This window comes from Symphalangus syndactylus, chromosome X (assembly GCF_028878055.3).
Source record: "Symphalangus syndactylus isolate Jambi chromosome X, NHGRI_mSymSyn1-v2.1_pri, whole genome shotgun sequence".
Classification (NCBI taxonomy): Eukaryota; Metazoa; Chordata; class Mammalia; order Primates; family Hylobatidae; genus Symphalangus; species Symphalangus syndactylus.
In genome coordinates, this window is record NC_072447.2 from 107,923,429 (window position 1) to 108,039,678 (window position 116,250).

At 40.6% G+C, this 116,250-nt stretch overlaps 2 protein-coding genes and 1 long non-coding RNA gene across 16 annotated transcripts; 2 read left to right on the forward strand and 1 right to left on the reverse strand.

The window, feature by feature from the left end:
* Positions 1–4,073: 4,073 nt before the first annotated feature.
* RAB9B (RAB9B, member RAS oncogene family) lies at positions 4,074–57,374 on the reverse strand. 12 transcript variants are annotated; one of them, XM_055267045.2, is made up of 4 exons: positions 56,916–56,972; positions 15,802–15,866; positions 8,821–8,893; positions 4,074–7,642 (listed from the first exon to the last, which is right to left on the reverse strand). In XM_055267045.2, exon 4 carries the CDS (start codon positions 7,598–7,600, stop codon positions 6,995–6,997), a length of 606 nt encoding a protein of 201 aa, XP_055123020.1. In that variant the 5' UTR covers positions 7,601–7,642; positions 8,821–8,893; positions 15,802–15,866; positions 56,916–56,972; the 3' UTR covers positions 4,074–6,994. The 12 variants fall into 12 exon arrangements, 9 of the variants coding, with proteins under 9 accessions (XP_055123020.1, XP_063490852.1, XP_063490851.1 ...); XR_010119627.1 differs by lacking the exons at positions 4,074–7,642; positions 8,821–8,893; positions 15,802–15,866 and adding exons at positions 53,765–54,139; positions 56,171–56,309; positions 56,493–56,544 and having other exon boundaries at positions 56,916–57,042; XR_010119628.1 differs by lacking the exons at positions 4,074–7,642; positions 8,821–8,893; positions 15,802–15,866 and adding exons at positions 53,765–54,139; positions 56,171–56,309; positions 56,466–56,544 and having other exon boundaries at positions 56,916–57,042.
* Positions 56,925–64,261, forward strand: LOC134736003 (uncharacterized). Its single transcript, XR_010119631.1, has 2 exons — positions 56,925–57,387; positions 61,221–64,261. It is a non-coding gene; the product is annotated as an uncharacterized lncRNA (long non-coding RNA).
* Positions 64,262–94,627: 30,366 nt separating this feature from the next.
* Positions 94,628–97,987, forward strand: TMSB15C (thymosin beta 15C). 3 transcript variants are annotated; one of them, XM_055268502.2, is made up of 4 exons: positions 94,639–94,735; positions 96,241–96,307; positions 96,518–96,634; positions 97,547–97,987. In XM_055268502.2, exons 3-4 carry the CDS (start codon positions 96,535–96,537, stop codon positions 97,582–97,584), a joined length of 138 nt encoding a protein of 45 aa, XP_055124477.1. In that variant the 5' UTR covers positions 94,639–94,735; positions 96,241–96,307; positions 96,518–96,534; the 3' UTR covers positions 97,585–97,987. The 3 variants fall into 3 exon arrangements, with proteins under 3 accessions (XP_055124476.1, XP_055124477.1, XP_055124475.1); XM_055268501.2 differs by lacking the exon at positions 96,241–96,307 and having other exon boundaries at positions 94,628–94,735; XM_055268500.2 differs by lacking the exon at positions 94,639–94,735 and having other exon boundaries at positions 96,034–96,307.
* Positions 97,988–116,250: the final 18,263 nt, after the last annotated feature.

The following is a 116,250-nucleotide window of genomic DNA, read 5'->3' on the forward strand; positions in this document are numbered from 1 at the left end:
AAATGGCCAATAAATATATAAACAATTACTCTCAAAAAATTAAATAAATGTTAATGACAACATGAGATCATTTTTTCACCCATCGGACTGCACATATGGGGTTAAAAAGGAAGATAATAGTCCATACGTTTCGGTGTTGGAAAGATAGTCCTCCTCTTATTCTACTGGTGTTGATGTCATTTGGGACAAGTTTCTAGAGGCCAATTTGCCAGTATATATTAAAATTAATAAAAAATTCATACTCTTTGACTTTGAAATTTTACTAGTAGGAAATAAACAGAAGTGAGAGTTAAGATTGATATTAAGGAACTTCACTGCTGCTTTATTTTATGAAAAGAAGGCAGCTGTAAAACAACCTAAATGTCTAGCAATAAGTGTTTTATTAAAAGTTTAGCAATATGGGTAATTGTGGTAAACCCTTCAATACAATATTATGCAAACAGCAAATATAATCTTAAAAGAATATATGTCTTAGAGAAAAGTTAAGTACTATATGTATATTAAGTAAAAAAGATTACAATCAGTGTGTGCAGTATCAAATCAATTTTAAAAATACACAAATATATTAAAATCTACACTAAAATGTTAAAATCTGCTTATCTCAGGGTAATAGGATTACAGATGACTTTAATTTTTTAAATCTTGCTTTTCTATTTCTTTCATTACTTCGTTTTTCTACAGTGGATGTGTATGGCTTTTGTAATCAGAAAAAAAGAACATTTTAAAACATTTATCGGTGACTCTAAGTTTTCTAGCAGGGAACAAATGGAAAAAGAGAGAACTCAGAGGCTACTGGCACTTGTTCATCTATTAACAGACTCTATGTTGAGCAATATATTACAGGACACACCCTTGGATATGTTGTTTCTAAGGCAGCCAGGAACAACGTAAGAGAAAAGAGATGATATGAGCCTGTTTCTTGCTTCCTCATGAATGCACCACAGGAAGGCGTGATTTGTATTTTTACTCTAATCAATATAGCTAATGTTGAATTAAGAGCTATTTCTTTCATTAAGGCAGCATTTCCCAATTCTTTTTATCAATCAATTAACTAGATGTGGCACAGCTTGGCAGGTCTGATTAAAATTCAGGAGTGCTATAGTGAGACCATTATACATTTACCCATAGTTCGTAGAGCATGAAAGGAACTGACAGATTACTTAAAAATACACATGCTTGCACACACAAAACCCACTGTTTAAAAAGGCATTTATATATAACTGAATCATCATTCTCTGTGTTTCCTTGGAGAAGGCAAAGAGATTTATGAAGACACAAAGATCACTGCAGCAGTTCCTATATGACTACAGGTGACGACGCTACATCTTGAGCTGTGAAGATGCTTATTTTCACTGGGAAAATATTAAGTAACTTCTTGCCCCCTTAAAAAAAAAAAAACCCTTTCACACATTATTACCACCGCCATCACTAGCAGAATAAGAGATCCTTGCTCACCAGTTTTGGCAAGTGTATCAGTAAGAAGGCATTTAATAATTTTTCCTTTATTCCATAAACATGCCTACCTTTTGTCATTATCCCTTCCTTCTCTTAAAGAGAAAGTAGTAAAGAATGAGAGCTCTTTTGGTGATGGAAACTTGAGGAAATTAAAATGACCAGTTTGGAAAAACAAAACATTAGTGAATATCCCAAATCATGCATATTAACGTTTTATCAAAAGGTGTATGCTATGCTCTGAATCTTTGTGTCCCCCTCCAAAATTCATAGGTTGAAATCCTAACCCCCCAAGGTTATGGCATTATAAGGAGATGGGGCCTTTGGAAGGTGATTAGGTCACAAGGGTGAAGCCCTCATAAATGGGATTAGTGTCCTTATAAAAGAGGCCCAAGAGAAACCCCTTCCCCCTTCCACACAGCTAAAAGGTGCTATCTATGAACCAGAAATCAGGGCCTCACCAGACCCTGAATCTGCAGATGCCTTGATTTTGGACTTCCTAGCCTCTAGAGCTGAGAAATGAAATTCTGTAGTTTATAGCCTACCAAGCTTATGGTAAAATGGGCTAAGAGAGTATATTACAGTTTATCTGCCCTAAAATCAAGTGTAAGAAAAACACTGCACTGTAGTAAATTTTACATTTCCACAGCAAGGAGAGAAAAAAAGTGAAATGATTACCTAGATCACTGAGGAAAAAAATTGCTGCAAGATCTACTTTGGGTAATTCAAATGAAAGTAGAGATGTCCATCCCACCTCCCAGCTTGAAATTACTCAAACTGATACCTCAATTTTCCAGTGTGTTTTAAAAATACAGTTACAAGATGGAAGACAAATTATGTATTCCACACCTTCCTGTTTCTGGAAGGACTATCGCCAAACCATTTCCAAAAAGTGAGACTGTACTGTTTCTTAAGACATCGTGAGGAGGTTTCCCATTGGGTTATGAATGAGGCAGAAAAACATTAAAGACAGGAAGTTGGCATTCTGTTTTTAAAATATCAGTTATGGGCCCCGGAGCATTGGCTCACACCTGTAATCCCAGCACTTTGGGAGGCCAGGTGGGTGGATCGCTTGAGGCAAGGAGTTCAAGACCAGCCTGGCCAACATGGTGAAGCCCTGTCTCTATAACAAATACAAAAATTAGCCAGGTGTGGTGGCGGGCGCCTGTAATCCCAGCTATTAGGGAGGCTGAGGCATGAGAATCGCTTGAGTCCGGGAGGCCGAGGTTGCAGTGAGCCGAGATCAGGCCACTGCACTCCAGCCTGGGCGACAAAGCAAGACCCTGTCTCAAATACACACACACACACACACACACACACACACAAAGTTAGCTGGGCATGCTGGTGCATGCCTGTAATCAGGTACTCAGGAGGCTGAGGTGGAAGGACTGCTTAAGTTCGGGAAGTAGAGGTTGCAGTGAGCGGCGATCAGGCCACTGCACTCTAGCCCGGGTGACAGAGCGAGACCCCGTCTCAAAAAAAAAAAAAATCAGTTACAAATGAGCAAATCCTTATTAAGTGGATTATAAATCTATGACTTTCTATATTCTAAAAGTTGCATCATTATAGACTAGTCAAAATGATTTGGGGTGCTGCATTTGAAGCATGGTCTGATAATGTGTTAAATTATAATCCTCAGAGATGGAAATGGTACATGTGGCAAAAAAAAATAATAATAATCTGTTTCCCAACAAATTCCCTACCCCCAATTTCAACTGCCCAAAGTTGCAACAGGCAAAAGTAGACAGAGAGAAGAGAGTGAAATCTGTGGCAGATGGAATCAATGTAATGAAACTATATATGCTGTGGAAAGATTTGTGGCCATAATTTAAAAACCGCCATTATGTATATTCAAGCCATTGGGTGCTAATGTATCTTTAAAATCCAATATGTGAGAGGCAAGAGAACAGAATATTTAACAAAATTATTCTTTGCTTTTCTTATTTGTTTCACCTATATTTTCATGTTTTCCTAAGATCTGGACAATTCACCAGTCAGGAAAATAAAGGGAATATGTCTACTCTGTTTATATTTTGTGATGGTTTAACATTTATTTTTTATGCAACATTGTTTATTATAATATTTTTTCTTTTATTTGTATAAATTTAGGGGGCACAAGTGCAGTTTTGTTATATAGATATATTGCAGATTGAAATCTGGGCTTTTAGTGTACCCATCACAAGAATAGTGTACATTGTATCCATTAAGTAATGGTTTTAAATTATAATAAAGAAATAAAGTGGAAAGTTAAGATTCAATTTCCAGTCCCAATACACGTCATGCATTAGAAAGTGGTTGAGCCCATGAGTTTGAGGCTGCTATGAGCCATGATTGCGCCACTGCACTCCAGCCTGAGCAATTGAGGGACCCTGTCTCTAATAACTAAATAAATAGAAAGTGTTATAAAATAAAAAGGACCTCCCTGCCCCAATCTTTAGAGTTTGCTTCACAATCAGTATAGCAGTATCTGATCACTACGTAGTGGCTGCTTGGAGTACGACATGAAACATGATCCAGAGGCCACATCCAGTGCAGCCTGAAAGAGTGACTTGATTAATAAGTACTGTCCATCACACCCAACAATTGCTCAAAAAGAGAAAGGGAGGGAAGAAACACAAACATTGTGTGCTGGTTATTCAAAATGCACTTTTTATTCACTTTAACACAGATGATTTTTTACAGTTGAAAGAAAATATTTGATACACAATGTTGAGATTTTTTTTAGCAGCACCTGCAACAAGAGGATTGTGGAATACCTCAGAATAAAGTAGAGATGGCTGGGGCAGGCACAAATTAACCTGATATTCATCAATCCACTGAAGACATATGGAATCTGAGGCCCCTGAAAGTTAGCCAATACATGACAATAAACTAAATAAATATTATGTATGATGTTTTAACAGACCATTGAAAAACAATATAGTCCTAATTAGAAATATATTATTCCAAAAATCTAGTGTTCTTTAAAAAAACACCTATTGAAAATATTACACTGCACATTCTAGGGTACACAGTCAATTTCTAAACCTATATGCACAGTTCTTGGTACTCACAGATTTCAGCCTTTGGTGTTTTTTAATCTTACCCAAACTATATGTCAGCACCCCACTGAGTGTTGCTTACCCAAATGCCACTGTTTATGTCACTTAATGTTGAGTGCTTTTATTAAGATATTGAGTGGTAATTTGGTAGAAAACAATGGTATGGCTAAGAGGAAAGGGGCTCCAGTTGATGGGCCAATAATATTAACACTTGTCTTAGATGGACAGGATGCCTATGAATCCAATACCCATGTAATTTTTTTTTTTTACTCAAATGACCACATGCCACTCTAATAGAGACAAGTACTTTTGTGAGTTGATGGAGGTCTTTATGATGAAGGCCTGAGATCTACAAATAGAAACTAGTATAAGCAGAGTGCAAGTAGAAAGAGAAGGCCCCAGGTCTCATGCACTTAAAAATAATTAGCATTTTAACAGTTCTGATGTACAGATTTTCACCCTAACATGATTGTAGCAAAATGATCATAGAACTTGGAAACCAGTGTGGCTGGCTATAGGCATAGGCAGGCTAGGGACCAGTACTTAAGAGCTGTGGGGTCCCAGTTCTGGCTTTGACTTCTGGCATCAAAGTTAATTGAACAATGGTGTCAGGGTTATATCTTAATTGGAAATATTGAGTATGACTGAGTTGAAATACTGTCCTCTTCTTTTCTATTTGGCCAATATGTCCCAGAGCTCTTAAAGCACAAAGGTCCTACATGTAAGTAAGGCGGATTCCATACGTGGCTACAATGGAGAGTTCTAGGCTGTATTCCTATGAAAGCTCCCACCCTCTTCCTGGCCTAGGTCTCTTTTTGGGGTAGTTTCTGTCTGTCACTATTTTTATCATAGATGTTTTAAAATACAGATTAAAATCTATGCAGGATAAACAGATCAACCAACAAGAACCACACTGCATATTCATAATATAGTATATAACTGACAGTCATGGTAATCAAAAATTGTCAAACCATTTTTATATTTTAACATGGGAGCTTTAAGATGTTTTTTATGAGTCACATAACGATTACTCAGAGCTCAAGAATTTTTCCTGCCACAGTGCAAAAGCAAAAGGAAAAGCTATGTAGTTGCTGTTAAGGATTGACCACAGAATGGTTTGAGAATTTTAAAAGTCCCTCTCCATAGTCTTAGCTGTTATCATCAGATAAATCTAACCACAGCATGGCACTGATGTAGTTTATAGATTCATAGAACTTAGAGCCAGAAAGGACTTTATATTGAACATGTAGCCGGTACAGAAAATCTTTTTATGGTATTCTAACAGATGGTCATCCAGTGAATATTTTCAGAGGCAGGGAGCTCACTATTAAGGCAGTCCGTTCCACTGTTGGACAACTCTGATTATGGGAAATTCATTCTAACACTGGGTTAAAATCTGCTCTTCTGTCACTTTCAATGTCGGGCCACTCTGATTATGGGAAATTCATTCTAATACTGGGTTAAGATCTGCTCTTCTGTCACTTTCAATGTCCTAATTAGGCTAGTTGAACATACAGTGCAACACACAAGAAACCAGTTCCTTCTTCTACAATAAATATTTGAGTTCAGGAGTCTTGTGAGAAAAGTTCATTATCCCCCAATCTTTTCTGAAGCCTTCTCCATGAGCCCAGCATGTTGGATCGAAGGACCATCTAAATTATGAGCAGAGAGCACTGCATCCAAATTCATATACTAAGCAGCATTGCTAAATTGGTAAGAGGTTGTCAGAGAAGCAACATCTCTATGCAGCAGAAGTAGACTTAGGAAGTAAAAGCAGACCAACCATTTATTTGCAAAGGTGGTTGGCATATTTAAGCATAATCCATTCACTAGTATCCTATGACTTCAAACACAAGAAGTATAATCAATTGCCAGTGTCATTAGAGTATCTCTTATTGAGATGGGATTTTTTGAAAAGCTCAGATGGGAGCAAACCATCCATAAGAATTTAAACAAGCCAGTGTATATCATTATACTTTTGCACTCCTAATCATTACAATTTCTTTATAATTCAAGCCTAGGAATCCTTATTTGCATTATTATTTTTATTGTAATACAGCTCAAAGTCTGATTTTTTCCCTTCGGCAGAAATGTCAGAAACTGCTTGGCAAGAGTCTCATAGTGACATTTGTTAGTTGATTAATGGAACACTTTAAGAAATAGTTGTAGCTCTTTAACTCCTTCATGCAGCTGGGTTCTAGGTTTAAACTGTGATTTAAAAAATATTTAACTGTCTCAGGACTAAAACTTTCTGATATGTCCTGAGACACACAAGAAGGGGAAATAGCAGAAATCACGCAAAATACACTTGGCTTGATAGAGCTTTATTTTTTTTAATTTTTAATTTTTTAAATCGATCTACACTTCAATTTGAAAGGCTCTGTTTCACAGTCAGAACCTTGTCTCTTACCCTCTTTGTGTGTGCACTCTTAGAGGGGCACAGTTATTCTTACACTACTGACTGACCTACTTGGGGCACATTTTTAAAAGGCTCCCTATCTTTAACAGCACGAAGATCCTGCTTTGGAGCCACTGTTCAAGTCAATGGTGTGACCCAACATGCAATGCTCCAGCTGTTCCTCTACAGCCAACACCTGCCTGACAGCTTCTTCAAAGGCCACTGTCACATTAGTATCATCTTTGGCACTAGTTTCTAAATAAGGGTAATCCCCATTCTCCATGCACCAGGCTTGTGCCTCCTCAGTAGTCACTTGCCTATCCTCTTTGTCTACCTTGTTACCCAGAACTACAAAGGGGAAATGCTCAGGGTCCTTCACATCCGCATAGTAAATAAATTCTTTCTGCCAGTTACCAAGATTCTCGAAGCTCTGCCGATCATCCACGCTGAAGGTCAAGAGGCAGCAGTCTGCTCCCCTGTAGAAGGGTGTTCTAAGGCTCTTGAAACGTTCCTGCCCTGCAGTGTCCCAGATCTGGAGGGTTACAAAGCGTCCATCTACCTCCAGATCTCGATTTAAGAACTCTACCCCTATGGTGTGAAAAGCCTGGGAGTCAAATTTGTTGGTTACATAACGGTTCATAAGCGAACTTTTCCCAACTCCACCATCACCCAAGAGAATGACCTTTAAGAGCAGGGATTTCCCACTCATTTTTGCAGCACCAGAAGGGAAGGAGTTTGTAACCAAGAGAACCTGAAAATAAAAGGAAAAGTAGGAGGGAAAACCGTTAAACCTGAAACTGAAATCAACTTCATAGCAAATTTCTCTGAATTATGAGGCCTTCTCATTCAACTTCTCTGATTTATGCTCATTAATTGATGTAGTACAGCGGAAGAAATAAAACTAATTTTGCATAAGGGGAAAAATAGGTCTTGTTTTTCTGAGGTCTTTTGTTGTGCCAGGAAAATGGCTGAGTGCCACGGGTAAATGGACTAGCAGATGGTCCTGTAATTTGGTTCAGTTCTGACCCAATTCTAGGAGAGGAAGCCTAGAACAGGAATGCCACTCAAATGTGTGACAACTTTAACTTCCGGTTTGGACAGTTCCAAACAATAGACAAATAGTATGAAATTGACTTGGGGTTTGAAGTCTGCTCTTGATGGATGCAAAAATTACTGAGAAGAGAAAGCTACATAAACTGGATTCTTGATTCTGTCGGTAGAGGTCTGGGCCAGAATTAGACCGCACCCCAGAATTTGAAAGAGAGAACAAGGTTACATTTCTTCAGGCATTTACCCCATTATACTTGCATTGATAGGAACACCCTCTCAAGTAAGGATCTTCTATATTTTTTTCTTCATGGAACAATGGCATTTATGTTGATGACAATTGACTGATATCAATATAACAGCTGTCATGAAGGAAGGAAATCTTGAATAGCTTATTAGTTTTTGGATTTAGGTTTCAATTCCATAATAGCAACATTTGAAAACATACTGTAAAATTTAAAGTGCTAATATTTATACAGTACCCTACTTGTTACCTCCACAACATGTCTACGCATGGAATACCTAGAATGTGTCTTAAAATAAAAAGATCAAATGCTTACTGAACAAATACTACCTTTTCCTATATTCTGTTAGGTACTTTCTCACTAGGTCTATTGTGGGGACTCAACAGTGATGAGGTTAATTGGATGATATTTATACAATAGACCCAAAGAGATGAAAACGAATCACTAATTGAAGGAGTGCATGCAAAACAGTTTCTGGAAGCACACACATTTGAATATAATTTTACAAAATTTAGTAGCCCTTAAAATGATTTTGGAATGCCTGTGTACTAGCTATATATTTTTCTAAATATTCATTTTTAAGAGATCAAATATTAAAATATCCCAAATCCACAGTGTGCCCCCTTGAAATACCTACCCAGTGGGTTTTTGTCACAATTTAAATATTTTCCTTTTTTCCTGTTGTTGTTTTATTCTTTCTTTTTAGCGTGCTATAAAACAGAATAGAAAACATTATTTTAAAAAATCTATAATAAAATAACGTTAAGGCTCTCTATAAAAATATATTCAAGTCAGAAAAAAAAAGAACCCACAGCAACCTCAGGTAACCTACAGAGGGTGCTTTTCAAAAATAAAAGTTCAAAATGCTACCTATGCTTAACATAAGCAAAATAATTTTATTTCAAGAACTTTAACTTATCCTAATTTGTAATTTATATAACTTTTTACATTTTATATTGTCTCTCAATTGAATTCTCCATTCAAAGTAAAAGCAAATTAAAGAAAGTAGATGATATTCACAATAGATGACATTCAGGAAAAGGAAAGTACAGAGCAATCTAAGATATGTTGAAATCCTAAGTCAGAGATGAAACTTCTTCCTTTTATACCTACCAACGTTCCCATCTCCAAGAAAATTGTTAGTGCACTCACCAGTCTGTCTCAAGGTTGTCTCTGCAATTGATTCCACATAATTAGAGAGCAGAAAAAAATTGTGTTTGTGGGCTTCCTGTTTACAATAAAGTATATTATCTTGGCTAATTATTTTATTAATTAGTTTAGGTCATTTCTCTTTTCTTTATTTATTTTTTAAATTTGAGACAGGGTCTCATTCTGTCACCCAGGCTGGAGTGCAGTGGTGCAATCATGGCTCACTGCAGCCTCGACCTCCTGGGCTCAAGTAATCTTCCCACCTCAGCCTTCCGAGTAGCTGGGACTACGGGCACGCACCACCATGCCCGGCTAAGTTTTGTAGTTTTTGTAGAGATGGGGTTTCACCATGTTGCCCAGGTTGGTCTCAAACTCCTGGGCTCAGAAGATCTGCCCACCTCATGTTCCCAAAGTGCTCAATTAACTGGCGTGAGCCGCTGCACCTGGCAGGTCATCTGTCTTAAACACCAGTTTTAATATTTAGCTGGTGTTATTAAATTTAAATATACATTCATCTAATATCATAATTAATTATGGCAACAATCTTATTTAAGCAGCATCAAGAGTACTGGTCCAAGAAGAAAAACAGTGCCTAGATCTGTGTAGTCTTCTTACTGAGGAAGAACGAAGCTTTAAAAAAAAATCTGCTGCTTAGTAATCTCATGTTATTTTCTAAATATAGATAAAACTTATAATAAGGATTCATTAGATATCTAAACCAGTAATTATGAATTTAAATAATATCTCCTAAATGGATAGGCTTTATCCTCCTTCTTGGTTTATATACACTCTACAGAATTCTCAAGTTTCCTACAATTCCTGATTTGTGTCCTCTTATTCCTGCTCCCAAATTGCTGTCTTTGGAATTAGCTCAAGTAACAAACATTTCTTTAAATGGAGATGAAACAAGTGTTAGCACACTTTTTAATTTTTTTTATACCGGTCTGTAGGATAATTTTACAGAGCAGAACTCTTGAACTCTCATTTTAAAAAGTAACAGAAGTACAAACTAGGGCATGATTCTGATGGCTAGTATTAAGCGTCCATGCCACACAAGCTTCCTTGAGTTCCTAGCAACAGGTGTTCACATCATTAAAAGACTCACTGACCCTATTCTCCCAGTTGCAGATAAACTCAATAGACAGGTCAAGGACTGAGTGAATATGGAAACCAAATGCTCAGCTCCAGGAATAATGATGATGTATTAATAACTGTCTGAGATAATGCTGCAGTTGCTTGTGCATTCCCTATTTGGTTATGTGCACACACAACTTCTGGGCCTATAGGCTCTATGCCAAGAGAAAAAGAGGAAAAGCAATGTGGTTCAGTGTCAAGAGCACTGAGCTAGCTGGCAGTAATCAGGACATCAGGGTCTTCATCACTGTTACACCATTCATTTATTTTATGAACTTGGGCAGGTCATTTAATCTTTCTGTTTCAGTATCTTCTTACATAAAAATAGAGCAGATAATACCTGCCCTACTTAACAGGATTTTGGGGGAGACTGAAAAGCTTATGAAGTTTGCAAAGATTTGTAAGCATTTTTTGAAAAATTTGGTTTGAGATTTTTATTCCTCTGGCTCCTCCACCTCCTTTCATGCACTGGTGAGGGCCTTGCGGCTCAGTATTAACCCTTCTCAGAAAGGGCCTGCTAGTGAAAGTATAAGAATTCTTTTCTCTTTCTTCTATATTTGAGAATGTCTTGTTCCTCAACAAGCTTGAACATCTGCATATGGCACAGAATCTCAGCGTTGAAGGGACCTTCAGGGTCTTCTGGTCCAATCTTGCTACTGATACTTGAGAAAACACTACAGTGCCTATTGTGTGTTGTGTCCTTACTAAGGAAACCCTCCACTCTCCTCTGCTGTCTCCAACTCCCATTTATTTTCTAGAAGTAAAAATGAATACAGTTTAGATTTGTCTCCTTGCCTTCATTCAATCCTGCTGATTTTCTCTTGAAGTATCATTTTCTATTCCTGTGCTACCATCCTCATTTTGGCCCACACTTTCTCACATCTAAACTTTTGTGAAAGTTCTCCTCTCCCTGCTTCTGGTTTCTCCCCATCCAATGTACTTTGCAAAGCTTCATCACCCAAACATCCACTAGGTGTAGATACTGTTGGGAATTAATAAATGTTTAAGGCAAGGTCTTGCCCTCAGGGAGTTTACAAATTAACATGCAAGCTCAAGATCTCATTGTTTACAGTTGAAATAATGTCATTATACTGCCTTATTTTGTTAACAAACTTTTCCTGTCTTTCTTACATGATCGATTTTAAATTCCTACATAGTAAGCTCACTGTTTGTGTACATCTTCGAAGCCCCTTCAGTGTGCAGCACCAGGATCCTCCATGGAGATAATAAATACTGGTTTACAAATTAACCGATTAGGTAGGTGCCCAGAATTAATGCCTCTGAATTGATGCCAAGGTACAATAGATCCATAGTTCTGTAAGATGTCAAAATACTATTATTTATAAGGTAACTAAAGAGCAGAAGTTATGAACTTGACTCGATCATTTTCTGGATGGGGCATAATGGGAATTCTACCTGTTGAAAGTCAAGGGAAATGCTCGAGTTTTCCTCCCCCTACTCTCACATTTTAAAAGTAAGTATATACATTGCCCCATTCCTACCAAAAACAAGAGCAGAATAATGACATCCAGTTGATGTTGTCGGTGGGTGCTGGCCTCTCCACAATCACTCACCATTGTTTGAAAATGAATGTGATGTCCTTTAGTACATACTTAAAAAGAACTAGCACAGTATAAAAGCAAATGAAATCATTTTTTCCTCCCCCAGAATATGCTGGATTTAATCCAAGCCTTTAAACAAGGTAACATTAAGCAGGCAAATGAATTCTTTGATAACACTAAATACATAAATAGGAAAGTCAAATGCCGTATGCATCCCTTATGGGTCCTCTATCGGGCGAGCATTTGGACCAAAACGCTTATTCTGATTTTGATCCCATTCAGAGAAAGATCTGACTCTAACTGAGTCAAATATTCGAGAGACGCAATTCCGCTTTCCTACCCCCACAAACTCATTAATGAGCATGCTCTAAGGATAGTTTACTAACTTTTTTTTTTCCCCATCAGGGTCTCAGTCTTGGACAATAAGGTGAATTAGGAATTTCCATAACCAATACTCCCCAGCTCTTTGTTCTTTAACACACTTGAAACCTTCTGAATCTGCCTGCGCCCACAAAGCCTTATTCAAATTATTGTATTTAGTTGGGAATGCTTAGAGGTGGGGGTGGAGGTGGGGGAGGAGGCAGCACAATGAAGAAAAAGAAGTTGAACCTTTGAAAATAGTACATTTTAGTATGATGATGGAGAGAAGAGAGGCAGAAAAGCAAATTGGCATCAGTTCAGTTGCCATGGAGTGGAATGATGCTCAAAATCAGTAGTGCAGATTGCTCGGAGGCAAGTCTTGAAAGGGATGTGTACTGCAAAGCTCGATAAGGGAAGAGCAACTGGGGAGGGCTAGGCACTGGATGAGAGTGGCACTGTTGGAAGTCTGTACAGGGGAGGAGACATGGTTGGACCTGTGGGGAAAGCCCATCTTGTGGCGACACACTGGTAAGGGCTACTCAACTCACTGTTGAATGCTGGCACAATAATTGGAAATACTGCACTGAAGAATTGGGCGCGGCTATCTTTATGTAAAATTCAACACGGATGAGAAATGATTGAATGTTTGAGTGTGTTTCCAATACAACCCAATACTTGGCGTTGGTGGTGGTGGTGGGTGCATCGTAGCGGGGAAGCCCTCTGACGCACTGGATTTATTTTGCAGAGCTAACAAGTTATCAGCTACATTCATGCCGACTCCAAATGCCACAGCTGTCATGCCACTGAAACGCTATTCCTACATTCATGCCCACATTTATATCCTATATGCAACTCATATAGGATTGAGGGTCCAATGTGGAGTCTCACATCTAACCTTTCACTCCTCACAACGACAGCTCTAGGGCTATAAGCTCAAAGGCACACTAGATAGCAATTTGGCATCGTCCCCAGGCCACTTCTTCCCCAGTAGACTGCCCAGGGACAAATAGGTAGATAAGGTTTGGATGACATCAAGCGAGCTGAACACAAGGAAAAGAAGCTTTCTTAGGAGACTAGAATGCTGGCATCTCTACGACAGGGGCACTGTTAGCATTACGGACCTAGAAAGTGAGATGTCACACACAGTTCCAACTACCTCCGACCCAGGTCCTCTCACCTCACCCCCAGCTCTTAGAGCGAGTCGGCTGTGGCGCATGCGCACTGAGCCACACCCGCTCCCCACGGAGCCCTGCGCCTCTCTGCCCGGCTCTGGCAGCAGCTCGGGATTACTCAGCAACGCCCCCCTGCACTGTCACCTGCCCCCAACTCCGACCCCGGGAGCGGCTCAGTCCCTTTTCCCAAGCTACGAGTGGTCCTGGGGATCAACTAGACTTTCCTTTCTCCCTCTTCTCACAGGCCCCCCACCTCCCGGCCTTCCGGGTCCTCCAGCCCCTAGCCCCTGTTCCTGCCCACGCACAGGCACCTTACCCAACACAATGGGAAGGAAACAGGAGAGGGCCGCCGGTGCCAGGCAGGTCAGCTCTGCGTGCCGGGAGTCCGGCTCCTTAGCGTCACCGTCACTGCTCCTGCTGCCTCCTCGTCCTCAATGGGGCAGCAAGTGCGGCTTGGACCTCGGTGGCCTGACAGCTGCCGCTCGCGCCCGCCGCTGCCGCCGCGCAGCGTCTCGCGCCCGCGCCCGCGTCCGCCAGGGGAGGGGGCGGGGCCCGCGCCGCCTCCTCGTGCCCCTTTCTTGGCGGTGGGGACCCAGTGTAGCCGCCTCCCGCCCTCCATGTGGCAAGCGCTCCCTGGCTCGCCCACTCTTCTTTCATGCTCATCGTCCAACCCTGGTCTCCCTTGTCCTCCTTCTCCTCCCCTAGCTGGTTAGTAGGCACAGCGGCAATAGACCGTCAAATATTGCTCTCCCACTTAGCTCCTCTGCAGCCTGGGGCCTAAGCCCTCAAGCAGGGCTAGCCACTGCCTCACTTCCTGCAATTACCCTCTGATCTACCTCATTTATCCTAGCTCAAAATCCTTTAATTTTGCCAAGAGGGTAGTACGTACACCCTCTTGTTTCAAATAACTCAGGAAAACACATAATCACAACACATTGCTAGGCCCTCTAGCTGGCTACAGCTTATGAAATTCTCAGGCAATTAAAAAAAAATGCCCACATCTGTAGCTCAGGCATAGAGGACACACTGCCCTTTACTCTTACCAGATACAGTTCTAGAGGGCCACACAGGGGGCATTACTTGAATTTCCCGGAATAGCTGCTGGGGCAGAATTCGATGTTTTAATTGTGCCTAGCCTACCAGCTAGTCTCTTCTTGTTTTCTGTAGCCCTCTGGTACCTCCAACTAGTTTGTGATTTTCCCCCTGGAATTGAAGAAGGACAAAGCTCCTGAGGTCATTTAGCCTGCAATCCACCTCTCTGTCAGGCAGCTCCATATCTGAAGCTTCCCCATTGTCTGAAACCCTATGCCCTTGTGGCACAGGCCCTGACTCCTCTCATGACCCCATCCAGGCCCTCACACATACCCGCTACTTCCATCTAGGCCACTCTTCCTCTGTCTCTTGACAAGGCAAAAGTGCAATCAGTCTCCGCAGGCCCCAGCTTAAATGTCACTTCTCAAGATAACCTTTCTCGATAATCCCAGAATAGAGATGGTGCCCCAGTTTATACTCTTGTAGCCTCCTGCAACTTGCTGTATTTTTCCTTCATAACACTTACCCATTTTTGGTGGTACATTTAAGTATATGATTACTTGGTTGACAGCTGTCTTCCCTACTAAACTATAGTGGGGAAGGACTATGAGGTCAAGGACATGCTCAGAAAATATTTGTTGAATATGAATGAATGCTGTATCAGTAATAATTGTTATATTTAAATAAAATAAATGGATGTAACTGAATCTCTTGTGCTCCTATTTAAACCAACACCATTCCCCACACATACACTCTAAAACACTCTTCTGAGGAAGAAGAGATTCACACAATCCTCTAAATCAATTTTTCCGCATACATTTTAGTCTATTAAAAAACTATTGAGCACGGGCCCCAACATATGTATAAGGATTTATAGATTATATACATGTACTACTGTACATATATATATTACTCATTACTTTAAACATACATTTTAATGAGTAAACATTAAAATACTCCAGCACAGAAATTTTAAAAGAATGAGAAAAATAAATATATTGATGTTTCAATGTTTTCTTTTTGCACCTCAATAAATAATTTTGTGAAATGCTTTAAATAACAGTCCTTCATATTAGAGTAACTCGTCTTTAGGTGTAACAATCTAGACTACTTTTTCATTTTCTCATAGATGCCATTTTCCAACAGTTTAATCATCTCTGAGAAACCCCCAAACCAACTGGCAAGTTTTAAGGATCTTTGTTTCTATACCTCGTTCTGTAGTCAGGATCTCACAACTGCTGAAAGCACCACACGTTTAGTGAATGTTGGAACACCTAAGGGTAAGAAAAATCCTTTGTTAGACCAAAGATTCCTACATGTAAATCCTATATTAAAAGAGTCTCTAGAGGCCACTTGAAAAGCAACTACTATTGTCTTTCTAGAACGGAAGCAACATGACTAACACTAGTTGTGAGGGATCAGTAAAAATGGACATCACGAAGATTCAAAGTAACAGCTGTGGATGGTTTTGTGGTTCTCAGATGGGACTATTCCCAATGGTCAATCATTGAGATCTGTCAAATAGTGTCCTTCACACACAATAAAAATTCTATTTTTATAACACAGTTACACACACACACACACCACACACACAATAGAATCATAGTGTAGTCAGTAGATAGAAGGTGAAACCAAGATTGCGTTCGGATACCAGAGATAGGGTTACCTTCAGAGTCACACACACACACACACACACACACACACACGCTCTTCAACATTCAATGAACAAGATCTCCCGAAGTCTCATCCTGATCAGTTTGAAATACGTTGACCTGAGCTTCAGGAAGACATAATTGTAATGTGATTAATTTAAAAGAACAGCCTGGTCCAGCATTCACAAGTTGCTATGTACAAAAGGGTTCCGTGAAGCATTCAAATAAATGTATAAACACTGCATACTATTTCCCTTCCAGAAAAGTCACGTTGCGTATTAAAACATTAACGTCTCTTGGAGTCCTGAAGTAAAGAAATCTGTTGTGTTGTTTTTCAATCCTACATTTCCAAAACTTTTGTGAACATGAATTTCTTTTGTTTATGGAACATCTATTAGCAGGACTAGAACAGCTCAGGACCCAATTTAGCAACTGCTGTCCTAATTATTAATATTGAACATATTCATAGGGCAACGTATTTGTCATCTTTGGCCTAGAATATTTATGTGGCAACTATACACGTAATATTTTCCAGATAGTCCTGATTTCAAATACTTTGTCCTATTGTCCTAATTTTTACAACAATACTCATGAGATCATCTAATGTTTTATTCAGAAATTATGGCAACCATAGCTATGTAAAAAGGAAATTAGACAGTAAGAATTTGTCAACTATTTACCTATTATTGTCCTAGAGCAAGTCACAGTTTCTGGTGATACAGTATTTTTTTAAAAAAATCATTTGACACAGGGATAATCTTATGGAATAGGAATACTTTGCCAGATTTTTCATAGCCTGAAGGAAAGATCTCTTAAGATTATCCAGTTATGGGAGGCATCAGTATGAACTCAGTTTAGTCATTTAAAAAACAGTTTTAAGCTCAGCCCACTAAAAATACTTAGAAACAATGAAAATCTTAGTGCCCAAATTCACCTATAGTGCCCATAGGATGGTTCTAAATGCTATTTCCCAATAAAAGGACCCAGGATTACTTAAATAAATGGCTGACTTCAGATATGTGGCAAGAAATATCCAAGATGAACATAAAATATCTTGTCACACCAGATAGCAAGGAAGCTAAAAACATTATTAGAGTTGAGTCAAAAGGACTTGAGGAGGCTGTCATCAGTCAAACATGGGGCAATTTGAGCATCAGTAAAGATAATAACTACAATGAATTGAAATATATCAAATATGTTTAAATATACAAATTCATAAAAACACTTAAAAACATAATTGTTCAATTTGGCCAAACCTAGAAAGCTAGCTCATTATTTTAAAACTGGTAAATAAAGAGAGTGACTCAAACATTTAACCTGCTTTTTTTAAATACAAATTATTCCTTAGTGTAATGAAGGAGTTGGGGAGGAAAGTGTTTTAAAAAGATTCCCAGCTAATAAATTATGAAGGAATGATAACCTTACAACCTTTAATGAATTAGTGGATCTAGGTAATAATAGTTAATGTCTTCTAACATTACAAAAAGAGTATTAACCATATATCATATGCTTCTTGATGGAAAAACACAGCAGCACGTAGGAAGTATTTTTTGTCAAAAAATGCAATTTGAACCCTATCAAGCTCCTAGATATAACTATGAATTTTTAGAAAAATACAAGGAAAAATATGTTAACATTATACGGATGTAAGCAACAACATCCGGACTTAGGTTTAGAGTGCACGTGAGTGTGTGTGTGTGTGGTTTAGAGTGCAGGTGTGTGTGTGTGTCTGTGTGTTGAGGGGGAGAAACTCTGCAGAAAAACAACGTGGTTTCTTCAACAAATAAATTTTAAGAGAGAATACAAAAATGAAAGTTAAAAAGAATGCAGTTACAATGACATCAAAGAGAATGAAATATTTAGAAGTAAATTTTAAAAAAGAAGTGCAAAAAAAAAGAAGTGCAAAAGTAACACTCTTAAAAACACAAAACTTTGTTGAAAGAAATTAAAAAAGATCTAAATAAATTGAAAGATATCATATGTTTGTGGATTGAAAGACAATATTTATAAGGTGGAAATACTCTTCAAATTAATCTACAGATTCAACGCAATTCCTATCAGAACCCCAGCTGGCTTCTTTGTAGAAATTTACAAGCTGATCCTAATATTCTTATGGAAACTCAAGGAACCCAGAATAGCCAACACAATCCCACAAGAGAACAAAGTTTTAGGACTCAGCCTTTTCAATTTCAAAACTTACTACAAAGCTACAGTTACCAAAATAGTGTGGTACTGGCATAAGGCTAAAATGTAGATCAGTAGAATGGAATTGAGAATCCAGAAAGAAACACACGTGTCTATGGTCAATTGATTTTCAACAAAGCTGCCAAGGCCATTTAATGGGGAAAGAATAGATTTTTTCAACAAAGTGTGCTGGAATAACAGGATAGCCACATGCAGAAGAATGAAGTTGGACCCTCACCTCACAGCACATACAAAATTAACTAAAAATGGATCATACTATAGAATTGTTAGAAGAAAGCAGTAGTAAGTCTGGTCTTGAGTTAGGCAATGGATTCTTAGATATGACACCAAAAGCAAGGGCAACAAAAGAAAAAATAAATAAATTGGACTTCATGATAATGAAAAACGTTTGTGCTTCAAAGGACACTATCAGAAATGTAAAAAGACAACACACAGAATAAGGGAAAATATTTGCAAATAATATACTTGATAAATAAGTTATCTAGAACATATTTTAAAAAATCTTACAACTCAAAGATAAAAAGATAACCCGATTTAAAAATGAGCAAATCATCTGAATAGACTTTTCTCCACAAATGTACAAATGATTAATAAGCAACATAAAAAGATGCTCAGCATCATTAATTATAAGGGAAATGCAAATCAAAACCACAATGAGATACCACCTCACACTTATTAGGATGGCTATAAAAAGTTAGATAATACCAAGTGTTGGTGAGGATGCGGAAGAAACGAAGAGCATAACATTCATACACTGCTGATGGGATTGTAAAAATGCTGCAGCCACTTTGGAAAAGTCTGGCAGTGTCTTAAAAAGATAAGCATAGAATTACCTTAAGATCCAGTAATTCCATTTCCAGTTATATACCCAAGAGAAGTAAAAACATATATCTACACAAAAACTTCTACATGATTGTTTATTGCATCATCATTCATAATGGCCAAAAGGTGGAAAAATCCCAAATGTACATCAACTGATGAATGTCTAAATAATGTGTAATATATTTGTACAATGAAATATTATTCAGCCTTGAAAAGAGATGAAGTACTGATGCATGCTATAACATGTGTGTATCTTCAAAACATTACACTAAGTGAAAGAAGCCAGTCATAAAAGGCTACATCTTATATGATTCCATGTATATGAAATGTACAAAATTGGCAAATCTATAGAAAGAGAAATTGATTAGTGATTACTCAGGACTAGTGGACAGGTAGACGGGGATGTTGGGGGACTGATAGCTAAAGAGTAAGGAGTTTCATACACTTGCTGAAAAAAAATAAGGTTTTACTTCCCTATCAAAGAAAATATATTCAATCTTCTGTCAGTACAATAACCCACTCAAGCATTCAGTTCCTAGAGCAGGAAATACTATGTATAAATTCTATACTGTAGATAAACAGCAAATGTATAGTACATTAAGCCACAGACTGGAAGGGATGCTGAGGGATTCATAGCTACTGTTAGTTAAATTTATTAAGGGGGCTAGGATAGAATATGGGTGAAATTTGTTTCTATTACTATTTGGAGGAGGCAGTTGACCTCATGGAAAATGCATGGAACCAGTTGTCAGCATGCCTGGGTATTGATGCTGGCTAACTCTGTCATATAGGATATATGAGAACTCTGCTAAATCACTTGACTTCTTGGCCACAATTTCTTCATTTATAAAAAGAGACTAATATTACCTACCCTGACATCATTATTATGTTACTGAGACCAACTAACTGAGACAAAGTCCACTAAGCACCTTGGAAAATGAAAAGCAGTACAAATATAAATTTCTTACATTAATTAGTCATTGTGTTTTAATTCTAGACAGGGTAGAAAGATGCCATCCCCGTTAAAGAGTTCTGTAATTCTTCCATAAGGGAATTTTACAATTTGTGTAATGCTTTAAAGTTTCAAAAGCTATTTTTGAAAAAAATCATGACCCTCTCTCCCCAAAATCATGCCAACACATGACCAAATGAAGAGCAAGTAGAAATAGTTATTTTTCTGATGAATTTCAGTCAAAGGTAAAATAAAGTAGTAAAATACTTCATCTTTTGAAATAGCTCTTACTGCGTAATTATTCCAGTTTGTAGGAAAAGTGTATGTCATGATCTTTTTTGTTAGTATTTTATGTTGTCTATACACTTCTGATGCATTTGTTTGAAGCTTTTCTAGGGCCAACATGAACAGAAATATCACGTAAGTATTTTTGAAATAAAAACAAAATTTAACATAATATCACTGATTGGGGAGGACACCTGTTGACCTGTTGGCACTGAAATTACTGAGGATGAGTAAGCTCATGGAAAAACTCAGTCTTCAAAAATAATGAAAAGCTTTAAGGCTTAGAAGATATAACCAGTGGCCTTCAAATACATTCCTCTTTCGAGATTATCTGTCTTTAGCATTCTGAGTTATGAGCTCAATGCCTTCTTGGTCATTTACAAGGTATCAGACAGCAAATACCAGGAAATATGACATTGCTTTCAACTTGTGCATTATATGGTATTAGTACCGGTGATGATGCCAATACTTAAAAATACACTTCAGGTGCACCCACTGTCCCCTTCTCTCTTTCACCCCCAACTGCTACCACAAGGTAGAATAACTAGTGCACTAGAACAAGCAATGCAGACTTTAAAAATGATAGCTATAATCTGAACCAGCGGTCAATATCAGCCTCGCTTAGAAATTGATCAAGGACTTGCATCAATTCACAAAGCATTTATTAAAAAAAATCATCTGAATCTCAGTAAGACCAGGGAGCTTTCTGACATTTTAACTCATCCTATTCTCATCCTTTCTCCTCACTTCTATGGTAACCTTGAAAACCAACAACTCACAATCACACTGAAAACCAGCAGTCTTGCAGTCACTGGAGGGGTCAGAATGGGATTGGAGCACTTCCAAAGCCTCATCCCCAGAGAATTGTCATTATTTGACTGGTCTGGCAGTTTCTGGAAACCCCCACTCACAGAGTTTCTCTTTAATTCACCTGACTCAGAGCTTGCTCATAGCAGAATACTCTTTTCCTCAGAGCATTTGTCTAAAACAACCAGCAGCAATTGTTTAACATTGCAGTTGCCTGTGGTAATGATAACAATGGGAGAAAACAAGAAATTGACGTAAAAACATAGAAAGAAAATCTGAGAAGTGATATGTCTATAGGTGGCATTAATCATTTCAGTAGACACAGAAAAAGTAGTTGACAAAATCCAACACCCTTTCCTTGATAAAAAAAATCAACAAACTAGAAGCATAAAAGAAATTCCTAAGTCTTATAAAGGACATATATGAAAAACCCACAGTTAGCATCACACTTAAGGATAAAAGACTAGATGCTTTTCTTTTTTCTTTTTTTTTTTTCTGAGATGGAGTCTTGCTCTGTCACCCAGGCTGGAGTGCAGTGGCGCGATCTCGGCTCAGTGCAAGCTCCACCTCCAGGGTTCACACCATTCTCCTGCCTCAGCCTCTCCAAGTAGCTGAGACTACAGGCGCCCCCCACCACACCGGCTAATTTTTTTTTTGTATTTTTAGTAGAGACAGGGTTTCACCATGGTCTCGATCTCCTGGCCTCGTGATCTGCCCGCCTCGGCCTCCCAAAGTGCTGGGATTACAAGTGTGAGCCACTGCGCCCGGCAAAGACTAGATGCTTTTCATCTGAGATCAGGAACAAGACAAGGATGCCCACTCTCATCTCCAATTTAACATTGTATTGGAGGTTGTAGTCAGGGCCATTAGGCAAGAAAATGAAGTAAGAGGTATCCAGATTGGAAAGGAAGAAGTAAAAATGTTTTTATTTAAAGATTACATGTTCGTAAATATAGAAAATCCTAAGGAATCTATTAAAAAACTACTAAAGCTTGCAAAGAACCTGAACAGACATTTCTCCAAAGAAGAATAGACATTTCTCATAAGAAAACATAAAAATGGTCATCAAATATGAAAAATTGCTCAACCTCACTAATCATCAGGGAACTGCAAATCCAAACCACTATGAGATATCACCTCATACTCACTAGGATTGCTATAATAAAAAAGACAAGAGGTAACAAATCTTGGTGAGAGTGTGAAGAAAGGAGAACCCGTGTATACTGTTGGTGAGAATATAGGTTGGTGCAACCATTATGAGAATCAGTATGGAGAGTCCTACAAAAATTTAAAACAGAACTACCATATGACCTAGCAAACCTACTCTGAGGTATAAACTCAAGGGAGATGAAATCACCACATTAGAAAGATATCTGCACTCCCTTGTTCATTGTAGCATCATTTGTAATAGCCAAGATATGGAATCAACCTAACTGTCCATCAATAGACAAATGAATAAAGAAAATGTGGTACATATACACAATGGAGTACTATTTAGCCATAAAAAGGAGACTCTGCCATTTGCCACAATATGGATGGTACTGGAGTACATTATGCTAAGTGAAAGAAGCCAGACATAGAAAGAAAAATATTGCATAATCTCACTTATGTGTGAAATCTTTTTTAAGAAAGGTCAAATATATAGAGATAGAGAATAAAACAGTGGTTACCAGGGGTAGGGAGATATAATTCAAAAGATACAAAGTAGCAGACACGTAGGATGAACAACTCTAGAGAGTGAATGTACACCGTAAAGACTATAGTTAATAAAATTGTATAGTATTAGAGATTTTTATTAAATAGATTTTAGCTGCTCTTGTCACACACGCATAAGAGTAACTACGTGAGATAATAGGTACGTTAATTTGCTTCACTATAGTAACTGATTTTCTACCTATCCCATAACATCATGTTTTATACCTCAAATATAAGCAATAAAATTTATTTTAAAAACGATTAAATATAATAAGTGAGTTCAGAAAGGTTTCAGAATAAAAGCCAATATATAAAAATAAATTGTGTTTCTATAGATTAGCAATGAACAATCCAAAAGGAAAATTAAGAAAACAATTCCATTTATAATAGCATCAAAAGGAATGAAACACTTAAAAATAAATTTAACAGAAGTTCAAGATGTGTACACAGAAAGCAAAACCACATCATTGAAAGAAATTAGAGAAGACCTAAATAAATGGAAAGACACCCCATGTTTATGGATTGGGAGATTTAAAATTGCTAAGATGGTAATATTCCCCTAACTAATCTGTGGATTGTACACATTCCCTATGAAAATCACATCTGCCTTTTTTTTTTTTTTTTTTTTACAGAAATTGACAAGCTGATGCTAAAATTTATATGGAAATACAAGGGACCAAATTAGTTAAAACACTCTTAAGAAAGAAAAACAAAATTGTAGGACTCATACTTCTTGATTTCAAGGCTTACTACAAAGCTACAGTAATCAAGATAGCATGGTACTGACATAACAATATACATATAGACCAAATGAAGTAGAATTGAGAATTCATACATAAATCATAAGCTTTATGGTCAATTAATAATATTTGTGATACAGAAAACTTAAAAATACCAGGCATGAGGGTTTCCTTTAATATATTCTGGCAGTCCAGATTAACAGAATCTATCAAGAGAGAGAACATGGAAGACATAGGAACTTCTGATGGTAAGCTCAGTCATCTAAGCAAAGAGTCTTCCTTCTTTGACCCTCCCCACTCCTAAGGAGATTCAGCATTGCTCTATTTAGCCAAGGTCTTTCAAGGCCTGTGGCAGAGGTTTTTGGCCTAGGGTCTATGAATAGGATCAAGTGGTTCATAAAACCTCTAAAATTCTAAATAATAATTTATGAATGTGTGTATCTCTGCATTTTTCTAGGGAAAAATTCTACAGCTTTCCTCAGATTCTCAAAGGGGTTCATGACCAGAAAAGGTTAAGAATCACTCACTGAAGGGTCCTTCTCTGGGATTTAGGCCAGCCAGCAGTCCTGAACTGCCCTAATTGAAATGTAACTGGATAACTTAGCTGAAGCAACTATTTCTTTAGAACTTTTCTTGGTGCTATGAACAGACTTGCTTGAGACTGGCTTTGGGGCACCTTTTTAGTATTATATAATGCACCTAAATCCTACCTAGTCTTGCTCTGCTGCCATGACTTACACGGACCTGATATTGCCCGTTACTATGATGGTCGTTTCCTGCCTCATCCTGGATCCTGACTAGATCTGTGGTAGTATCACTATCATGTTGATGTCACTAGCACAGCCTTTTTCTGACTATTCTGTCAGGACACTTCAGTCATCCTAGATTGATGAATTAGGAGAATTATTATGTCATTGACAAAAAAATGTATAAAACAGTGGAGGGAGAACTGCTTCAAAAGAAGTTGCTGAGTTTCTTTGTAGACATATTAAATGATTGTGGGACATATGAGTAGAAACCACCAGCAGATGCTGCATCATTTATGTCTACTGCCTGGCCCCTGTGAAAACCTGCGTTTGTGAGCACTGGCTATAACTGAATGCTTGGGAAAACCCCAGTTAGGAGACTGGAGGAGAAAGAGGATTGCTTGACAAGATCAAGAAGAAACAGTTATACAGGTAAGATCCTAAAGAAGGAGACACTGCAATGAATCTTGGATAAGGCTTCTAGAAGTAATGGGATAAGAGCATGAGTGAAACAATTAGCTTTGGATAAGAGGAAGAAAGTTTCCAGTATCTCATTAGAGACAGAGACTCTTGGAGTTCCAAAGACACCTAGCCCATCACTGTCATTTTCCAGGCTCATGGTATATTAAAAGAAAATAATAAAGACATGTCAAAACAGGGTCTAAACATTGTGAGATGTTTAAAATGTTTATACTTAACATACTGACACTTCTATCACCACCAAAATTTCCACATAATGTAATATAATATATTTACAAAATAAAAGATTTAAAATGTAACCAGTAATATTCTTTATTGTCTATGGTTTAGTAATACGACACAAGTTTAAAGTTATCTAATAAATTTCATTTTCTTTAATCTTGTCAGTTTATGTCGGGAATTAGGACTAGACTTTCTGAATGTACAATCTTTCTGAAAAAACATTAAAAGTCTAAATAGAGGCCTTCAAGAATATGAGACTGGTCAAAATGGTTTTTCTTTTTTTAGAGATGTGAGACTTCTGAAACAGTAGGAATAAAAGGGATGAGGGAATGAGTATGCTAGTCTTTTTTCAGATATATGATTTATGAACACAGTATATAGTTTTGTTTTGTTTTGTTTTTGAGACGGAGTCTTGCTCTATCACCAGGCTGGAGTGCAGTGGCATGATCTCGGCTCACTGCAACCTCTGCCTCCCAGGTTCAAGCAATTGGCCTGCCTCCTACTCCGGAGTGGCTGTGACCACAGGTGCGCGCCACCACACCCGGCTAATTTTTGTATTTTTAGTAGAGACGGGGTTTCACAATGTTGGCCAGGATGGTCTCAATCGCCTGACCTTGTGATCCGCCCGCCTCGGCCTCCCAAAGTGCTGGGATTACAGGCATGAGCCGCCACACCAGGCCAGTATATCGATTTTTAGATCTTAAAGGAACCTTAAAACCTGATGATCAAAGCTAAATCTGGTAATTCAGATTCTCATTTTATCACAGGCAGAGAACTTCTACAAATTTATGTTACTAGCCTAGACTCAGGATGAGAAATCAAGTCCTCTTCAGAGTTCTCCAAATGTGCCTGATCATATGAATCACCTGGGGACCTTGTGAAATACGGATAAAACAAGTTCTATCCACCCTGACCTACTAAATCATAATCTTGAGGCATGGTGCCTGGGAATTTGTATTTTAACAAGGCTCCAAAGCAACATGAGTGTATTATGATCAGGTAGTTTTGGGGGACATTGCATCTGGTTTGCAACTCACTCATCTTTCCATCTTGACACTTGCCCTTAACAATTTCCACAATTTATGGCATTTTAAAGACTAAAATGTTCACATTTTATAAAATTAATTAGGCAGAAGATTTTGAATAGTGAACGAAGGCAAAGTTATGGACTTAGCCTTAATCATCCAATTTACCCTAATTTATGTTCAAGTTGAAGCACTTCAACTTTCAGTCTGTGTCAAATTATTCTGAGGCTGATTTTCATAAGGGTTCTTTTTAGCATGGCATTTGGTTTCCTGAAATCTGAGGACCTCTCAGCTGCAGTTAACCCAGTGTATGCTCAAGAATCTCTTCTTGGAGAATGTAAACATTCCATTATCCAGTCACCTTTGATAAAAGACCACTTTCACCAAAAAATAGCCTCATAACTCACATTTTATAGATGATGAAATGGGCACTCAGAGAAGCTAACTGATTCACCCAAGGTCATATAGCTGTACTGTGGCAGGGCCAAAGCACAAACCTGTTCATCTATCTTGTGTTGATTGAGCATCTGCTTCCCCTGGGAAATACACTCACTGATGGGGATACAAAGGTGAAGACTTGGTCCCTACCCCAAAGGAAGCCCAGGTCTTCAGATTGCAAAATAAGTCAGAGAGTCTGAAGATACTGGGCCACCACTAATGTCACTTCAACTTCAACAGAGCAAGTAGCTTCTAATTTTGACTCCCATATTTATTTATTTATTTATTTTTTATTATTACTATAAGTTTTAGGGTACATGTGCACAATGTGCAGGTTTGTTACATATGTATCCATGTGCCATGTTGTTGTGCTGCACCCATTAACTCGTCATTTAGCATTAGGTGTATCTACTTGGTGGTAGTTAGGGTTTGGCTTAGGAGTAGTATGCTATCTCTCCATATAAGATTAAACACTTGTGTTAGATTTTGGAAAGGCTTTATATATCTACCAGGGTTATCAGAGAACTTTTCTAGGTCCCCTTTTATTTGTCTAAGGTCCTGTAATGAGAAGGGAACTTGAACCCTAGTAGTACTATGTCTGCTGGGCATTTCTTGTAGAGGTAACAGTGAATTTAGGGGTTTCTTGGGTGGCAAAACTGGAGGAGCTGACGATATGGCTATTGGGGTCCTTGGATAAGGGGGGCAGGAAGGGCACTTAGAAGTTGTATTGTCTCTGACTTTGGGGAATTATCTTTTGTAGTCTTGTCTGATATGGCTCTCAAGAGGGCAGGGTTAATTTTACAATGCTTATAAAGATTTGGGTTGTCTTGCAGGGCAAAGAAAGTTTGTATATAGGGAACCTTGGACCATTTGTCTTCCTACCTGTAGAAAAGATCTAGTTGTTGGATAGTATTAAAATTAACACTTTTCTGAGGAGGCCAGGCCTCCTGTCTGTCTTGTAGTTGGTAAGATGACCACACCCTTGTGTAATATAATATAAGTTGTTTTTCTTCCAAGTCTCAGGGTCAAAGGAGTTCCAGTGTTTCAGAATGTACTTGAGAGGAGTGTAGACTGTAGATGGTTTGTTACCCATCTAGAAAGATAGGGGAGACAAAGGCATCCCTTAGTCTTCTCTGTCTCTTCTGAGTGACCTAGGGTGGAGAGAAAGAGAGAAAGGGCATCTTCCTTCTCCTCTTCACTCCCTTCATCTCTGGGTCTTGGTAACCACCATAGGTTCCACCCGTGGATGAAAGTGTGATCTTCACCCATGTATCTGGAGGACCTAGTTGGCAGCATTAGTCATGTTCATCTGTGTAAGGTCCTAGTTTTCCACCCTGCTGGTTTCCTAGACCCACTCAGCCTAAAAGGCTCCCAAGGTACCCCAGGGGTCTGGGAGAGATTATGTTGTAGTTGGATTTGGGCAACAGTCTTTAATTAAGGGAGTATCTAAATACTATCTCTGGCTTCCCTTGTTATGGTCCCAGGGAAACACTGGAATCCCAGAGAGTGAGACCAATTGACTTTTAAATATAAAATCCTTATTTTGTTTAAATCACAATGTAGTTGGATGTAGAACAGGTGCCTCAAGAGAACATAAGGATTGAATAGCTGTCCTTCCTTTGATGGAGATAGTATAAAGGCTAAAATTTGTCTTGTCAGGATGGCTTTCTCCAGGCTATCGAGAGTGGAATTTTCTTGGCAAATGGGGTATGGGGACTGATCACTGACAGAGGGACTTAAGAGAGAAAAGAATTGGGAAACTTGAGGTTTGGGGCAAAGGATTGACAAGGCTCCCCATGGAGAAAAACCCCATCCCACTAGGTGGTCCTGTAAGGTCTGAAATGTTAGGTAAAAATTCTGACTAAATTCTTTTCAGGCAAAAGTTAAAAAGAGACGTCTGGGGCTTGATAAGCTGTCCCCACAGTATGTCTCTCAGTAGAAGAAAATTAACTTGTTTTATAGAAAGGCTGTCTAGTTCTGTTGGACAATGTTGGCTTTTCACATCGGAAAAGAAAGGGTTTAAATGAGGGGGGATAATTGTCCTGGGAGAAATAACCCCTCATCTAACCCCATTGAGTGTTATCATTGGGAGATAAATAGGTCTCCAGATCCAGGTCTTGGAATTTCTTCATTTCAAGGAAACCACAGAGACAATAATTCACTGAATTGCGTTTCTGATTACTAAGGCACTGACTGACTTTACCCAACAAGACTATATCACCAGGTTGTAAAAACACCCACATCATTGTATACAAAGAAGGGATAGGCGACATGATAGTAGAGAAAAGCAAGGAAGAAAATGCAATAGAAAAGTCTGGAAGTCATGACTCTAACACCCAATGGACTATCAGGGACTGGAATTAGTCCAGGGGCCTTCAGGTAACACCAAAGTGTAGCCTTGGCCAGAAGCCTTCAGTTGCCTCGGGACCTCCTTCCAGCCCCATGTGACAGCTAGGCCCTCTGTGAAAGGAAACTGGATTGGAAGACAGTCAACATTCCCAACAACTGAGAGCGATGGGGATTGACAAATTCCTCTCCAGCAAGCCTGTTCCCTGAGTCTTAAGGCTGGAAGCCACCCTATTAATTTTTTAACTGGCTGACAGGGGCCCAGTGTTTTGTTTGTTTCTTGAGAGAAAAAAAAAAAAAAAAAAACTAAGGACAAACCTCCAAAATGAAAGTAAAGAATTAAATGTCCACTCTTACTCACCCTTTAGATGAATCCCTTTCTTTCCCAGCCAATGCACCAAAATATGTTATAGTCCTGTCAGTGTATTAAAATATGTAGTAGTCTTTTGTTGTTTGAGATAGTATCTGAAGTTTTGTGTCTCACATCTAAGAGAATTAAGGAGTGTGGACACAAGCATGAGGTTGGAGTGAAAGTTTAATAAGTGAAAGAAAAAAGTTCTCCATAGTGGAGAGGGGGAGCCAAATGGGTTGTCCACTATGAGGCTGGGGTCTGGGGTTTTTATGTATTGGGAAGGGGAAGGAATATGTTTAGTCTGTGGGCTGTCTTGGAGAAAGTGTGATTCAGTTTGGCCTGGAATCTTGACCTGGGACCAATCAAGAGTTGAAGTGATGATTCACAGGGGCTACTCAGTTTGGCCTAGGACCTATCAGCAGTTGAAGTGATGATTCATAGAGGCCAGGCTCACAGCGCAAAAAGGAAAGGAAAGAGTCCACTGGACCCACTGTGTTCATGCCCAGAAAAGGAGAAGAAACGTTTTCCTGGGAGCCTGTTGATTACATAAAGGACAAAGGCATTTCTATGTCAGGCCTTCTTTCTTTATCTGAGGGGGTCGGAAGTTTTTGTAAGTTTTTATCTAAATGGGCTGGAGGTTCTCCTATCTGCGTAGCTATGGGCATGTCTCCAGGAACAGCCACCTGTGACAGTTTGCTTATTGGTGCCTGCAATTTGATTTTTTTCTCAGGCTGTTTTTTGTGTTATGTGGGGATGAGGCACTGACCTATCGGTCAGGGGCTCTCCAGGGACCCATCCCTCATTGTCTACCTAAGGCAAGTTAGTTAACTCCTCTCATCAGCCTCGGTCAAGCAGTAGAAAAATATTTGTCCTAGGTAAGAGAATGGCTCCATTTTGGTGCCTTAGTGACCATGCAGGGCAAATGCAAATTTGTCCAGTAGGCCACAGGGGAAAGACTTGAACTGCAGCTAATCTGAGTCTTGGCAGAACACCTTGTGATTCTCCTAAAACATGAGAACATGGGATGCTTGAGGCCATCTCCCACTCTTCTTCCTACTTACCAAGGAGGCTGTCATGAGACAGTTTCTCATTGCCTTCTGAGTTTTGGTAAGATATGAAGCTTTCTGTCTTGTCCCCTTGGGGTACAACTACAGGTTATAAAACTGCTTAACTGCTGCATAGCATTGGCTCCTCGGCAATAGGGTGTCCCACAACTCAAGATGCAAACTTCCAATGGCCCCCTTTGTTTTGGTTTTGGCTACCCTGGTGTGTAGGACCAGGACCACGGGGAGCTTGTTCCTTTGGCTACTCTTCCTTTCACTGTGTTATGTATGTAGTAAACTTTCTAAATCTGAAAAGGGCTAGTTTCATATTTACTGGCAAAATTTGTCAGACCTGGCCTTGACTTACTTGTCTGCTCAAAACTCTATAGGTAGAGTGGATCTATTTGCTGCACCTTTCCTGAGAGGCTTTAACAAATATGATCATATTCTTTAAGCAAACAAATTTATGTATAGTTTATTGGGTCTTCATAATCACTACGACAACAAAGTATTAAACAGATATGAAAACTGAGACACAGAGGGGCTAATCAATTTTCTCAAAATCACAGTAAGCAGCTGAGCTCAGTCTACATTCAGATACGATTTCTAGTTCAGCGCTTAATGCTCTTGCTATTGCGCATTTATAGTATATATTACTGCTGTCAAGTTTGCTACATTTTCGATGACAGATAATTAAACGATCTAAGAATTGACCCATCGAGACAGAATCATTTCTCTGGTGTGGCAGCAAGCAGTGCTATGTAATAATCTGATAATACTCTTTATATAGTTTGGCACATGTTTCTCTAAATGCATTACTATACTTTTCCACATTGAGGTTCATCTTACACTTTCCTGACCACTCATTGCTTGTTTTTGCAGTTTTTCACTGCTGACTTGTCATAGTTTACTTGAATAAATCTACTGCAAAACTGGTATGTTCTCTGTCATCCATGCCTTTTATAAAAGTATGAACTAAGATGGATCCTAGTACTGAATCCCAGGTTTTCCTACTCTGAAAAACAAAACTTCTATGATAAAATTTCTCCCTCCATCTTATATAGTGAACATGTTTTTAAAAGTGGTTATGAATGTGTATTCCAGTATTGTTTTTAATAATGAAAAATTATAAACACCTAAATATCCATCAATAGAGAATTGGATTAATAATGTGTCAACCACACAATGGAATACCATGTAGCTATTAAAAATAATAATGTAGATGCATAACTACTAATGTGAGTAAACAACTATTGTAAAATTTTCACATTAAAAATGTGAAATTTTCTGTCTATTGGGATGTGCACATGGCATCCTCCCAGTAAGTAGAAAAACAACAAGGAGACACAAAAAGTTTAAAAATGGTTTCTTGGGGTAGTGTGAATATAGGTAAGTTTAAAAATGAATGTGTGTTTTTATAATCAGAAAAAAATCTATTTCCATTGTGAAAAAGTAAAAATGGTAAGAATTACCTTTGATGTAAAAACGCATCAGCTGCTTTTCAAAAATTTCAATAATTTGGAGATTGCAAAATGTTGGACAGAAGGTTTTCTTTTAATTTTAATTAGTTGCCTGCATTTAAAGATGTGAGGGATCAAACATAAATCTAAATTTCCAGCTTTACTTGAATAATCAGAATATCTGGACAACCATCATAGTCTCACATGGCAATTACTGCCTGAAACAGAGGGGTGGCTACTCCTGCTTGGCAGCCAGTGCTCATGTGTGGTAACTGCCTGACCAAAGAAATATTGACTTGCAGTTTTTCACAAGCCCTTTTGTCTTCTCCATCTTCTCTGCTGTCTAATCCCCCTTCCCAACTGTGGAGCAGAGAAATCATCTCATCTTCAGCTGTGCATATGTGAAGACAGAAGCATGTGTGCACTCCTGTGTAAGAAAGCGTCAAGAGTTAGGTGGGAGAAAGCACACACAAACATGTCATATTTCAAAACAAAGTGAGCCTGAGGTCTGTGTCAGTAGCCAAGGTACAGAGTCAGGGAAAGTGAGAACAAGGAAATGCAGGTCAAAATAGGCAGGCAGGTTAGCCTTAGCAAAGGTCAGAAGAGAGGGTTATTATATCCTACCCGCAGCATGCAATATACCCATGCAACAAACCTGCACATATATCCCCTGAATCTAAAATAAATGTTAAAATTGTTTTTTTAAAGAAATACGTTTCCACTTGAAATATCATGCTGGTTTCTCTCCAATACATAATGTTTGCTTAAGCACTAATGATAATACTTTAATCAGAATATTGAAGAAATAATATATATATATATACATGATCCAGAAGTCCAAATTAAAGGTAAAAATATATACATACATAAAAATTTCACTATCACCCTTGCCCCTATACACCATTTCCCCCGGCTCTCTATAGCAGCACTGTCCAATAGAAATTTCTGATAATCAAATGTTCTATATTGGCACTGTCCAATACAGTAGCTAGCAGCCACAGATGGCTATGTAATTTAATTTTTTGAAATTAAAAAGTCACTTTCTCAGTTGCACTAGGCACATGTCAAGTGCTCAAGAGCCACACATGACTAGTGTCTACCATATTGGACAGCACAGCCTAATAGTTTATTGTTTATCTTTCCAGAGTTTCTGTATACAAATATAAGCAAATAAATATTGGTTTTTATTTCACATTCCATCCTCTTTCCCATAATGGAAATCAAATTTACCAATCTTTGGTTTGCGAGATTCTTTCAGAAACAAGTCTTATGAATGTAGGACACCAGGCAATCTGACAATATGTCAGCACAGTGGCCATAAATTGACAGTAAGACATACATTTTGGCCAAAAGTTCTGCCTTAAGGCTCTGTGATTTTGAGCAAGTTACTTAACTTTTCTGGGTCTATTTCCTCATCTGTAAAATGGAAATAATGTTACCTATCTCATGGGTATTGTGAGGACTAAATGAGGACATAGATATATAATTTAGAATGGTGCCTACCTAGTACTTGGTGGTAAATACAGACATATCTCATTTTATTGCACTTCACTCTATTGCACTTGGAAGATACTGTGTTTTTTACGAATTGAAGACTTGGAGCAGTTCTGCATCAAACAAGTCTATCAGTGACATTTTTCCAACAGCATGTGCTCATTTTGTGTCTCTGTGTCACCTTTTGATAATTCTTGAAATATTTCTAACTTTTTCACTATTATTATACCTGTTGTAGTGATCAGTGATCTTTGATGTTACTATTGTAATTCTTTTGGGGTACCATGAACTGTGCCCACATAAGACGGCAGGCTAAATCAGGCCTCCCTATTCCCTAAGACACAACAATATTGAAATTAGGCTAATTAATAACCCTATGGTGGCCTCTAAGAGTTCAAGTGAAAGGAATAGTCACATATCTCTCACTTTAAATCAAAAGCTAGAAATGATTAAGCTTAGTGAGGAAGGAAAGTTGAAAGCTAACATAGGCTAAAAGCTAGGCCTCTTATACCAGACAGTTAGCCAAGTTGTGAACACAAGGGAAAAGTTTGTGGAGGAAATTGAAAGTGTTACTCCAGTGAACACGTGAATGGTAAGAAAGCAAAACAGACTTACTGCCCATATGGAAAAAGTTTGAGTGGTCTCCATAGAAATTCAAACAAGCTGCAACATTCCCTTAAGCCAAAGCCTAACCCAGAGCAGGACCCTAACTCTCTTCAATTCTGCAGAGGTTGAGAGAGATAAGGAAGCTGCAGAAGAAAAGTTGGAAGCCAGCAGAGGCTGGTTCATGAGGTTCAAGGAAAGAAGCTATCTTCATAATATAAAAGTGCAAGGTGAAGCAGCAAGTGCTGATGTAAAAGTTGCAAAAAGTTATCTAGAGAATCTAGCTAAGATAATTGATGAAAGTGGCTACACGAAACAACAAATTTTCAATGCAGACAAAACAGCCTTATATTGGAATAAAATGCCATCTAGGACTTTCACAGATAGAGAGGAGAAGTCAATGCCTGGCTTCAAAGACTTAAAGGACAGGCTGACCTTCTTGTTAGAGGCTAATGCAGCTGGTGATTTTAATTTGAAGCCAATTCTTATTGACCATTCCGAAAATCCTTGGGCCCTTAAGAATTATGCCAAATCTATGCTGTCTGTGCTCTAGAAATGAAACAACAAGGCCTGGATGATAGTACATTTGTTTACAGCATAATTTACTGAATATTTTAAGCCCACTACTGAGACCTACTGCTTAGAAAAAAAGATTCCTTTCAAAATATTATGGCTCATTGACAAAGTACCTAGTCACCCAAGAGCTCTGACGAAGATATACAACGAGGTTAATGTTGTTTTCATGTCTGCTAACACAGCATTCATTCTGTAGCCCATAGATCACAGTGTAACTTTGACTTTCAAGTCTTACTATTTAAGAAATACATTTCATAAGGCTATAGCTGCTGCAGATATTGATTCCTCTCATGGATCTGAGCAAAGAAAATTGAAAACCTCTGGAAAGGATTCACCATTCTAGATGCCATTAAGAACTTTCATGATTTATGGGAGGAGGTCAAAATATCAACATTTACAGGAGTTTGGAAGAAGTTGATTCGAACTCTCATGGATAACTTTGAGGGTTTCAAGACTTCGGTGGAGAAAGTCACTGCAGATGTGGTGGAAATAGCAAGAGAACTAGAATTAGAAGTGTAGCCTGAAGATGTGACAGAATTTCCGCAATCTCTTGATAAATCTTGAATGGATGAGGAGCTGTTTCTTTTTAAAAAATTATTATTATACGTTAAGTTCTAGGGTACATCTGCATAACATGCAGGTTTGTTGCATAGGCATACATGTGCCATGTTTGTTTGCTGCACCAATCAACTCATCATTTACATTAGGTATTTCTCCTAATGCTATCCCTCCCCCAGGTCCCCATCCCCTGACCGGCCCCAGTGTGTGATGACCCCACCCTGTGTCCATGTGTTCTCATTGTTCAATTCCCACCTATGAGTGAGAACATGCAGTGTTTGGTTTTCTGTCCTTGTGATAGTTTGCTGAGAATGATGGTTTCCAGCTTCATCCATTAACCTGCAAAGGACATGAACTCATCCTTTTTTATGGCTGCATAGTATTCAGTGGTGTATATGTGCCACATTTTCTTAATCCAGTCTATCACTGATGGACATTTGGGTTGGTTCCAAGTCTTTGCTATTGTGAATAGCACCACAATAAACATATGTGTGCACGTGTCTTTATCATAGAATGATTTATAATCCTTTGGGTATATGCCCAGTAATGGGATTGCTGGGTTAAATGGTATTTCTAGTTCTAGATCCTTGAGGAATCACCACACTGTCTTCCACAATGGTTGAACTAATTTACACTCCCACCAACAGCGTAAAAGCATTCCTATTTCTCCACATCCTCTCCAGTATCTGTTGCTTCCTGACTTTTTAATGATCTCCATTCTAACTGGTGTGAGATGGTATCTCATTGTGTTTTTGATTTGCATTTCTCTGATGACCAGTGATGATGAGCATTTTTTCATATGTCTGTTGGCTGCATAAATATCTTCTTTTGAGAAGTGTCTGTTCATGTCCTTAGCCCACTTTTTGATGGGGTTGTTTTTTCTTGTAAATTTGTTTAGGTTATTTGTAGATGCTGGATATTAGCCCTTTGTCAGATGGGTAGATAGTAAAAATTTTCTCCCATTCTGTAGGTTGCCTGTTCACTCTGATGATAGTTTATTTTGCTGTGCAGAAGCTCTTTAGTTTAATTAGATCGCATTTGTCAATTCTGGCTTTTATTGCCATTGCCTTTGGTGTTTTAGTCATGAAGTCTTTGCCCATGCCTATGTCCTGAATGGTATTGCCTAGGTTTTCTTCTAGGGTTTTTATGGTGTTAGGTCTTACATTTTAATCTTTAATCCATCTTGAGTTAAATTTTGTATAAGGTGTAATGAAGGGATCCAGTTTCAGCTTTCTACATATAGCTAGCCAGTTTTCCCAACACCATTTATTAAATAGGGAATCGTTTCCCCATTTCTTGTTTTTGTCAGGTTTGTCGAAGATCAGATGATGGTAGTTGTGTGGTGTTATTTCTGAGGCCTCTGTTCTGTTCCATTGGTCTATATATCTGTTTTGGTACCAGTACCATGCTGTTTTGGTTACTGTAGCCTTGTAGTATAGTTTGAAGACAGTTAGCGTGATGCCTCCAGCTTTGTTCTTTTTGCTTAAGATTGTCTTGGCTATGCGGGCTCTTTTTTGGTTCCATTTGAACTTTAAAGTAGTTTTTTCCAATTCTATGAAGAAAGTCACTGGTAGCTTGATGGGGATAGCATTGAATATATAAATTACTTTGGGCAGTAAGGCTATTTTCACAATATTGATTCTTCCTATCCATGAGCATGGAGGAGTTGTTTCTTATGGATGAGCAAAGTAGTTTCTTGAGATGGCATCTACTTTTGGTGAAGGTGCTGTGAATAGTGTTGAAATGACAACAAAGGATTTAGAATATTACATAAATTTGGTTGATAAAGCAGTGTCAGTGTTTGAAAGCACTGACTCTAATTTTGAAAGAAGTTCTACTGTGGGTAAATGCTATTAAACAGCATCACATGCCACAGAGAAATCTTTCATGAAAGGAAGAGTCAATTGATGTGGCCAACTTCATTGCTGTTTTATTTTAAGAAATTGCCACAGCCACCCCAACCATCAGCAACTGCCATCTTTATCAGTCAGCAACCATCAACATCAAAGGAAGACCCTCCTCCACCAAAAAGATTACAACTCATTAAAGGCTCAGATGATCATTAGCATTTTTTAGCAGCAAAGTATTTTTAAATTAAGTTACATATGTTTTTTAGACATAATGCTATTGTATACTTAAGAGACTACAGTATAGAGTAAATATAACTTTTATATGTACTAGGAAACTAAAAAATTTGTGTTACTTACTTTATTGTGATAATTTACTTCATTGCAGTCGTCTGGAACTGAACCCACAATATGTTCAAGGTATGTGTGTATCTGAGGGTTGATGAGGGTAGATTTGTTGGAGTATGTGTTGGGGGATAGGGATGGGTTGGGGAATAAAAGCCAAACTTCAGTCTTTTGAGGAGTGAGTGGGTGATGAGAAATGGACATGTAAACAGAGTACTCTTTCAAAGAAGTTTGAATTAAAAACAGAAAATGGATACTGGTCAGTAAGTAGCAAAAGTGAGATGTGGTATCACAGGAGAGTTTTTTTAAGACTGGATATCTAAGAATGTTTCAGAGATATCCAATAATAGTGGTAGAATCTCAACTAATGATATTGTTGTTATGTTACTCTCATCATCATTATACCTCTACCGTACTAATTTCCATAAAATACACATTTTATCTCCCCACTTCACTGGATAAACTCTAAATTCCTCTGCTTGGGATGTAGGTTCTTCCATAAAGGTAGCATACCATCTAGCTTTATCATTTATATGCTTCATAACATTGGACAGCTTGCTTAATTTCTCTGAGACCTAATTTCCTCATCTGTAAATTGAAATGGCCCACACTTACCTTAGCAGGATACAGAAAGATAACTTGGGGCTTCTCTCTAATCTCACTCCTGATAGTCCTTGAAGAAGACCCAGCTTCCATGAGATTTGTTTTTAATTCCTACTGCAGAGAGGTGCTGGAGTTTGCTAGTTCTCTGTGTATGCTGAGCAATTAAATGCTGCCTCTTAATCAAATGCTGATTGTATATTTATTTCTTTTTGGTGTTGGAAATCCAAAGTAACATCAATGGGTTACATTTCATGAGAACTTGCTAAATTTTGGGAGATGTGTAGACATTTATTTTTTATTGTTATTCTTTTCTTGAGACAGGGTCTCATTCTGTCTCCCAGGCTGGAATGCAGTGGCACAATCATGGCTTACTGCAGCCTCAAACTCCTGTGCTCAAGCAATCCTCCTGTCTCAGTTTCCTGAGTAGCTGTGACTACAAGTGTGCACTACCACATCTGGCTACTTTTTCAATTTTTTGTAGAGACAGTGCCTTGCTATGTTGCCCAGGCTGATCTTGAACTCCTGGGCTCAAGCGATCCTCTCACCTTGACCTCCCAAAGTGCTGGGATTATAGGGGTCAGCCACCGTGTTCAGACTACACGTTGATTTTTAATCTAACAAACACATAATGCTTACACCAGGATTGTTTCCAAGGAACACTTAATATATGCTAGAATGTTTCTAAGCACTCCAAAGGTATTAACTCATACAACCCTCGTAATAATCCCACTTACAGGTGGGAAAATTAAGGCACATAAAAGTTAAGTAAGTTGCTCAACATCACTTAGCTGGTAAGTGGTAGAGCTTGGATTTGAAACCAGGGCATCTAGCTTTAGATTTTGTGCACCCCATCACTACACTATAATGCCCCCCTCACTTAAGCTTAACAACAACCCAGTGTAGCAGGTACTGTTATTATTCTTATTTTACCCTGAGACTCAGAGAAATTAGGTTACTTGCCCAAAGTCACATGGCTAGTAATTGGTGGGTGAGGTTTGAACCAGGTTTGTCTGATTCCTAGGCATTTTGACAACATGTTAACTAGTCATTCCACTAACAGTTTGATCCTTTTTTGCCATATGTGCATATCACCTATACAATTATTTAAGAAAGCTATTTTAATTAACTGATTTTAAATAACTTTTTTGTATTTTGTAAGCAATAATATCTATGGTTTCACAGATAACATGTTATTGACATATTTTTAATTCACACTAAACTGCATAAACTCTTTTAAAAATCTGTGTACCTCCGTGGACATAGAGTGTGGAATAATAAACATTGGAGACTTGGAAGGGCGGGAGGAGGGTGAAGGATCAGAAATTGCTTAATGGGTACAATGTACACTATTTGGGTGATGGTTACACTGAAGGCCCAGACTTCACTGTGCAATATATCCATGTAACAAAACTGCACCTGTACCTCTTATATTTATACAAATAAAAAATTCCTTACAAATCTGTGTACCACTTAAAACTATCTCATCTACTTGAAGAGGCATGTACACCACATTTTGAGTATTGCATCATGTTACACTTTTAACCCATAGCCCACCTTCATCTCCAAAGTTCTGTTCAAACCCCTTTGCCCAAAAATCATATGGTTTCTCTTCTGGAGTCAAGGAAAGGAAATATCTTTAGTGGAGTACCTAGACTGGTCAAAACCCAGTGATTAGGATAATACGTGCATTCCAATGGATGCTGGTAATTATTTTGTGGTTAGAGGTGGGGGAGCAGTGCAGGAGAATCATTCATCATACACACAGAGCCAATAAAAACATTATTCAAATATTTACAGATGTTTCATTTGTACTCCAACATGCTGCCGTCCTAGAAGGGAGCAAAACAGGCTTGGTCCACTCTACTTATTCAAATTATCTGCTTGGCTTTGTAGATCTTTTCAGGCCATATCTGTACTGCCACGTTCATTGTGGCTTTATTCGCAATAGCAACCTCAGTGCTCATAGATGTATGAATTGATAAAAAGTTGTGACATCTATATCTGTATATAGACATAGATATATACACACACATTAAGATATTATTCGACCTTAGAAAAGAAGGGTATAATGCCATTATGACAATATGGATGAACCTGGAGAATAAACCTCCAGGTTTATAAAGTGAAATAAGCCAATCACAGAAAGAAAAATGCTGTATCTCACTTATATGTAAGATCTAAGAAAAAAAGTCAAACACACAGAAATAGAAGGGTGGTTAGCAGGGATGGAGAGGGGTGGCAGGAAATGGGGAGATGTAGATTAAAGAGTGCAAATTTGTAGTTTTGCAGGATAAATAAATTTAGAGATTTCTACAAGAGTAGAGCTGTAGTTAATAATATTGTATTGTATGTTAAAAATTTGCTAAGAGAATAGATTTTATGTGCTCTCATCACACACACACACACACACACACACACACACACACGGACAAACACAAAGGTAATAAATTAATAACAGACTAAACTGTGAGACTTCCAGAGCTTACTCGAACCAACCAGTCAGAACTCACACACACACACACGGACAAACACAAAGGTAATAAATTAATAACAGACTAAACTGTGAGACTTCCAGAGCTTACTCGAACCAACCAGTCAGAACTCACACACACAAAGGTAAGAGACTAATAACAGAACAAACTGCAAAACTTCCAGAGCTCACTTGAACCAACCAATGAGAGCTCACTGGCCTCAACCAATCAAGGCTCAACTGTCTCAACTAATCAGGGCTCAGTTCTATCATCCATCAAAACTAAATGAGTCGGAATCCTTCATTTTGCACAAACCTACCTGAAAGGGAACCTGGGAAGGAAATTTTGCTATAAAACTTGAATTCTTCCTTTGTTCTTTGGAACACATCTTTATTTTACACCAAAGGCTGTGTCTCTGTGGTTTGCCAACTACACACTGGAACAAAGTCGCTCTCTTACAAATTACTACACAGAAAACTTTTTTTTCAAAATATCATTTACAGGTTCCTGCATTATTATAAAAGGGTTATTTAATTTTATTTTTAAACAGTGAGTGGAACATTTAAGAAAACTGATGAAATATTGGGCTTTGAAGCAAATCAACAAATTTCAAGAATAGATTCACAAAGTTTATTTCCTTTCCACAGAGGTAAAAAACTACAAATCAATTTTTTAAAAATGGAAAATCTCCAACTGCTTTGAGATAAAGCAATACATGTATATATTAATAAATCAACAAAAAGTACTAAGGCCATGAAGAAAACACAATGGAAATTAGAAAACATTAAAATAAATATTAACATTCAAGTTGCTTGAGCAAAAAGCAGTCATCTTAATTTTTTAAATTGCCTACCTTTCCCCTTTTTTTTTGATATTTATTGCACACTAGGGTGGCTGTAGTCAATAATAAAGTATCATAGATTTCAAACTAACTAATAACATATTATATATTTGGAATGTCTCATCAGGAAAAACAACAGGTAAGTGAACAATAGGTGATGGATATGTCAATCAAATTTTGTTTTTGTTTTATTTATTTATTTATTTTTATTGTACTTTAAGTTTTAGGGTACATGTGCACAATGTGCAGGTTTGTTACATATGTATCCATGTGCCATGTTGGTGTGCTGCACCTATTAACTCGTCATTTAGCATTAGGTATATCTCCTAATGCTGTCCCTCTCCCCTCCCCCCACCCCACAACAGTCCCCCGACTGTGATGTTCCCCTTCCTGTGTCCATGAGTTCTCATTGTTCAATTCCCACCTATGAGTGAGAACATGCGGTGTTTGCTTTTTTGTCCTTGCGATAGTTTACTGAGAATGATGTTTTCCAGTTTCATCCATGCCCCTACAAAGGAGATGAACTCATCATTTTTATGGCTACATAGTATTCCATGGTGTATATGTGCCACATTTTCGTAATCCAGTCTATCGTTGTTGGACATTTGGGTTGGTTCCAAGTCTTTGCTATTGTGAATAGTGCCGCAATAAACATACATGTGCATGTGTCTTTATAGCAGCATGATTTATAGTCCTTTGGGTACATACCCAGTAATGGGATGACTGGGTTAAATGGTATTTCCAGTTCTAGATCCCTGAGGAATCGCCACACTGACTTCCACAGTGGTTGAACCAGTTTACTGTCCCACCAACAGTGTAAAAGTGTTCCTATTTCTCCACATCCTTTCCAGCACCTGTTATTTCCTGACTTTTTAATGATCGCCATTCTAACTGATGTGAGATGGTATCTCATTGTGGTTTTGATTTGCATTTCTCTGATGGCCAGCGATGATGAGCATTTTTTCATGTGTCTTTTGGCCGCATAAATGTCTTCTTTTGAGAAGTGGCTGTTCTATCCTTTGCCCACTTGATGATGGGGTTGTTTGTTTTTTTCTTGTAAATTTGTTTGAGTTCATTGTAGATTCTGGATATTAGCCCTTTGTCAGATGAGTAGATTGCAGAAATTTTCTCCCATTCCGTAGGTTGACTATTCACTCTGATGGTAGTTTCTTTTGCTGTGCAGAAGCTCTTTAGTTTAATTAGATCCCATTTGTCAATTTTGGCTTTTGTTGCCATTGCTTTTGGTGTTTTAGACATGAAGTCCTTGCCCATGCCTATGTTCTGAATGGTATTGCCTAGGTTTTTTTCTAGGGTTTTTATGGTTTTAGGTCTAACATTTAAATCTTTAATCCATCTTGAATTAATTTTAGTATAAGGTGTAAGGAAGGGATCCAGTTTCAGCTTTCTCCATATGGCTAGCCAGTTTTCTGAGCACCATTTATTAAATACGGAATCTTTTCCCCATTTCTTGTTTTTGTCAGGTTTGTCAAAGTTCAAATGGTTATAGATATGTGGCACTATTTCCGAGGGCTCTGTTCTGTTCCATTGGTCTATATATCTGTTTTGGTACCAGTACCATGCTGTTTTGGTTACTGTAGCCTTGTAGTATAATTTGAAGTCAGGTAGCGTGATGCCTCCATCTTTGTTCTTTTGGGTTAGGATTGACTTGGCAATGTGGGTTCTTTTTTGGTTCCATATGAACTTTAAAGTAGTTTTTTCCAATTCTGTGAAGTAAGTCTTTGGTAGCTTGATGTGGATAGCATTGAATCTATAAATTATTTTGGGCAGTATAGCCATTTTCAAGATGTTGATTCTTTCCATCCAGGAGCATGGAGTGATTTTCCGTTTGTGTCCTCTCTTATTTCCTTGAGCAGTGGTTTGTAGTTCTCCTTGAAGAGGTCCTTCACATCCCTTGTAAGTGGGATTCCTAGGTTTTTTATTCTCTTAGTTGTAGTTGTGAATGGGAGTTCACTCATGATTTGGCTCTCTGTTTGTCCGTTATTGGGTATAGGAATGCTTGTGATTTTTGCACATTGATTTTGTATCCTGAGACTTTGCTGAAGTTGCTTATCAGTTTAAGGAGATTTTGGGCTGAGATGATGGGGTTTTCTAGATATACAATCATGTCATCTGCAAACAGTGACAATTTGACTTCCTCTTTTTCTGACTGAATACCCTTTATTTCTTTCTCCTGCCTGATTGCCCTGGCCAGAATTTCCAACACTATGTTGAATAGGAGTGGTGCGAGAAGGCATCCCTGTCTTGTGCCAGTTTTCAAAGGGAATGCTTCCAGTTTTTGCCCATTCAGTGTGATATTGGCTGTGGGTTTGTCATAAATAGCTCTTATTATCTTGAGATGCGTCCCATCAATACCTAATTTATTGAGAGTTTTTAGCATGAAGGGCTGTTGAATTTTATCAAAGGCCTTTTCTGCATCTATTGAGATAATCATGTGGTTTTTGTTGTTGGTTCTGTTTATATGCTGGATTACATTTATTGACTTGCGTATGCTGAACCAGCCTTGCATCCCAGGGATGAAGCCCACTTGATCATGGTGGATAAGCTTTTTGATGTGCTGCTGGATTCAGTTTGCCAGTATTTTATTGAGGATTTTTGCATCGATGTTCATCAGGGATATTGGTCTAAAATTCTCTTTTTTGGTTGTGTCTCTGCCAGGCTTTGGTATCAGGATGATGCTGGCCTCATAAAATGAGTTAGGGAGGATTCCTTCTTTTTCTATTGATTGGAATAGTTTCAGAAGGAATGATACCAGCTCCTCCTTGTACCTCTGGTAGAATTTGTCTGTGAATCCATCTGGTCCTGGACTTTTTTTGGTTGGTAAGCTATTAATTATTGCCTCAATTTCAGAGCCTGTTATTGGTCTATTCAGAGATTCGACTTTTTCCTGGTTTAGTCTTGGGAGGGTGTATGTGTCCAGGAATTTATCCATTTCTTCCAGATTTTCTAGTTTATTTGCGTAGAGGTGTTTATAGTATTCTCTGATGGTAGTTTGTATTTCTGTGGGATTGGTGGTGATACCCACTTTATCATTTTTTATTGCGTCTATTTGATTCTTCTCTCTTTTCTTCTTTATTAGTCTTGCTAGCGGTCTATCAATTGTGGTGATCTTTTCAAAAAACCAGCTCCTGGATTCATTGATTTTTTGAAGGGTTTTTTTGTGTCTCTATTTCCTTCAGTTCTGCTCTGATCTTAGTTATTTCTTGCCTTCTGCTAGCTTTTGAATGTGTCTGCTCTTGCTTCTCTAGTCCTTTTAATTGTGATGTTAGAGTGTCAATTTTAGATCTTTCCTGCTTTCTCTTGTGGGCATTTGGTGCTATAAATTTCCCTCTACACACTGCTTTGAATGTGTCCCAGAGATTCTGGTATGTTGTGTCTTTGTTCTCATTGGTTTCAAAGAACTTCTTTATTTCTGCTTTCATTTTGTTATGTACCCAGTAGTCACTCAGGAGCAGGTTGTTCAGTTTCCATGTAGTTGAGCAGTTTTGAGTGAGTTTCTTAATCCTGAGTTCTAGTTTGATTGCACTGTGGTCTGAGAGACAGTTTGTTATAATTTCTGTTCTTTTACATTTGCTGAGGAATGCTTTACTTCCAACAATGTGGTCAATTTTGGAATAGGTGTGGTGTGGTGCTGAGAAGAATGTATATTCTGTTGATTTGGGGTAGAGAGTTCTGTAGATGTCTATTAGGTCTGCTTGGTGCAGAGCTGAGTTCAATTCCTGGATATCCTTTTTAACTTTCTGTCTCGTGGATCTGTCTAATGTTGACAGTGGGGTGTTAAAGTCTCCCATTATTATTGTGTGTGAGTCTAAGTCTCTTTGTAGGTCTCTAAGGACTTGCTTTATGAATCTGGGTGCTCCTGTATTGGGTGCATATATATTTAGGATAGTTAGCTCTTCTTGTTGAATTGATCCCTTTACCGTCATGTAATGGCCTTCTTTGTCTCTTTTGATCTTTGTTGGTTTAAAGTCTGTTTTGTCAGAGACTAGGATTGCAACCCCTGCCTTTTTTTGTTTTCCATTTGCTTGGTAGATCTTCTTCCATCCCTTTATTTTGAGCCTATGTGTGTCTTTGCACATGAGATGGGTCTTCTGAATACAGCACACTGATGGGTCTTGACTCTTTATCCAATTTTCCGGTCCGTGTCTTTTAATTGGAGCATTTAGCCCATTTACATTTAAGGTTAATATTGTTATGTGTGAGTTTGATTCTGTCATTATGTTAGCTGGTTATTTTGCTCGTTAGTTGATGCAGTTTCTTCCTAGCCTCGATGGTCTTTACAATTTGGCAGGTTTTTGCAGTGGCTGGTAACGGTTGTTCCTTTCCATGTTTAGTGCTTCCTTCAGGAGCTTTTTTAGGGCAGGCCTGGTGGTGACAAAATCTCTCAGCATTTCCTTGTCTGCAAAGGATTTTATTTCTCCTTCACTTATGAAGCTTAGTTTGGCTGGATATGAAATTCTGGGTTGAAAATTCTTTTCTTTAAGAATGTTGAATATTGGCCCCCACTGTCTTCTGGCTTGCAGAGTTTCTGCCGAGAGATCAGCTGTTAGTCTGATGGGCTTCCCTTTGTGGGTAACCCGACCTTTCTCTCTGGCTGCCCTTAACATTTTTTCCTTCATTTCAACTTTGGTGAATCTGACAATTATGTGTCTTGGAGTTGCTCTTCTCAAGGAGTATCTTTGTGGCATTCTCTGTATTTCCTGAATCTGAATGTTGGCCTGCCTTGCTAGATTGGGGAAGTTCTCTTGGATAATATCCTGCAGAGTGTTTTCCAACTTGGTTCCATTCTGCCCATCACTTTCAGGTACACCAATCAGACGTAGATTTGGTCTTTTCACATAGTCCCATATTTCTTGGAGGCTTTGTTCATTTGTTTTTATTCTTTTTTCTCTAAACTCCTCTTCTTGCTTCGTTTCATTCATTTGATCTTCCATCACTGATACTCTTTCTTCCAGTTGATCTAATCAGCTACTGAGGTTTGTGCATTCATCCCATAGTTCTTGTGCCATGGTTTTCAGCTCCATCATGTCCTTTAAGGACTTCTCTCCATTGGTTATTCTAGTTAGCCATTCACCTAATCTTTTTTCAAGGTTTTTAACTTCTTTGCCATGGGTTCGAACTTCCTCCTTTAGCTCGGAGTAGTTTGATCATCTGAAGCCTTCTTCTCTCAACTCGTCAAAGTCATTCTCTGTCTAGCTTTGTTCTGTTGCTAGTGAGGAGCTGCGTTCCTTTGGAGGAGGAGAGGTGCTTAGATTTTTAGAATTTTCAGTTTTTCTGCTCTGTTTTTTCCCCATGTTTGTGGTTTTATCTACCTTTGGTCTTTAATGATGGTGACATACAGATGGGGTTTTGGTGTGGATGTCCTTTCTATTTGTTAATTTTCCTTCTAACAGTCAGGACCCTCAGCTGCAGGTCTGTTGGAGTTTGCTGGAGGTCCACTTCAGACCCTGTTTGCCTGGGTATCAGCAGCGGAGGCTGCAGAACAGCAGATATTGGTGAACAGCAAATGTTGCTGCCTGATCGTTCCTCTGGAAGTTTTGTCTCAGAGGAGTACCCAGCCATGTGTGGTGTCAGTCTGCCCCTACTGGGGGGTGCCTCCCAGTTAGGCTACTTGGGGGTCAGGGACTCACTTGAGGAGGCAGTCTGTCCATTCTCAGATCTCCAGCTGCATGCTGGGAGAGCCACTACTCTCTTCAAAGCTGTGAGACAGGGACATTTAAGTCTGCAGAGGTTTCTGCTGCCTTTCGTTTGGCTATGCCCTGCCCCACAGAGGTGGAGTTTACAGAGGCAGGCAGGCCTCCTTGAGCTGCAGTGGGTTCCACCCAGTTCGAGCTTCCCAGCCACTTTGTTTACCTACTCAAGCCTCAGCAATGGTGGGCACCCCTCCCCCAGCCTTGCTGCTGCCTTGCAGTTGGATCTCAGACTGCTGTGCTAGCAATGAGCGAGGCTAGGCTCTGTGGGCATAGGACCCACAGAGCCAAGCACAGGATATAATCTGGTGTGCCGTTTGCTAAGACCATTGCAAAAGTGCAGTATTAGGGTGGGAGTGACCCAATTTTCCAGGTGCCATCCATCACCCCTTTCCTTGGCTAGGAAAGGGAATTCCCTGACCCCTTGTGCTTCCTGGGTGAGGTGATGCCTTGCCCTGCTTTGGCTCAGGCTCAGTGCACTGCACCCACTGTCCAACAATCCCCAGTGAGATGCGCCCCAGTACCTCAGTTGGAAACGCAGAAATCATTCGTCTTCTGCGTCTGTCAAGCTGGGAGCTGTAGACTGGAGCTGTTCCTATTTGGCTATCTTGGCTCCACCCCTTCCCCTTTGTCCTGTTTTGAATTGATGCAAGAGGCTAGACGCATGTGCTGCTCCCAGCTCTGGATTCATGTCCTTAAATCACCATGATTAAAAACGAGCAATCTGACAGCCATAGCTAAAGAATCGAATCTGTTTCTATTCAACCTCAAGGCTGAATTGCACAAGTAAGATCTTAATGCTTTAGTTCCAGCAACCGTCCCACATTTTGGGCCAATGGCTGTGGTTTAGAGGCTGCAGGTCTCTCATTGGCTGTGCTAGCGGAGACAGGGACTTGGGCTGTTATCATTGGACAGTCCCACCATCCATGCATAATTGCACACCTTAAATTTTTATTCTAAACCTTGAAAGATTACAGGCTTTAAAAGAGAAGAACTGGATAAACGTGAATGAAATGGAATAGTAATCTGAGACTCCAAAAGCATGAAAAAGAAATGGTTGCTTGAAACAGAAATTGTTTCTTGAAAACTTGATTTACCTATTTCTGTGTTTCTATCTTCCTGATAAATATAAACTATTACCCTAAGATAAGTTGACAAGTTTGATTGTGAATTTCATGATTCTCATATGTGCTTTTGTAATTTATATTTTGCATACAATGCAAAAAAAATCCCTCTGGATAATGATACTGCATAAGTGTGGAGGACTGACAAAGAATAAGGTGAATGACTTTATTATGAAAACAATTGTGACCCAACTGATCCTAATAAAGGGTGATTTAGAAATATAACTGACAGAAATGATCATGCATGTAGTAAAGTGATTAAATGAAAACTCACTAAATGGAATGAATTATTTTCCTAAGAAAAACTGCACCACATATATAGACTGAAGCAGAGTTGATAATGTTTAGTTCTCGGGGAAAGAATGCATGAAAAATCGTCAGGACGCCACAGGCCACCTGCCTCCTCGACAGTCCCCAAATCAAAAGGGTGCCACCCACCCCCACCCTCCAGCAGGTCCCCCCCTTGGTGGGCTACAGGTCTTTCAAGCCAAATGCGGTGGCTCTGAAAAGAGCCTTTGGGTTTCGGTGCTCAGGTGCTCCTGAGGCAGCTCACTTGCTCCTGGTGTAGCGGAGCAGAGCCTTGGAGCCCCTGGACATGGCGTGCTTGCCCATCTGCCCCGGGAGCATCAGGCGAATGGTGGTCTGCATCTCGCGGGAGATGATGGTGGTGCACTTGGTATAGCAGGCCAAGTGGCCGGCCTTGGTGGCGATGTGCTCCAAGATATCATGAACGAATGAATCTATGACATCCACTGCCTCGCGGGAAAGGCTGAGGCCCACGTGAACCCACTTCAGCACCCGGGCAAAATAGGTGGCGAAGCTGTCCCTGCAGTGGCTGGAGTGGCAGTGCCCGTGCTTCTTCTGCTTGTGGGCCATCATGGCATTGGCCGCTTTGGGCTCCTTGGTGCTCAGGCCTTTGTCAGAGGTCATCTCAGAGGAAGGCTCAGCCATCTTGGAGGCAGCTGCCAGTGGATAGGAGGAACAGACAAGCTGTTGATCACCAGTGGGAGGGCCTTTTGTAGTCACCGTAGTCACCGCATGGCTGACATCATGGGCTAACTTGAGGTCTGATTGGATGAAGTGACACACAGCGCAGCGTTCAAGGTGATTGGATGGTCCTGTTGCTTGGCGTCTTATCAACCAGTCATGGTGGACTTTGGCCTACCTAAACACCCTGTCTCCTTGCCTCCCTAGAAAAAGTTACACAGATAGATGCCCCACAGGGCAGAAAGCTCATCTGCCCCCCACCTCAGCTGATCCATGTCACACATGAGCACTTTGAAGGGTGTCACTGAAAACTCCCAAAGAGGCAATTTCATCTCATGCTCCTTGAAGAGATCCTGACCTCCAGAGCCCAAGTCCATTATGCCAGAGGAATGACTATGGCCCCGTGTGAACCATTTCTCACCCATCTCAGAATCTACTGTTATCCTGGGCTAAGCTGCCCTGGCTTGAGCAGGATCTCCCTGACACGGCAGCCGAGGGCTCCTGGGCATAAAAGAACCTGGCTGTTTGGCTCCTGTCCTCAGTTCTGATCAACCCCTTCAGTGAATGGGGATAAGGAACAATGACAAAGCCACAGTCTCCAAGCAGACAACACAAAAAGAAAAGAGCTTTGATTTAAAAAAATTAGAAATACTCAACATTTACCAAGATTAAAACTGCATTCTTTTTTTTTTCAGGTATGTATGCATTTATTTATTTATTTTATTATACTTTAAGTTTTAGGGTACATGTGCACAACGTGCAAGTTTGTTACATATGTATACAGGTGCCATGTTGGTGTGCTGCACCCATTAACTCGTCATTTAACATTAGGTATATCTCCTAATGCTATCCCTCCCCCCTCTCCCCACCGCACAACAGTCCCCGGTGTGTGATGTTCCCCTTCCTGTGTCCATGTGTTCTCATTTAAAACTGCATTCTTAACAATACTTAGATGCTTTTTTAAAAAGTGCTCTAAATGTTAGAATCCGCAAATAGACATAACAGCTACAGTATTTTTAAAATTCCTAAATTCTTTAAAAAATGGATTCTCAAGGCAACCTTCTTAGGGAGGAAAAATATATTGATAAAATGGAAACATTTCAACATTCAAAGGATTTATGATATTACATGCAAAACATTTCTCAAATATGTCTACCTCAGAATAAGTTGTAGCAATTGAACCAAAGACAGGACTTACGAACTTGAGTATTAAGTGTAATGGAAGTAATTGAGCACGCCAATGACGTGTAATTCAAAATGGCCTGTCTTGGCAAGGTTGCTCCCTGTCAGACCGTTCAGGTAAAGCAAATCCTCCTAGTAATACAATGAAGTTAGTAAAATGGTCCCAGATTACGATGGGGAAAAAAGTCTCTTTTACCTAAAAAGGTATAATATGGTAAGAAAACCAGTGAGGCAAGCACACACACATAAACTTCTAAACAGGCCTTTCTACAAATTGGGGTACACAAATCCTACTTGAAATTGTAGCAATCAAATCCTGCTCTTGTTGGATGGAGGAGGCAAGTGTCATGTCCATATAGTCCTTGAATTAATATTCTCAAATCGCCATCATTAAAACATGCAAGCAAACAAACAAATAGCACACAAACACTCCAATTTTCTCCTCTAAGCCCCAGCAGGAACAGCCCAGATAAGCTCTTCTTCGTTCATCCTGAGTCTTGAACCATTTTGTGTCACTATAACAGAATGCCAGAGGCTACGTAATTTATAAGGAAAAGCAGTTTATTTAGCGGATGGTTCTGTAGGCTGGGAAGCACAGGGTCATGGCCCTGGCTCCTGTGAGGGCTTCCGTGCTGCCTCATAATATAGAAGATAAGGTCAAATGGGAAGAGGACAGGTGTAAAGAGAACCCAAGAGATGTCCTGGCTCTGTAACAACCCTCTCTAGAGGGGAGGAAACTAACGCATTCCCAAGAGAATGAATCCAGTTTCTCCAGAGTGAGAGCTAAGTCACTACTGGAAGAATGGCACCAAGCCAGTCATGAGAGATCTGCCCCTCATGATCTGCCCACATCAGCTGCATTGGGGATCACACTTCAACGTGTTTTTGGGTGGGGACAAACAAATCATATCCAAACCGAGGCATCCTGGGTCACCTCCATACACTTTTGGCCAGTGACTGTGGCTCAGAGACTGTAATTCCGTCATTGGCTGAGCCAGTGGAGACAGGAGTGTGAACAAAAGTTCTCTGAAAAGGAATTTGGAGGACAGAGCACTTGTGCCAGTGAATACTTGGCAATCCTGGGAGAGGTTGTCTTGGGTGTGAAACCAATTGCATTGAAGGGAGTGGTAGGATTTAATAGTGAGTGGTAGGGTTTAAAGTTCATTCCCTCTGAACTCCCTAATAAAGCCCATTTATGCAAATGAAGGATTGAAATCACTGAGTTCTGATAGGCCTGCACAGCTGAGCTCTGATTGGTTAACGATGCTGATCCCTGATTTGTTGATAGAGCCTAGCTCTGCTTGGCTGGTTCTGGTGTGCTCTGGAAGCCCCAAAGTTGAACAGAGATGTGGGTTTTCTGGGAACTCAGAGTACATGTGTGACCTCTAGTCAGCAAATGGCCCCTTGGCTCCATTTGAATTTAGGCCCAGTTAGCCATTTGTGATCCATCTTAAAGGATTGGCTCTTTGACATTCAAATATGTTTCCAGGGGCGTGAGCTGCTGTCATTGGATTCTCCCATCATCTGAGTGATGCATAGTAGCTTTATTTAGTCTTATCTAGTTTCTTTAGTCACCAAAATAAGCTTTGTCAGTATGAGAACGGTTCTGCACATTCTCTGATTTTTTGTTACTCATGTTTGCTAATGTAGCCCATTACCATTCCTTCTTGCATCTCAGATTATCTTTTTGTGATCACTTTCCATCACCTAAAGTATGTTCTTCCTGCGTTCTTTGAAGGTGAAGTTCACTGGTGTAAATACTGCTACTTTTCTAGTTAGAAATGTCTTTTCAGATTGGGATCCACAGGAAGCAGACTCTGAGATGGATTTTAGTGTGCATGACATGTACTTAGAATTAACCCCTGAGGAATGGAAGGGAGGGAAGCAGGAGTGGGCACAGAGAGAAGTGCATCCATACTGCAGGCCCAACCAAAGCCTCTTTGGATCCCAAGGGGAGCTCTGAAGGTAAAATGGCCTATCAGAATCATTCCACCTTGGGCAGAGCAAGCCAGATGTTTGTGCCTCCTCTTGTATCAGTCCTTGGATGTGGTCAGTCTCTGCAAGTGCGTGACATTGGGCAAGGCAGCTTCTGCAGCTTGAGTCATACCTGAAGGAATTGATGGCTGATGACTGGCATCCGACTGCTGTCCCAGCAGCTGAAGCAGCAAATCTGTCCTTGAAGGGGGTTCGGGGCGATCTACCTGCACGTCTGTCACAGCTTACTTCATAAATGATGTTTGGCTAGGAATGCAACTCTAGCATGACAGCTATTTTTTCCTTTTTGGCCTCCATTTGTTGATGTATAGATGTCTGCTGTCTATTTTGTACTCGTTTATAGGCAATGTATCTATTTTATGCTATTATGATCTTTGTTTATCATTATGCTGTAGCTTTACTATGATGTGTCCAGGTGTGCTTCCTAAGTTTAGTGAATCATTTATCTCCCTAATTTTGGATACTTATCAGCCATTCATTTATTTACAAGTTTCATTTCTATATTTCAGGAATCCTACTTGGATACACTTTGAAACAAGAGCAAACCAAAACACAATATACTTCAAATAGTTTGTTGAATATAGAAACTATGATAGTTCAAATCTGAACACTGGTACTTTTCCTCTTAAACTTCAACTAAGTAAAAAAGAGAAGAAAGAAAACTCCAGGTATTAAAGCTACCTGACAAAAACTCATGCTGAACCTGATCTTCCAAGTGACAGTAGAACTGAAACTGATGTGTCTGCACAGATGCCAGGGCTACATGGATGGCACACGTATGTTTTTTTTTTTTTTGCATTAATTAAAATTGTTTTCTTTTTTTTTTTATTATACTTTAGGGTTTTGGGTACATGTGCACAATGTGCAGGTTTGTTACATATGTATCCATGTGCCATGTTGATTTCTTGCACCCATTAACTCGCCATTTAGCATTAGGTGTATCTCCTAATGCTGTCCCTCCCCCCTCCCCCCACCCCACAACAGTCCCCGGAGCGTGATGTTCCCCTTCCTGTGTCCATGTGTTCTCATTGTTCAATTCCCACCTATGAGTGAGAACATGCGGTGTTTGGTTTTTTGTCCTTGCGATAGCTTACTGACAATGATGGTTTCCAGTTTCATCCATATCCCTACAAAGGACACGAACTCATCATTTTTTATGGCTGCATAGTATTCCATGGTGTATATGTGCCACATTTTCTTAATCCACTCTATCGTTGTTGGACATTTGGGTTGGTTCCAACTCTTTGCTATTGTGAATAGTGCCGCAATAAACATACGTGTGCATGTGTCTTTATAGCAGCATGATTTATAGTCCTTTGGGTATATACCCAGTAATGGGATGGCTGGGTCAAATGGTATTTCCAGTTCTAGATCCCTGAGGAATCGCCACACTGACTTCCACAGTGGTTGAACCAGTTTACAGTCCCACCAACAGTGTAAAAGTGTTCCTATTTCTCCACATCCTCTCCAGCACCTGTTGTTTCCTGATTTTTTAATGATGGCCATTCTAACTGGTGTGAGATGGTATCTCACTGTGGTTTTGATTTGCATTTCTCTGATGGCCAGTGATGAGGAGCATTTCTTCATGTGCGCACACGTATGTTATAGCAAAAGAACAGGAACCAACTGTTAATTTGTCCACAATTAGGGAGCTAATTGACTTTACCATATAAAATGCTTCATATGAGCTCTACAACAATACTGTGTTATGTACAAGATTTTTTAAATTTTTTATTTTAATGGAAAAGCTTTACACAAACAAGCCATTAGCTCATTTCAAGAAAAAAACCCTAAAAATTAGTTTAAGGCCTTTGTTTTAAATCAACTTAAGCTATATGATATATATTTTTTTATTTGCAGTAGATCTTTTCTCTTTCTTTCTTTCTTTCTTTTTCTTTCTTTCTTGCACCACTGCACTCCAGCCTGGGCGACAGAGCGAGCCTCTGTCTCAAAAAAAAAAAAACCATACAAATTTATTTAACATATATACACCGCAGCCTTCGGAGCAAAGGCAGAAAGGTACAGGGTAAATTGTCTATTTATATGCTAAGTTTCAACAAAGTATGGACAGCCCTGTAGAAATACGATGGGACAAAAAGGCTGTGACCTAATGCTAATCCAGCAGGGCTTGTTTGTCTAGACTGTGCTTGGCTTCTGTGAACACACATTTTTTCTTCCTGGGTATGGGGCAGGACCCTCTCTGTAATGGGGTCTTGTGACCTGCAGTCAAACAAGGTAGGTCAGATCATTTCTTTATGGCCAGTTTTACACAAAAAAGGTGGAAGAAAAATTAGAAAAGTATTTTTAGGCTTTGTGACTATCTTTAGAAAAAAAGGCTTCTGGTTTCTAGGACCCACCTTGGGGAAGAGGGATTCTGGTCTGTACAGTTAGCTCCCCGGGAAGAATAGGGCTGACAGACAGGAGGACCCAGGACCTCAGACAACATCTTTTACATCTGAGACTACTTCTGGGGTCTTTATTTTGGGGTATCATGCTCTGAGCCCCAACAATAGAAGTCAGCTGCATGTGCAAGTTCATCACTTACAATTTTTACTTTCCTCAAAAACACTAAGAAAACAATACAGACCAATCCTTTGCCACTGTAAAACTAGGATTGCCTTTCCTCAAGCTTCCAGTAACATCTTCCTAGTTTCGGCCTGATAACTCACCACAAGCACCTTTAACACTCATAGTTCTAGCAACATATCGGTGATCATGATATATGTATTCTCTAAGTCAGAGATCCTTTCTCTGCAGCAAATAATTCTTTTCTTAACCCTCACTTGAATTGCATTTGGTGTCCATATTTCCCCCAGCCATCTCCTAAAGGCCCTCTAGGCTTCTTGTGCCATGCATGTCAAAATACTTCCAGTCTCTATCCATTATCTAGTTCCAAAGCTGCTTCCACTCTTTCAGGTGTAGCTATCAGATCTGTTTGGCAACAGAATCCCTATTAGTTTGCTCTGTTAGCCGACAACGTACCACAGACCTGGGTGGCTTAAACAGCAGACATTAATTGTTCACAGTTCTGGAGGCTGGAAGTCCAAATCAAAATGTCAGCTGGGTTGTTTCCTTCTGAGTAACAAGAGGGAAGGATCTCTTCCAGGGATTTTTCCTCAGCTTGTAGATGGCCCACTTCTCTGTATGCTACTTCACATTTTCCTCCCTGTACGCATGTCTCTTTGTCTGAATTTCCCCTTTTGATAGGCACAATGCACGCTAGCCATTTCGGGTTAGAGCCCACCCTAATCAGTGTAATTTAACTTCAGTATCCCACTAAAGAACCCATCTTCAAGTAGGAGAGAGACGAGGGGTCAGGAGTCCAATAGATGTATTTGGTGTTTTTTTTGTGGGGAGGGGGGACACAACTGAACCCATAGGATATAGGAATCCTGAGTTGTAGGTGGGAATACCTCCTGCCTCTTCCATTATGTTAAGAGAGCACTGGTAACTGATGAAGGGAAATAAGGTGACTCCTATCCATCTTTTTTCAAGACTGCTTGAATGTTGAGTAATTTTATACACACACACACGCACACACACACATATTTATATATATATATATATATATAAAATCTGGTTTATTCCATTAAATTCTCTAGTTATAATGAGAGTGAAAAAGCTAACGAACATTGTTAGAGATATAATGTTGATCTGACTAATCCTTATAAAGGGAAACCTAGGAATATAAGAGAAGTGACAGAAATGACCATGTAGTAAAGGGTTTAAATGGAAAATTATTAAATGAAAATCATTACTGTCCTTGAAGCAAGTTGCGCTATAGATAGAGTTGACAATGTTTAGTTCTCGGAAAAAGAATGCATGAAAAATCGTCAGGACGCCACAGGCTACCTGCCCCTCCCCTTTATTACCTCCCCCCGCAAGAGGTAATAAGAACCCATTAATCTCATGAACTCAGGTCTCAATCACACCCCTTTGTCAAAGTTTACCCTCGTTATTTCTCAGATTCTTACATGAACTCGGAAACTAGCGTTCGCCTTTATTTTACTTGCAGCCTCTCAACAGGTGCCTGCAGTGAGAAAATTAGCCTCTGGGGTAGAGTCGACTTTTGTCCACTGGGGGTCGCAGATCCCAGTCCTCAGGGCCTCAAGACTGTGCCGCGAAGGAAGGAAAGGAAGGATTGGAAACAGCCTCTTCTGAAAACCTGATAGCTCCCCTCCACCGCCTCCACTGTCGCCAGGCGGAAAATTCCCTGTCCCATCTTCTGAACACAAGCCAAAGTGCCTCCTGCCCTCCCGCCCCGCGTACATTTCCTCCGGGAAACCGTCGGCCTACCAGCTCTGCAATCAGCCGCACAGAATTCAAGTTCGGATTCGGCTTTGATGACCTGCCAGAGAGAAAGGGACTAGAAATTGGATAACCTCTCACCCCCATATTCCTTCCCAGGAAGAGATGAGGAGATGCAAGAGGGGTTCAAGACAGCTTGCGATCGTCTTCTCCCGCCCCTCGCCATCTCCCCGAACACCTGCCCCCGACGCCCGACAACACCCCCGCCCACTTCAATCCAGGCAAATCCTAAATCCTACCCAGTCGGCAGCATCCAGATGAGCCACAACTCCTTCCTCAGCGCAACCAGGCCATGGGAGTGCTCCATCCCCTGCCTCGCAGTTACTGATTCTCCAAGCCGGGCGCCGCCCAGTCCTGGTGGGGCTTCCCCCACCCCTCTCCGCGCCGGGCAATCGCGCGCTCTTTCTTTACCTGTGCTCCATTGGTGGGCAGCGTATGCTCCCGCGTCGACAGCTCTGTTTCGCCTTCTGGTCCCCGTAGCTCTGCAGGGGAACAGGATCGCTGGCGCCTCCTGGGCCGATAAGCGACCCGGGGCTGCCCGGCTTAGCGAGTGCTTCGCAAGATCGCCCAGCGAGGGGTAGCCGAGTCGAGGCAGCGCGGTTCCCAAGGCAGCCACGGCTGCGCCCATCCTCCAGTTCGGACCTCTGGGCAGCCGCGGTTGCTTTCAGTCTCTGCTCCTTGAGACAAAAGAGCGTGACAAGCCGCGCGACGCGGCCAATCAGCGGGGCGAGGGGGCGGCCTCCCCAAGCAGCCTCTGGCCCCGACGCTACTGCTAGCAAGACTCGGGAGCTGGCGGGCGGGAGCTGAGGCTGACAGGCACGGGAGCCGGCGCGGCGTCAAGTGGAGCTCGGACGCACGGACCAGGCCCATTTCCCTTTCAGCTGTGAGTTTGCTGCTACCCCATCGCTTCCCTTCTCCCTATCCCCTTCAGCCTCGGCTCTGCTCCGGGCTTTGAGACCGGATGCCTGAAACACGAGGTGGGACAGAAACCAAGTGAACAATGAGAGTTCCTTCCCTTTGTATAGGGGGAAGGGGGGAAGAGCATTTACTGAGTACTTTCTGTGTGCGGATGCGCCTGTCTCCTTTCTTCTCAGCAGCCCTGTGAAGTAGGTAGCAGTGTTCCCATTTAACAGGAAAGGACTGAAACACCCAGCCAGTACAGTTAGGAAGTGCAGAGCTAAGAGCTCACTCCCAAGTCAACATATCTGAGTTCAAAGGCTGCCCCTTGCCAACACTCCTCTATTCTGTTAGATTAAGGGATAGCGGAGAAAAACCAAAGCCAGGATGGGAGGACCAACTTGGGACTGCATAGAATTAGTGAGCAAAAACTGTTATCTCCATTTCACAGATGAAGAAACTGAGCCAAAGACAGAGAGGTTAAGCGTCTTGCACTGTATCCCGCAGCAAAGAAGTTACAGCATCCAACTTAGCACCTGTATGTTGCTCTCTAGATGCTAATTCTTTGCCCTGCAGCATTGTCTGAAGAGCATTTTTGCACAGGTAGTCTCAAACCATCTCAACAGCAGTCTCAATGTGATGATAGTGCTGAGGGAGGGGGTGAGGAGGTAGTGGGGAGAGGGCTGAGGGAAGATGAAGGCAACCTTTATGGTGCCCATTGTACAGAAGAGGAAACTCTTCTTGGCACTCTTCTTTCCTTCGTTTTTTTTTAAAATACTTTTTTTATACTACAAAAAGCTGCCCGTTTTATAAAAGCAACATAATTTCGACAGATCTTTGTGACCCCAAGGGAGGCAAGTCTCAGAGAGGTAAAATGATTTGTCTGAAATTACAAGGTGAAGCCAAAATTTGGACCGAATCTCTGAATCCAGAACTCATACTATTAACTAAAGTGAGTAAAAAGTGGGCTGCCTCAGAATCATTTTGGAGAGCTTGTTATAAATGCAGATTCCTGGGCCTTAAACCCCTGGGAGATTTTGATGTACTAGGACTAGGGGTAAAGAGTGTGATTTGTAGTTTTAACCAGCCCTGTAGTTGATTCTGAGGTGTAGAGAGATTCGTGAACCACTGTTCTAAACACCACCACGTGATGCTGAAGTATTATAAGTAAATGGGCCTGCCATCAGTGTATCTGTCCATGGCATATCTGTCATGAAATGTAACTCCAGAGCACAGGTTCCTACCTGCGGTCCTTCTTGGAACTGTATGCAAAGAATCTGGACTCCGTACACTCTTCTGAGTCCACAGCTTTGCAGATTTTCAAATGAGTCTGTCATAATGTGTTCCTTCTTCAAGCCATGCTTGACGAGGAAGTGTGAGAAATAAAACCCCATTTAACCTAACCCCCAAACCACAGCTTTCTGTTGCTGATATAGCTCTTTCATTTCCTGGCTCAAGGACAGGTTGCTAGGTTGCCCTTCTGTAAGCGCTCCAGGGGACTTCTCCTTTGCTGGATTTGGCATCACTGGCCCCAGAGAAGGAGCAACTCCACGGAAACGGCATGCAGGGCTGTCCAAAGTGAATGGCCATGAAGGCAGTGGCTGGAAACCCTGCTCCATTTTTCCCTGACTTAGAGAGCAGGTATTACTTCCTTTATGTATAGTGTGGCTAGGAGGCTCCTGTGGGGCCTGTTCTTGACTCCTGATGCTTAGAAGCAAGTGAACAGTCTGATGCCCTTCCGCTGCCGTTGGCTTCATCTTCAGCCTGCCAAGGCACTTCACTCACTCATTTCCGCCCTCTTATTCACAATCCCAAGATCTAGAGTTCCTTGGAGTAAACAATACAGATTTGGAGATGAAGCACCTTCCGTCTCAGGATTGTGGCCTGTGGATGGAACAGTGGGGTAGTGGTGGTGCAGGGTGGAAAGTGTGGATGTATGGAGAAGACAGGTTGCTCACCTCACACACTTAGGGGTGATGCTGGCAGTAGCTCTTAGGTTTCCTTCAGACTTTTGCTTCTGCTGCCCTGTCCCATGACATCTGACTCTTACCTCCCAGAAGACTCTTGTTCAGTGTTCAAATTGGCTTCATCACCAAATTAGGTATTTGCAGCTGGACTTGGTAGGGATGGAATCACATAAGACCAAGAATAGGTGTCAGAGCTCAGATAAAAATAATGGCAGGAAATGGATTGTGTAAAGGTGCCAGGGTTGGGCTACTGGAACAAAGCAAGGGACTCTTCGTGCAGGGACGGGGGGAGTATTTGCAACCTGGCTCCAATTGGATACAGGACATCCTATCTCTGGCCTCATGTGTGTGAGTATGTTCCAACTGATGGCTCTAATGAGACCACATTTTGCAATTTTAACACATAAACCTTAAAAGCTTGAAGGTTTGGAGATAAAGCTTTCAGCTGAAACAATAATAGCTGCCTTTGGCTGCCTTCCTCCTTTGTGCCAGGAACTTTCTATCTGTTATCTCATTTAAGCTTCCCAGCAACACTGTTGAGACAGCCATTGTATCCTATTTTGCAGACAGGGAAACTGAATTTCAGGGACATTAAGTAACTTGTGTTAGGCTTCACAACTTTTATGTGGAGGCACTGGGATTGCAGGCCGGGGATGTCAAACTCCAAAGCCCATGAAAACTCTTCTTTGCTGCCGTCCAAACAAGCAGTCTAAAATGCATTCTGCAGATAACCCAGTTCATTAGACCAATTGCAGCCTTTAGAACCATTTAGTTGTTATCTTGCCTGTATTCCTATTATCTCTCTCTCTCTTTTTTTTTTTTGAAATGGAGTCCCCCACTGTCGCCCAGGCTGGAGTGCAGTGGTGCGATCTCAGCTCACTGCAAGCTTTGCCCTATTATCTCATTTTTATATATTTATATATTTATTTATTTTTTATTAGTACTATACTTTAAGTTCTAGGGTACATTTGCACAACGTGCAGGTTTGTTACATATGTATACATGTGCCATGTTGGTGTGCTGCACCCATTAACTCGTCATTTACATTAGGTATATCTCCTAATGCTAACCCTCCCTCCTCCCCCCACCCCATGACAGGCCCCAGTGTGTGATGTTCCCCATCCTGTGTCCAAGTGTTCTCATTGTTCAATTCCCACCTATGAGTGAGAACATACAGTGTTTGGTTTTCTGTCCTTGCGACAGTTTGCTCAGAATGATGGTTTCTGGTTTCATCCATGTCCCTACAAAGGACATGAACTCATCCTTTTTTATGGCTGCATACTATTCCATGATGTATATATGCCACATTTTCTTAATCTAGTCTATCATTGACGGACATTTGGGTTGGTTCCTAGTCTTCGCTATCGTGAATAGTGCTGCAATAAACATACATGTGCATGTGTCTTTATAGCAGCATGATTTATAATCCTTTGGGTATATACCCAGTAATGGGATGGCTGGGTCAAATGGTATTTCTAGTTCTAGATCCCTGAGGAATCGCCACACTGTCTTCCACAATGGTTTAACTAGTTTACAGTGGATTTAGTTTTGTGTTAATGATAATGATGCTGCTGTTGATAATAATAATAATAATAATAATAAAAAATTACTTTCAACTGGAACATTTGATGAGTTTGTGTTACTGATGGCATATTTGCTATTAGCACCAGTTCAGGAACCGAAACTTCACAAACAGATTCACAATACATAACTGTCCCATTTGTTTCACCTCTGGGATTTTGAGGATTTCCAAGATGACATGTGTTATAGTTTCCGCCTACAGATATCTCAGTAATGCCCTCCTCTTGCATCTCCTTACTGAACCAAATTTGTCCTGTATTTGTCTTACCAGGTCGTAGATCTAGCAGTGAGAACTTCTCACTGAATGCCACAGAAATTAAAGACACAGTTGTTGGAGGTATGGTGTCAGACAGCATTTGTCACCAAGGTTGGCAGAAAATGGCTGGTCCAGGAGAGCTGAAGATGAATTTCCACATCTGCAGATCGGGATGTGTTGGGACAGTACTCAACTTGTGGATTCAAGGAAGTATGAACACAGAGTCTGCATAAGGAAAGGAAAAAGATGCATTTATCTCCCAAGTACGCTGGTGATTTCCACTTATGACATTCTGTCCATCCATGTCCCTTTCTTCATTTTAACTTCTTATTTAAAAATAATTTCAAACATTTAAAAATGTTGCAAGCATAAATAAAGCTTAAAGAACACCCATGTACCCTTTACCCAAATTCCCCTATTATTAACGTTTTTCCCCATTTGCTTTATTATGTAAGTGTGCACTCTGTCTATACACACACAGAATATTTTTTCCCTGAACTATCTGTGAATTGCATACATCAATTTTCAATATTCCTCGCTTCAATGTTTGTAGATCCGAATTCTTTTAAAAAAGGCTGTGTTTTATCTCTATGACAATGGGACCGTTATTACAGAATATTATAAAATGAAAACTCACATGGTATATGTGATGTTGTGAAATATATATTTGCTCTTCAATCCTGTTTCCTGGCATACGACTCCTAACATCCTTAGAATTTCCAAAGTGATATCTTTTTGTATGCTAATAATTGACTGATGGCTGGCAGCCTCTGGTTGCTTCAGGATGGGAACTGGTCACCAGAAAGACTAAGGCACCATTAGAGGGTTGGGACTTAACAGCCTCATTCCCAACCTCCAGGGAGGGGAGAGGGGTGGAAGATTAAGTTGATCGCCAGTGGCCAATGATTTAATCAATCATACCTGTGTAATGGAGCTTCTATAAAATCCCCAAGGGACTGGGTTTGGAGAGCTTCCATATAGCTGAATATATGGAGGTTCCTGGAGGGTGGTGACCCAAGGAGGGCATGGAAGCTCTGAGCCCCTTCCCCAGTACCTCACCCTATGCATCTCTTCATCTCTGTCCTTTGCAATATCCTTTATAATAAACTGGTCAACGTTAGGTATTTCCCTGAGTTCTGTGAGCCTTTCTGACAAATTAATCAAACCCAAAGAGGATGTCATGTGAACCCAAACTTGAAGCCCATCTGTCAGAAGTTCTGGAGGCCTGGATTTGCGACTGGTGTCTGAAGGGCCTGGGAACAGTCTTGTGAGACCTAGTCCTCAGCTTGTGGGATAGGATGCTATCTCCAGGTAGATTTGTGTCAGAATTGAATTGGAGTACACCCAGCTTGTGTTTGCTGCAGAACTGATTGCTCACTTAGTGTGTGGGAAAACTCCACACATTTGAACATGGAAATATTCTTTGTTGATTGCCATGATGTGAGAGCAAAGGAAAAAGTTTGTGTGTTTTCCCCTCAGAGCATATTTTAAAGCTAAATTGCTAATAATTGCTTAAATTTACTATATTTGCCTTTATAAAAACTTTACATTATGTATGTTCAAAGCTTGAAGCTATTCAATTATAATATAAACGTTATATTATATTTACAACTGCAGCATGTTATAATTTAAATAATTGAGTTATACAAATTGATTCATATAAAATCCTAGGCAATATTGTAAAATTTTACAGACTTGTCAACTTTTCCCACTTAAATCTTCTGAGCAAAATTTAAGGGTGTAGTAGTTTTCAAGTAATTTCAAATGTCAATATTAATGTTTAGTTTTGTGATGTTTATGTGGGCATATTTTCTGATATTAAAAAAATGACTTTTAGGACTTGAGATCAATAAAATAAGGAGGTAATAAATACCTACATCTGTTTAAAGACATAAAATATACAATTTAACACTAAAGCTACTTGGTATAAAAAGTCAAAAGAAAAAGAATAAAAAGCCATCCCAAAACACAATATATGCATGATATATATTTTTGTCTAAATGTAAACTACATCAGCTTTTCTAGAGCTCAAGTTGAAATAATAAATAACTAATGTTTTATGACAAATTATTACATGGTTTATTTAGACTTAATTTTGCTTTTACAACTTATTTTTAAACATTAAATAGCATTATAATTTTACTGGGATAACGACATATAGTGTAGTACATTAAAGTTATATATAAAATAATGTTGCATATGAGAGAAAAAGCATAATAAATCAGAAACTATATAAAGCTTTCATAAAATAATAGGATAAAAATACTGTATTTCTCTAGTCTGTTCACTCTCCAGTGTCCCTGGTTCTTTCATATCATCTTTCTTCCCTCAAATCTTTTAATATACCCTCCCTCATCATTTCCAACTAGTGACCTTGCTTTCTATTTCTTTAAGAAAAGAGATACACTCAGACGAGAATTGCCAGTTTAAAGAACACTTATAAAGCTATCACCCATGTAATAACCAGCCCGGGCAAGAAATAGAGCCCTTTAATAACCTACTCCTCTCCCTACTCCAATGATGATATCCCTCCTTCCATCTTAGGGGTAGCCCCCATGCTGACTTTTGTGATAATCATTTCTTTGCTTTTGTTTATAGATTTTCTTCCTTATAAGCATCCCTAACCAACAGTTTTGTTTTACATATGTTTGAACATTATATGCTTTATAAACTTGGAATTGTGACTATCTTGTTTCACTCCACATTGCTTGTGAGACTCATCGATATTGCAGATAGCTGTAGTTGATCCATTTTTATTGTTGTACAGTTTACCATTGTACCATAATTTATTCATGATAAGTTTGAGGGTCATTCTGGTTGTTTGCAGGGTTTTCTTTTTTTTTTTTTTTTACAGTTTATTAGTTTTATTGATGCATAACAATTGTATATGTTTCTGGGGTACATTTGATATTTTGATACATGCGTACAATATGTAATGATCAAATCAAGGTAATTGGGATATCCATCAGCTCAAATTTATCATTTCTTTGTGTGAGAAACATTCTAAATCTCTTCTAGCTATTTTGAAATACACAATAAATTGAATGCTGTGGTCACTCTGTTGTGCTATTGAACGCAGAACTTATTCCTTTTCTCTAACTCTATTTTTGCACCCATTAACCAATCTCTCTTCATTCGCCCCTCTGCAGGACCCTTCCCAGCCTCTGTTGACCACAGTTCTACTCTCCACCACCTTGAGATCAACTTTTTTAGCTCCCCCATATGAGTGAGGACATGTGATATTTGCCTTTCTGTGCCTGGATTATTTCACTTCACATTTCACTTCACATAATGTCCTCTGAGCACATCTATGTTGCCAGAAATGACAGGATTGCATTAGTTTTTTTGTTGTTGTTGTTATACTTTAAGTTCTGGGATACATGTGCAGAACCTGCAGGTTTGTAACTTAGGTGTACATGTGCCATAGTGGTTTGCTGCACCCATCAATCCGTCATTTACATTAGGTATTTCTCCTAATGCTATCCCTCCCCTTGCCCCCTGCTCCCAGACAGGCCCCAGTGTGTGATGTTCCCCTCCCTGTGCGCATATGTTCTCATTGTTCAACTCCCACTTATGAGTGAGAGCATGCAGTGTTTGGTTCTCTGTTCCTGTATTAGTTTGCTGAGAATGATGGTTTCCAGCTTCATCCATGTCCCTGCAAAAGACATTAACTCATTCTTTTTTTATGGCTGCATATTATTCCATGGTGTATATATGCCACATTTTCTTTATCCAGTCTATCATTGATGGGTATTTGGGTTGGTTCCAAGTCTTTGCTATTGTGAATAGTGCTGCAATAAACATACGTGTGCATGTCTTTGAAGTAGAATGATGTATAATCCTTTGGGTATATACCCAGTAATGAGATTCCTGAGTCAAATGGTATTTCTAGTTCTAGATCCTTGAGGAATCACCATACTTTCTTCCACAATGGTTGAACTAATTTATACACCCACCAACAGTGTAAAAGCATTCCTATTTCTCCACATCCTCTCCAGCATCTGTTGTTTCTTGACTTTTTAATGTTTGCCATTCTAACTGGCATGAGATGGTGTCTCATTGTGGTTTTGATTTGCATTTCTCTAATGACCAGTGATGATGAGCTTTTTTTGTATGTGTTTGTTGGCCACATAAATGTCTTCTTTTGAAAAGTGTCTGTTCATATCCTGTGCCCACTTTTTGATGGGGTTTTTGTTTTTTTCTTATACTTTTTTTTAAGTTCCTTGTAGATTCTGGATATTAGCTCTTTGTCAAATGGGTAGATGTCAAAAATTTTCCCCCATTCTGTAGGTTGCCTGTTCTCTTGGATGAGAGTTTCTTTTGCTGTGCAGAAGCTCTTTAGTTAGTTAGATCCCATTTGTCAATTTTGGCTTTTGTTTTAATTGCTTTTTGCATTTTAGTCATGAAGTCATTGCCCATGCCTATGTCCTGAATGGTATTGCCTAGGTTTTCTTCCAGGGTTTTTATGGTTTTCGGTCTTACGTTTAAATCTTTAATCCAATTCAAGTTAATTTTTGTACAAGGTGTAAGGAAGGGGTCCAGTTTCAGTTTTCTGCATATGGCTAGCCCGTTTTCCCAACACCATTTATTAAATAGGGAATCATTTCCCCATTGCTTCTGTCAGATTTGTCAAAGATCAGATGGTTGTAGATTTGTGGTGTTATTTCTGAGGCCTCTGCTCTGTTCCATCGGTCTATATATCTGTTTTGATACTAGTACCATGCTGTTTTGGTTACTGTGGCCTCGTAGTATATTTTGAAGTCAGGTAGCATGATGCCTCCAGCTTTGTTCTTTTTGCTTAGGATTGTCTTGGCAATGTGGGCTCTTTTTTGGTTACACAGGAATTTTTTTTTTTTTTTTTGAGACAGAGTTTCGCTCTTGTTGCCCAGGCTGGAGTGCAATGGCGTGATCTCAGCTCACCATGACCGCTGCCTTCCAGGTTCAAGTTATTCTCCTGCCTCAGTCTCCCAAGAAGCTGGGATTACAGGCATGCACCACCTCACCCAGCTAATTTTGTATTTTTAGTAGAGATGGGGTTTCTCCATATTGGTCAGGCTGGTCTCGAACTCCCAACCTCAGGCAATCCACCTGCCTCGGCCTCCCAAAGTGCTAGGATTACAGGCATGAGTCACTGCGCCCAGCTTCCATATGAAATTTAAAGTAGTTTTTTTCTAATTCTGTGAAGAAAATCAATGGTAGCTTGAAGGGAATAGCATTGAACCTATAAATTACTTTGGGCAGTATGGCCACTTTCATGATACTGATTCTTCCTATCCATGAGCATGGAATGTTTTTCCATTTGTTTGTGTCCTCTCTTATTTCCTTGAGCAGTGGTTTGAAGTTCTCCTTGAAGAGGTCCTTCACATCCCTTGTAAGTTGTATTCCTAGGTATTTTATTATCTTTGTAGCGATTGTGAATGGGAGTTTGCTCATGATTTGGCTCTCTGTCTATTATTTGTGTGTAGGAATGCTTATGATTTTTGCACATTGATTTTGTATCCTGAGACTTTGCTGAAGTTGCTTATCAGCTTAAGGAGTTTATGGGCTGAGATTATGGGGTTTCTAAATATACTATCATGTCATCTGCAAACAGAGAGAATTTGACTTCCTCTCTTCCTATTTGAATGTGCTTTATTGCTTTCTCTTGCCTGATCGTCCTGGCCAGAACTTCCAATACTATTTATTTTGAATAGGAGTGGTGAGAGAGGGCATCCTTGTCTTGAGCCAGTTTTCAAAGGGGATACTTCCAGCTTTTGCCCATTTGGTATGATATTGACTGTGGGTTTGTCATAAATAGCTCTTATTATCTTGAGATATGTTCCATCAATTCCTTGTTTATTGAGTGTTTTTAGCATTAATGGGTGTTGAATTTTATTGAAGGCCTTTTCTGCATCTATTGACATAATCATATGGTTTTTGTCATTGGTTCTGTTTATGTGATGGATTATGTTTATTGATTTGCGTGTGTTGAAACAGCCTTGCATCCCAGGGATGAAGCTGACTTGATTGTGGTGGATAAGCTTTTTGATGTGTTGCTGGATTCGGTTTGCCAGTATTTTATTGAGGATTTTCGCATTGATGTTCACTAGGGATATTGGCCTGAAATTTTCTTTTTTTGTTGTGTCTCTGCCAGGTTTTGGTATCAGGATGATGCTGGCCTCATAAAATGAGTTAGGGAAGAGTCCATCTGTTTCTATTGTTTGGAATAGTTTCAGAAGGAATGGTATAAGCTCCTCTTTGTACCTCTGGTAGAATTCGGCTGTGAATCCATCTGGTCCTGGGCTTTTAGGTTGGTAGGCTATTAATTACTGCCTCAATTTCAGAACTTGTTATTGGTCTATTCAGGGATTCGAGTTCTTCCTGGTTTAGACTTGGGAGGGTGTATGTGTCCAGGAATTTATCCATTTCTTCTAGATTTTCTAGTTTATTTGCATAAAGGTATTTATAGTATTCTCTGATGGTAGTTTGTATTTCTGTGGGATCAGTGGTGATCTCCCCTTTATCGTTTTTTATTGTGTCTATTTGATTCTTCTCTCTTCTCTTCTTTATTAGTCTGGCTAGAGATCTATCTATTTTGTTAATCTTTTCAAAAAACCGCCTCCTGGATTCATTGATTTTTTGAAGGTTTTTTTGTGTCTCTATCTCCTTCAGTTCTGCTCTCATCTTAGTTATTTCTTGTCTTCTGCTAGCTTTTGAATTTGTTTGCTTTTGCTTCTCTAGTTCTTTTAATTATGCTGTTAGGGTGTCGATTTTAGATCTTTCCTGCTGTATCCTGTGGGCATTTAGTGCTATGAATTTCCCTCTACACATCGCTTTAGCTGTGTCCCAGAGATTCTGGTACATTTTGTCTTTGTTCTCATTGGTTTCAAAGAACTTATTTATGTCTGCCTTAATTTCATTATTTACCCAGTAGTCATTCAGGAGCAGGTTGTTCAGTTTCCACGTAGTTGTGCGGTTTTGAGTGAGTTTCTTAATCCTGAGTTCTAATTTGATTGCACTGTGGTCTGAGAGACTGTTTATTATTTCTGTTCTTTTGCATTTGATGAGGAGTGTTTTACTTCCAATTATGTGGTCAATTTTAGAATAAGTGCTATGTGTTGCTGAGAAGAATGTATATTCTCTTGATTTGGGTGGAGTTCTGTAGATGTCTATTAGGTCCACTTGGTCCAGAACTGAGTTCAAGTTTTGAATATTCTTGTTAATTTTCTGTCTCGTTGATCTGTCTAATATTGAAAGTGGGTTGTTAAAGTCTCCCACTATTATTGTGTGGGAGTCTAAGTGTCTTTGTAGGTCTCTAAGAACTTGTTTTATGAATCTGGGTGCTTCTGTATTGGGTGCATATATATTTAAGATAGTTAGCTCTTCTTGTTGCATTGATCCCTTTACCATTATGTAATTCCCTTCTTTGTCTTTTTTGATCTTTGTTGGTTTAAAGTCTGTTTTATCAGAGACTAGGATTGCAACCCCTGCTTATTTTTGCTTTCCATTTACTTGATAAATCTTCCTCCATCCCTTTATTTTGAGCCTATGTGTGTCTTTGCACGTGAGATGGGTCACCTGAATACAGCACACTGATGGGTCTTGACTCTTTATCCAATTTGCCAGTCTATGCCTTTTAATTGGGGCATTTAGCCCATTTACATTTAAGGTTAATATTGTTATGTGTGAATTTGATCCTGTCATTAGGATGCTAGCTGGTTATTTTGCCCATTACTTAATGCAGTTTCTCATAGTGTCGATGGTCTTTACATTTTGGTTTGTTTTTGCAGTGACTGGTACCAGTTTTTTCTTTCTGTATTTAGTTCTTCCTTCAGGAGGTGTTGTAAGGCAGGCCTGATGGTGACAAAATTCCTTAGCATTTGCTTGTCTATAAAGGATTTTATTTCTCCTTTGCTTATGAAGCTTAATTCAGCTGGATATGAAATCCTGGTTTGAAAATTCTTTTCTTTAAGAATGTTGAATATTGGCCCTCACTCTCTTCTGGCTTGTAGGGTATCTGCAGAGAGATTTGTTGTTAGTCTAATGGGCTTCCCTTTGTGGGTAACCCGACCTTTCTCTCTGGCTTCCCTTAACATTTTTTCCTTCATTTCAACCTTGGTGAATCTGACAATTATGTGTCTTGGGATTGCTCTTCTCGAGGAGTATCTTTGTGGTGTTCTTTCTATTTCCTGAATTTGAATGTTGGCCTATCTTGCTATGTTGGGGAAGTTCTCCTGGATATTATCGTGAAGTGTGTTTTCCAACTTGGTTCCATTCTCCCCATCACTTTCAGGTCCACCAATTAAACACAGGTTTGTTCTTTTCACATAGTCCCATATTTCTTGGAGGCTTTTTTTTTTGTTCCTTTTCATCTTTTTTCTCTAATCTCATCTTCATGCTTCATTTCATTAAGCTGATCTTCAATCTCTGATATCCTTTCTTCCGCTTGATTGATTTGGCTATTGATACTTGTATATAATTCATGGAGTTCTCATGCTGTGTTTTTCAGCTCCTTCAGGTCATTTATGCTCTTCTCTAAAGTGGTTTATTCTAGTTAGCAATTCCTCAACCTTTTATCAAGGTTCTTAGCTTCCTTGGATTGGGTTAGAACATGCTCCTTTAGCTTGGAGGAATTTGTTATTACCGACCTTCTGAAGCCTACTTCTGTCAATTCGTCAAACTCATTCTCCGTCCAGTTTTGTTCCCTTGCTGGCTAGGAGTTGTAATCCTTTGGAGGAGAAGAGGCATTCTGGTTTTTGGAATTTTCAGCCTTTTTGAGTTGTTTTTTCCTCATCTTCGTGGGTTTATCTACCTTTCATCTTTGCTGTTGGTGACCTTTGGATGGAGTTTTTGCGTGTTCGTCCTTTTTGTTGCTGTTGATGGTATTGCTTTCTGTTTGTTGGTTTTCCTTCTATCAGTCAGGCTAGTCTTCTGCAGGTCTGCTGGAGTTTGCTGGGGGTCCACTCCAGACCCTGTTCATCTGGGTATCACCAGTGGAGGCTGTAGAACCACAAAGATTGCTTCCTGCTCCTTCCTCTGGAAGCTTTGTCCCAGAGGGGCACCAGCCAGATGCCAGCTGGAGCTGTCCTGTATGAGGTGTCTGTCGACCCCTGCTGGGAGGTGCCTCCATGTCAGGAGGCATGAGTGTCAGGGACCCACTTGAGGAGGCAATCTGTCCCTTAGCAGAGCTTGAGCACTGTGCTGGGAGATCCACTGCTCTCTTCAGATCCAGCAGGCAGGAATGTTTAAGTCTGCTGAAACTGTGCCCACAGCCGTCCCTTCTCCCAGGTGCTCTGTCCCAAGGAGATGGGGGTTTCATCTATAAGTCCCTTTCTGGAGCGGCTTCTTTCAGAGATGCCCTGCCCAGAGAGGAAGAATCTAGAGAGGCAATCTGGCTACAGTGGCTTTGTGGCACTGCAGTGGGCTCCGCCCAGTCAGAACTTCCCAGAGGCTTTGTCTACACTGTGAGGGGAAAACTCGTCTACTCAAGCCTCAGTAGTGGCAGATCCCCTCTCCCCCCACCAAGATCAAGCATCCCAGGTCAACTTCAGACTTTTGTGCTGGCAGCAAGAACTTCCAGCCAGTGGGTGTTAGCTTGCTGGGCTCTGTGAGGCTGGGATCCGCTGAGCAAGACCACTTGGCCCCCTGGCTTCAGTCCCCTTTGAATGAATGGTTCTGTTTCGCTGGTGTTCCAGGCTTCACTGGGGTATGAAAAACAACAACAACAACAACAACAACAAAAACAAAACTCCTACGGCTAGCTCGGTGTCTGCCCAAACAGCCGCCTGTATTTGTGCTTGAAACCCAGGGCCCGTGTGGTGTAGGCACCTGAAGGAATTTCCTGGTCTTTGGGTTGCAAAGACCTTGGGAAAAGCTTAGTATCTGGGCCAGATAGCACAGTCCCTCATGGCACAGTCCTTCACGGCTTCCCTTGGCTAGGGGAGGGAGTTCCCCGATCCCTTGCATTTCCCGGGTGAGGCAACACCCCACCCTGCTTATGCTCGCCCTCAGTGGGCTGCACCCACTGTCTAACCAGTCCCGGTGAGATGAACCTGGCACCTCAGTTGGAAATGCAGAAATCACCCACCTTCTGCATTGGTCTCGCTGAGAGCTGCACACTGGAGCTGTTCCTATTCAGCCATCTTGCCCAGGAGTCTCACATTCGTTTTTTATAGCTCAATACTATTAAAATGTGTACGTATACAACATTTTCTTTATCCATTTATTGATTGATGGACACTTAGGTTGGTTCCATAACTTGGATCTTGTGAATAGTGCTGCAATAAACATAGGAGTGCAGATATCTCTTCAATATACGGTTTAAAAAAATTTTTTTGGAAACATACACAGCAGCAAGATTGCTGAATCATAATGATAGTGCTGTTTTTAGTTTTTTGAGGAACACCCATACCGTTTTCCATAATGTCTGTGCCAACTTACATTCTCACTAACAGTGTATGAGCGTTCCCCTTTTTCCACATCCTTGCCAGCATCTGTCATTTTTTTGTCTTTTGGATAAAGGTCATTTTAACTGGGGTGAGATGAAATCCAATTTTCGACTGTTACGAAACAGTGCTACCATGATTTTTCTTGGTAATGTACATAAACACAGATATCTCTAGGGGATTTATGTAGAATTTCTGGTTTATGGAATATGAGCACCTTCAATTTAATTGGATGATGCCTAACTTTTCCTAATGGCATGTACCAATTCACACCCTTACTAGCCACGTTTAACAGTTCCCATTTCTCCACCTGCTGGCCAACACTTGGTATTATCAGACTTTCTTAATTTTTGCCATTAGGGTGTAAATGGCATCTTATAATTTGATTTTCCTGATTACTAATAATGTTGAGTATCTTTTCACATGCCTATTGAACGTTAGTATTTCCTCTTTTGTGAAGCATTTATTCAAGACATTTGCCATTTTTTTCTGTTGAGTTGTGTAACTTTTTCAAATTAATTTGTAGAAGCTGTTTTAATTTTAGTTCTTTCTCCTTTATATGTGTTCCATATATCTCTCCCCACTTTGTCACTTATTTTTCCATTTTAATGATTTCTTTTGACAAACATAAGTTCTAATGATAAGATAGATATCAAAGTTATCAATCCTTTTTTATGGTAAGTGCTTTTTGTGTCTTTTCAATGAAATCCTTCTATACCCCAATATCATGAAGATATTCGTTTATACTATAATAACATTTACAATTTTTATGGTTTTGACTTTCACGTTTATGTTTTTAATATACTTGGAATTGATTTTCATGTAGAATATGAGAATAGAGGTCCAATGTTTTCTTTATGAATATCCAATTGCCCCAATATCATTTGCTGAAAAGCCTTTTCTTCTCCCATTCAGTTACAATGCCAACTCTGTCAAATATCAAGTGTTCATATATTCTTGGGACGGTTTCTGACCTGTCTGTTCTATTCTACCAGTTTATTTATCTAATCATGTGCCAATACAGCATTGCCTTATTGCCTATAACAGTAATACTAATAAATGTCTTGATATCTGATAGGGAAAGTCTTCCCACCTCATTCTTATTCCTCAAGAGTTTCTTAACTATTCTTATCAATATGCACAGAAATAGATGCTGAAATTTTCCTTTCACAAAATTACTGTTGAGACTTTAATTTCAGCAAAACTGAACTGTTGAGTTTTAATGTAAACAGAAATAACGGTTGAAATTCTAATTTTAACGTTTCTCCAAGTTTCATAATATTCTTCATAGTGTTCAACATATCTTTTTCGAGATTCTTATTTGTTGCTTAATTTTTAAACAATTACTAATAGTAAAGCAGATTATCATAAATGGGATTATAATGAGTTTCTTACATATAATGTCCTTCTATTTTAAGAGAAAAATATATATCTGTTAAGAAATCAGTTTATATGTGTTGATGCCTCATGTTGACATATTCAGTATAACATATATTGATATGATGTACTATGTTATTATCTATAAAGATGCTACTAATTCATTAGGTTTTCAAAAAGTAAACAGCAAACCTTAAAAAATTTATTATGATAATGACGATGGAGTACAAAAAGGGTCAACTCTGAGATAGAGTACATGAAAGCTCAAGATACCTGTATCCAACTGCCTACTTGATGTTTTCACTGACACATAGGCATTCCAAACTTAATATGTCAAAGATTAAACTATTTATTCTCCTTACCAATCTGTCCCTAGTCTTTCCACTTCCAATGGTATCATCATTTTCTGGTACTTTCAACAAAAAGGATACTATCTTATAGGGAGCCTGACTCTCTCACTCATTGCTCTGTTTCCAGTGCCCAGATTGTTATGCACATAGTAAGTGCTCAATAGATATTTGTAGAATGAATGGATGAATGGGCCCTGCCCTCCAAACATGTTCGATTAAAAATCATTCAAGAATATACACAAAGTAGTATATGAAAAAATGACACACTTCTGTCCTTTCTTTTCAGTTATTAGACCCACAGCCTTAGTTCAGGCTTTCCTGATTTTATACCTGAAAAACTGCCACAACTCTTTTTATTGGCTCTTCTTGTCACCTTCCAGTGTTAATAGCTTACAAGATAAAATCCAAACCACTTGGCATGACATTCAAGGTCCTCCATAATCTGACACCAGCCTACCTTTTTCACCTCATTTTCCTCTACTTAAATATTATGAATCTCGATGTCCCAACTACACAAGACTCCTGAATGTTTCCCAAATGTGCCCTACATTTCTCTTTGCTCTCCTTTTCTCCTCTTCCTGGAATTCCATTGCCCCCATTTCTTCCTTCAACAAATGCTATCCATTTTTAAAGGCCCAATTCAAATGTCATTTCCTCTATGCAGGCTTCTTGGACTCTCTCAGATAGAATTAGGCTTCCCTCTTTTCCACTTTCCCCTGGTACTTATCAACCTTGATGTAACATTTAAAATCATAGATGTCTCAGAATTATAATATTAGATTTAGAAGTGGTCTTGGTGATCATGTGATCCGACTTCTTCATGTTATTGAGGGCCAGAGCTAGAAGAATGCAGGTCTTTTAATTTGCCTTGACTCGTGATTATGTATGTATGTATTTTTTATCCTCTACCTGACATCACTGGGCAGAAATAGGGTGTTATTCATCTTTGTGTTCTTATTCATGATAATAAAATCTATTGCACATAGTGGATATACAATAAGTATGTTTTAATTGACTTAAGATCAGAGGGATGGATAAAGTAGAGGTACCATTCATAGTATTGTACTCTGTACCAGGTACCATGCCAAAGTTTTACAAGAATTACCTGATTGATCAAATAATCCTATGAGATAAGTGCCATTTGTAGCTTTATTTGCCCAAGACTTCATAGCCGGTAAGTTGTAGAATCTGGACAAAAATAAAATTCCTGTGGCTCCAGATTCTTTGTTCTTAGTCATTGTGCCATAGTGCAAAACAACAAGGTGGGAACTCAAACATTTTGGGTTTAGAATACGACTGATGGATGAATTTGGCATGAAAGACCAACTTTTATTTCCTGGAGGACATAGTAGCTAGGTTTGGGAAGATAGTTTGGGACTATATTGTGGAAGGCTCTGAATGCCAAGCATGGTATGAGAAGTTACCTCCCTTCCCTAGCTCTCCATCTGCACCAGTCTAGATCACCATCTGAGGCGCAACTCAAACAGTACTTATTGTTTGAAGACTTCCAGAATCTTCCAAGTCACAATGAATTTCCCCTTCTCCCACAGCACTTTGTTCATACCTTTGTTATAATACATAATGTTACTTTCTTTCTTTTATTTTTTTTGAGACGGAGCCTCACTCTGTTACCCAAGCTGGAGCACAGTGGTGTGATCTCACCTCCCCTGGGTTCAAGCGATTCTCCTGCCTCAGCTTCTGAGTAGCTGGGACTATAGGCAGGCACCACCATGCCCCGTTGGCTTTTGTATTTTTAGTAAAGATGAGGTTTCACCATGTTGGCCAGGCTGTTCTCGAACTCCTGACCTCAGGAGATCCACCAGCCTAGGCCTCCCTGAGTGATGGGATTACAGGCGTGAGCCACTGAGCCCAGCCAATATGACTTTCTTAACAGAAATATTTTGTGGCTGTATCTGTTTTCTTCACATTTTGCAAATTCCTTGAGAGCAGGCACTTTATTTACAATTGTATACCTCTTTTTATTTCACAACTGATGCATATTAGATGCTTGTCTTAGTCCATTTTGTGTTGCTATAAGTGAATACCTGAAACTGGGCAATTTACAAAGAAAAGAGGTTTATTTAGCTCATGGTTCTGCAGGCTGGGAAGTTTAAGATTAGGCAGCTGCATCTGGTAGCTTCTGATGAGGGCCTTGTAATGTGGCAAAACATGGCAGAGAAATCGAAGGGAAACCAGGTCCCTGCAAAGAGAGTAAAACAGCAAACACGAGATGCAGCCTTGCTTTACAACAACTTGCACTTGCATAACCAATTCAGTCCCACAAAGAGTAAGAACTGACTCACTCCCACCAGACTGCTTTAATCCCTTCATGAGAGTGAATCCCTAATGACCCAGAAGCCTGTTAAATATTCCACCCCCTCTCAACACTGTTACATTGGGGACCAAGTCTCAATATGAGTTTTGGTGGGCACAAACCATATTCAAATCATAACAATGCTCAATAAATATTAGTTGAATTAAATGTTTCATTGGGAGAATATAGACACAAATAAGGCATGGTTTCTGCTCTCAAGAGAAGCCAACATTCTATCAAGGGAAACAGTACATTATTCCATATGAGAAGCTATACTAATGACATGTATAAAGCATGAGGAATTCAGTGATCAATTAGAAAATGCAACAGGAAAAATAACCCATTCATGATATTCCCAAAATCTATAAGGCAGCTAGGAAGATAGCTAACAGATGTATAAACCATTATACAGAAAATTATGAGATTTACTAAAGGAAATTTAATAAAAATCAGAAAGTGGAGGAATATTCTTGACAAGAACTACAAAAGGTCTAGAATTTGACCCTATTTACAAACTTACAAATTAGCCTGACACACGCAGTTTCATGTATTCTGTCAGAAGACATGAGAATCTTGGGTGAGAGGCAAAGGACTTTATTACTCAGAAAAAGCAGTAGCTAGAACTTCCTGTTGGCTTGTGTTCGTTCCCAATGCCCCCCAAATCCCACAAGGGAAATGCAAAGGACCAATGATGGATGGCTGCACAGTGGGTTGAATTAAAGGAAAGAAACAATACATTTGGAGGATCCACTGCTTTTATAGAAAATGGAAATAAACCTGCTGTTTGTGATGTTTCCCCACCTTCAGGGTTTCTCACTGAAAACATGGTCCTGAGAATGGCCAAGGTGAAGAGTCATCAGTGCCTTACATTTTTGGCATACTCAGCAAGAGTATGCATGAATGCTTAGGGACGATGATGGGTTGTCTTTCCCAACAATATTCCATTTGTATGTGTGGAAACTTTAAGTCAGCAAATTGGTAATTCTTCTCAAATTAGTCCATAAATCCAATATTATTCCAATCAAAATATTAACAGTCCATTTTTTGTGGAATTTGAAACACTGATTACAAAATTGAAAAAGGCACATATATAGTAAATTGTTATATGAAAGAAGTGACATTGCAAAGGAGTGAAAAACGGATGAGTAATTTAATAAATGTGATTGGGACAGTTGTTTCCCTTTTCAGAGAAAAATCTAGATCCATGCCTTATACAAAATAAAATCTAGATATATAAAAGACCAAAGTACACAACCAAAATCTTAAAACTAATAAAAAATCATGTCCTCAGAGTACATAATTTCCTAAACAAAATCCAAAAACACAAGTTTTAAAGGAAAAGATTGATATATTTGATTCGACAAACATTGTATAATAAAAGACGTGAGAAATAACGTTAGTGTTAAAAGACAAGCAATGATTGGTACAGGCTTTTTGGAAAACTAGTTTGCTCTATCTACTGAAATTGAACCTATGAATTCCCTATGACCAGCAACTCCACTTCTTGGTATATACCCAAGAAAAGTGCATATGTATATTCACAAAGGACATTATGAATATGCTCTTACAGCATTATTTGTAATAGCCCCACACTGAAAAAAAAACCAGGTGTCCACAAACAGTAGAATGAATAAATAAATTGTAGTATATTCATACATTAAAATGTAGCACATAAAGGAGAATTAACTACAAATTCACGACAACATGGATGAATCTCACAAACCTAATGTTGAGCAAAAGAAGCCAGACACAGAGGAGTATATACTGAAAGATCCCATTTATTTAAACCAGAAAAGAGGCTAAACTAATAATCAGGAGACTGGTTATCATCCTTGGGCATAGTGACTGGAAAAGAGCACAAAAGAAGCTTATGGCGGGGCGGGGGGGGGTTGATAATGTACTGTGTCTTGATCTGAGAGCTGATTATATGGGTGTCTTTACTTTGTGAACATTTATCAAGATATACACCTAAGATATGTATGTATGTATATTGTACTTAAATAAAACATTTTGAAAATCTGCCTAACAGGATACTTTCCTTTTTTTTTTTTTTTGAGACGGAGTCTCGCTCTGTCGCCCAGGCTGGAGTGCAGTGGCGCAATCTCGGCTCACTGCAAGCTCCGCCTCCCGGGTTCACGCCATTCTCCTGCCTCAGCCTCTCAGAGTAGCTGGGACTACAGGCGCCCGCCACCACGCCCGGCTAATTTTTTTGTATTTTTAATAGAGACGAAGTTTCACCTTGGTCTCAATCTCCTGACCTTGTGATCTGCCCTCCTCGGCCTCCCAAAGTGCTGGGATTACAAGCGTGAGCCACCGCGCCCGGCCCAGGATACTTTCTTATATATGGCTCTCACCAGTAGAGTTGCATGCATACCAAAAGTCATGTGTTTCCTCAAACAGGTTTATTTCAGTTACATTTGCTGTAAATGAACATAATATATATGCAAAAAAGAAGACCAGCAACAGATTTAGAGAAACTTTTTGCAGTATATATTGCTGACCAATAATTAGATAGAGCATATGCAAAGAACCCCTAAGAAGCAATACTTAAAAAACAAACAACTTAAAGGATGAATAGGTAAATGACCTGAAAAGGTGCTTCACAGAAAAGGAAATGTGTATAACCAGGAAACCTATAAAAAGATGCTTATCCTCATTCATGTCCTTTGCAGGGACATGTATGAAGCTGGAAGCCATCATTCTCAGCAAACTAATATAGGAACAGAAAACCAAACACCGCATGTTCTCACCTATAAGTGAGAGTTGAACAATGAGAACATCTGGGGACAGGGAGGGGAACAACACACACTGGGTCCTATAGGGGAGTGGGGGGCAAGGGGAGGGATGGCATTAGGAGAAATAGCTAATGTAGATGACGGGTTGATGGGTGAAGCAAACCACCATGGCACATGTATACCTATGTAACAAACCTGCAAGTTCTGAACATGTATCCCAGAACTTAAAGTCAATTAAAAAAAAGATGTTCATCCTCATGAAATAATCTGGGACACACAGATTCAAACACTAGGGAGATACTCACTTTCACCCATTAGATTGGCTAAACACATCTGAAAATACTAAATATTGGCAAGAATGTGGGAAAATGGGCCTCATACTCTGCTGGTATGAATGTAAATTGATGCAATTACAGTGGAAACTTATTTGGCAGTGTGTAGTCAGGTTGAAGATGCATGTACTGTGTAATCTAGCAATTTCAATTCCAGGAGACATGTTTATAGATTAAGCGGAGGCTATTGCAAGAATATGAACTGGCGCATTGCTTGTAATAGAAAAAATGGAAACAACTTAAATGTCTATGAGGATGGAAATGCATTAGTGAGCTATGGAATATTCATGAAACGGAATATTATATATCACTTAAATGCACCTCTATCAGTTACAGTATAAACATAGGTAAAATGTTTAGAAATTCATAATGTTGGGTGAAAATTCACAATGTTGTGTAAAAGAAGAAGTTGTATAAGATTACACACAGATGTGATCTAACTTGTCATAATGCAAAAATCACCAGAAAATGATTCATTTAACAAATATTTATTGTAGGCACAATTCTAGGTACTTGGGATCAGTGAAGAAAGCAGAGATCTCTTCCCTTGTAGACATTCCATTTCAATGGGGGAAGACTGAAATAAGCTAATTAGCATAAGTAAATAAATTATACAGTGTGTTAGATGGTGATGAAGCAAAAGCAGAGGATGGTAAGGGGGATAGAGAAAACAGGGTGGGCAGTTTGCAGCATTAAGTAGGATGGTTCAGGTAGGTCTCATTGATATAGTGAAATTTGAGCCTTGAAATATGTGAGAGAATTTAAACGAGTGGCTCTATTGGAAAAGAGCCCTCCTTCCTGGAGGAACAGACATTGCCACGGTCCTACGGCAAGAGTGAGCCCGGGCTGTTTGTAGAATAGCAAGAAGGCCACAGCTGTGACAGAATGAGGAGAGCAGATGAGCGATCAGAGATATAATGGAGAACCAGAAAATGTCGGGCTTCTGCAGGGACTTTGACTCTGACTCCAAGTGGAATAGGGTGTCTTTGCAGGATTTTGAGCAGAGAAATGTCATAATTTGATTTATATTTTAAAATGATCTATTTAATTTTTGTGTTGAGAATGTACCACTGTAGGGGAATGAGAGTGGAAGCAGAGAGGCATGTTAGAAAGCTGTTGTAGTTATCCAGATGAGAGATGATGGTGGATTCAACCTTACATGTACCAATGGAGATGGTGAGAAGTGGTTGGATTTTGGATGCATTTTGAAGTAGAGCCAAAATGATTTCCTGATGGATTGGAGAGAAAGAAAGAAATTGAAGGTGATGTTAAGGTTTTTGGCTCAAGCCAATGTACAGCTGGAGTTGCCATCAATTGAAGTGAGGAAGGCAGTAGGAGCAATAGGTTTTAGAGAACAGATCAGGAGTTCTGCCTAAGACATTTTGAGTTTGAAATGCCCATTAGACATCTGAGTGGAAGTGCTGGGTAGGCAGTTGTATATATCAGACAGGAGTTTAAGATGATCTGGCCTGCAGACATGAAGTTGGAAGTTAACCTAGAAATATTTTGTAAGGGAGTATACATAGAAATGCAAAGAACAGGGATGGAGCCCTGGGGCATTTTCATTTTAAGAGGTTTGGAAGAAGAGGAACCAGTAAAGGAAACTGAGAAGAAGCAGTCAGTGAGATGAGAGAGTGTGGTGTCCTGGGAGCCAAGGGAAGAAAGTGAACCAAAGAGAAGTGACTCATCAGCCATGCCCAATGCTGCTGATAGGTTAAGTAAGGTGAGGACTTAGAATTGATCATTGTATTGAACAATGTGAAGTCACTCATGACCATAACCATGACAGGAGCAATTTCAACTGATTTGTGGAGGTGGACCCACAAATCAGGTGGACCCTGATTAGAATGTGTCCAAGAGAGAATGGGAGGAGGAAAGTTGAGGACATTGAATAGAGACCACTATTACAAGGGGATGAGAGAGTAGTCAAACTAGGTATCTGGAGGAAGAACTTTCCTGATAGATGAAGCAGACATTGCAAAGGCTCTAAGACAATAGTGAGTATGGCTTGTTTGAGGAACAGCAGGGAGGCTACAGCTGGGGCAGAGTGAGTGAGGAACAGAACATGCAGAGAGAGTGGGAGATAGGAAAGGATGGTCATCTGGGGCTCCCTCTTGGCCCCAAACTAATGTAGGTAGAAGGCCTAAGGGAATGTAGTCTTAGACAGGAATACTGGTTCCAACGAAGCCTTATATTATGTACAGAAACATATTTCATATGTATCTGTAAAAGAGATTTGCATCAAAGGGGAACAAAGAAATTGGGTCATGGCAGGTGGGAAAGTGGAGCCAAGAGAAAAAAAATATATATATATATATATATATATAAAACAATTAACTATATATGCTTTTTCCAATTTTGTAATCAATGTTTCAAATTCTACAAAAAATTGGCCTGTTTATATATATATATATGTATACAGTGTACATATGATGAATATTTGTGTGTGTTATATAATAAAGATGAGAAATAATAGTATAATTGAATCCTGATTGAAATGACCCAATAGAGAGCACAACATTGATAATGCTGGAGTTAGGGGAGAGAAAGAAGGTAAAGAAGGTAGTGCTATCATTTAGTCGATGTGAGAAGAAGATATCTAGTGGGAAAGGAGAGTGGCTGGCTTTAGAGTGCAGTCTGGAAATATCATTATATTAGTTTGCTAAGATTGCTATAACAAAATACCACACACTGGGTGGCTTAAACAACAGACATTTATTGTCTCACAGGGTTGGTTTCTTCTGAGGCTTCTCTCCTTTGCTTGCAGATGGCCATCTTCTCCCTGTGTCTTCACATGGTCAGCCCTCAGTCTGTGTTATCTGTGTCCTTATCTCTTCCTATAAAGGCACCAGTAGTATTGGGTTAGGACCCATCTTAATGACCTCGCTTTGACTTAAGAGGTAATTATGTCACATTATGAGGTACTGGGGGTTAGGACTCCAACATATGAATTTTGGAGGGACACAATTCAGTCCATAATAATCATATATGATATCAACAGGAAGACCATGTGTATGGATGCGGGTGCAGATAGGTGAAGTGATGTGGTGGTAGGAGTCTCTAGAAGTTCTCTTCTGATGGCTTCAATTTTCTAGTGAAATAGGAAGCAGTGGAAGAGTTAGTTAGGATATGCAGGCAGTGTTAGGAGTTTGAGGAGGAAGAAGTTACAAAATAATAACTTGGAAAAGTCAGAAAGTTAAGGGACAGGAGACCTGTAGCATGATTGCCTAGCAGCATTAAAGTCTGGTTGGAGTTCATGGCCATGAAGTTAAATTAAGATTAGTCATGTGGTTGTGAATTTTCCCCTAGCCAGCTTTAGCTGTATGGGTGCAGGCTCATGGGGATGTAGCTGGATTTAGTCAGGGGTTGTGATTTTGCCAAGCAACACAAAGTGAGAGAGGGGCAGGATAGTGGAGGGTATATGTAGAGGAGTGGTTGTAAAGACTGAGCATGACATCTGAGCTAAGAAAGGAGAAGAGAGAAGACAATAAAGGGAAGAAGAGATAGTAAAAATCTGATAAGATCAATGGATTGGAGATTCTGGTGAGGTTGAAAGAAAATAGGGTCCAAAGTGAGTGGGCTGAAAAGAGAGGAGTGTATGGTCAGAAAGAGGGATGTTTGAAATTGAGATTACAGAGGGGTTCCCAAAATTATAGTGACAAGGGCTAGGGTATGGCTACATGAGTGAGTACATGAGTGAGTAACTGAGGTGGAGTTGAGGACAATGTCATGGAGGAGAAATGTTCAAGGTACAGAAGAGGCTAGTTTGTCAGATTATCAGAATGATTTTGTTTTGAGATGGGGGTTTTGCTAGGTTGCCCAGGCTGGCTCAAACTCCTGGGTAACCTTCCCAACTTAGTCTTCTGAGCAGGTAGGACTATGGTGAGTGCCACCATGCCTAGCTTTAGAATGATCGATATTGAACTCACTAAGAATTAAGACAGGACAACTGCCTTTGAGAATGACCATGTTCTCAGAGACAAAATGTCTGAGAAATGAGGGGAGACTATTTCTGACAACAGCAATAAGAGCTGGTTAGTGACAATAGCTGTCAAAAGCTGGAAGTTTTTAGGGAGGTGGGAGAGGGATTGCTATCTAAAGGCAGCAACGAGAAGCAGTAAAGTCACTTACACAACTTTTAGGATCTGTGGTACAGTGGTGGTAGGAGAGAAAAATCATCTGCTCCTTGTGAATGGGCTTCAGGGGATCCAGAGTCCTCAGGGAAGGGGGCATTCAGAGAAGAGGCTTAGACTATGGAGGATTAGCAAGGGTGCATTGTGTTTTATTAGTAGCAGAGGGGTGAGAGACGGACCGAAAGAGAGAATGTGGACACAAACTTATGAAGGTTAGAATGTAGCAGTTGAGAGGTGTCTTGGGATACTTGTGGTGACTGGCACAAATGCAGATAAATGTTATCATTAGTCGAGTTCTAATAGATTCAAAGGAGATCAGGGTGGGAGGATTTTGAGGTTTGGGCTATGGAGAGGTGGGTATCTGGAGCTTCCTGTCAACCCCAAGGGATGTTGGGGATGTGGTCTTAGGCTTGGATCACTGGTTCAAACAAGGCTTCATTTTGCTCCTTCACTGTGCTCAGAAGTCACATTAATCTGTAATGACAGAAAAACAGGCCAGAGGGCTAAGATGGCCAACTAGAAGCAGCTAGTGTGCACGGCTGTCATGGAGTGGAATGGAAGGGGAGAGTAAATATAGCACTTTCGATGGAATCATCCAGGTTCTCGCATCGAGATTAACCAAGGAAATGACTTGACCCATGGAGAATGGAGAAAAGCAACGCAGGACGACAGCACACCCAGGTGCAACACAAAGCCAACGGAAGCTCCCCACCGAAAGAAGTGGTGAGTGAATGTGTGGTCCTGGGAACCCATGCTTCTTCCACGGATTTCTGCAACCCACAGGTCAGGAGATCCCCTCATGAGCCCACTCCATCAGGGCCTTCAGTCTCACATACACAGCTATGTGGAGTGTTGGCAGGAGAGTGGACATGCGTGGAGAACAAGGAACTTTAGATACTCTGGCTATCTGGGCATCCCGGCAAAAGTAGCTGCAACTCCAGCAAAGCAGGATGTTAGACCCCTGTACCTACCCCTAGGAAAGAGACTGAATCCAGCGGGCTAAGCAGCCATGGTCTGTGGGCCCCACTTCCACAACACCTCACAGGATAAGACCTACTGGCCTGGAATTACAGCTAGCCACCAGTAGCAGTGCTGCACCTACTTGGGACAGAGCTCCAAGGGGGAGGGGTGGGCGGCCATGTTTACTGTTTGGGTGACTTAGCCCTTCCAGCCTTCGGGATTTGGAAAGTCCAAACCAACTCAGGGCAGAAGGGATCCCCCAGCACAGCACAGCTGCTCTACCAAAACATGGCCAGAATGCTTCTCTAAGTGGGTCCTGATCCTATTCTTCCTTACTGGGAGGGACCTCCCAACCAGGGCCTCCAGCCACCCCTGTTGGTGATCTCTGGCTGACAGAGATTTGAAAACTCCCTGGGACTACTATATAAAAAAGAAAAAAGAAATTTGAAAACTCCCTGGGACTAGTATATAAAAAAGAATGAAAAGGAATGAACAAAACCTCCAAGAAATATGGGATTATGTAAAAAGACTGAATCTACGACTGCTTGGTGTACCTGAAAGAGATGGGAAGAATGGAATCAAGTTGGAAAACATATTTCAGGATGTACTCCATGAGAAATTCCCCAACCTAACTACAGAGGCCAACATTCAAATTCAGGCTCAAACTCCTGGGCAATCTTCCCAACTCAGTCTTGTGAGTAGCTAGGACTATAGTGAGCACCACCATGCCTAGCTTTAGGATGATCAATGTTGAACTCACTAAGATTTAAGACAGGACAACTACCATTGAGAATGACCATGTTCTCAGAGACAAAATGTCTGAGAAATGAGGGGAGAATATTTCTGACAACAGCAATAAGAGCTGGTTGGTGACACTAGTTGTCAAAAGCTGGAAGTTTTTACGGAAGTAGGAGGGGTATTGCTATCTAAAGGCAGCAATGAAAAGCAGTAAAGTCACTTACACAACCTTTAGGATCTGTGGTACAGTGGTGGTAGGAGAGAAAAATCATCTGCTCCTTGTGAGTGGGCTTCAGGGGATCCAGAGTCCTAAGGAAAGGGGGCATTCAGGGAAGAGGCTTAGACTATGGAGGAATTATCGAGGGTGCATTGTGTTTTATTAGCAGGGAAGGGGTGAAAGAGTGAACTAAAGAGGGGATGTGGACACAGCCTTATGGAGGTTAGAATGTAGGAGCTGAGAGGGATGTCTTGAGTGTCTTGGGACTCTTGTGCTGACTGGCACAAATGCAGACAAATGTTATCATTAGTCGAGTTCTAATAGATTGAAGGGAGATCAGATTGGGGGGATTTGGGGTTTGGGCTATGGAGGGGTGGGGATGTTGGGGGTGTGGTCTTAGACTTGGATCACTGGTTCAAACGAGGCTTCATTTTGCTCCTGGAAACAGAAATCACATTGATCTGTAATGACAGAAAAACAGACCAAAAAAAAAAAAAAAAAAAAAAAAGATGGCCAACTAGAAGCACCTAGTGTACGCAGCTCTCACGGAGAGGAATGGAAGGGGTGAATAAATATAGCACCTTCAACTGAAACATCCAGGTACTCGCATTGGGATTAATCAAGGAAATAACTTGACCCATGAAGAATGGAGAAAAGCAAGGCAGGACGATGGCACACCCAGGTGCAACACAAAGCCAACGGAAGCTCCCCACCGAAAGAAGTGGTGAGTGAATGTGTCGCCCTGGGGACCCATGCTTCTGCCATGGATTTTTGCAACCCTCAGGTCCGGAGATCCCCTCGTGAGCCCACTCCATTGAGGCCTTCAGTCTTACACACAGAGCTATGTGGAGTGTCGGCAGGAGAGTGGACATGCGTGGAGAACCAGGAACTTTAGATACTCTGGCTGTCTGGGCATCCCAGCAAATGCAGCTACAACTCCAGCAAAGCAGGATGTTAGACCCCTGTACCTACCCCTAGGAAAGAGGCTGAATCCAGGGGGCCAAGCAGCCATGGTCTGTGGGCCCCACTTCCACAACACCTCACAGGATAAGACCTACTGGCCTGGAATTACAGCTAGCCACCAGTAGCAGTGCTGCACCTACCTGGGACAGGGCTCCAAGGGGGAGGGGCGGGCCGCCATGTTTACTGTTTGGGTGACTTAGCCCTTCCAGCCTTCGGGCTTTGGCAAGTCCAAACGAACTGGAGCAGAAGGGATCCCCCAGCACAGCACAGCTGCTTTCCCAAAACGTGGCCAGACTGCTTCTCTAAGTGGGTCCTGATCCTGTTCCTCCTTACTGGGAGGAATCTCCTGACTGGGATCTCCAGCAACCCCTGCTGGTGATCTCTGGCTGACAGAGATTTGAAAACTCCCTGGGACAGATCTCCCAGAAAAAGGGCAGGCCACCATCATTGTTCAGATGACTTAGCCATTCCAGCCTTCAGGCTTGGGAGAGCCCAAACTGACCAGGGCCAGAAGCGGTACCCCAGCACAGCACAGCTGCCTTATGAAAACGTGGCCAGACAGCTTTTTTAAGTGGGCGCCTGATCCCCTTCCTCATCACTGGGTGGGGCTTCCCAACCACGGTCTCTGGCTACCACCACTGGTTTGTCTCTGAAGTTTCAGGCCTCCATTGGACGGAGTTCCCAGGGAGAGGGGCGGGCCACCATCTTTGCTGTTTGGGTGACTTAGCAGTTCCAGCCTTCTGGCTTCAGAGGGTCCAAGGTGACCAGGGGCTGAATCAGACCCCCAGCACAGTAACTCTATGACAACTTGGCCAGACTACTTTTTAAAGCAGGTCCCCAATCACATTCCCTCTGACTGGGCGAGACCTCCCAACTGGGGTCTTCAGCTACTTCCTACAGGTGCATTTGGGCTGGTAACAGGCCAGTACCTCCTTGGGATGGAGCTCCCAGAGGGAGGGGCAGGCTGCCATCTTTGCTGTTTTGCAACCTTCACTGGTGATACCTCCAGGTACTGGAAAATCTAAGGCCACTAGGGACTGGAACGGACCCCTAGCATACCACAACAGCCCTACAGAAAAGTGGCTAGACTGTTACATGGGTGCCCATTCCCATACCTCCTCACCAGGCAGGTCTTCTAGGTCTGGGACCCCAGCTACTCCCTGCTAGAGCTATTGAGCCAGTAGCAACTCAGCAACTTCCTGGACAGAGTCCCTAGGGGCAAGTGAAAGCCTCTCTGCCTCTGCTTCTGCAGTGCAACCGTCCTTGCTAACTTCGGACTAACAAAGAAGCAGAGACCCTAAGTGCCTTCTCCACACCTCCAACGAGCTACACTCAACCCAAGGAGAGGAAGCTAGTTTGTCTCTCACAGGTCCTGCACACCCTCCCCTGCTTGTCACCACACAGGGAACCCCTGACTTGGGCCTACAGCACAGAAACTCTCTCCTGGGCTGACTGCACTGAGCTATTGCTGACCCACATTTCTCTGGGGTGGAGCCCCCAGGAGACAAGCAAAGTGGTGAAGCAGCAAGACAGCTGATGTGGAGCCCAGAGGTTTTGGAGCAGGAGCATCTGTAGCAGAGCATGGCCAAGCATGGCAATCCCTTCTAGCTCAACATGCTCCCATAAGAGACTAGCACTATGGGAGCTGTCAAACCTGATCACTGCAGGGCAGTATTGCACATCAGACAGGGCTGGTCAGACCTGAGCACTCCTTGGTCTGCTGTCTTCTCCCGGGGCCCCAGCCTGGCCACACCTGCTTATAGGGCAGTCTTGCGTACCCTGGGGGCCCACACCATAGCTTCTGTGCTGGTGGATCATGCCTGATTGGTGGAGAGCTCCAGTGAGGTGGATCCTATGGCTTCCCCCAAGCCCACAGCAACTCCCCACATCACTCTGCGGGCACCTGTCTGCACGGGTGGGTTTTGCTTTACTTGCCCTGCCAGCATGTGGGAGTGCAGTAGGTCCCCAACCCCTGCCAACTGCCATTGGAGATGGAGCCTTGGCAGGCACAGAGTCAGCAAGCCTCTCCTCACCAGAGAACAGTGAACAGGGGATCTGCCCATACCGTGAGTGATCACTCCTGCTTGTGGGGCACAGAGAAGGCACCCAGATCTGAGCCAGCCAGCACTCTGCCCCAAGCCAACATTACCTCCATTGTAACAGCCCACATGGTCTCCAGCAGCACCCCCTGCCCAGCTCCCCGCTCCCCACATCTGCTTTGCCTCTGCTGCTGTGGTGAATGCCCACAGGGAGGCAGGCACCTCTGCATTCACTAGCACTCAGCTGCAGCTGTTGTACCTTGATCCCCCTAGTACAGTAGACTCCAAACATCAAGGAGCCAGAGAAGAAAGTTGGGGCCCAATACAAGTCCCCCAGAGATACAGCATGCAGTCCAGGGGTTGGGAGCTGAACATTGGCCCCCTAAAATCTTCCAGAAATGAAGCCAGATGGATGAATCCACCTTATACCACAATCAAACCCCCAAGGTCATCAAATAGGATAAAAGAAAAAAAAACATCCAAAGGTCAGCAACCTCAAAGGTTGAAGGTTGATAAGCCCACAAAGATGAGAAAGAATCAGTGCAAGAATGCTGAAAACTCAAAAAGCCAGAGTACCTTCTTTCCTCCAAATGATTGCATCACCTCTCCAGCAAGGGTTTGGAACCAGGCTGAGGCTAAGATGGCTGAAATGACAGATGTATAGGAAAGAAGTTCACTGAGCTACAGGAGTACATTGTAATCCAATGCAAGTAAGTTAGAAATCATGATAAAACATCATAGGAGCTGACAGACAAAATAGCCAGTATAGAGAAGAATGTAACTGACCTGATAGAGCTGCAAAACACACTACAAGAATTTCATAATACAATCACAAGTATTAATTGCAGAATAGACCAAGCAGAGGAAAGAATCTCAGAGCTTGAGGACTGCCTTTCTGAAGTAAGACAAGCAGATAAGAATATAGAAAAAAAGAATGAAAAGGAATGAACAAAACCTCCAAGAAATATGGGATTATGTAAAGAGACTGAATCTACGACTGCTTGGTGTACCTGAAAGAGATGGGAAGAATGGAATCAAGTTGGAAAACATATTTCAGGAAGTCCTACATGAGAACTTCCTCAACCTAACTACAGAGGCCAACATTCAAATTCAGGAAATGCAGACAACCCCAGTAAGATACTCCATGAGAAGTTCATCCCCAACACACATAATCTTCAGCTTCTCTATAGTCGAAAGAAAGAAAAAATGTTAAAGGCAGCTGGAGAGAAAGGCCAGGTCACCTGCAAAGTGAAGCCCATCAAACTAACAACAAAGGTCTCAGCAGAAACCCTATAAGCCAGAAGAGATTAGGGGCCAATATTCAACATTCTTAAAGAAAAGAAATTCCAACACAGAATTTCACATCCAGCCAAACTAAGCTTCATAAGCAAAGGAGAAATAAGATCCCTTTCAGACAAGCAAATGCTGAGGGAATTTGTTACCACCAGACCTGCCTTACAAGAGCTCCTGAAGGAAGCCCTAAATATGGAACTGAAAGACTGTTACTAGCCACTACAACAGCACATTGAAGTACACAGACCAGTGACACTATAAAGCAATCACATAACCAAGCCTGCAAAATAACCAGCTAACATCATGATGACAGGATCAAATCCACATACATCAATACTAACCTTAAATGTAAATGGGCTAAGTGCCCCAATTAAAAGACGCAGAGTGGCAAGCCAGATAAAGAACCAAGACCCATTGGTATGCTATCTTCAAGACACCCATCTCACATGCAGTGACAGCCATAGACTCAACATAAGGGGATGGAGAAAAATCTACCAAGCAAATGGAAAACAGAAAAAAGCAGGTGTTGCAATCCTAGTTTCTGACAAAACAGACTTTAAACCAACAGAGATTATAAAAGACAAAGAAGGGCATTACTTAATGGTAAAGGGTTCAATTCAACAAGAAGAGCTAACTATCCTAAATATATATGCACCCAACACAGGAGCACCCAGATTCACAAAGCAAGCTCTTATAGATAAGTAGACTTCCACACAATCATAGTGGGAGACTCACTGACAATATTAGACAGATCATCAAAGCAGAAAATTAACAAAGATATTTAGGACCTGAACTCTGCATTGGATCAAATGGACCTGATAGACATCTACAGAACTCTCTACTGCAAAACAAAAGAATATACATTCTTCTCATCGTCACATGGCACATACTCTAAAATTGATCACACAATTAGAAGTAAAACACTCCTCAGCAAATGCAGAACAACTGAAATAATAAACAATCTCTTGGACCACAGTGCAATCAACTTAGAAATCAAGACTAAGAAATTCACTCAAAACGATACAATTACATGCAAATGGTAATTGTATTACAGTTCCACGAAAGACTGTCCTGAAAGATTTTAGGTTAAATAATGAAATTAAGGCAGAAATCAAGAAGTTCTTTGAAACTAATTAAAACAACGATATAACATACCAGAATTTCTGGGACACAGCTAAGGTAGCGTTAAGGGAGAAATTTATAGCACTAAATGCCCACATCAAAAAATTAGAAAGATCTTGAGTTAACAACCTAACATCACAACCAAAAGAACTAGAGAATCAAGAGCAAACAAATCCCAAAGCTAGAAGAAGATGAGAAATAACCAAAATCAGAGCTGAACTGAAGGAGATAGAGACACGAAAAGCCATTCAAAAGATCAGTGAATCCAGGAGCTGATTTTTTGAAAAAAATTAATAAAATCAATAGACACCAGCCAGACTGATGAAGAAGAAAAGAGAGAAGATTCAAATAAATACAACCAGAAATGGCAAGGGGGATATTACCACTCACCCCCACAGAAATACAAACAACTATCAAAGAATATTATGAACAACTGTATGCACATAAACTAGAAACTCTAGAAGAAATGGATAAATTCCTGACACATACACACTCCCAGGACTGAAGCAGGAAGAAATTGAATTCCTGAACAGACCAATAGTGAGCTCTGACATGCAGGCAGTAATAGCCTAGCAACCGAAAAAAGCCCAGGACCAGGGGATTCACAGCTGAATTCTATCAGATATACAAAGAAGAGTTGGTACCATTCTTACTGAAACTATTCCAAAAATTGAGGAGGAGGTACTCTGCCCTCATTCTATGAGGCCAGCATCATCCTGACACCAAAATCTGGCAGAGATACAACAACAACAACAACAAAAACTTCAGGCCAATATCCTTGATGAACATCGATGCAAAAATCCTCAACAAAACACTGGCAAACAGTCCAACAGCACATCAAAAGGCTTATGCAAGGCAATAAAGTAGACTTTATCCCTGGGATTCAAGGTTGGTTCAACATATGCAGATCAATAAATGTGATTAATCACATAAACAGAACTCAAGACAAAACCACATGATTATATCAACAGACGCAGAAAAGGCTTTCAATAAAATTCGACGTCCATTCATCTTAAAAATTCTCAATAAACTAGGTGTTGAAGGAACATACCTCAAAATAATAAGACCCATATATGACAAACCCACAGCCAGCATCATACTGAATGGGCAAAAGCTGGAAGCACTCCCCTTGAAAACAGGCAACAAGACAAGGATGACCTCTCTCACTACTCCTATTCAGTATAGTATTGTAAGTTCTGGCCAGGGCAATCAGGCAAGAGAAAGAAATAAAGGGCATCCAAATAGCAAGAGAGGAAGTCAGCCTATTCCTATTTGCAGATGACTTGCTCCCATATCTAGAAAAGGCCATCGTCTCAGCCCAGAAGCTTCTTAAGCTGATAAGCAACTTTTGCAAAGTCTCAGGATACAAAATCAAAGTGCAAAAATCGCTAGCATTCCTATACACCAACAACAGTCAAGCCAAGAGCCAAATCAGGAATGAACTCTCATTCACAATTGCCACACAAATAATAAAATATCTAGGAATACAGCTAACTAGGGAAGTGAAAGAAAAAAAAAAGAACTACCAATAAAAAAGGAGAACTGCTCAAATAAATCAGAGATAACACAATCGTTCCACCCTCATGGCTAGGAAGCATCAATATCATTAAAATGGTCATACTGCCCAAAGCAAATTAATTAGATTCAATGCTATGCCTATTAAACGAACATTGACATTCCTCACAGAACTAGAAAAAATATTTTAGAATTCACATGGAACCAAAAAATAGCCAATAGCCAAGGCAATCCTAAGCAGAATGAACAAAGTTGGAGGCAAACCATGCTACAGGGCTACAGTAACCAAAACCTCATGGTACTGGTACAAAAACAGGCACATAGACCAATAGAGCAGACTAGAGAAGCCAGAAATAAGAACATATATCTACAATTATATAATCTTTGACAAACGTGACAAAAACAAGCAATGGAGGAAAGATTCCCTGTTCAACAAATTATGCTGGCATAACTGGCTAGCCATACGCGTAAGATTAAATCTTGACTCTTTCCTTACATCATATAGAAAAGTTAACTCAAGATAGATTGAAGACTTAAATGTAAAACCCAAAACTATAAAACCCTGGAAGACAATCTAGGCAATACCATTCAGGTATGAGCAAATATTTCATGACAAAGATGCCGAAAGCAATTGCAACAAAAGCTTCTGCACAACAAAAGAAACTATTGATAGAGTAGACGGACAACCTACAGAATAGGAGAAAAGTTTTGCAAACCATGCATCTGAGAAAAGTCTAGTATCTAGCATCTATAAGGAACTTAAATAAATGTATAAAAGAAAAACAAACCCCATTAAAAAGTGGACAAGGGATGTTAACAGACACTTTTCAATAGAAGACATACATGTAGCCAACAATCATATAAAAAAAGCTCAACATCACTGATCATTAGAGAACTGCAAATCAAGATCACAAGGAGATACCATCTCACACCAGACAGAATGGCTATTATTAAAATGTCAAAAAATAACAGATGCTGTCAAGGGTGTGGAGAAAAAGGTATGCTTGTACACTGTTGGTGGGAGTATAAATTAGTTCAGCCATTGTGGAAGACAGTGTGGCGATTCCTCAAAGCCCTAAAGACAGAAATACCATTTGACTCAGTAATTCCATTACTGGGTATATACCCGAAGGAATAGATATTGTTCAATTATAAAGACACATGCACAGGTATGTTCATTGCAACACTATTCACAATAGTAAAGACATGGAATCAACCTAAATGCCCATCAATGATAGACTGGATAAAAGAAAATATGGTATATATATACAGCATGGAATAATACGCAGCCATAAAAAGATAAAGGTCATGTCCTTTGCAGGGACATGGATGGAGCTGGAGGCCATTATCCTTAGCAAACTAATGCAGGGACAGAAAACCAAATACTGCATGTTCTCACTTGTAAGTGGGGGCTAAATGATGAGAACACATGGATACAAAGAGGAACAACACACATTGGGACCTCTCAGGGGGTGGAGGGTGGGAGGATGGAGAGGATCAGAAAAAATATCTAATGGGTGTTAGGCTCAATATCTGGGTGATGAAATAATCTGTAGAAAATACCCATGACGCAGTTTACCTATGTAACAAACCTGCACATGTACCCCTGAACTTAAAAGTTAAAAAAAAATACACTGGAAGCTACACATCACATTCAGGATAGGACTACCCCTGGGGAAGAGGGAAGGTGAATGGAAATGGAGCGAAGGTCAAGGAAACCTCGATTTTTTTTCTGTAAAGATTTCATTCCTTAAAAGAAAGACAAAGTAAATATACCTAATGTTAACAACATTGAAATCTGAGTAGTGGAAACTGGTGTTTATTATATTTAATGCCAGAGACATTGTAGGTACTCAATTAATATTATTTGTTGAATGAGTATGCTTTTCTGTTTTGAAAGTTTCTCCAACAAATATACACAAGTCTCAAATTAACAAAGTGCTACAAGAGCAAAGAAAAGGGAATGAAGTGAGGTGGGGAAGGCTTGAGAAATCCTTGTGGAAAGAATGATTTCTGATCTATATAGATCTATACCACCACACATGGGGTGCAAGTAAAAGACATAGTTCTACCTCCATCTTACCTTAATGCGCTAAGGTTCTGGGTGAGTATCCAGAAAATGATCTTGAACGTTTAGTCCTTTTAAGTAACTACCGGATCCTCAATTGTCTCTTCCAACAGACACTGGGTGGTGCTAGTGTCCAAAAATTCCTCCCTATCACGGATTTATTACTTCAATCCATATACATCTCCACAACCAATGTGTCTTGTGGGCCAAAGTGCTAGGGATTGGGGATATAAAGGTGAATAGCCTCAGTTGTTCTGTGATTATAAACTGACTGCTATCGTGTTCCGTGGCCGAGAAAGCTGCAAATGTGACTTTTACATTTCATAGGAGAGCACTACTGTCACAGAAATGTCCAGTTGTAGAGGTGAATAGCCCTGAACTACCCACTCTCACCATGAGCACCCCTACTCCACGACCTGGCCAAGGATTAGAGCAGACAACACCGAGCCCCACTTCCAACCTACTGTTAGGTTATCATAGCGTCCTTAGGCCCCAATGGCTATAAAAAGCCTAGAGAGCCTATATATCGGTCATTCAGCTTGGACCTCTGTGTTCCAGATGTTCTAAGCTCACTGGGCAAAATGTGTCTGCTTATTGCAGAGGCTTCTGTTATTGTGAAAGAGTGAGTGTACTTTAGCTGAAGGGAATGTGGACCCTCAGGACTAAAGCAGTGGGAGAGGCCTGGGAGGTGGGGCCTGGGGAGGCGAGGTCTGCTCTGAAGTCACCAAGCCCCTCATCTTAGAAGAGATGGTGGGCGCAGGCTCTGGAGGCTCAAGCGGAGGAGGCGAAGGAGGCGAGTCAGGAAACCCTCGGCCAATCAGAGAGGGCTGGGGCGGCGCCTGCTACAAGGCTTCGCGCTGCAGGGCTCTGGGCGGGAACGCTAACCTGGTGCGGAGCCAGCCTGGGTCTCAGCGCCGCTTACGGCCTTTCACGAGTCTTCAAGCTTTCAGGTGAGGACCTGCGGCCTCGCAGGAGCCAGAGGACCATGGGGACGGGAAGGCGTGGGGGTCGCCAGGCGGGGGATGCCGCGCCTTCGGGAGCCAGAGGAGCCGGGGTTGGGGCTGGCGCTTGGTGTCTGCGCCGCCGCTAGCCCCGGCGAGTCCGAGCCTTTGTCTTTCTGGGGCGCCGCCTTCTGCGCGCGATGCCAAGCCCTCCCGGGGGCCGGTCCCTGGAGACAAGGCCCCGGGGAGTCGGCGGGGGAAGCGGTGGTTGGGGAGGGTAGGGGACCCTTAAAGCGGCCAGTCCGCAGTAGCTGCAGGTCGGAGGCTTCGAGGATGAAGAGTTTGGGGGCCGCCCGGAATGGGCCTTGTGGGGTTGGGCCCTGGTTCCTTTCCGTCCGGTGGCCGTTAGACTGGGCGTCCAACAACGCTAATAGTTATTTGAAAAGGTATGCAAACTGCTCCTGACAGACTAGCCTATGCGCCCGCCCTGCTATTATTTATTTGTTAGTTCCAGTTTCCCAGCTCCGAGCTTGGCGTCTGATCGCTTGACAGAGGAGAGTCTTAGGGTAACCTCTACGGAATGGAGGCATCTTCGACACTTCTGACTGCTTGGGGGTCTCCGCATTCTACGCCAGGGACTAGACGAAGTGTCTTACTTCACCAGGGTGGGGCCGGGCTTGCTCATGAAAGCTCTACCTGGGATATCCTATTGTCTCTTCTGAACAAACTCGGGACTTTCACAGGGCACCAGGCATTTCATCAGGTCCACAGCTACGCACCTCTGAGCCTCATCTCCTCCCTCTCTGCAGAGAAAAGATGGTGAAAGAACACCCACTTATATTTGGTTTATTCCATTCTGCTGAAGTCCTGGGTCTGATCCTAGTTAGCTGTCCCTTCTTACAACGTTTACAAACCAGTACCACAAGGAGCTATTATGAGACGTGTATTGTAGTGCCTTAATGTACTGTCGTCTTTGGGGATTTAAAATAGGTAGAAATTAGTACAATATATCTCACTCTTTTGTGTGCTGCTCCCCATCTCCCAAGAAAAATGGCAAAACCAAAAGTAAATAGAAAGTGAAGATGCTCAAATGGTGCTATGTTCTGTTACAAAATAATTACCTGGTTAAAGCCAGTCTTTATTTTTTCTTCTATCCCTGTCTGGTCTTGTGCTTCTATCACCTCCATTTTATCCTTGCTGTGATTTTAAGAGTCAGACATATTGGCTCTGTGTTTCTAGAGCATCTTGGTTTCTGGTGCGTTATGATCCAGTGGCATTTACTGCCTATCAGAAACGGCAAATGATGTGGAGTTGAAATTATTCTAACAAAAATATAACTTTTCTAATATCTGTTGCTGTTTTTCTGTTGAAAATGAGCAGGTAGAATATACATTGATAGGAAATGTGAAAATTTTTGCTTGTGACCCCTTAGTCCGAAGATAGTTCTGCCAGGTAAGTTTTCTTAAAAATGTTTTTTTCTGTCCTGGCGCGGTGGCTCACGCCTGTAATCCCAGCACTTTGGGAGGCCGAGGCGGGCAGATCACTTGAGGCCAGGAGTTCCAGACCAGCCTGGCCAACATGGTAAGACCCCCATCTCTACTGAAAATACAAAAATTAGCCGGGCATAGTTGCGTGTGCCTGTAATCCCAGCTTCTCGAGATGCTGAGGCAGAGGAATTGCTTGAACCCAGGAGGTGGAGGTTGCAGTGAGCCGGGATCGCGCCACTGCACTCCAGCCTGGGCGACAGAGCAAGATCCTGTCTCAAAAAAAAAAAAAGTTTTTTCTTTTCAGGCTTTCTTCTAGTCAAGATGAGTGATAAACCAGACTTGTCGGAAGTGGAGAAGTTTGACAGGTCAAAACTGAAGAAAACTAATACTGAAGAAAAAAATACTCTTCCCTCAAAGGAAAGTAAGTCATGTGGGGTTCTATTGGAAACAAACAATAGAGAAAGTTAATAGGTTCAGTAAATAAACCTATCGTCTAGTAAATTTTTTACACAAAGTAAGCAATAATTAGAGTACCATGGTATTTAATGCAACAGTTAAAACTATCAAATAGTTTTCTTCTGGTTCTCACATGATGGGCCCAGTAGTGATGGGGGAATAAAAAACTAGTTTCTTGTTGGAAAATTATTAAAAATCACATTAAAACCAATCTTGGAATATTGGATGTAGCACTAAAAAACACTTAGTTTTTGTCTACTTTTGGGTATTTGGCATTTTTCTACATTTAAAAATTTGAGTCCATGATATTATCCCTAAGGAACCCTGTAGACTCTGCAGTTTTGGCCTTCTATATCTGATGACAAGATAAAGTGAGAACAAATTTAGATCTCAGTATGCTTAAAGCTCTCAGATTCAAGGGATTGGTTCTGCCCTCTGGAGTTATAGCCTGCTGGAGAAACTCTAAGTATATTCACAAAAGCCAAGGGGCACCTTTTGTTATGTCAGTTTTATTTGAGAGTTGCAATATTAGTTAAAATTATCTGAAAATGTATAATTTTCTAACTGTATAGTGATAGATAAATCTGAAGAAAGTACTTCACTTACTCCTCAGTCTTGAATAATCTGAAAAAATGACAACAGCATTTGGAAAAACAAACCCTACAGTTGATGTAGTTTCTAATTGGTAGTTCAGGTACTTAATGTGTGCACACATGCACGCACACATCCCACTCTTGAGTTTTGTGTTTAATGCCTTGGCATTCTAAATTTAAAGCATGTATGGCAGCCTTCAATGACTTACAAAGAGCTCTTTTGGAAGAAGCTGAACTTAGTCTTAGGAAAATACTTTTGTAATTTTTTCTTTCTTTTCCCCCAGCTATCCAGCAGGAGAAAGAGTGTGTTCAAACATCATAAAATGGGGATCTCCTCCAAAGAACAGATTTCAGCATTGCCTGGCAGTCTTGGTTTTAGGCTTTTTTTTTGTAAACCTATGTGTTTGTAAAGATTTCAGGCATCTTCTGATTTCTTCTCACCTATATTCCCTGGTTAAAAGGTCAGGGGTAGTGAATGTTTCCTTAAGTTCCTTTTTAAACTTCCCATTGGTATGTAAATTCCAAATGGCAGATGCTGTCAATAACCTTGCCATGGATGACCTTTGCATATGTAGTCCTTGCACCTCATACAGGATAAGCTAATTTTAACTTTCTACAATGGGTGCCTCAATTGTTTCATAATCTTCATGAAGTTGCATCCTTTGGCAGCTTCTTAGTTTATTTTCACTTCCAATGTAGCAATAAAATAATAAATATAATTGTTATTGTCTGACTCTTGTGGTTCATTCTGATTGTATTCTAAGGAATGAAAAGTACACAAAGGTACCTTTTCAGCCAAACAAAATGGTTGAAGGAAAACTTTTAGCAGATTAGTCCTGGGGGGAAATACTAAATTCTGTCCAGGTCCAGTGGGTCCTGACTTGGGGATGGTAGGTGCTTTTTCTTTAGAGTTGGAATCACAGAGTTAGAGAACCTTGGGAGAGAAGGTCATGTGGACTAACCTCCTTATCTCAGAATGAGGAAATGAAAACACAGGGTCTGAAGTAATCTGCTCAATTTGAATAAGGGTTGGAATTCAAGCTGGGCTCTCTTGCCTTCTGAAAGTCTTTTTCAGTTTAATGGGAGTTAACATACAAGACTGAAGTTGGATGGAGAAAGGGGCAGGAGGGACTTGCTAACAAACCCTATGTTAAGCACATCACATCTTCTCAAGACTGTAGCACTGAACTTCTGGTATGGTTTTTCTACTGAACAGAATTTGCTGTTTTATGAACTAAACATTTCTGGTGTTCATGGTGAGCATAAATGGTATGGACTGAATTTTGTCACCTGTGACCTCCCGATTAATATGTTGAAGCCCTAATCCCTAGCGTGATTGTATCTGGAGGTAGGTTGTTTCAGAAGTAATTTACGTTATGAAGTGATAACAGTCAGGGCCTAATCTAATAGGATTGTGGCCTTATAAGGAGAGAGAAACCAGTCTTCAACATGCAAGGACACAGGAAGAAGGTGCCTGTCTACAAGCCAGGAAGAGAGCCCTCACCAGAATCTGACCCTGCTGGATGTCGACTTGAGATTTCTTGAATCTAGAACTGTGAGCAAGCAAATTTATGTTGTTTAAGTCATTTAGTCTATAGTATTTTGTTACAGCAGCCCAAGCTAATACAGTAAGGAATATGTATAATTGCATGCATTTTAATTCCTGCCTTTAAACAATACTTTTATCTCTTTTTAAAAATTATTATTTTATTTTTATGAGACAGGGTCTTGCTCTGTTGCCCAGGCTGGAGTGCAGTGGTACAATCATAGCTCACTGCAGCCTTGACCTCCTGTGCTCAAGCAATCCTCCCACCTCAGCCTCCCTAGCACCTGGGACTACAGGCACATGCCACCACAGCCAACTAATGTTTTTGATTATTAGTAGAGATGAGGTCTCGCTATGTTGCCCAGGCTGGTCTTGAACTCTTGGGCTCAAGCAATCTGCCTGCCTCAGCCTCCCAAAGTGCTGGGATTACAGGCATGAGCCACCATGCTCAGCCTACTTTAATCACATGTATAAAAACAAATAACCTATAATCCCACCAATTAGAAGTATTAGCCATCCAGACTTGTGATCTGTTAATGTACATATCTTCCTACAAAGACGGATTATACCATTCATACCTATTTTCAACCTCAAGTATTATCTTACCTCTTCCTTTCTCTCTTTGTTTCTTTCTTTCTTTCTCTTTCTTTCTCTCTCTTTCTTTCTTTCTCTCTCTTTCTTTCTTTCTCTCTCTTTCTCTTTCTCCTTTCTTTCTTTCTTTCTTTCTTTTCTTTTCTTTTCTTTTCTTTTTTTCTTTCTTGAGATGGAGTCTCGTTCTGTTGCCCAGGCTGGAGTGCAGTGCTGCAGTCTCGGCTTACCACAACCTCTGCTTCCCGGGTTCAAGCGATTCTCTTGCCTCAGCCTCCTGAGTAGCTGGGGCTACAGGTGTGTGCCACCATGCCTGGCTAATTTTTGTATTTTTAGTAGAGATGGAGTTTCACTATGTTGGCCGGGCTGGTCTCGAACTCCTGAGCTCGTGATCTGCCCTTCTCAGCCTCCCGAAGTGCTGGGATTACAGGCATGAGCCACCATGCCGTGCCTTACCTCACCCTTTCTAAGAGCTCACATTCTTAAATAATCAGTAGGATTACATGAAGTGGAAGCTGTTTTCTCTGCTGTAGCTTAAAGTTTCAAAAGCAAAACAGTAGGTAGGTCAACTTCAATCAAGTGCCAATGAGGTGACACAGTCACAGGGCTTAGTGTAGCCAGAGGATTTGAGCCTTGGAAGTAACCATGTTAGTCACCAATACCTTATCTCCTGCCTGAGGCAGTAAAGTCACTCAGCTCCTTGCAGTGATATGCTGCTTACATTGTGCTCAAATGTGCCTCCCTGTAGCTTCTATTCAATAGTCCTGGGATTGTGTGCTGGAGACCTAGAGATGGTAGTTAATCCATCCTCCAGAATTTGAAGTCAGCTGTTGTGTCCTGTCCCTATACCTCCAAGTCTTCTGCAACTGACACTTCTCAGATCCTTCAGACCCAGATTACACAGATGGGAAACCATCCTGGTTGTAGATATGCTCAGATTTGCTCATTACCGGGTCTGTGAATCCTGATTCAATCATCCAACACAGTTGCTCCCCTTTCTGTGTTGTCATTTGCAAATTTGATAAAGATGCTATTCATGTATGATAGATTCAGCACCCTCTTCATTTGTACATTAATGCAGCTCAAAGGCAAGCATGAATGTTGTCAGGTGACCTAGGATTGAACAATAACTCCTAGTTAGTTGCATCTGTAGCCATCCTTTTCATTAAAGTCTTGATTTGTACTCTGGGTAGCGTAAGTGTTAAACTGAGTGGGAGCAGATGAGAAGTGCATGGCAGGAGGTGAAAGACGTAATTACTAAGTGAATACTCATACAGAAATGAGACGGGAAAAACTGCAGTTGCTAATCTGCAGCAGTTTTGCCCCACATTTCTCAAGTATTTAATGTTGGGATACTCTTCTAGTCACTAAGTTTACTTGTTTTTTGAATCAGGGGTATATATTTTTTTCCAAATAAGCAAAGATTGAGATTTATGTCCCTGAATCCATCTATTATCTGCAAAACTGGCAGTTCCAGGGCTCTGTTATAGCAGTTGCATTTATAGGGAAAGGAAAAGCCTGGAGTTAAATGATTGTCTTCTTTTATGCATTAACATCCTTTGAAAATCACTGGTCAGTGGCTTTACACTTTTATTCTGTTAGTGTACATAGGCAGAGATGACCTTAATTACTAAGGACAGAAAATGAAATGTCAGAAAGAAAAAATATACTGAAAGTTAAAAGAGAAAAATCAGCCAAATAAAATTTCTTTCTTTTTCTTTCTTTTCTTTTTTTTTTTGAGACGGAGTCTCGCTCTGTCACCCAGGCTGGAGCGCAGTTGCGCAATCTCAGCTCACTGCAAGCTCCACCTCCCGGGTCCACGCCATTCTCCTGCCTCAGCCTCCCGAGTAGCTGGGACTACAGGCGCCCGCCAACACGCCCGGCTAATTTTTTGTATTTTTAGTAGAGACGGGGTTTCACCGTGGTCTCGATCTCCTGGCCTCATGATCCGCCCACCTCGGCCTCCCAAAGTGCTGGGATTACAAGCATGAGCCACCGCGCCCGGCCCCAAATAAAATTTCATGCCTAATTCATCTCTGCAAAGGATAAAAAAAGTCTCATTTAGTATTATGGCTTAAAATTCCCATGAAACTCTGCAGGCCAGGGAGTTTTATAAACACTCCTAGAATTTAACCAATGCATGTTCATACCTAATGAGAATGTCTTGCCTTTGGAGTCTTTTTAAATTTTTTTTTTTAATTTACTTTAAGTTCTGGGATACATGTGCTGAACATGCAGATGTGTTATACAGGTATTCATGTGCTATGGTGGTTTGCTGCACATATCAACCCATCATCTAGGTTTTAAGCTCTGCATGCATTAGGTATTTATTTTAATGCTCTCCCTCCCCTTTGCCCCTAAGTCCTGACAGGCCCAGGTGGGTGATGTTCCCCTCCCTGTGTCCATGTGTTCTCATTGTTCAGTTCCCACTTATGAATGAGAACATGTGACATTTGGTTTTTTGTTCCTGTGTTAGTTTGCTGAGAATAATGGTTTTCAGCTTTATCCATGTCCCTGCAAAGGACATGAACTCATTCTTTTTATATGGCTGCATAGTATTCCATGGTGTATATGTGGCACATTATCTTTATCCAGTCTATCATTGATGGGCATTTGCGTTGGATCCAAGTCTTTGCTATTGTAAATAATGCTGCAATAAACATACGTATGCATGCCTCTTTACAGTAGAATGATTTCTAATCCTTTAGGTATATATCCAGTAATGGGATGGCTGGGTCAAATGGTATTTCTGGTTCTGTATGGTTGAGGAATTGCCACAGTCTTCCACAATTGTCGAATTAATTTACACTCCAACCAACAGTGTAAATGTGTTCCTATTTCTCTACATCTTCGCCAGCATCTGTTGTTTCCAGACTTTTTAATGATCACCATTCTAACAGGCGTGAGATGGTATCACATTGTGGTTTTGATTTGCATTTCTCTAATGACCTGTCACGATGAGCTTTTTTTTTCATATGTTTGTTGGCCACATAAATGTCTTCTTTTGAGAAGTGTCTGTTCATATCCTTCGCCCACTTTTTGATTTTGTATATTTTTTCTTGTAAATTTAAGTTTTTTGTAGATTCTGGATATTAGCCCTTCGTCAGATGGAAATATTGCAGAAATTTTCTCCCATTCCGTAGGTTGCCTGTTCACTCTGATGATATCTTCTTTTCTGGGCAGAAGCTTAAATGTGTAGAAATATGTTTGATTCTTGCCTTGGTAATATTCTACCTGTTTGATCTTGGGCAAGTGACAATCTTTTGTGGTTCAGTTTCTTCATCCACAAAATGGAGAAAATAACACTACTTCACAGAGATCTTGTAAAAGGCAATTAAAGTGTTCCCTGTAAAGCATTTAGAACAATGCCTGGAATAGTCACCACTCAGTCAGTGGTGACTCTTTTTATTACTATAGCAATGCCTAGTTTAATTGACACCAACCAACATGAGTGTCGGCTATATGGGTGGTAATGAAAGGGAGTGCAATTAACTGGCAAGGTGGGAGGTAGGGTAAGTTCATTCAATCTTCTGGTTAATACGTGCCATGTGGACTCTACCAGTGTTCTAGGGATTGTTATTTTTAGTAATAATAATTGTAATTAAGTCCTCCACTTTACCATTGAACTGAATATGTTGTTGTCCCCAGTCATATCAAATGGTGAAGAAACATCTCTAAAGAGCCAGGAAAAACTACTGACATAACTGTGTGGTCACTAATTAAAGGCAAAGGTATTGATTAATGGAATCATGAAAATGTCTGATATATAACTGGATACTTTATGTGTGGAAACAACACTCAGATCTCTGCAGCAAAGTTTTGGTGCAGAAAGCTTGTATTAGGGATTTCCAGAGTAATAAAACCAATAGGATATCTATCTATCTATCTATCTATCTATCTATCTATCTATCTATCATCTATCTATTTATCTATCTATCTATCTATCTATCTATCATCTATCTATCTAGATATTGTATTTTTAGTAGAGCTAGATGGAGTATCTATCTATCTAGATAGATAGATAGATAGATAGATAGATAGATAGATAGATAGATAGATAGATTTATTTTAAGAAGTTGATTCATGTGATTATGGAGGCTGGCAAGTCCAAAACCTGCAGGATGGGCTGGCAGCCTGGAGTCCCAGGTAAAAGCTGAGATTACAGTTTAAGTCTAAAGACCATGAGGCTGAAGACCCACGGGAGAGCCGATGTTGCAGTTCAAGTGTGAAGGCTGTCTGCTGCAGAATTTACTCTTGCTTGGGGGAAGTCAGTCTTTTTGTTCTATTCAGGCCATTATGGAGGGCAGTCTGTTGTACTCAGTTCCATTGATTTAAATGTTAATCTTACCGAAAAAGACATTCACAGAAACATTCAGAATAAAATTGACCGCACATCTAGGTACTGTAACCCAACCAAGTCGGGTTACCTAAATCTCTATCCTTGTTTATTTGGGAAAAAATCTCCCCCTGGTTGAAAAGATGAGACAAGATGTAAAATTGGCCATCACAGGGCTAAATGTGGGTTATCAAGTAATGACTGTATAATCCTAACCTGAAAACATTTCTCACTCCCTGCTTCCCACCCTTTCTCTCACCAATTTGCAACAGAGTAAACATATACTCCTCAACTTACAATGGAGTTCAGTCCAGTTAAACCTATCGTAAAGTCAAATAATTTTAAGACGAATCATCCTAAGTTGGAGTCCGTCTGTATTGGACACAATTATGCAACATGGAATGGCTATGCATATGTTTTAGACAGCTATTGAAACACAGAATTGAGCATGGGAATGGTTAAATTTCCTAACTGCTGCTTGAAAAAACTCCCGTGGTTTCACGAGAAAATCAGGTTCCTTGTATTCCTTTGCATGAAGCCTAACTTGATGCTTTTGCTTTTACACCTCTGAATTGATCACATTGCCCTCAAGAAAAAATCAAGCTGTGAAAAGACTTGCTCTAAAGGTGAGGCTCACCTCATCCTGTCTACCTAAAATATCCAGGCCTTGAAGGTTCCATCACTACAATATGAGATAGGATGGCAGAGGACAATGTTCAAGTGCTTGGGTTCTGGACTCAGACTGACGTGGATTTGAATCCCTACTCTTCCATTTATCAGCTGTGTGATCATTGGACATGTTACTTAATTACTCTGTGTCTTGTCTGCAAAAAATTGAGGCTAAAATATCTACACCACAAAGGGCTATTAGGAGGAGTCAAGGTGATAAGCAAGCCATGGAGGAAACACAATCTGACATTCTCATGGATTTAACACTGGGACTCAGACAGCTTTTTAGAGAAAGAATGTTTTTAAAGTGCAGTACAGGAAAGGGGACTGTATCCAAGAGGTCCAGAAGGGTCATGTGGACTAGCCACAGAATTCAGCAATGGTCTCATAGGTTGTCAGGGGCCAGTCTCTTATCTAATGTAGGTTCATTCATTTATCTGTTCATTTAACAAAGATCTGAGAGCTACTACACTCACAGCTTCCTACATGATCTAGTTACCCTGGGAAGTACAGAGTCGTAAATTTGGACATATTTCAGAGTGAAAGGGATGCTATTAAGAATTACTAAGGGACAACAGGCAAAATCAGGACATACGGTCACTATGCTAGGGAAAATGTCTGGGATAAGGAAAAAGAGTAAATTGTCACCCTTTAAAGCTTTTTCTGTGCCCCCACTCACATCCACACTCATTCCCCCCTATTCCAGAGTGACAGTCTATGATGAAAGAAGAAGAGTATTATATTCAGTCAAGAATTAGGACCGATCACATTTTGGAGAAGGCATTGTACTGAAGTAAGTGTTTTTATTGTCTCAGATTACCATAGTGGGTTAATTTTGTCAGACACATGTGGTTGGAAGTGAAAAAGCCCCACAACAATCAAATTAAAAAAAGGGGGGGGGGTGGGAGAGTCATCCTACTTTTCTTTTTCTTTTTTCTTTTCTGTTTTTTTTTTTTTTTAGAAGGAGTCTCGCTCTGTCTCCAGGTTGGAGTGCAGTGACATGATTTCAGCTCACTGCAAACTTAGCTTCCCGAGTTCAAGCAATTCTCCTGCCTCAGCTTTCCGAGTAGCTGGGACCTCAGGCACGTCACCAAGCCGGGCTAAATTTGGTATTTTTAGTAAAGATGGGGTTTCACCATGTTGGCCAGGATGGTCTCGATCTCTTGACCTCCTGATCTGCCCGCCTCGGCCTCCCAAAGTGCTGGGATTACAGGCGTGAGCCACCGCGCCCGGCCCCTAGTTTTCTTAATTGGTCACTGTCATTTTCTTAAACTTGTGAACAAATGAGAACCTAAAAGAGCCAGTCTTTCAAGATGGATCCCAGTGGCTAACTGAGCTTAAATTTAAAATAGAGCCAAGCTGCCATGCGCTGACTAGAGCTCACACGTGTACTACGAATTCTCCAAAAACCCACACCTCTATCTAACTTTGGAACTTTCAGAGCTCACCTGAAGCAACCAACCAGAGCTCACCTGTAGCTGCCAATAAGGGCTCAGCTGTATTGACCAACCAGAGCTCAACTGAGTCAACCAATCAGAACTAAGTTTGAATTGTTTATTTGCATGAATGGACTGTACTGGGAACCTTGATAGGAGCTTTCTCTATAAAAGCCATATCCTCTCTTTGTTCTCTGGAACTGCACATTTGTTTTACACTGAAGTCTGCACCTCCCTGGTTTGCAAACTGTACACAGGAATAGCCTCTTTCCTCCAAATTCCTTTACAAAGAATTTTTCTTCACAATATGATGCAAGAGGTAGAAGACATGCTTACAGCTATGGATTCATATCCTGAAGTCACCACAATTACAATAAAATGAAAAATCAAACAAAGAAATAAAAAGTAGACAAAAACCTCAAACTAATTTTCTCTTCAATTTACAAGGCTGAACAGCTAGGAGGAGACTTATTGATTCAGGACAGTTCACCTGCTCACATTTTGAGCCAATGGCTGAGGCCCAGGACTGGAGATACTTCATTAGTTGAGCCAGTGGAGAGTGGAGTTTGGATGCTCTCATTGGATACTTCTATCATAAGTGATGCATACTCACAGGGGATTAAGCTTTGCATTAAAAAAGATTGCAGACTGGGAAATAATATAATTAGACAAATGTGAATGAATTAGAGCAGTTACTTCAGTTTCTAGGAAGCTTAAAAAGGGTTCATTGATTTATTTGACTCAGCTATTTCTGCACTGTGGGTTTTTGTTATGTGTTTAAATGGATTCTATAACAGAGGTAATGTTGACAAAAGATTGTATGAGGTCTGCTTGTTCTATTAGTTATGTTTGTCCGAGTTCGATCCTTCTGAATTTTTATTTATAGCAGTAAACTGTTTCCGTGTGTGTGTGTGTGTAATGTGATTTAATTACTAGTATTTCAGGTATGAGTTTTGTAACCACATTTATAAATAAGCTGCTCATATATACACATATATATACATTTAGTATGCTTCCTTCAATGGGTATCAACATCATATTATATTTTCTTGAAATAAGTTTTGTCGGCTGGGTGCAGTAGCTCATTCCTGTAATCCCAGCTCCTTGGGAGGCCGAGGCAGGAGGATCGCTTGAGTCCAGGAGTTCGACACCAGTCTGGGGAAACATGAAGAAACCACATCTCTACAAAAGAAAATATGAAAATTAGCCAGGTGTGGTGGTGCGCACTTCTAGTCCCAGCTACTCGGGAAGCTGAGGCAGGAAAATCACTTGAACCAGGGAGGCAGAGGTTGCAGTGAGCTGAGATTGCACCACTGCACTCTCAGCTCCTACAACTTGACCCTAACATCAAGTTATACAGAGCATTGTCAGCCATTAGAAGAAGTTAGATAACGCTTATTTCCTCAAAAGATTGGCATATTAATATTCATGTTAATATTAATATAGGCTACCTTTCATTGTGCTCTCTTCTGGGTCCCAAGTCTTGGTATTTTTAGCATTTTTTTTTCTATAAGTGTATTGCAAAATTTCAGAGCAGGTGCTGACTTTCCCATTGCTTTCCCTTTCAACTGATTTCCAGTCACCCAAGTATGAGGACAAGAGAACATACTCTGGGATTGCAACCCACAGGAATTTATTATATTGTGCCTTGAAGCTCAATATGTGGCCATTTTTGTTAAATGTTTCCTGTGAATTTTGAAACATCTCATAAACAACACTTCTCCTTCATATGTAGAAACCAGTAAAGGATGGCACTCTCAGTCAAACCACGAAGCAAAAGCTGGATAAATGACAAAAATCAAAATTTTCTTGAGCCCATCAAAAGTGCGAAAGAACCACCCCAAAGGGACCCAACACATAGCCACATAGATTATTCCACCATTTAAAGAGGACCCCTTGGTCAAGAGGGAGAAGGGTTCAGGGCAGGATAGTAGCCAGAGCTTCCCTGAGTAGTGCAGATGGGAAGAGGGGAAGGTCACCTCCAGAGCTCCACTTGGGATCCATAGAGAGATGATATAGAACCAAGAAGTCCACTCATTGGGATTTGTTACTTTCTGTTTTTCCGGATTATTGGAAAAATATTATGAAAATAGTTGAAGCTGTGCTTACTGCACAAGGAGACCAAGAAAAACTCCCACAAAATCAGCTGCAAGTAAATCCCTCTGGATGGTGCCGCCAAATGTTCCTACGAGTCCGGAACAACACTTGCCAAACCAAAGACGCTTGGCAGAACCCTGTTCCTTTCTAGAGACAGAGCTGTGTACCTGTTCCAAAACACCACATCTCACTCAGTGACTTATTTCTCATTATGCTAATTGTTTTGCTGTAAAGTGCCAATGTTGCTGTGAATTAAGATGTACGAATAAATTTCTGAAGTTACCCTTGCATATGTGTGTAATTAGACAAGTCCTTTTGAGAAACCGAATCCATTGAGATATTTTACCCTGGAATATGTGTTTTCCCTTTGTAAATACAGAAATCAAAGAGGAGGTTTAGTAAAACAGGGTTAACAATGAAATCTGATTTGTTTGTGGGGAGTGAAGAATGAGGTGGCAAGGGGACTGATGTTGGTGAATTATAGGAAGAAAGAGGAAGGGGGTGGATTGATGCGAAGATCGGAAGAGGAAGCTCGCACATTTGATATAGCATTTCAGTGGGTGATTGAGCAGAAGGGGAGCGTAGTGAGCAATCATGATGTCATGCTGCGACTTATAGGAAACACAAACTAAGGGAAAGAACTTTACTACCTAAACAACAAATAAGAAGTATCAATGTAGGGAAAATAGCATGAATGGGATAAACATAGTCCAGTCAAACATTTTATCAGCTTTCCCTGTAAGCCGGATTCCATTTGAAAACATAAGCAAGGGCCCGAACACAGCACAGAGAAAACTACATCAAAAAGTTTAAGGAACAATACCTATTCTAGGCTCCCTCATAATGAAATCTCACTTGTTTAGGTTTATCTGATTCTGCTCTTCTTCAGGATAGAATCTTTTGTTTTTGAAAATCTTCATGACTGGCCTCTACGTGTCATGGGGATCACGGAATGCTGTCCGATGGCACAGCACAAGCTCCACTCAGATCCATGTCAGCCAGTGATGCACCTGCAGCCGAGGAGCCACAGCCCAAAGTGTGATCAGGTCTCCCGGTCTGAACTAGGAAGAGTTAGTTGTCCAGGGATGTTCAATGGGAGTTGAAGGGGAAACCTGTGATTAGAGGGGTGTACTTTTTGGTTCCTCGATGGGTTGCATGATTTTAATGCTGTTGATGGAGGTGTATTCTATTAGTTTTCAAGGGCCACTGCAAAAACATTCCAGGGACTGGCTAACTTAAACACTATTTATTTTTAATCTCACAGTAGAGATGATGGGTTGATATGTGCAGCAAACCACCATAGCACATGAATACCTGTATAACACACCTGCATGTTTGGCACATGTATCCCAGAACTTAAAGTAAATTAAAAAAAAATTTAAAAAGACTCCAAAGGCAAGACATTCTCATTAGGTACGAACATGCATTGGTTAAATTCTAGGAGTGTTTATAAAACTCACTTAGAATCCATTAGATTCTAAGGATGGAAAAGATTCTACTTGGCCTCAATGCTCTGTCCTTCAGGCCCAATGGGGTAACAGCTTTACACCCTAAGCCCTGGGCAGCGGGGTAGGGGCTCTCCCCCCAGCCTGGGCTGCTGCAGCCCATCCCTCTGAAACCGAGGAAGTGGGACAAATGCCTGGAACTTGGGAGGTGACCTCTGTTTCTGGGACGAAGAGAGAGATGGCCTAGTCCCCTAGTAACATGCCCCTGGTTCTCGGGGGCAGTGACAGCCATGCCAACCTCTGACCCAACTTTCAAGTCCTTCACGGTCTCGAAAACGAAGAAATGGTCACAGCTGGGTACCTCAGTCAGTCACTTTCTTGCCGGTACAGTCCAGAAACTCTAACAGCCTCGTTTCATTTCGTCCCATCTTTGTCCCGTTCAGTCCAGTCTGGCAATGTTTTTCTGGTATAAAATTCTCAAAAAATTGTTGGCTTCCCATGGAATTCACATAAGTCCAGGCCATCAGACAAGAAGTTGTCTACAGATCTTCCTTGAATACCCATATCTCCCATATCTCAATTCCTAACTTCTGTAGAGATGGTTGATTGGATCCATAAGACACATGCCTCTCCTCTTAGGTTAATGGTATTCCAGGTGCAACCTTGCACCTGTTTCCAGAGGAAGGTATCTGCATACTTTGAGTACCTTCTGAATCATCCAATGCTGGCTCCTTTTTCCTCCATGCTTCCTTGGCTAATTTCTCCCTCTTTTTTCCCATTTACTATACTGATCTAGGAGAAACCAGATTAAATCCTAAATACTTACTCAGCTTCTCAGCGTATTGGCCAAGACTCCCCCTGGTTCTCTTACGTTTTGCTGAAAACTCAAGTCACAAAAGGCCGATCCATAGGACATAAGGCATACCAGCTGATTTAACGTGTATCCCCAGGAGCGTTTAGTGTTAATAGCCGAAGATACATGGGAAATTATCTATTTTTATGCCTGGGCTCAAAGGAGTATAGACAGCTGTGTAGAAATATGATGGGACAAAAAGGCTATGATCTAATGCTAATAGACGGAGTGGAGGAAACCTGGCAAGGCCTGTCCGTGTAGACTCTGCTCGGCTTGTCTGAGCGCACAGTCTTTCCTCCTGGATATGGGGGCAGGACCCTCTCTGGAATGGGGGTCTTGTGACTTCCATTCAATGAAGATAGGTTGGATCATTTTTTCATGGACAGTTTTTACATGAAAATGTGGAAAATATTACAAAATTAGAAAAAAGAACTTCTGGTTTCTAGGACCCACCTTCAGGAAGAGGGATTCTGGTCTCTATGTTTAGCCCCTGGGGCTGAATGGGACTGAGAGACCAGAGGACCAAGAATGTCAGAGAAAATCTTTTTCATCTAAGACTACTTCTGAAGCCCTCATTTTGGGGTATTGTGCCCTGAGCTCCAACACTAAAAATCAGCTACATGTGCAAGTTCATCACTTACAATTTCTACTTTCCTCAGAGACACTAAGAACAACATATGGCCCAAACCTTTGCCACTGTAAAACTAGGATCGCCTTTCCTCATGCTTCCAATAACCTCTTCCTAGTCTCTGTCTGAAAACACACCACAAGCACCTTTAACACACATAGTTCTAGCAACATTTCGGTGATCATAATATATGTATTCTCTAAGTCAGAGATCCTTTCTCTACAGCAAAGAATTCTTTCTTAACCCTTGTTTCAATTGCATTTGGTGTTCATACTTCCCCCCGCCATTTCCTAAGCACACTCTAGGCTTCTTGTGTCATGCATGTCAAAACGCTTCCAGCCTGTATGCATTACCTAGTTCCAAGGCCTCTTCCAATCTTTTGGACATTCCTTATTGCATCATCCCACTGCTTGGCAACAGAATCTCTAGTAGTTTGCTAGGGCTATTCTGACAAAGTACCAAAAACCTGGAGGCATAAACAGCAGATATTTAATGTTCCCATTTTGGCATGCTGGAAGTCCAAATCAAAGCGCCAGCTGGGGTGGTTCCTTCTGAGTAGTAAGAGGGAAGGATCTCTTCCAGGGATCTTTCCTTGACTTGTAAATGGCCCACTTCTTCCTATGTCACTTCACATTTTCTTCCCTGTAAGCATGTCTCTGTGTCTGCATTTGCCCTTTTGGTATGAACAATACATTCTAGTCATTTTGGTTAGAGCACACCCTAATGAATGTGATTGAACTTGAGTACCCCAGTAAAGGACCTATCTTCAAGGAGGAGAGTCTGATAGATGTACTGGGGACTGAGGAATCTTAGGTTGCACACTCCTTATGGAAATCTAATGACTGATGATCTGTCACTGTCCCCCATCACCCCATTATGGGACCGTCTAGTAGGAGGAAAACAAGCTCAGGGCTCCCACTGATTCTCCGTTATGGTGAGTTGTAAAATTATTTCATTACACATTATAATATAATAATAACAGAAATAAAGTGCACAATAATTGCAATGCACTTGAGTCATCCCAAAACCATCCCCCAAATGCCGTTCCGTGGAAAAATTGTCTTCCTTGAAACTGGTCACTGGTGCCAGAAAGGTTGGGGACCGCTGGTCTAGCTAGCACGTGCTGGCAAACTGCAATCCCCCGAGTCATTTGTTATCTTAGCCTATGTCTGGGAACAGGGGCAATCTTTGAACTTACTTCTTCTCTGAAGAGGGTATGGCATCCAGTCGCTATTGAACTTCAGTACACTATTGAGAATTCTAATTGTCAATGGCCAATAAATTGATCCTCTCAATTAACCTGCTATATTATATTAAAAAGATTTTTGAGATTTCTCATTCTAACCGATTGATAAGAAGGTTAAATATATAAGAAGACACATCATGGTGTGGCAGCTAGCCTTAAAACTTGGCTTGACAAAAGTGAGGAGCAAAAAATCTGACCAAAACAAAGATAACCTCCTGTGTCTGTTGAAACTGCCCCATGTGGGAATAACAACAAAGACCACTCCACCTTGCGCCCTTCGAGTTCAAATTCTGCACTTTCGCCTCAACGTCATGGGTTGGATTGCTGCTCAGGAAATGAGCCCCTCTTCGTTGGATTTTGGTGTGACTTTTGAGGAGTATTGATTTCTTATTGACCCTTTTCTCTTCCTTGGATTTCTTTTGATTTCCTGTCTTCCTTCACCTGCGATGGGGGCACATGAGGCCCTTTGGCCTTCGTATGGAGATAGCTGAGAATCTAAGACCCTAGAAAACTTGGTAGGAGAAATATGTGGGATGTGTCCTGTTAAAGGCTGGCAAAACTTTCTTTTCTCTTTGAGCTGTCTCTGGGTTTTGGGGCAATTCTGGTCCTGGTGAAATCTACTTTCCACCTCTTTGGAGACACCTCATGCATCCTTGATTGTGTCATAATCTTGGTGAAACTTAACTGAAAAGGTACCTTTACTTTACAGAAAACAAAACAAACAAGAAAAGGTCAAAACCCAGAAATATCAGCTGCTTGTCTTTTTCTTCTGCTTGTGGGCCATAGTGGTGTCAGCCGCTTTGGGATCCTTGGTGCTCAGGCGTTCGTCGGAGGTCGTCTCAGAGGAAGGCTCAGCCATCTCGGAGGCAACTGCCAGTGGATGTGAGGAACAGACAGTGATGGTTGACCACCAGCGGGAGGGTCTATTGTAGTCACTGCATGGCTGACACCACGGGCCACCAACTCCACATCTGACTGAATGAATTGCCACGCAGGGAGCCTATCAGCAAACCTCCCAGGCTCAGAGGCGATTCGATGATCCTGTTGCTTGGGAATCACACTGGGTGTCTGTCGACCTGCTCCCGGACACTAACCTGCCACAGAGCAAATGCCCAACACTCTTTTTATATATTTTTTATTTTTTTTTGGTAGGGTCTCACTTTGTCACCTGGCCAGAGTGCAGTGGCGCCATCTTGGCTCACTGCAGCCTGGGCCTCTTGGGTTCAAGCGATTCTCCTACCTGAGCCTCACAATAAGCTGGGATTGCAGGCATGTGTCACTGCCCCTGGCTATTTTGTGTGTGTGTGTGTGTGTACTCTTGTATTTTTGGTAGAGATGGGTTTTGCCATGTTGCCCAGGCTGACCTTGAACTCCAGGGCTCAAGTGATCCACCTGCCTCAGACTCCATCCCACTTCTTGAGATGCTGATGGGTGGCACACACAAAGCCCGTGCATAAGAAGAGGTCCTTTGCTCTCTGGGTCGAAGGGGTAGGCTCTCGAATGGTTTTACACTGGACCTATCGCTAGCAGGGTGACTTCTCCCATTTAGTGGATCCTCCTTCTCCATGCCACAGTGATCGCCCTTAAGTGGCATGAAGTTTCTAACCATTATAGACCCTCTTTCTCCCTTCTGGGGCCCAGGCCATACATAAACAGACACAGAACAACAGTAAGGAGAATATGGGGAATCAGTACTTGTTAATAGGAGCTTGACTAGAACCTGGTCTCAATATCTGAACCTCCAGATTTGGGGCCCACGAGTGTTCTGAATTCCCTCATCAACCTCCTCTTTCAGGGCTCCCCTAAAATCTGACACTCCAATGATAACCCTATCCCTCTCTGTGGAGCCTACGACAGCACACATCTCAGCGTCCTAGAGAGGACAGGTTTCAGGCCACCGGAGGAATTTAGGGAGTGAGAAATGCAGGAGCGACTTTATCCCTCGCTGTTTGAACAAGCACTGTGGGCCAATGGCCATGGCCCAGGAGCCTCAGGGCCTTCATGGACTGAGCCAGGGGAGAGTGGGGCTTGGACTCCTCAGACTGGACTTTTCCATCATCCCAACAATGTGGTAGTTTTAAGTCATGAGGACAGGCGTTTCCAGAAAGAAAAGACTACAACCTAGAAAAGAACAGACAGAATCAGAAACGTTAGAACTAGTTACAGTAATAACTTCAGTTTCTAGGGAGATTGGAGAGGTATTGGTTCTTGAAGGTTGTGATGTACTTACGTCATCAAAAACAAATACATTTTGTGGATATGTGATTGCTAAGATATTTATTCTCTCTCTCTCTGTCTCTCTCTCTCTCTCTCTCTCTCTCTCTCTATATATATATATATATATATATATATATATGTATATATTTTTATGGTAGCGTCTCCCTTTGTCACCCGGGCTGGAGTACGGTGGTGCCATCTTGGCTCTCTGCAGCCTGGACATCCTGGGTTCAAGCGATTCTCCTATCTCAGCCCCAGAAGAAGCCGAGACTGCAGGCATGTGTCACTACACCTGGCTAATTTTTTTGTGTGTGTATGTGTTTTTGTATTTTTGGTAGAGACAGGTTTCTCCATGTTGCCCAGGCTGATCTCGAACTCCTGAACTCAATTGATTCACCCGCCTCGGACTCCTAAAGTGGTAGAATTACAGGCACTGGGCCGGGCCCTAGATATTTAAATGACTTCCATAATATGGGTCCTGTTGTAAAAAAACAACCTGGTGGGTTACGTTTGTCATATTAATACATCTGTTTTCTAGGCTGATGGTTATACCTTATTACAGAAGCAGGAAAGCCATTTCCTTTTAGGTTGTCTTTTCCGTAAACCTCACCATCAGATCATTAATGCTCCATAGGTATCCTTTTTCCTCCTGCACCCACTGAAGTGGACAATCAGATGTCCTCACCTCACCTTGGATCTTCAGCATCAAACCCCATTTCCCCCATCTCATTCCTAAATTTCATTAGTGTCAGTCAGCTTTGAGCTTCTAGGCTTCAAGTCAACAGCCCACTTCTGATGCATTTTTGAATATTGTATGGACAAACACTGGCACTTTGAAGCAGCAGCTATGAGCATGATAGAAATCAAGTGATTTGTAGAGAAATGGTATTTTTTTTTCCTCTGATGTGCAGAGTTCTGTTTTGGAAGTGTGCACATGTCCGCAGAGATCCTTTGGCTTCCAAAAGTTTAAGACAAACTCAAGGCACCACCCAGAAAGATTGACTTGCAGTTGAATTGTGGTAGTTTCTCCTGGTCTACTTAGGAAAAAAAATGTTTTTCCAAGTCTTTTCATGATATTTGTTTAATTCAGCAGCATAAAAGTAAGTAATGATTCTTCTGAGGTGGCTCTTTATCCTAGATCCTCACCCTCATGATCCCAAGAAGAGTCCTGAAGGTAATATGTCCCACCAGAGTTCTTGTGATTTAGGCCTTAAAAATACACACATTTATTCCCACTCTTCGATCAAGCATTGCGCCCTTCATGCCTGGGCTACTCAGGGATGCTTCCCCTAGTATCCTCACTTACCCCCATTCATTTACTTGAGGTCACAGGGGTATACAAAAGTCAAAGAACCTTTCTGTTTTGTCTCTCCTGGAGGGTGCTAAGCTCCTTCTGATGGGCTACAGAAAAATGTTTATTTTTGGAGACTATCCAACATTGGTCACATGGTTTAGCTGACAGTGATGTCCCTTACAGGTTTGTACATGGTATTGAATGATGGAGTTTACAAGTCATTATAAAAGTGCAAATGAAGCACTTGACAAAATTAGCCAAATCTAGGACTTTAAAGCAAATGGTCATACATTTCTGAGGGTTGAAATCACAGAGTATCTTCTCTCCCCTTTGAGCTGGGAAGAGACAAATGTGTATATATATATATATATATAATATATGCAAATATATGTATAGTAAAATTACTCAACATTCAAGTAGACTTGAAAAAACATGGGTAGGGAACATCTTATTTCCATTCATCAGTCACCAGTCTTCTCTTAACATACTGGAAGAGGCAGGAGATATTCACACCTACAACTCAGGATTCCTATGTCCTATGGGTTCAGTTGTGTCCCCTGCTGCCCCTGCCATGCCAGATACATGAATTGGACTCCTAACCTCTCATCTCTATTCTACTTAAAGATGGTTTCT

Coding starts and splice junctions, on each gene's coding strand:
- RAB9B (XM_055267043.2), bottom strand. CDS start 57,132: ATGGGCGCAGCCGTGGCTGCCTTGGGAACCGCGCTGCCTCGACTCGGC. Junction 56,545..56,743: donor ATCTGGATGCTGCCGACTGG/GTAGGATTTAGG, acceptor TCTCTCTGGCAG/GTCATCAAAGCCGAATCCGA.
- TMSB15C (XM_055268501.2), top strand. CDS start 96,535: ATGAGTGATAAACCAGACTTGTCGGAAGTGGAGAAGTTTGACAGGTCA. Junction 96,635..97,546: donor TACTCTTCCCTCAAAGGAAA/GTAAGTCATGTG, acceptor CTTTTCCCCCAG/CTATCCAGCAGGAGAAAGAG.